This window comes from Microcaecilia unicolor, chromosome 5, assembly GCF_901765095.1.
Source record: "Microcaecilia unicolor chromosome 5, aMicUni1.1, whole genome shotgun sequence".
Lineage (NCBI taxonomy): Eukaryota > Metazoa > Chordata > Amphibia > Gymnophiona > Siphonopidae > Microcaecilia > Microcaecilia unicolor.
In genome coordinates, this window is record NC_044035.1 from 109,890,306 (window position 1) to 110,034,484 (window position 144,179).

The 144,179-nt window shown below is 41.2% G+C and overlaps 1 protein-coding gene across 1 annotated transcript; it reads right to left on the reverse strand.

The window, feature by feature from the left end:
- Positions 1-33,283: 33,283 nt before the first annotated feature.
- CXCL12 (C-X-C motif chemokine ligand 12) lies at positions 33,284-84,429 on the reverse strand. Its single transcript, XM_030203176.1, has 4 exons — positions 84,320-84,429; positions 64,201-64,324; positions 52,160-52,246; positions 33,284-35,188 (listed from the first exon to the last, which is right to left on the reverse strand). The coding sequence occupies exons 1-4, from the start codon at positions 84,378-84,380 to the stop codon at positions 35,173-35,175; spliced, it is 288 nt and encodes a 95-aa protein (XP_030059036.1). The 5' UTR covers positions 84,381-84,429; the 3' UTR covers positions 33,284-35,172.
- Positions 84,430-144,179: the final 59,750 nt, after the last annotated feature.

Genomic DNA, 144,179 nt, shown 5'->3' on the forward strand with positions numbered 1-144,179 from the left:
TTTTTTACTGTGTACATTAATGAATCTATTTGTCACAAACACACAGTGCAAAAATCAATGTAAATATATAGATTTTTTAGATATCTACCATTAAAAGTTATATACCTATAAGCAAAAACACATCTTATCTTATGAAGCAAATTGAATGCTCTCAATCTCAAAGAAGCCGTCCACTTCGCCAACTTCAACTTTGTCAGGAGCAAAACTATCCAAGCTTTTGTACCGGACAGAAGAGCTAGTAACTGCTATTAACTAGCGTGACTGCTGTGCACCTATAGAATCACATGAAGGCAGATTCTGACATCTTATCTCTATGTGTCAAAATGATGTCTCTGATCAAGAAGAACGCCCTGATCAGGATGAAAAAAGCCACAGCAAGATGGCTGGAGATTTAGTTTCACTTCTTCAAATGTGGCAAGACCCAGACAGCTGCAATGATCATGACACCAGCTCCAAAGGCCTAAGGGAGCAGTTTATTTTAATTTACAAGCTTAAAAGTTATGCTTATAAATTTAGGCCTACCATTCATTTGCTTAAATTTATGAGTCCAGTGCTAAGCTCATAACTTTATATCTCCCCACCTTAAATCTTGCTCCTCAATTTAAGAGTTTACTGAAATTTTCAATATAAATTTGGGCACTCAGCGGTAGTAAATTTTCAAAGAGGCCAATTTAGGAACATAACTCTCAAAGTCAAGATCATAAATCCTTTGAATATCGGGCCCTATCCTGAAAATCTGGGCCTGATTTGTGTGCAGGACTCAATTGGTTAACAAGCTAATCAGCACCAATAATTGGATGGTAACAAGCAATTATCGGCACTAATTGGCACTAATTAGAATTTACACACACTACTAACTAAGCGTATTCTATAAAGTAGTTTATGTAAATTCTACCACTGGATCTCAAAAGTGAGCATGGCCATGGGAGGGTAATTGGCATTCCTAAAATTTAGGTGCACTGTTTTTGAATAACCCGTTCCATGCCTAAAGTAAGGTGTGGGCATTTACACCATATTTTCTTTGGCGTAAATAGCTGTGCCAAAATTTTAGACACATGGACGGAACTATGCATATTCTATAAACTGTGCTTAACTTTAGGCACGGTTTATACAGTATGCATAGGTGCATTTTCCATCTGCGCCAAATATAGAATCAGGCCCTGTCCCCCAGATTCTGTACAGTGTGACTTGAATTGCACATGCAATTCAGGTCATATTCGCTATTGCGCATTCAACTTAATGATCTTAGCAAGCCAATCTGTGTTGATAATTGCCAATTAACAAGCAATTATTGACACCAGTTGGCTTTAATTAGAATTTACATGCACAACTTGCTAAGTGTATTCTATAAAATGATGCACATAAATTCTGTGTGCTGCCAAAAAGTGGGTGTGGCCATGAGCATGGAATGGGTGGATCATAGGCATTTCTAAAAATTATGCACGCTGTTATAGAATACACCCGCTCTGCTCCTAAATTAGTTCTACTTGGCATAAATTCCCACGACTAGATTTAGTCACGTGGATGGACCCGAGGCATATTCTATAAACTGCACCTAAGTTTAGTCTTAGTTTATAGAATACACCTAGATGTAGATGTTTCAGCAGCGATTTTTACAATGCCATATATAGAATCTAGCCCTATTTGTCTAAAACACTGAACTGAAGATGGCTTGTTTATGCTTTCTATAGATCTCTGCTTCTTCTATGCTAGGAAACTGAATATCAGTGAAAACAGGAAGTGACCTTGTCCTGACAGCCCAGCACCCCAATGCCCTAATGCCTGTCAGCAACAGTCTTGAACAATTCTTTTCTCAGGCTTCTTCCCTGGAAGCACTGGGTTTGTGAGCCCTTGGACCACTACCGTGGAGCGGCAGTGGCAGGCAAGATCACCTTCAAAGCAGAGACAAGGCAAGGCTGGACTGGAACCCCGGACTGGAGTTCTGCACTGGAATACACAGGACTGGAATGCACCGGATGGGTGCGCACTGGACTGGAACCCACTGGACTTGTACACACTGGAGTGGAGCCCACTGGACTGGAACACATGGGACCGGAACCTGCTGGATAGGAACACACTGGACCTAGGCTTCACCTACGCTTAGCCACCATTCCCCGAGGGTTGAGCCCTCAGGTTCGGGCAGCCGGCGGGGCTTACAGGAAAACCGGAGCTGGAACTAGCAAGCAGGAACAACAGGAATCAGGATACAGAAGTGCCCCCAGGCACCTAGGCGAAAGCAAGGCAGACAGGCAGGGAATGTCCGGGTTCTGGCAATAGTCAGGTCTGGCCACAAGCAGAGAAAATCCGGGTTCAGGCAGTAGTCGGGTCAGGCAGCAAGTATCGGGGTTCAGGCAGTAGTTGGGTTAGGCAGCAAGACTATGGCTGGGGCTCCAGTAGCAAGGAATACTGGCAGCGGACAGGACTAGGGCTGAAGCTCCAGAAGCAAAGGAAAACACACACGGGAAAACCAGAAGCTAAACACAAGAAAACTAGTAAAGCTGTACACAAGCTAACAAGAAAGATATGCCCAAGCTAACTAGTCACAAGCTAGAAACTCACAATAAGCAAAACACAGGAGAACTAGTAAAGCTGTACACAAGCTAACAAGAAAAGCTATGCCCAAGCTACTAGTAACAAGCTAGAAGCTCACACTGAACTGGACAAGGTAGCAGTGCACAGAGCACTCTAACATACCAGGGACCTTAGATGATGCAAAGGCAAAGGCTGCAGTCTCTAAGTGATTAATAAAGCCCTTCAACACCTGAGGAGCAGCTGCAGCCATCAGTAAGCAACTACGGAGGCTGTCCAGGCACAAACAAGAGAGACAAGTCCTGCAGCCTGGAAGAACCGGACCGGACTGCGCTAAAGTCTGGAACGGGTAGAAACAGCAAGACAAACTATGGCAGCCACTGGCTCTGGCCACCAGCGGGTGAGAGGAGCACCAACCAAGGAGCAGGCAGGGCGCACACAGAACATAGACTTAGAATACCTAGGTGCAGCACAGAGAAGCAAACAGACCCAGGCTGGAGACAGAGGTAGAGCTAACTCAGGCAGCACCCCCAGGTGTAGTAGAGTGGAGTAATTAGAGCCATGCTGGAAGCAGCCAGCACACAGAAGGAAAACTACTCCAGAAAGGATAGGCAGAAGCCAGCTTAGAAGCTGACCCCCAGAAATAAGGTAAGTCTGAGGGTAGTCACGGCCACAGACGTGACATCTTTTACCTTATTACTTAGACATACCTACAGATTTAAAGTTCTGTCCACATGACATTTTCTACCATGCTCGGCCCCAGACAGTGCTGTAGAGCACTGGTTCTCAAACTCCTCAACCATTTGGGATTTCAGGATATCCATAATTAATATGCATGAGATAGATATGCATGCAATGAAAGAAGAACATGCAAATTTATCACATGTATATTTGTACTGGGCCAGTCCAATTCCTCCACAAGATTGTGTTTCCCCTTTGTTAATGTCAAGATGATGCCTTGATATTATCAGCATTCTCACTTCAAAATAATGACAGCTCAATAATAAAATAAATAATTATATTGTGCACTAATGCCATAATAAGGATGTTAAAGTTGTAATGGGAAGAAATATTACACTTGTTTTAGGATGTAAACAAGATACACTATTTATTGCACAAAAGTAATTTGAATAAATATATGGTGTTAAAATGTTCACATTAAGGATAGTATTCAATTTTAAATTGCTTCAAAAACTAACACTTCTGAGTGTGATACATAGTACCAGATTAACATTAAAAACTGTTACTTTAAAAAGAATTCACCTTCTCTTATATACGTCTGATTAAGCACTGCTGATCATGAGCAGTTAGGCTGCCACAGAAGCTAAGGTTGAAACCTTGACAATAACTTTGTTTGCTCACAGATTTCTGGCTTATGCTAATTCAGTTCTTTTTGTGTCTGTTACCAAATGTCCAATAAATGCACACATAATTTTTTGAAATAGAGGAGATTTAGCTTAAACTGTGGTGAATATATTTTCCAGCAGGGGCAATTTGCTTTAGGTGAATTGTATTAAACATCTGCCCACTTAGGGACATAGTTATCAATTTGGACTATCGTTAAGATGGATTATTTTACCACTAACTCATGCTACTTTAGCACAGATCTCATTTTATGCAATGAGACCTAGTTACTAATAACAGAGGTTAACAGTAAAATAACATATCTTAACAGTAACTTCCCAGCTTAGTCAGCCATCAATGTACACCAGTAATCTTTTCACTACCAAAGTTTGAAATGACTTGTTTGACTACCAGAATTTGAAATAACAATGGCTATAAAGCAGGGCCCCCAGACTCCTGTAAGTATAGTCGGAGTAGTGGCTGAAAATTACCCTCCCCCTTTCTTGGGAATTGGATGGTTCATGTGAAATCAACAGGTTAATGATGGGCCAGGTCTAAAATGCAGAACCATATATAGAATTCACTCCGTTAGGCCCAATATTCAAAGGGAAATATCTGGATAAGGTAAGCAGTTATCAATATATTTTCCTTAGTCACACCTATCTGTGGATATTCAGGGGCCTTGTTCAGATATTACAGACTACCTCAGAATTATCAGGATAATACAGGGACAGTCTGTGGATGCATCTAGGGTAACACTGACAGTTGGCCAGTTGGTAACAATATTCAGTCTGCTAACTGGATAGCTATCTAGATAAAGTTAGGACACCAAAAACTGTCCTGCTCCTGGGGATGTCTGCACTCTGCAGAAGGAATTAGGGGAGTTTGCCCCCTTAATTCCCTTGCCCCCCCCCCCCCCATTCCACTGTGTCAGAGGATTGTGGGCTCGGCACTTAATAAGGGCATATAGACAGGTAGACTAGTAAACTGGCCAACATATACAGATCTATGTGTCAGCATTAATACATATATGTTCTGAAATGCCAGCATGCATGTGTAAGTGCTGTTTTTGTCATATATATTACTGAGTTACCTCCATTGATGTTTTAGACTTTGACAGTTGCAAAATGGATGCCTCTGCCTCACTTAGCTGGCACATGCACATCTATTCCTGTATGTATTTTACAAAGGATTCTACATTATCAGAACCTTTTAAAAATACTATTGGAAATTGGCACATCCTGACCTGGACAGCTCACATTACATTTCTACATTCTAAAATGGGGCTTATTATCCTCTGCCTATATTTCTATGAATATATAACCCTTTTTCTCTAGCTATTACACTGGCTCCCAATTTACTCCCATTCAAGGCTCTTGCAGACATAAGTCATTTATTAGATTAATAACCCACATATACATTAAGCATGCTCTAAATGAAGGAAAATAAATATTTGAAATATACATTCAAAATTAAGGGCTCCTTTTACAAATTGGCGCTATAGATCAATTCCCATGGGCTTCTTCACATTCAGCACACGCTAATCGGTAGCATCGCTTTGTAAAAGAAGCCAAAAATAAAACTAAAAGCAAAATAGTTAAATAAAACATAAAACAAACAATATATAATTATATAATATTAAAATCAAATATAACATTGCAAGCAAGCATCAAGAAAATCACTTCTCAAAAATCTATGATTGAACCAATTTGCAAAACTTCAAATAGCCAAAGTAATTTCTTGAATCTCCAGTAATAAATGATTCTTTTATTCTGCAACTCCTTATTAACTGTCCTCTTTCATCTCACCCTATATTTCACTTCTTGAACTTTGATCCTTGGCTAAGCTACCATTTCTTGTCCCCTTCTCCCCATTGCCTATCTCAGTTCTGCACTTTTTTATTTTGTTTCACCAAATTCCTAGGAAAAACTTCCTGAACTATTGCATCGGAACTCTCCTTGTCCACATTCAAATTCCATCTAAAAACACACACACACCTTTTTAGCACTACTTTCTGTTTGGTATGCTGCTACAGTTTGTGTATCTTGGCTAGATGTTGAACTCCACAGGTTGAAAGATACCCCTTGTTATGGAATGTATCTAGCGTAATGGTAGTAGTCATTGACTTTCATAACTGCAGCTGGTTTTGCTCTATTTCCCCTCTAACAAAAAAAAAACAAAACAAAACCTCCCACCACAGATTCTCTTACAGATTTCACCGTGGCCGAGCTATCTATTATTGGGTTTAAGAAAGAAGGACAAAAAAGAAATGCTGCTAGCCTAATGCCCTGATTACAGTTTAAGATTTGTTTTGTCCTATTGTCCGTTTCTCCTCAGTCTCCATCTGTCTTCTGTATCTATCTGTTGACTGTAAGATCCACTGGGTATGGACTTTCTCTTCTATGTAAAACTCTGTAGGTATTTTCTAGCATTATATACATGTTAATAGTAGTAGAAGCAGTAAGATAAGCAATTTGCTTGCAAAGAGCCATTTAAACCAAATGCTAGTCCTGCTACTGCTGTCCTAATCCCTGAGCAAACCCAAGTGTGAATGGGTCCCGCAGTGTTTGCTTTCATTATGGTTTCTGTCTTAGAATTCGTTTTTGAAAACTGTCAGCTTTTACTTACTGCTGATATGTCATGGACAGTTTGCAGGGCTGTACTTGATTAGGAGCTAAGAAGAAAACAATAATCAATCAGACTATATGTCTTTAAATTATTTATCTTCTGTCACTTTAAATTAAAATATCAAAGCTACATGGTGTCAGATAAATCATTTAAAAAAATATAGCAAACTACCCTGCGGATCTGGGTTTTTTCATATTTCATAAGTACTAAGACATGGCACAGTAAGACATTTTGGTAATGTAGCTTTTTAGTGATTACTGTAAGTTTTGCAAAATCTGAAGAAGAAAAGTTCCATAGAAATATTGCAAAATTTTTATTTTTAACTTATTGTTTTAAATCTTTAAATCTAACCCTTAGTATATTTCTGGTTCTGCTTTGCAATTGAAAATGCATGCACGTTATATGATTCATAACACTGACTAAAAATACATTCACAGCTAGATTGTAAGCTCTGTCGAGCAGGGACTGTCTCTTCATGTTCAAGTGTACAGCGCTGCGTACGTCTAGTAGCGCTATAGAAATGATAAGTAGTAGTAGTAGTAGTAGTAGTAGTAGCAGGCTATATGTTGAAAAACATACCGATAGAGCACAGGCAGTCCAAAGCTTATCTCTCCTACTGCCATCCCTTCTATATCTTTCACTTTTCACTGCAACTGTTCCTGATGCCTCAAACATGCTGTGGTTATACCACTCCTCAAAATGTCTTCACTAGACCCTAACTGCCCTTCCAACTATTGCTCCATCTTCTTCCTCCATTTCTTACCCAAGCTACTTGAGCATGCTGTTCGCCACCATTGTCTCAATTTTCTTTTATCTCAAGCTATCCCTGATCCAGTACAATCTGGCTTTTACCCTCTACATTCTACAGAAACAGCCCTTGCCAAAGTCTCCAGTGACCTGTTCTTGGCCAAGTCCAAGAGTCTTGGCCAAGAACAGCAGAATAGCAGCATTTTACTCAATAATCATCCTTCTTAACCTAAATGCTGCTTTTGACACCACCTACTCCTTGAAACACTGTCCTCACTTGGATTTCAGGCTTTGTTCTGTCTTGGTTTTCTCCTTAGCTCTCCCATCAGACTTTTAGTGTATACTTTGGAGGATTCTCTTCCACTGCTATTCCACTATCGGTTAGTGTACCTCAGGGCTGTCTTGGGACCTCTTCTCTTCTCTCTCTATACTTATTCCCTTTGTGCTCTGATCCTCTCCAAATTTAATCATCTCATTGTTGTTCCGATTTTTAGATCATTTATAAATATATTAAATAGCACCAGTCCCAGTACAGATCTCTACAGCACTCCACTATTCACCCTCCTCCACTGAGAAAAATGGCCATTTAAACCTACCCTCTGTTTTTGTCCAATACCATTTCCTAATCCACAACAGAACATTGCCTCCTATCCCATGACTCTTTCTCAGGAGTCTCTCATGAGGAACTTTGTCAAAAGCTTTCTGCAAATCTAGATATACTGTATCAACTGGCTCACCTTTATCAACATGTTTATTCATGCCTTCAAAGAAATGAAGCAAATTAATAAGGAAAGACTTCCCTTGGCTGACTCTCCAGCTTATATTTGAAATAGATCGCCGGCCATCTTCCGACACAAATCGGGAGTGGCCGGCCATCTCCTGAACCCGGCCAAATCGGTATAATCTAAAGCCGATTTTGGACGGCACCAACTGCGTTCCGTCGCAGAGCCAGCCAAACTTCAAGGAGGCATATTGGCAGGGTAGCGAAGGCGGGACTGGGACGGGATGGGGCGTGGTTACAAGATGGCCGGCTTGGCCCAATAATGGAAAAAAGATGGCCGGCTCTGATGAGCATTTTGCTGGCTTCACTTTGTCAATTTATTTTTAGGACCAAGTGTCAAAAAAGTGCCCCAATTGACCAGATGACCACCAGAGGGAATCGGGGATCACCTCCCCTTACTTCCCCAGTGGTCACCAACCCCCTCCCACCCAAAAAACAAAAAAAACTTTTTTGCCAGCCTCTATGCCAGCCTCAAATGTCATACCCATCTCCCTCACAGCAGTATGCAAGTCCCTGGAGCAGTTTTTAGTGGGTGCAGTGCACTTCAGGCAGGTGGACCCGGGCCCATCCCCCCTACCTGTTACACTTGTGGTGGTAAATGGGAGCCCTCCAAACCCCCCCCAAAACCCACTGTACCCACATCTAGGTGCCCCTTTCACCCATAAGGGCTATGGTAATGGTGTAGAGTTGTGGGGAGTGGGTTTTGGGGGGATTTGGGGGGCTCAGCACCCAAGGTAAGGGAGCTATGCACCTGGGAGCTATTTTAATTTTTTTTTTTTAAATTTTTAGAAGTGCCCCCTAGGGTGCCCGGTTGGTGTCCTGGCATGTGAGGGGGACCAGTGCACTACAAATGTTGGCTCCTCCCACGAACAAATGCCTTGGATTTGGCCGGGTTTGAGATTGCAGCATTAGTTTCCATTATGGGCGAAAACCGATGCCAGCCATCTCAAACCCAGCCATCTTTGACATTTGGCTGGCCTCAATCGTATTATCGAAACGAAAGATGGCCAGCCATCTTTTTGGATAAAACGGTTTGGGACTGCTTTTTGCAGCGCCGACAAAATAGATGGCCGGCCATCTATTTGGCCAGTGCCGTTCGATTATGCCCCTCTCTGTCTCATTAAACCATGTTTGTCCACGTGTTCCATAATTGTATTCATTAAAGTAATTTGCACTATTTTCCCTGGCACTGAAATAGCTGTCCTAACTTGCAAGGAGTATATCTGGGTGCCTCCTATGAGGGTATTTTACTAAAGATTAGCTTGAGTTATCTGCAGCAGGGCCCATAGGAATAAAATATGGGGTCCCACATCTAACTTGAGCAGTCAGCATTTCCAAAAATATTGCCAACTACAGTCTAAATATTAACCCCAGGATTGCTCAGCTGTTACTAGTAATTCATAACCTATCATTCAAATATGGCCATGATTGATTTAAAAAAGGTCCCCGGCTTATTAGGGACACAGTAGACCAGTGAGCCTGTAGCAATCTGGGGCAAAATAGTTGAAGCTATACAAAAAAAAAATTAAAAAAAAAATTCTGAGCACAAAGAATGGCATGGCTTTAATGGAAATAAATCAATATGGGTTCACCAAAGGCAAGTCTTGTCCTAGGAATTTATTAGAAATTTTTTGAAAATAAAAGCAAACACGTGGATAATGGTGAGCCAATTTATAAGTCTTTCTTAAGAGGTTCCTTAGGAAATTCAAGCATCATGGGGTAACAGCCCATACTCTTTCATACCCTTTGTGGATTGCAAACTTGCTAAAAGACAGAAAACAGAGAGTAGGACTGAAAGACCATTTATCCACACTGAAAATGGTCTCTAGTTTAGTGCCCCAAGGGGTCTGTACTGTGCTGTTTAACATATTCATAAATGATCTGTAGATAGGAGTGAAAAATGAGGTGATCAAATCTGTGGATGACACAAAAGTATTCAAAGTTGTTAAAATGACAGAGGACTGCAAGGATTTGCAGAAGGATCTTGGAGACTAGGAGACTGAGCATGTAAAGGGCAGATGGAATTTAATGAAGAGAAGTGCAAAGTGATGCACATAGAGAAAAATCATACCAGCTACAAATATAAATTACTGGGTTCTGCGTTAGGAGTCAGCACCCAAGAAAAAAAGACCATGAAATCACTGTGGAAAATATTTTGAAATATTCAGCATATTGTGCCATGGCTACTAATAAAAAAGCAAATGAAATTTTTGGGGACTATTTGAAATGGAATGGATGACAAAAATAAAAATATCCTTATGCCTCTGTATTATTATGCATCCACACCTTGAGTATTGTTTGCAGTTCTGATCATCCCATCTTGAAAAGGATATAATCGGGGTAATTCTATAAATTGGCACCTCAATTTAGGTGCCCCAATGCTGTGTGCTTTGCACCAAGATTTAATTATTGAATACTTGCATATGTTGGCATTAGTGCACCATGTTTTGGCATGCTGTCTTATGCCATTGGCGTAAGCTGACATACCAAATGCATTGGCTGACCCACATAATTTATAGTAGTCTATAAACTGTGTGTGTAACTGGGAGATATGCCCATGCTCCGCCCATATCTACACCCCTTTTGAGGCTAGATGCTACCTTAAAGGCCCTTTTACTAAGCTGCGGTAAAAAGGGCCCTGCGTTAGCAGCAAGGGCCATTTATGTCGCAATCTTTTCATATTTTATTTGTTTACATTTCAATTTTAAACACAAGCATTTACATCTTGTTAAAGTAAATCAGAGTGAAACAGTAAAGAAATACTAAAGGAAAAAATATAACTCTTTCTTAGACCACCTAATCAAAAAGAGCAGTGAGGGCGTTAAGAAACCATGGTGGATTAAATATAACAAAGAAAAAAAAGAAAAAATCAAAGAAGGCCTGGAGATCACCACTTATACTATCTTAAATCCAGCTTTTCTTAAATCTTAGAACATTTATGTCGCAATCTGAGGCCCTTTTTACCGTAGCAGGTTAAAAGGCCAAAAAAAGACATGGCCATGCGGTAAGATTGCTACTATTTACTACTATTTAACATTTGTAAAGTGCTACCAGGGTTGCGCAGCACTGTGCAATTAACAAAGAAGGACAGTCCCTGCTCAAAGGAGCTTACAATCTAAAGGACAAAAAGTGCAGTCAATCAAGATTGAGGCAGTCTAGATTTCCTGGATAGAGGTACAATGGTTAGGTGCCGAAAGCAACATTGAAGAGGTGAGCTTTGAGCAAGGATTTGAAGATGGGTAGGGAGGGGGCTTTGCGTATGGGCTCAGGGAGTTTATTCCAAGCATAGGGTGAGGCGAGGCAGAAAGGGCGGAATCTGGAGTTGGCGGTGGTGGAGAAGGGTACTGAGAGGAGGGATTTGTCCTGTGAGCGGAGGTTACGGGTAGGAGCATAAGGGGAGATGAGGGTAGAGAGGTAGTGAGGGGCTGCAGATTGAGTGCATTTGTAGGTTAGTAGGAAAAGCTTGAACTGTATGTGGTACCTGTTCGGAAGCCAGTGAAGTGACTTGAGGAGAGGGTTGATATGAGCTTGATGTACCAACACTGGAAGTCTGTTCCAGGCATACAGTACAGTGGGATAAAAGGAATAGAGTCTGGAGTTGGCAGTGGAAGAGAGAGTACAGAAAAGAGAGACTTAGTGAATGGAGTTCCCGGGGTGTAGCAAGAGATAAAAGTGAAGAGATATTGGGGGGTGCAGAATGAATGTACATGTAAATCAATAAGAGAAGTTTGAACTATTTGTGGAAAGGGATAGGGAGCCAATGAAGTCACTTAAAGAAAGGGCTAATATGAGCATTGTGACACTGGTGGAATAGAAGTCATACAGCAGAATTTTGAACAAATCAAAGGGGAGAGAAATGGTTCAGTGGGAGACCTGTGTGAAGCAAGTTGAGGTGATAAAGAGTGTGGATAAGGGTTTTGGTAGTGTGTTCAGAAAAGAAGGGATAAACTTTGGTGATATTATAGAGAAAGAAACAACAGCTTTTAGCAGTGTGTTGGATATGTTCAGAGAAAGAGGGAAAGGAGTCAACAGTGACCCCAAGGTTATGAGCGGAGGAGACAGGAAGGATGAGAGTGTTATCTACAGAAATAGAGAATGGGGCAAGAGGAGAGGTGGCTTTAGGGAGAAAGAATAGAAGCTCAGTCTTGGCCATGTTCATTTTCAGATGGCAGTGAGACATCCAGGCAGCAATGTCAGAAAAGCAGGCTGAGACTTGGGCCTGGATTCCTGCCAAACTTTCTGATGTGGAGAGGTAGATCTAGTGGTCATCAGCATAAAGATGATTCTAAAAACTATGGAAGGAGATCAGAAGAGATCTCAAGACAGAGCCCTGAGGTACACTAACTAATAGTGGGATAGAAGTACAGGGGGATCTACCAGAGCATACACTAAAAGTGTGATGGAAGAGATAAGAAGAAAACCAAGGCAGAATAGAACCGGGAAATCCAAGCAAGGACAGTATATCAAGGAGCAAGTAGCGATCACCAATGTCAAAAGCAGCAGATAGATCAAGAAGGATGAGGATAGAATAGAGGCCCTTGGATCTGGTGTGAAACGGGTCACTGGAAATTTTAGTAAGGGCTGTTTCTATTGAACGTAGAGGGTGAAAGCCTGATTGTAGTGGATCAAGAATAGCTTGAGATGAAAGAAAGTCAAGACAATGGTGGTGAACAGCATATTCAAGTGGCTTGGATAAGAAAGGGAGGAAATGCCACTCCACATGAATAGCCCTAGGGAAAAAATTCATCTAACCACTTTAGCACTATTCATACAGGACTGGGGTCAAGTTAAGGTGGAAAAAGGGAAGGAATAATAATTATCAGTATAGTGGCATTTTACCTCAGGCCTGTCAAATATCGCGATTGTATGGATAGCAGCCAGCAGTTGAAAATGAATACATACAAATGTTCAATGCCACTGACTAACATGAAGAGGGCAATTCTCTAACAGTGCACCTATTTTAGGCACATAGAAAGCACTTTTGTGGGGACTGTCTTTCTGTGTATGGTGTACAGCACTGCGTATGGCTTGTAGCGCTATAGAAATGATAAGTAGTAGTAGTCTATTCTATAAAGGAAAGTAGGTGCTTATTTCCCTTTATAGAATACTAATGTAACAGATTAGATACACACGTATAAATTAGGCTATAAATTAGGCACCCACACACACAGCAATCATAGAGATGGTGTAATTACTTGCATCTAAATTGCTGAAAAATATTCATAAATTATAGAATTCTATAATTTGCATATGTAACTGTTTCCCTCACCCACCGTGTATTACCACCTTTAAACTATGCACCATCGCATTTAAATGCTTTTTTATAGAATAGTGCACAGTGTGGACCAAATTCTATAAATGACGCTGAAAAATCGGCACCGATAAAAAAACAAGATAAGCGCTATTGTATAAATGGTGCTCAAAGTTAGGTGCCGTTTCTAGAATAGCACTTAGCACTGGGACCCACACTTAACTTTAGGCACAAGGACTTACAACTAAACCCTGGTGTAAATCCTCATTCCTAAATTAGGCACAGATTCCCCTTGTTCTATAACAGCATGCCCCTGATCCACCTATGACCCTCCCATGGTCACGCCCACTTTTTAGAGCCATGCATAAAATTTATGTGCAGATCCAGGCGTGTAAATATGCACACATAAATTTAAATTATGCCAATTAGCACTGATGATTGATTGCTAGGCCTAGTTATCGGTGCTAATTGGCTCATTATTCAATTATATTTTGTGTACAAATTGGACATTTGCCTAAATTTCCACGCACAATTTTTAGCACCATTTATAGAATTTGTGTGTGTGTGTGTGTATTCGGGTGCTTGTATTTGATGCCTAAATGTTACATTACATTATTTTATACTTCTGTATTGCTAACACCACAGAGTTCAAAGCAATTTACAATGTTAAGAAAAAACCCAGACAAACTCCTAGGGAGACCTTTCAAACAAATTTCTTTTAAAAGGAAAGTCTTTAACTTTCTTCTAAAAAGAGAAAAATTACACAGAATACTGAAATATGGTTACAGTTCTTTCCAAATTTTAGCAGCTTGGAATGCAAGAAGATTGTCATAAATCTTAAATTGTTTGACTCCCTTCATTGTAGGAGGAACGAGAGTGGAATTGAAGATTGATCATCTGGTTCTGTTAATAGATTGAAACTCCAAGTAAAATAATGAGTAGTGGACATTCACCATTCAAAATCTTAAACAATATACATGAAAATGTGAACTAAATCCTTGCTTCAATTGGCAACCAATGAAGCTCAACAAAATAGATAGAGATGCTATTATATTTCAGCAGCAAAAATATTAAATGCACTGCCATATTCTGGATGGTTTGTAATTTTCAATCTGTTTCAAAGCACCCAAATACAAAAGATTACAGTAATCCATTTTAGAAAGAAGTAATGATTATACTAATAACCTAAATTGTTCAAATTCAAAACATTTTCTGATACGCCTCAACTTTCTCATAAGCAAAAATAAAAACGTTTGACCAAGGCATTAACATGGAAATCAAAAGTTTGATCTAAATAAACTCCTAAAATCTTAATCGCAGGAGATACCTTGTCTGGTCTAAGATAATATGATCTAATAATAGATCTTGGGACTATCAAACAGTAGAAATTTGTTTTTATCAGGCGATAATGGTAAACATTTCTGTGCCAAAGAAGCTGCCTGAATTATGGAAGAATAAACAGGAATCATAACAGTAATATCATCTGCATAAATATGAGCAAAAATCCCTCTTGTTAATTCTAATCCCAAAGAACGAAGAGAAGCATGAAACAGAGTGGGAGGGAGTGAGGAACACCACAAGGATTACTCCATCTTTCTGACACAGTCACATTGCTGACCCCTATAAGATCTTGTGGTTAGAAAGACTCTAAACCAGGATTGTCCAACCTCGGTCCTCAAGGGCTGCAATCCAGTCAGGTTTTCAGGATTTCCCCCAATGAATATGCATGAGATCTATTTGCATGCATTGCCTCCATTGTATGCAAATAGATCTCTTACATATTCATTGGGGAAAATCCTAAAAACCCGACCTGGTGAGGGCCAAGGTTGGACATCTCTGCTCTAAACCAATGTTGGTGTCTATGTTATAGAATCACCTTCATAGTGGTACTCAGTAAATATATGTTTTAAATAAAATGGCTAATGTTTTTAAAAATTCGTTTGACCCCCTGTAGCCTTTATAAAGTAAGCTTCCAATGATACAATCAGGCACTAGATAGAGTTAAATCTTCTGCTCATCCTCTTGGTTGCCAGCTTTCTACAGTTACAGACACATTGGATTCCCACTGATTCTTTGTGCCCCTCCAACTTTCCCCGAAGCTCTCAAAAGAAACAGTTTGAATTTCAGCACTGAAAGAAACCACTTGTGTGCCTGTCACAACACAATCTGGTGTGGAGTTATCATATGATAGTTTTAAGGGATCTGAAGCAAACTCTTCCCTCAACCCCCATCCCAGAAGAAGCCCAGATTGCCCAAGATGCTTCTAGATGCCGCCTTGTCCAGTTACATTTTAGAAAAGGGTTTGCACTTCTTTCATTGAATTGTCAGCAGTATGGGAGCACAAGTTTTTTTGCTGAATTGTGCATGAAACATAAAAGAACATACCAGAATATAAGCATGGTTTCCAGAATAAAGGTTTGTATTATGTTTCGTTTTTGTTTGGTTTGGTTTTTGTCATCAATAATGAATGATTGGCTTTATGCATTTTAAATCAGATGGTCAAACACATGAAGAACGTTTCACTTAAACTGAAGTCTTTTATAACCCTGTGCTGTCCATTCTCAGATAGAGATTAAATCATTGCAGCAAGTCTTGTCTTCTTCACTGGCATTTGCTTGAGAATAATGGATCTTTTGGAAATGTTTGCTACAACATAAGGACTCATGCTAACAAAGTTTCTCTGTCTAAGAGAAACTCAAAAATAGAAGCAGTACAATGGAATGAGATGTAGATGGGTCATGAGTTGAAGTAGTTACAGTAGTTACGCTCAATGGAATTTCACTGTTTCAGAATTCTTAATAATATGGATCTGCTGTTCTGTTATCAGGTCTAAAATACTAATTGGCCAATATTTAATGGTACTTATCCAGTTAGTAGGTGCTGCTAATGAGATAAGTGCCAGCAAGAGGGTTATTCAGTGACACTAACTGGATAGTACCAGTGAATATTTCATCTGACTGCCTCTGCGCTATCTGGATAGCACTGCAGCAGTCCGTGGGCAAAACTTGGGCAAAGCTGGAGCTCCTTTTTGAAGGTGTCTCCTTTTTGAGTGCCTCTTATGAAGGTTTTTGAAGAAGCTAGTGAAGAAGCTAGTGAAGAAGAAGTACTGTTAAGCTAAGTACTTGGATTTATTACATATGCTATATATGAAAAGGAATTACAAATGAAAATGAATGTAAAAAATAGAAAAAGTTATACTGGATTGATGACGATTACATGCTTACCCTATACTTTTGCCAGGCTCAAGAGAAATTAGCCTTGTGGTTGAAGCATGCGTATCTGATGGATCCAATAGTAGAATTATAATTGTGATTCAAAGTATGCTGTGACAAGATATAATAATAGGAGCTGGGCTTATTATTTTGTTGACACAATTAAAGTTAAGCACGATTTCTGGGCATAAGCCTATCCTATAAACCACACCTAACTTTAAGCACAGCTTATAGAATAATGCTCTTTTTCAGCACCAATTTTTTTGGTGCCATATATAGAATCTAGTCCTAAGCCTATTCCTTAATATATCTCAGTAAAAGGGCCCCTTAAAACCCTGTTTTATGCATGGAAATGCCTTTAACAATTGCTTGGAAAACAACGAAGCAGATCAGTAGAAAATAAAAATAAACTTTATTTATAAAATAGCATCTAGAGTATATTGCCCAACACAGGCCGTGTTTCGCCCAGCAGGACTGCGTCAGGGGCTACTCAATGATCCTTACTATAAGTACCTATATGTAAGCCGCATTGAGCCTGCCATGAGTGGGAAAGCGCGGGGTACAAATATAACTAAACTAAAATAAATAAATAAAATAAATGTTTCCTAATAAATGTGTGTACCAGTAACCATAATCAGGAACCAAAAGGTTTTCCTCATAGGCTTATAGTTCAAAAAAAAACAGCACGAACCATATGACTCAGACAGATGATGACATGCAGGAGCCGTCATACACCCTCGCTACTGAGACGCGAGGGTGTATGACAGCTCCTGCATGTCATCATCTGTCTGAGTCATATGGTTCGTGCTGTTTTTTTAAAACCATAAGCCCATGAGAAAAACCTTTTTATTAGGAAACATTTATAGTAAGGAACATTGAGTAGCCCCTGACGCAGCCCTGCTGGGCGAAACACGGCCTGTGTCGGGCAATATACTCTAGATACTATTTTATAAATAAAGTTTATTTTTATTTTCTACTGATCTGCTTCGTTGTTTTCCATCTTGGAGTCTGCGCATCGTTTGCCTTGCTGTTTTCTTTAACAATTGCATGCCACCCTGCAGTCCAATGGCTTTTCCACACACATTTGATAATCTGTAAAATGTTTATTGTAAACTATGGCATTCAATTTTATCAATATTTAGTTACCAAGCACAGATGTGCTCCTTAGAGTGTGATTGCAAGTCTCACTCCTCCTATGCAGATACTGAGTTTTGGGTGCATGGTGGAGAATTTTGACTTGGTGCACCTCATCCATCATGTATTTTTCTGGAGGCAAGTTTAACGTTTACTTTTCAAGACATTTCTTTTCTATATACTTAATGATTTATGACAGCTTAAGAAATGTTATCCATGGTGGGATTTCAGATGTGTATCTGAACAGGTCCTATTTCCCTCAGCCTGAATTGCACAGTATGGTAGTACTGATGAAAAGGAATAGAAAAGATGCATCACAGCCTAACAAAACAAAATTAAGGCATGGATTCTTCCGCTGGAATAAAAATTTATTTAAAAAAAATCCTCCTTCTGCCTTAATAGCTTATTATTATGAAGTAAAGAATGGTGAACAGGGAATACAGAGAATTGTTTTTCTGTTCCAACTTGAAAGTGTCATAGCCTTTTCCCCTCTGAATGTTCTCTGTTTGAGGAAGAGTTCTGTCATTCTGCAATACTTAAAAAACAGTAGACCCAAAATGTACAACTTCACAGCTGCTGCTGGGGTTTAGTTGGGTATCAGTAACACTTTTTAACATGAATAGAAAAAAATGAATTATGTTTTCTTTTCAAGGGTTCAAGATCCAGGGCGTTCCAGTGATTTCTGGTTTTTAACAGATTTTACTTAAGAATTATAAGAATTCATTAGCATGTCCGCATTGGAGTGACACTGATGTGGGCATAAGGTACAACAAGTAAGAAAAGGAAAAGAGTTGCAGAACAATGTTTTCATAAGCTTAATAGAAATTTCTTTTTTGAGTTTCTACTTTTAACATACATATTCATATCCAGAAACTTTGGTTGCTTATGTTGAATGATTGGAGAAATAATCAATATTCAGCCATAGTTAGCAGTGTTGTTTTTGCATGCCTGCCACTACAGCTGAATTAAATATGGATATTCAGCACCTCTGTCTGGATAGTGGTCAGCACTAAATATCTGGACACTGCACTCAGTGCTGTCTGATAACAGTGATACTCAGTGATATCCAGATAGCTATTCAGGGGCCCTTTTACAAAGCCACGGAAGACCAATGCGTGGGTAGAACGCACCAAATCGGCACAACCACGGGGGTAGCGCGTGTGACTGGCGGTAATTCTGAGTTTGGTGTGCGCCGAATCCCGCAGTAGAAAATATTTTTCTATCTTCTACAGTAGGGGCGGGTGTTCCCGCTGGTAATCGGCAGTGCTGGAGCTCTTACCGTTAGGTCAATGGCTGGCGGTAAGGGCTCAGGCCATAAATAGGCGTGTGCTAGTTTTAATTTTTGTGCACACCAATTTTTCCCGGCCCATTAAAAATGGCCTTTTTCCTTGCCATGGTAAAAAGTGGCCCAGTGCACACAACAAAGATGCGCCCACACTACCGCAGCCACTTTTTACCGTGGCTTTGTAAAAGGACCCCTCAGATCACTTTAGACAGTCCTTTTACTGTCTGGATGCATAGGACTATCTAGGTAGCACTGCTGTATATTGCCACTATCTGGATAATTCACCACTCTGCCTCAAGTCAATCCAGAGACTGTGCCAAGGCAGTCAGTAAGGATATTCGGTGGCACACATCACGGTCAGCAGCATTTATCTGGTTACCAAATATAGGGCTCACCCACGTGGCTGATAGATCTATATGTTTAATGGAAACAAATCTTTCCCCACTTTTGAATATGGCACTCATTTTCAAAGCACATGGACCAGTGGCGTACCAAGGGGGGGCGGTGGGGGCGGTCCGCCCCGGGTGCACGCTGCCGGGTGCACTTTGCGTGTTCGCTGCAGCTCCCTCTGCCCTGGAACAGGTTACTTCCTGTTCCGGGTCAAAGGGAGCTGCAGCGAACGCGCGAAGTCAGGGAACTCTGAGCAGGCGCGCGCTGCGGCACCCCCCCCAGAGGCGTGCATCTGGGGGGGGTCCGTGCTGCATTGGGGGGGGCTGCACCCGGGGAGGGGGTCCGCGCTGCATCGGGGGGGGGGGGTGCTGCACCCGGGGGGCGGGGCGCCGCCCCGGGTGTCCGCCCCCCTAGGAACGCCACTGACATGGACATCTCAAAATGGCAAAAAAAAAAAAGAGCCCATCTACCAAAAACATCCAAATTGCGATTTTGGAACAGCAGAATTTGGATGTCCTACAGTGCAGTTCATCCAAATAGCAAGGGGACATGTTTTGGGTGGGACTAAGGAGGGTCCAAAATTAGGACATCCAACAGTGATAATCGAACAGGAAGAAATGTCCAAGTCTAAAAAGAAGTATGCTTTTACTTAGACCTATTTCGGTCATGCCCAGGGTACAAAAAAGGTGCTCTGATTAAGCAGCTGACCACTGAAGGGATTAAGGCATGACCCCTCATGAATCACTCAGTGGTTGCTGCCCCCTCCCTCTCTCCTGAAAGTGAAACCAAGGCTCTATAACAACATCAGTTGTGGCCATTCTGAATAAAACAGAAAGCAGGTCTGATGAGTAGCCTAATGGTCAGTGCAGTGGACTGTAAACCAGGGGACCAGGTTCATGTCCCCACTTCAGCTCTCTTCTTGTTTCCTTTAAATTGTAAGCTCTCCAAAAACAGACATATACCTACTGTACCTAAATTTTTATAACACCTGCAAGCCTGAAGGCTATTTGGGTGTATACAGTCAGGTCCAATAGGTATTTCCCTATTCCTGGAGAGTGCAGCATTTAAAATGAGAGTTGTAGGGAATTTTGTTTTATTTACATACACTTGATATACCGTGTGAACCCTGGGTGCCTTGATTTAGAGTCCACTGCACCAACCACTAGACTGCCCCTCTGCTCCGCAAGGACATCCGTGTGGCCATTTCTGTAAAAATGCTGCTAACAGACGTTGGATTTTTGGTGTTTATAATTTGGACATTTTGGTTTGTAAAATGTTCATTTTGGATGTTCTCATGTAGTTTTTAAACAAGAAACCTCAATGTATTTCCTGTTAGAAAATGGGTGTGAGATGGACGTGGGGGGTGGGGGGATTGGATGTTATGAGCAGGACATCCCATTTCTGATTCTGACATGGCTGTCCTTTCAAAAATGTCCCTCCATGCCTAAAAGTGGTTTGTAAGACAAAATAAATTCAGTTTCTAGTTTTTAGATTTCTATGCCTCTCTGGAAATGTACAGCCCAATATTCAAAACCAATTGTACATTCACTGGTAGCCACTGGACATATAACTGGCTTATTTGTGGATGTTAACAAGATATTTGGGTAGTATTGGGCAAAATATTGGTCTGAATAGCTCAACATTACCTGGAAAAACAAGACGCAAATAGGGAGCAGAGAAAGAATGGACTTAAGTGCTTATATGTATAGCAGTGCTGAATATCTGGATTAAGTTAAACACTGGCACGGGGGTTTAATTCAAGCCAGTCACTGGGCCAGCTGCAAATCCACTCCTTACTTAAAGTAGATTGAATAGTTCAGGAGGGACGATCTATGTGTGATATGGGAAACATCATATTTTGTCTATTTCTTTGTTTGGCATTCCAGTTTTGATATCGATCTACCTATACAGAAAATTTCCTTGATATAGGTTGGATGGTTTGGGAGATATTGTAGGCACACACCAAACAGATTCATATATTTGACCTGGAAAAGCAATTTATATTCCATTTTTGGATAGCTGTATATATTTCATATGACAAGATATATGTCACTATTCAGCTCATTTTTGAAAGTGATCGCCGGCCATCTTCCAACACAAATCGGGAGATGGCTGGCGATCTCCTGAACCCGGCTAAATCGGTATAATCGAAAGCTGATTTTGGCCGGACTAAACTGCTTTCCGTCGCAGAGCCGGCCAAAGTTCCCTGGGGTGTGTCGGAAGGGTAGCGAAGGCGGGACAGGGGTGGGACGGGGCGTGCTCACGAGATGGCCGGCTTCGCACGATAATGGAAAAAAAAAGCCAGGCTCGACGAGCATTTCATCGGCTTTACTTGGTCCCTTTTTTTTTTATGACCAAGCTTCAAAAAGGAGCCCCAACTGACCAAATGACCACCAGAGGGAATCGGGGATGACCTCCCCTTACTCCCCCAGTGGTCACCAAACCCCTCCCACTCAAAACAATAACCCAAAAACTTTTTTGCCAGCCTCTATGCCAGCCTCAAATGTCATACCCAGCTCCCTGGGTATCCTTTTTCTTTGAAAATGATAATTTCCTAGATATTGTTGTGCTTAGTATGTCCATTTTTTTGGACCACGTTAAAAAAGATAAACCATCCAAGTGAAAAACACACAAAATCAAGCCATTGGGATGTAGGAGGAGACGGTGTGTAGCAGAAGTGAATGAAGTGGGAAATGGACCACGGACTCCAGAAACAAGGGAAACAAACTCAATACTTCAAGAAGATTTATTGATCATAGAATTGACACAGAACCTGTGTTTTGGCCTTTAGTAAGAGTCTCCTTGAGCTAATTTCTCTGTGATTATATTGCCACTGCACAGAATCATTCTAGACCATATTCATAATCAACTGGTGGAACTGGGTTGCTTATATCATTATTGACCCTATCCCATGCTTTAGTCATTTTAGTGCCTTTTCTATAATGCAAGCTTCATTGAGGTTATCAAATGTTTTGGATAAGGATTTTAAGAATACAACATATTTAGCCCCCTTAAGATGGAAGCCCAATTAACCCCAGCATATAAGATGGAGCATTTCTATATAATATGTTGAAAATCATAGTACACAATTTAAACTGAATACGAGCTTCAGCAGGAAGACTGGTAAGGTAAGAGCTTCCCTTTACTAAATCTATGTTGGTTCTGCTTTAAGCCATGTTTATCCATATGGCCAGTAATTTCATCCTCTTTGCCTGTTCTGTTTCCTCTCCAGTCCCTGCCCCCTGTAGGCAGGCTACACTTCTACTTTCTCTTGCAACTTACCTAGTTTTTGTGTGAATGGAATTGACACTGTCCTGTTACATTTTGTAGTTCCTTTTTCTGACATTGTATAATTTTATATTGGAAAACACTTTGATCTGCTAGTTAGCAAAGGTGGTATTAGCAAATGCAAATAAACTATAAACTATTATTTTATTTTTCAGAATTAGGGGTATGCAGCCCCAAAATTTTCATTTTGTTTAGTTTTCTTAATTTTTTTTTTCATTTTGGAGGCAGTGTTGTAAATAGTGAATACTCTTCAGACAGAGTGTATAGTCTTCACAAAAAAGTGCACACTGTGTTTCTGCACAGAAGGTGCCTGCCTCAGGAGTCTTAACGATGAACCAGTGTACCAACTTGTATAGTTACACAGAAGAAGTGGGAAGTGGACCAATGACTCCAGAAAACTGGGGCAACTGCGTTGAGCAATAAACAAACTTTAATGCAAACTCGACACAGATCTGTGTTTAGACCACAGGTCTGCCTCAGTAGTCTTTGTTGATCTATATCCAGATGTATAGTCCTGGTATAAGAAGACCTTAGTGATTTCAAAAGGCACAGCGCTAAGCACGGCTTGTATCGGCAAAGTAAACAACTGATACAAGTCACGCTCAGGACTATACATCTGGATATAGATCAACAAAGACTCCTGAGGCAGGTCTGTGACCGAAACACAGATCTGTGTTGAGTCTGCATTAAAGTTTGTTTATTGCTCAACGCAGTTGCCCTAGTTTTCTGGAGTCATTGGTCCACTTCCCACTTCTTCTGTGTATTTGCTCTTTGTGGGATTTGCTGTTCATCCACCTGCTCCCCAACTTGTATAGTTGCCAGGATATAACAAATAATGCAACAAACACCATCTCAGAAAGTAGTGTAATCAACTGACACGCAATTTGTTAGGACTGGAAATTGCCAATGTAACAAATAGGTCAAAACGCGATCTGCTAAACACAGTTCACAAAAAATTCCATGTCAGCTGATTATTCTACTTTCTTAGATGATGTTTGTTGAATTTTTTTTCTATATCCTGACAAGTTGGTACACTGGTTCATCCCTAAGACTCCTAAGGCAGATGCCTTCTGTGCTGAAACGCAGTACTGTGTCAAGTCATATTTAGGGTATTCCTGTATAGTGTTGATTTGTTAATAAATATCCCAGAGTTGGAACTTCAATGGTTGCTCCCCTTTTTTTTTTTGTTTATTTATTTAGATTTTGCTCACACCTATTTTTTTTTATTTGTTTTTCAAAAAGAGGTCTCTTCTGCTTTTGTTTTTACTCATTCATTTGAAATAACGGGAAAAAACCTGAAATTCTAAGTCAGTCAGGGGTCCTTTTACAAAGGCATGCTAACGTTTCTAGCATGCACTAATTGCTAGAGAAGCCCATAGGAATATATGGGCGTCTCTAACATTTAGCACACACATATTTAAAGCATGCACTAAAAATGCTTGTGCATCTTTGTAAAAGGACCCTTAATTTGGACGGGGGGGGGGGGGGGGTGTTCCAATATTAATAGCTGCCCAGCATGAACCAGCTTCAAACCAGTGAACGTTGGGTTGGAGAAAATTTGTCTTCCAATGCAGCCTATTGACCACTTTGGTAGCCATCCTCTGCAATGATTACACCTTGTTTATTTCTTTTTGAAGGTGTAGTGTCCAGAATTGTACACAGTATTCTAAATGGGGCCTCAAAGAGATTTATACACCAGCACCCAGTATTTGACTTTACATATATTTAGCACTGCTATCTGTATATGTAAATTTAATTAGTGCCAATAATTTCTTGTTAAAAAGCCAATTATTGTGACTAATTGGTTCATTATTCTGTTAAACTGCACATGCAAATCGGGGCACACCTTAATTTGTGTGCACAATTTTTATAGAATCAGGGGGTTTATGTGTGAATGTTTTTAATGTTTCTATTATTTTTCTATGACAGGACTCAGCATTTGAATGTTAATTTTTATGTATGAAAGATGAAATTTAGTTTTAAAAAACTGCAAAAAAAAAAAAAAAAAGGTACCACACAAATGCAATACAAAGATACAGCTTTATTTGGTGTATTATTTTTATTAAGAAACATATAAACAAAAGTATATAGATGTACAAAACATGTATTCTGATAAACAAGTGACAAATTTTAAAATATTACAAAAGCACAAAGGATATGATACTTTAATATAAAGCTGCCTTTCAGATACTATTTTTCACATTGTGTGGGAAATGTTTCGCAAGAACAAGGTACAAAAATACCAGACTCAACATGTGCTCATAAGAGAACATGGAGGCAACTCTATAATTTGGCGCCTCATTGTAGGTGTCTCAATGCTGTGCACTGAGTGCTAATTCTACAATGCTCCCATGAGTTGGCATTGGCATATCTTATCTTTGGCATGCAAGCTTATGCCAATGTCAATGGCTGATGTAAATGGTTACCCCTAACCCCCAAGATTCTATATATGGTGCCCAAAATTGGGCACCAATTCAAGATGTGTGCCCAGTTAAACTGGCTCACAATCCAATTAGTGCCGATAATTGGGTGCTAAATGGCACTAATCAACACACATTTGGAATTGCACGCACATTTTACTAAGCGCTAGTCTATAACAATGTGCGCCCAAATCCCTTAGCGTGCAACTCAAAAGGGGCATGGCCATGGGAGGTGCATGGGTGGACCAGGGGTGTTCCTAAAATTTGCACACTATATTATAGAATACTGGAGATGAATTACACCTGATTTCAGCAGGTGTAAGTTTTGGCGCCTAAATTTGGGTGCCTAACCAGTTATAATCGAAAGAGAAAAACGCCTATATTGCGACCCAAATCGGGAGATGGGCTTCTTTCTCCCATGGGCACCCAAATCGGTATAATCGAAAGCCAATTTTGGGCGTTTCCAACTGCAATCCGTCGCGGAAACGGGTAAAGTTGACGGGGGCGTGTCGGAGGCGTGGTGAAGGTGGAAATGGGGCGTGGTTATCGGCCGAGGGGAGATGGGCATCTTTAGCTGATAATCGAAAAAAAAGGCGGATTTTGGGTCACTTTTTTTGGACCCTTTTTTTTCACGAACAAGTCCCAAAAAAGTGCCCCAACTGCCCAGATGACCACCGGAGGGAATCGGGGATGACCTCCCCGGACTCCCCAGTGATCACTAACCCCCTCCCACCATAAAAACCCACTTTAATAACTTTTTTTCCAGGCTCTATGCCAGCCTCAAATGCCGTACCCACCTCTATGACAGCAGAATGTGTTCTATCCTGTGACAGCCTTTCCCTGTTTCTGATGTGGCTCTTGGGTGAGTGTGACAACTTTTCTGTTATGTGCACTACAGAGTCACATCAGCAATGCATTGTGGTGGGTGTAGGGTATTGGGCTCCATGATTCCACTAGCTTGTGGCAAATGCTCACGATGTTGGTAGTTGGTAGGCTCTACTCCCATGGTGCTTTTCCCCCTGCTTACTGGGTCAGAGTGTGCCCTGTTTTGTTTCCAGTAGTCCATGAGGTAGTGCCCATTTTTGTAAGCCAGTTTTAGATCCCTTTCACGTGTTAGCCACGTTACAGAACTTAGTTCTTACCTTGAATGTGGCTGAAAGAGGGCATTGTACAACATTCTGCCAGCTCTGACCTACTGCTAATCTCAGTACCAGTGGGGCACAACCTCTGATCTGCAGTTAACTGTGAGTAAGCGTGCTTATTCCAATAAAGGACGTTTTCGGAGAGATTAGTCTTCAGGTGTTAACTGGTGTGCCAATGTTATATAGCAGCAACAAGTCCTAGAGGCCTGCGTGTATGCAGGTCCCTGGAGCACTTTTAGTGGGTACCGCTGTGCACTTCAGCCAGGTGGACCCAGGCCCACCCCCCCCCTACCTGTAACACTTGTGCTGGTAAATGGGAGGTCTCCAAAACCCACTGTACCCACATGTAGGTGCCCCCTTCACCCCTAAGAGCTATGGTAGTGTTGTACATTTGTGGGTAGTGGGTTTTGGGGGAGGGGGTTGGGTGCTCAGCACCCGTGGTAAGGGAGCTATGCATGTGGGAGCTGTTTCTGAAGTCCACCGCACTGACCTCTAGGGTGCCCAGTTGGTGTCCTGGCATGTCAGGGAGGCGAGTGTACTACGAATCGTGGCCCTTTCCATGACCAAATGGCTCGGATTAGGATGTTTTTGAGCTGGGCGTTTTTAGTTTCCATTATCGCTAAAAAAAACAAACGCCCAGCTGAAAAACGTCCATTTTTTCAAAAATACGGTCTGTCCCGCCTCTTCACGTACCCGTTTTCGGACATAGATGCCCATGGAGATAGGCGTTCGTGTTCGATTATGCCCCTCCACATCTGCACTCAGCGCTAATTCTATAATGAATTTAACTCTAAGTGTGCCAAGTGAAGTACATAACTAATTGTATTTTACAACTTATGTGCATTACTTGATGCCATGTCCTTGACCCATCCATGCTCTTCCCATGTGAACACCCACCTTGTTATTATGAGCTATAGCATTTAGGTGCTACTTTATTGAATAGCATCTAGTGTACTCATGTGTGTAGCTGGAAATTGAAGCCAGTAAGTTGTGCGTAAGTCTAGGCCCAAGGTTATAGAATTATCCTCCATGGACTTTTCGTTAGAGAATGCTCAGAGCTGAATGACAATTTATTGTCTTTAAATCTGTCAGTTAGGTTGCATTTTCCAACAGACAATTTGTATTATAAAATACCTCTATTGTGCTCATACTGTTATACATTCTTTGAAGATGTAACCAAGTTTCTTATTTAGTTTTTCAAAACAAGTTTGGTCGAATATATTATGGTCTGGCCCCTCAGTTGCTATCTTTCTATATAAACTTCATTGAAATTGTGAGTTTTGTGTGTATATGTATACATACATACCTACACACCATGGGATTGATATTCAGTGTGATTTAACCAACCAGAAATGGTTCCTGGCTGGTTATATCTCCTGGTTGGGGCTAACCGCTCATTTTAAGCTACAATTAACCAGTTAGTGCCACTGAAAATAACCGGTGAGCACCAAACTCTAAACCAGAGTCAGAGTCTGCACTTGGCTAGTTAAGTGCTGATATTCAAAACTTAACTGACCAGATTAACTGCATAAATAGGACCGCATAAAAGTCAGCTAGGATACCACACAAGTGTAAAACAAAGATACAGTTTTAATTGATGTTTTAGTCTTATTTTAAAAAAAAAACATATAAGTGTATACACTTATATCACACTTAACTGGCTATGTGTTAACTGGCTCTGCAAACCCAGAAGTTCAGTTCCGGTACCAGGACATGGCCCAGCATTAAGGGGTCCTTTTACTATGCTGCAGTAAAAGAGGACCTGCGCTAGTGCCAGTGCATGTTTTTAATACACACTGAGGCCCCCTTTTACCACAGAGTGTAAAAGGCTATCTTTTTTTCTGGAACAGAAATGGCAGTGCAGTAAGTGAACCACTTGTTGCGTGGCCATTTCGAGGGGGGGGGGCATTTACCACCACCCATTGAGGAGGCGGTAAGGGATCCTGTGCTAACCCGGCAGTAACTAGGCAGCGCTTGGTACTGCCCGATTACCACCGGCTAAGCACTGGGGGTGGGAACTACCACCGGGCTCCTGCATTGGTGCATGGCAACCCTGTTGCCGTGTGCCAACCCTTTAGTAAAATGACCCCTAAATTTCTGGGTTTAGCTCTTGCAGCAGTCAGCAAAACGCTGACCACCGCTAACTGAATATCAGGCCCCATATATGTAGGTATTTTAAATTCATGATTCATGAAACACTTAATACTTACTAGTGATACAATGAGAGCGATTTAGTTAATTGTAAAGTTCAACCTAAATGCAGAGGGGAAATTCCCAGATTATGGTTTTCCTTTTGCTTCACATGTAAACAGTTAACATTTTGGTATTTGATGACAAACTTAGAAAAAATGTATATATTTCCCCTATAGTCAAACGTTATGCACATTCTGAAATATACATTTGCTTTGAAAAGAGAGCATGTCGACTATATTAAAAGAGACATCTGCTATACATATGGTTGCAACGCATAGATATAGGCATATAGAGAAATAGAATGAGTTGGCAATCTGTAACACATCTCAACACAACCCACATGGGTATTTACACTTATGGAAACACTGCTCAGGCTCACTGTTACCATCTCATGCTTGAGAGTCACTACCTATATAAGACTGTGCCTTTACGATTTGGCCTGACTCACTGTCTCCCTAATTTTGTAACTTTTTTATTCTCTTCATTTTTCAATCTTTATTTTCTATTTTTGCATGAGTGGTACATGTGTGCAGTGCAACTGTGTTGTTTAATATCACTTCATGTCTATCTATGCTTCCTTCCTATCCATTCATCAGCTTACTTTTACTTATTTCTTTATTTTAAAATATTTATATAGCACTGATCTGCAGTTCTCAGTAGTTTGCAACCACAGAGGAAACAATGTGGTATGTTTTGGCATACATACATGCATTCTATGGGGTAATTTCGTAAGTGAGTGCCTAGTGTAAGCACATTTTCAGACATCTGTTTTAGACCAATTTTATAAAGGCAATTTGGCAACCACTTGTGTTTACAAAATACTAGCGTTCAGTGGTAAAATTCAGACCTGTATTGCAAGATATTTACATCTGCCCTGGATTGGGTATAAATGTCTGCACCTGTAATTTTAACTGCATGAGTAGATTAGAACATTGTATAATTGATGTGCATCCATGCACACGCCACCCAAACTCCAAATCATACACAGCTACTAGCAAAATATGCACCATAATGTCAAAGTATGCACTTTTACACCAGTCAGTATTTTACGAGAGGCCACATGCACATGAAAATTACTTCCTAAAATTACCCCTATACTATTCTTGACAGCACAGAAAATCTGTCTCCCCACCTCCAGTGAGCACAGCTCTCAAATAGTAGGTTTGAGGGAAAGCATCCACAGAAGGATGAGAGGCTTCCACACTGCTTAATCTAGACCGTAATGAGCATTTTAGCATTAGTGCACCCTAATTGTTGGCGCACACTAAATCCATTAGCGCCTCAGTAAGTTAAGAAGTCAAATTGGACCACATAAAACACAGTCCTATCTTTATGCAGTATCACTTAGATGGTTAAGTGCTGAATAACACACTTAACTGTATAAGAAATAGCTGGCTGTATAAACCCGAATTTTCAATTTCAGTGCCCAGACAAAGGCCTGGAACTGAATATCTGGGAATAACGCCATCGCCGGCTAAAAAGCCCTCACAGCCACCAGTTGAATATCTACCCTATGATTTCTATGTTGTATTTTCATTTTCCTGCATGCCATTCTATATATTTACAAACATTAGAAATACCAAGTTGCAGAATCTCAATAAAAATTTGAAATATAATTGTAATCCTGGATAATCTGAGAACAGTTCTAGTCAACCCATTTTTGCCATACATTTTAACCACAATTTATATTGTTGCTTTAGTCAAAAGTTGATGTTAATATTATGGTAGGACATGTGTTCTCAACCCAGTCCTCGAGACACACCCAGCCAGTCAGATTTTCAGGATACCCACAGTGAATATGCATGAGAAAAATTTGTTTACAATGGAGACTGCATGCAAATTTATCTCATGCATATTCATTGCGGGAATCTTGAAAACCCAACTGGCAAGGTGCATCTCAAGGACCTGGGTTGAGAACCCCTGTAGTAGGAGAAACAGCATGCAAGTCAAATTATATGTATCTACTAAAGGAATGTTAGATAGTGAACATAAAGTTGAATAATCATGCTTTGGGGATTCTACTACATCTAATTTACAGAGCTCTATGCAATGCGCAATGCAAGAAGTAAGGAGTTAGAACTTGGCAATGTTTCTACAGTTCCACAATTGTGCTTACAGTATCAAAAAAACATACAGCGTTCATATTTGATTTACGTTTCAAATATTTTCCAAGCATGTCATTAAAAAGCTAATTTATTTCAAAGGCTAGTTCAAAAGATTGGGTTCTACAGGAAATGCTTTCAGGAGTTATTTGAAAGAGGAAAAAAGTTATGTTCCTGATGTGTTCAGTATATAGCAAAAGCTCCTATGGAGAAAATCACTTCAGTCATTGCCCTGCAGAAACCTTTATATGGGGTTTAAATAAAAATTGAAAAATGAATTTAGGGATGAATTGTGAAATGCCTCACATTAATTTACCAGTAATTGAGTAAGAACATATGAGATAGATAGATAGATAGATAGATAGATAGATAGATAGATAGATAGATAGATAGATAGATAGATAGATAGAATTTTTCCTTTCTTTAACTTTGCTGTGGAATCCAAATTCTGTTTTTAGATTTTACCTTAACCGTATAGAAAATAATAATGCCTGCAAAAAGTTTAAACAGAAGAACAAAGAAGTATAGTGACAATGGATTTCCCTCAACCATAGTTGATCATTTGTATTTTCTCCTGTTAAAATTTATTTTATAACTCTTAGGAGCCCTTTTTACTACAGTGCATTAGCACAACGCTTGAATTAGCATGTGCTAACAGTTAACAGAAGGAGTTGACTGTTGACATAGCCGCCAAGGGGGGGGGGGGGGCAGGGGGGACAAAATTCCCCGAGCCTGGGCCTCCAAGGGGGGCCCGGCTCTTCAGTCCCACCCGCCCTCCGTCGTCGACCGTCTGCCCCCTGCATTGAAATCTCAGTCTCACCTCCATGAAAGCAGCACTGCAGGCAGCAGAACGTCTCCCTTCGGGCCTCCTTCCCTCCCTGTGTCCCGCCCTCGTCCGACGTATCTTCCGTGAGGGCGGGACACAAGGAGGGAAGGAGGGCTGAAGGGAGGCGGTCTGCTGCCTGCAGCACTGCTTTCACAGAGGTGAGACTGCGATTTCAATGCAGGGGGCCCGGCCCGGTGGCGGACGGAGGGGGGGAGCGGCGGTGGCAACCTCGTGGGGGGTGGAGGGGGGGGAGCGGTGATGACCTCAGGGGGGTGGAGGGGGGAGCAGCGACAGGCAACCTCGGGGGCGGCAGGTGGTGTGGGTGGCAGGGGCGAGGCCCCAGGGCGGCCTTGCCCTGGGCCCGGCCCAGTCTCTCTGCGGCCCTGACTGTTGACACATGTTAAGGGCAAATCTAATATCTAGGTGCCTACATTTATGCATCCCTTGTGCACACAGGGGTCCTATTACTAAGCCACAGTAAAAAGTGGTCTGCGGTAGTGTTTGTGCATGTTTTTTGTGCACGCTGGGCTATTTTTTTTACCACAGCTGGGAAAACAAGGCTTTTTTCAATGGGGGCAGTAAATGGTCATGCGCTAGAATTGAAAGTAGCATGCAGCTATTTACTGCCTGATCCCTTACTGCCACCCATTGACCTAGCGGTAAGGGCTCACGTGTTACACGCGTGGTACTCATGCAGCTCATGCCAATGTGGCTGCGCTGCTGATTACCGCTGTGAATGTGTGTCCCCCCCCCCCCCCACAGTAGAAAATAGAAGAATATTTTCTATCGTGGGAAACAGCATGCACCAACTTCGACATTACCGCCAGGTGAGCATCTGTTTTAGGCGTATTCTATAAAGAAGTGCACATAAATTCTAGTGTGCGGATCTGAAAAGGGGTGTGGCCATGGAAGGAGCATGGGTAGTTCAAATTCGTTCCTAAAAGTTATGGAATTAGGGGGGATCTGTGCCTAATTTATGCACAGGGATTTACACCAGGTTTTCATTGGTGTAAATGTTCATGCCTAAATATACTCGTGGTTTCTAGCGCTAAGTGCTATTCTACAAACTGCACCATTTATATAATACAATCCTAAGTGTGTAACGTGGTAGTTGGCATGGAATGGGCTAGGCTATGCCTATAAATTACACAGGTGTAATTTATTATGTATTATATTAGCGTAGCAGATAACTCAAATCACTTACTGCTACATTTAAATATTTGCTGCAGAGACTTTGAAGTTATCACAAGCAAGTCTTTTCAACTAAAGCATGGTATCTTCAACTCTTTATCTCACTTTAGTAAAAGGAACCCTTAAAGTTAAAAAAAAAACCTTTGTTTCATTTTGGCTAACATTGGGGCCCTTTTATTAAGCTGTGGTAAAAGCAGGCCTGAGATAGCATCAGTGAGTGTTTTTCATGCACACTGAGGCCCACTTTCACTTTTTTACCGTAGCAGGTAAAAGGCTGTCTTTTTTGAGGAAAAGAAATGGTTGTGCGGTAAGTAAACATTTACCGTTTGGCCATTTTGGGGGGGGGGGGGGGGAGCCCTTACCACCACCCATTGAGATGGCGGTAAGGGCTCCCATGCTAACCTGGCAGTAACAGGCAGCACACAGCGTTGCCCAATTACTGCCAATTAAGCTCCAAAAATGGTGTATGCTAGGGGTGGGAGCTACTGCCGGGCGCCTGCTGTAATCCGACGGTATTTCCAGATTGGCACGCAGTAAGTAAAGATTACTGCTGATTAGTAAAAGGGCCCCATGGTTATTCTCTTTAAAGTTTCATGTGTCTGGTAGTAACCTGTTCCATACAGAATGCAGGTGTCTTCTTTCCTTCATAGAATACTAGAATAACAATGGGAATACACCATAGAGCTTAAGTGTGTATTTAAATTCCAGAGATATCGGCAGTTTATAGAAAATCCCCTCATTCTTCTTGCAGTTACAAATATCAAACAATCACTTGTTCTGCAAAGTAATTTAGCTCAGTGCACAGGAGACAATCTCTGTGTTTTTTATACCCATGAGCAATAGAAAAATTGAGCAAGCATACATGAGCGTGTGATACATTTGAATCTGAATGGAAAGTGGTCTCAAATATAAAATTCCCTCTTCCAATAGTTCTTCAAAAAGAATGCAGATATATTTTTGTATCTCAACTGAAATGGATAAAAAGCAATTAAGTGTTCTGAGGCTTTTCAGTTTTGAGGGATTTTTTTGTACAGCTGTTTTACAACTCAATTAAGTCTGTATTGCTTAATTTATAGAAGACACCAGACAGGTATTTGGAGTTTTTACAGTGTTTACAAATAGAAAAGTACATTTTCTCAAATGTATATGGAAGGCTCTCATACAACTCTAGTGACTAAATAATCTTAGTTTCTATTTATCAGCTGCAATATTTACTATTAAAAGTTCGTAATAAACAACATGACTGCAGCCACCAAAATCATTACTCTTTTTAAGATGCCAAGATGGCTGGGTCCTTGATAAGAATGTGTGATTGTCTTTATGAGGTTCACAATCTAATTTCTTAAGCCCACATAAATTTTGCAGGCTTGTTAATTTGACCCATGAATGCTTAGATTGTTAGTTAAAAGAACTGAGACACTTACTAGCAAAATCCACAGTGGATTTATGGAAATCTGTTGACAGACCCCATAACATCTGCCACGGATCTCTGTGGATCATTGAAGTTCAACTTATGTTGCTCAAAACCAACAGAAAAGAAATCTGCAAGATTATTTTCCCATGGATCATCTCAATCCTTAGATGTTCTCAGACTTGAAGTAGGATGATAGCTACTAGATTTGACTTTGTACCCAGCTGCCAACGGAAGGCATAAACACCATTAGCACTGGGACTAGCCATGAAAACATGACATGATCAAATGAGATTGGCTTTTGTACTTCAGAAACACATGGAGATGTGACTCCCAAAATTACTAGCAAAATGCATTTATTCAGAAAAAACTATATCCCTTGTATAAGCTTTAACGGGATGCTATTGCTTGTAACATCACCAAGAAATCCTTCACGTAACAAATCTTGCATTGTACATTCTTCCCAAGGCTGCCTTTGACAGTCAGTCTGAAATTTCTTCAGCAGTAAGGATCAGCGGGTTCACCCAGTGCTTCAATGGTGCCACATTCTATGTACTGAGAGTACTTTCCACCATTTTTAGCAAGTATGTACTACAGTGGTATTGTTTCATTCTCTGTGCTTTTCCAATATTGTTTTCTTATCAAATCAAGACTGATATGTGAGGCTAATAGGAGTAATTTTCTGTGCTATTTCATTTACATAATTCATACGCGTATCATTTATCGATTATCTGATTTTGCAGGTTTCTACACTCACAAGAACTCAAGTAATTCACTATCCTATGGGTGTGAGGCAGGCACATCAGTTGTTTTGCCTTGGTGCTCCACTTTCCAAACAAATGTTTAGTCCAGTTGGAATATTTTATCTGTGAATTATGGGACACTATTGCAGCTTATGTAGGATTGTAGAACACAAACTGTAAGGAAAGGCAGCCCTAGCACCTCATGGCTCATTCCTTCCCTCCGAATGCTGCCTAGCAACAACAGTAGATGTCACTGTGCATCAGAAAGAGGGGCCATCATGGAAGACATTTTAATGCATTAAAAAAGAAAAACCTCACGAGTCTAAATTTATATCGGCAACCAGTGCTATTTGGATAAACATCTTAAAAAAGTATTTTTAGAAAACTTCTCTTACTCGATAAAATAGTCCTGTGAAAGCAAGCCATTTTGTGCAAAAAAAAAGCTTTTGAAAATGCTTGTACAGGTGCCTTGTGCTGCATGGAAACAGCGGAATGCTTTCCTTAATTCTCATACTCTGCTTTTTGCTCCTTCAGCCAGCTTAACCTGCTTGTCTCTTACATCTTGGACTTCCTGTTAATGAAGAACAAAGTGAAATTCTATTAGCTTACTGTATTCCTCATTGTACACTTGATACTAAAATATTTTAAATCATTAATTTACCTTCTAAATCAAATAAATCCCAAGGATTTCCCTTTATTTCTGAAAGTTAGAATCTTCTATAAGAAGCAAGCGCTTGAACATTTTTGAAACTTTGCCCTATTTCTCTTTGCCAAAGTGAGAAATTACACACGATGAGTTACCATCACTGAGAATGAACAGAACTTATCAACTGTAGCACGAGACTAACTCATATTTTCTCAATATTATTATAGATGCAATTGTACATCTTCCAAACATATATCTATATTTTATTCTCCTGCCCTGTCAATAGCAAATAACAAACTTTTTTTAAATGTTTGTACAGAAGGTAAACGTGTCCTTGAAATAAGATAAAGACAGTGAAAGATAGATCAAGGATGCATGAACATTCCATTTTTAGCTATATATTTGCTATTCCATGAAGCTCTTGTAAGTTTATGGTAGGTATGTATTTAGGGGTCCTTTTACTAAGGTGCGCTGAAAAATGAACTGCACTGATGTAGATGCGTGTATTGGACGCATGCAGGTCCATTTTTCAGTGCACCTGCAAAAAAAGGCCCTTTTGTGGCCAAAAATGGACGTACGTCAAAATAAAAATTGGCACATGTCCATTTTGGGCATGAGAACTTACCGCCACCCATTGACTTAACAATAAAGTCTCACGCGTTAACTGGGTAGTAATCATCAGCGCGCACATACACTGCCGATCATAGGAGCCAACTTTTCAAAATTATTGGGGGTGCTAAACCCAGTGGAAATAACCCCTTCCTGGACACATACAATAAATTTTCTCAATATTGGGAGTGCTCAAGCACCCACAGTGTCGGCTCCTATGCTGCCGATTACTGCCTGGTTAGCATTGCATGCTGGAAATTTTCCAGTGTGCATAGTGGATGTGCGTAAAAAATGAAATTATCACCCGGGCCACGCAGTAGCCGGGCGGTAGTTCCAAGCTGACATGCATTGGGCACGCATAGGTGCCTAGGCAGCTTAGTAAAAGGGCGCCTTAGTCTTTTCTTTACTTGTGCAGTATGTTACAAACTTCAACAAAAGTCTAGATAAATCTCAGTGGTGGCTATACATTTTAACCCCCCTGGTCTGCAGTCAGATTGCCAGAATCATCAAAAAGTAAGTCAAGGACTGTTTTTGATTTTCTGCAAGTGACTTTAAAGAGAATCAGTGCAGTGGGTCAGGATTAGTACTGGGTTATTCTCTGAGATCTAGTATCCAGTAGATTGGAACCAATGTTGGAATAATAGCTGAGTTTTATTATAAAGAATCTGTCTTTTTAAAGACAGACTACAAATTCAGGACAGATAGTTAATGCAATATGTATGGTTCGCATGATAACTAGAGAGGCCATCCATTGTGTTTATCTAAGTTTTAATTTAAAGCACAAGGTGGACTACAGATTAAAAAAAAAAAAAGATCCAGTGGGTTCAATAATCAAAAATAAAATGCTGAGCTCCTACATTAGGCTCCTAAATTTCTTTTTTTTTTAATCTTTATTTATAAGTTTTTAGACTAATACAATAATAATAATACACATATGTGTAAGAAATGAACAAGCTCCATATGGTGTATCCAATTGATCATCAAACATTTTCAAAGACTAAAATAAAAGCAACAAATCGAAAGCAAAAAAAAAAAAGTAGCAGTAGGTTAACAGAGAATAAAGCAGAACAGTATGTGCATATGACTAAAAGGAGTTGAATTTACCTAATAAAGTTACACGCAAATATCACTTAACATAGTTGTCTAGCAATGACCATGTTTTATGGAAGGATAAAATATGACCAAATTTTATGGCAGCTATTTCCTCATAACGCCTATATGAACAGAGCAAATTCCACCATTCATGAAATGAGACGTGCAGATTATTTTTCCAATGTAAAACAATCAAGTGAAGAGCAAGCAAAATCATCAAATTAAACAACTTTACATGCTTTAGTGGAACTGACAAACCAGGGGTGGATGCTTTAAGGATTAGCACTTTAAAAGACAAAGCATCTGGAATGCCAAATACCTTCTGAATAATGTCCCAAATCCGTTTCCAATACGGTTGCAAATTATGACAGTGAAAAAGCATATGATCAAGGGATCCCACAGCAGATTGACATGACCAGCACAAATTTGATATATTACGATTTACTTTAGCAAGCTTTGCAGGCATCCAATAGGATTTATGAAAATATAATGTGGATTGTAAAAGAGCAGTTGATAGAGAAGAATGCATGGTTTTTCTCCAAAAGAGCTCCTATTCCTAAATTTCTGACCTATTCATCCTAATTTAGAAGCTTAAAAGTTATCCCCCGGATTCAGTGGCGTTCCTAGGGGGGGCGGACCCCCCCGGGTGCACGCCGCTGGGGGGTGCAGCAGCGCGCGCCTGCTCAGAGTTCCCTGACTTCACGCGTTCGCTGCAGCTCCCTCTGACCCGGAACAGGAAGTAACCTGTTCCAGGGCAGAGCAGAGGGAGCTGCAGCAAACGTGCGAAATCAGCGAACTGAGAGCAGGTGCGCGCCGCAGCACCCTCCAGTGGCGTGCACCCAGGGCGGACCGCCCCGACCGCCCCCCCTTGGTACGCCACTGCCCGGATTCTAAATATCACTAAGAGATTTCCATACACATAAAGTTAACAAGCTAATCAGTGCTGATAGTTGAATGTTAGCAAGCAATTATCAGCACTAATTGGCATTAATTAGAATTTACACACACTACCCACTAACCCCCAGATTCTATATAGTGTGTGTATAAAGATCAGCGCTGATTCTATAACAGTTCTTGTAACTTAACAAGCTAATGAACGCTGATAAGAGCACTTAGCAAGCAATTATGAACACTGATTGGCACTGATTAGAATTTATGTGCACAACTTGCAAGTGAATTCTGTAATGAAGTGCATCAAATTTCTAAAGTGTGCAGGCAAAAAGGGGTGTGGTTATGGGTGGGGAAATGAGAAAACCTTTTTTAAACCCGCTAAGCTAACTGCTTTTACCACATTCTCTACCAACAAAATCCAGAGTTTAATTACACTTTGAATGAAGGAATATTTTCTCCGATCTGTTTTAAATTTACTACTTTGTAGCTTCATTGTGTGCGCTCTAGTCCTAGTATTTTTGGAAAGAGAAAACAAGTGAATCACGTCTACCCATTCCAGTCCACTCATTAGTTTATAGACCTCTATCATATTTCTCCTCAGCCGTCTTTTCTCCAAACTGAAGAGCCCTAGTCGCTTTAGCCTTTCCTCATAGGGAAGTCGTCCCATCCCTTTTATCATTTTTGTTGCCCTTCTCTGTACATTTTCAAATTCCACTATATCTTTTTTGAGATGCGGTGACCAGAATTGCACACAATATTCAAGGTCGCACCATGGAGCGATACAAAGGCATTATAACGTCCTCATTTTGTTTTCCATTCCTTTCCTAACATTCTATTTGCCTTCTTAGCCGCCACCGCACACTGAGGGTTCAACGTATCATCAACAATGATACCTAGATCCTTTTCCTGGTCAGTGACTCCTAATGTGGAACTTTGCATCACATAACTATAGCTTGGGTTCCTCTTTCCCACATGCATCACTTTGCACTTGCTCACATTAAATGTCATCTGCCATGTGGATGCCCAGTTTCCCAGTTTCGTAAGGTCCTCTTGCATTTTTAACAATCCTCTTGCGATTTAACAACTTTGAATAACTTTGTATCATCAACAAATTTAATTAACTCAGTAATTATTCCCATCTCTAGATCATTTATAAATATATTAAAAAGCAGTGGTCCCAGCACAGACCCCTGGGTAACTCCACTATCTACCCTTTTCCATTGAGAATACCAACCATTTAACTCTACTCTCTGTTTTCTAGCCTTTAACCAGTTTTAATCCACAATAGAACACTACCTCCTATCACATGACTCTCCAATTTCCTCCGAAGGTTTTCATGAGGTACTTTGTCAAATGCCTTTTAAAAATCCATATATACAATATCAACCAGTTCACCTTTACCCACATGTTTGTTCACCTCTTCAAAGAAATGTAGTAGATTGGTGAGACAAGGTTTCCCTTCACTAAATCTATGTTGGCTTTGTCTCATTAATCCATGCTTTTGAATATGCTCTGTAATTTTGTTCTTTATAATAGTTTCTACCATTTTCCCTGGCTCTGACAACAGGCTCACCAATCTATAATTTCCTGGATCACCTCTGGAGACTTTTTTAAAAATCGGCGTTACATTAGCCACCCTCCAATCTTCCAGTACCATGCTTGACTTTAAAGATAAATTACATATTACTAACAATAGTTCTACAAGTTCATTTTTCAATTCTATCAGTACTTTGGGATGAATACCATCTGGCCCAGGTGATTTGCTACTCTTTAATTTTTCAAATTGCGCCATTACATCTTCCAGGTTTATTCATTCAGTTTCTTTGACTCGTCAGCTTTGAATGCCATTTCTGGCATGGTAGCTCTCCCAAATCTTTCTTCGTGAAGATTTAATCTCTCCACTATTGCTCTGTTTTCCCTGAGTACCTCATTTACCTCTCAGTCATCCAGCTGTCCAATGATTCTATTGCTGGCTTCTTGCTTTTAATATACCTAAAAAACTTTTTACTGTGTTTTTGCCTCCAACGCAATCTTTTTTTCAATGTCCCCCTTTGCCTTCCTTATCAGTGCTTTGCATTTGACTTGACATTCCTTATTTTCAGATTCTTCTTTCATTTTCTGAAGGATTTTCTTTTAGCTCTAATAGCTTCCTTCACCTCACTTTTTAACCATGCTGGCTGTCGCTTGGACTTCCTTCCTCCTTTTTTAATACATGGAATATAACTGGCCTGGGCTTTCAGGATGGTATTTTTGAACAGCATTCACACCTGATTGTAAATTGTTGACCTTCGCAGCTGCTCCTCTAAGTTTTTTTTTCACCGTTCTTCCCATTTTATCATAGTCTCCTTTAAATGCTAACATATTGGATTTCCTGTGTGTACTTACTCCAGAGCTTATATCAAATCAGATCATATTATCACTGTTATCAAGCAGCTCCAGCACCATTACCTCCTGCACCAGATCATGCACTCCACTAAGGAAGAGGTCTAGAAGTTTTCCTCCTCTTGTTGGCTCCTCTACAAGCTGCTCCATAAAGCAGTCTTTGATTTTGACAATGAATTGTACTTCTCTAGCATGCCCTGATGTTACATTTACCCAGTCAATATCGGGGTAATTGAAATCACCCATTATTATTATTGTGTTCCCCAGAATGTTAGCCTCCCTAATTTCTGATAACATTTCTACATCTGTCAGGTCATCCTGGCCACTCAAGGTGGTGTACAGCAAATTAACCCTTAGGACCCTGTTTACTAAGCCATGCTAGTGTTTTTAGTGCACACTAAAATTAGCATGTGCAAAACATTAGAGTCTCCCATTTGTTCCTATGGGCAACTTAGCATTTAACGTGTCTTAATCATTAGCATGTGCTAAAAACAATAATGCACCCTTAGCACTGCTTAGTAAACAGGGCCCTTAGTATCATGAACCAGATCATGTTATAAGAGCTAACATGTCTGACAAATGGATGAATGATGGCATATCTACTACAGGACATTTTCATATTAATACAGCACATATGTAAAAGTGCATTCCCATGAATAAATATGCCTTCCTTCACAATGACCTCAAAATTCCATGCCTATTTTGATTGTGATATGCTTTGAAGTATGATCACTTTAGGCCCAATGTACTGTTTATCCAGTATCTAATGGTAACAGATTATGAACTGTAACTTCATCCAGGCAAAGAAACTTGAATTTCTGTTTATTGCAAAGTGCTTATAAACACACCTATAGAATCTCAGAGTAACATGGTTGCAAACTATTTTGACAAACCTGCAAACTGTTTGCAAGTTTGCTGTGTTAGTGTAATGAACTTAAAAATAAATACCCATATGCGAACCCCTCATATTAGTGAATTTGCATCTGATTTATACAGTTTGAAGGATGGATGTGGATTCCCATAAACTGGACCATCTGGGACAAATTCACATTGAACCTGGCAATTTTTCACATACCTGCTCAGGAGATTTCAACAAATATCTCCAACACATCTGGAGAAAATCCGAAAATTCAGCTGAACCCAGAACAAAGCTAAAGTTTATGTAGTTCACATTGAATCCTACATTTTCTGCTCATCTTTTCTTGTATCATAAATCAATATATTTACAAGCTAGCAGGTGAGTTAGGCAAATACAGTGCTGTGAGCTAGTTCCAGATTACATTAATACTTATTATTTTTGAGCCCTCATTCTCAGAGAGTGGCCTAGTGGTTAGAGTGGTGGACTTTGGTCCTGAGGAACTGAGTTCGATTCCCACTTCAGGCACAGGCAGCTCCTTGTGACTCTGGGCAAGTCACTTAACCCTCCATTGGCAGCATTGAGCCTGCCATGAGTGGGAAAGCGCAGGGTACAAATGTAACAAAAAAAGATTATTTAACTTAGGGACCCTATTACTAATCTGATCTAAAACAAAGGCGTAGCATATCCTTACATGGGTCTTTCTCATACTCCAAGTGGGGAATACTATAAATGGGTGCTGAAAAAATTAGGCACAAAGAGCCAGATTGTATCTATGGCGCATGGAAATTATTTTCACCTAAGCGTATTCTATAAGATTTAGGCGCAGTACATAGAATATGCTTAGTTGATATCCTAGCACCAAAAACTAAGTGTCCTTATCATTCTTTATAGTTTTGCATTCATAGGAGAGTAACATGATATCTCTTTAATTCAAAAAAAGTACTTAGCTTTTTGACTATAAGCAGCGGTGCATGGTGGAGACCAGTTGAATGATAAGGACACTTTTGAAAATATAAATAATACTATAAAAAACATTTTTGTTAAATAAAGTTAGGATCAATATTAAAAAGTTTAAAACTGGATCAATGAAGATTGCGGTACTGCCCCTATCTATATGCTTGGCTCATTGAATCATTCAGCCAAAGAGGAGGCGGGTACGCTTGTCTGATAGATCCTTTCATGACCCTACTAACCTTTTGAATATAAGGTTGAGGAATTGTTGAGAAGTAGAGCATCATTGTGACTGAGATACAGGTTGGCTCCCTTCACTGTTTAATTATCTACAGCGCCTAGTTTATGGTTTGTCATAGGAATACATTGGCATCTCTAGCATTTAGCGCACGCCTATTTTTAGTGTGCGCTAAAAATGCTAGCACACCTTAGTAAAAGGCACATCATGGACACATGCACAAATTTGGATGTGCAAATCTGGGATCCATATAAAGAATCTAGGGGTTGCCCCATTTCTAGCATGGCTGTAAATTCAGGCTTTTTCTATTATAACTTTTTTGCCTAATGTTTGCATTTAAGTCATTTTAAAAAAGTACCGTGGAAGCCCTTACTGCTTATCCAGTTAGCGTAATGGTAATGTTAGCACACTAGCTGATAAGAGCATCCATGTCCTTTCTCCACATATTCCAAACAAAAAAAAAACAGCACCACGGGCCTTTAAAAATGGAACACAGCTCTTTAATGAATGAGCCTTGACAAAAAGACCCGACACGGGCCGTGTTTCGGTGACTAGCACCTGCGTCAGGGGTCACAGTGATGACGTGGAAAACTTACCCCACGTCTCATATAGTAAAAGCTACAAAGCACCAAGGCACTTTCACTTTCTGTATCACTAAAATGATACGAGTTCAATGTGGCTTACAGATTGTATTAAAGACACAGTGTAATAAATTAAAGCACTAAATGAAATAACATTTTATGTTAGCTAAGAATTGCAAGAGATTATTGAAAATATTGAAGGAAATGTAATAGAATAGTTAATTTTGTGCATAGAGGGGATAGAAAACTGGAATTGACAACTGTTTAATTGTAGTCAGGACTACTGGGATGGATTTTGAAATGAGTTTGAAAGAAATAGGATTTCAATAGTTTTCGGAATTGTAGGTAGTCATGATGAGACGTAACAGAACTGGGAATAGAGTTCCAACATTTGATTCCAACATATGAGAAATCAGCAGCTAGAACAGATTTGTATACTACGTTTTTGAAATTTGGTGGATGGAGTAGAAGGGAATCTCTGGCTTCAAGGGAGACCCTACGTGTAGATATCTCTATTAAATGGTTCATATAATCTAGAAAAGTAAAAAAAAAAGTGGAGAAACTAGATCCGCTATGAGGGTAAAGATTTTTAAAAAATATATAAAAAAGTAGCATGATCAACACGACACTTCCAAGACACTTCGAAGTGTCGTGTTGATCACATACTTTTTTGGTATTTTTATCATATAATCTGGAGTCATGCCACTAAGGATTTGATAAATGAAACGCCTCCTCCCAAACAGTATTAAAAAAAAAATAGTGTGTACTTAGCATGCACCGATGGCAAAACTAATGCAGAGCACTTTAGCGTGTCCTGCATGAGGCTCTTTTTGCTGCATTAGGCACGCATTAGCACCTAACACAGGGGCCCATTTAGGGTCTCTTTTACTAAACCACAGTAAAAAGTGGCCTACGATAGTGTAGGTGCATGTATTGCGCATGCATAGGGCCAGTTTTTACCGCATCTACAAAAAAGGGCTTTTTTTTTTTTTTTAATGGGATGGGAAAAGGGCCTGCGGTATAAATGAAACCAGCGAGCACCAAAAACCAGTCTGAGCCCTTAACACCAACCATTGATCTAGTGATAAAGGTTCACGTGCTACACCTGCGGTGACTGTTCGGTGCACGCCAAGTGCTGATTACTGCCAGAACCGGCACACATAGGAGGAAATAAATAAATAATTCATCCACGCATTACGGGCGCATGTCAAATCTGAAATTACCACCAGAAGGACACGCTGGCCTGGTGGTAGTCTCGTTTGGGTCCATGCTGCACGCTCGTAGAGCCTACCGTGGCTTAGTTAAAGGGCCCCTTAGTAAGTCCCAGTAGGGCTACTGCGTGGACAGCATGCGCCAAATCAACCCTACCGCCGGGGTAGCGCAGGCGCCTGATGGTAATTCCAAATTTGATGCATGCAATTTCCCTCAGAAGAAAATAATTTTCTATTTACTACCACGGGGGCGTTCCTGACAGTAAACAGCAGTGCAGCCACATTTCCACGCACTGCTTGATTACTGCACGAGTAGCACATGAGCCCTTACCGCCAAGTAAATAGGTGGTGGAAAGGGCTCAGGCAGTAAATAGTAACGCACTACTTTTAATATTAGCGCATGGGCATTTTGCTGTCCCATATAATAAAAGGCCTTTTTACTGGCAGCTGTAAAATGTGGCCCAGGGCATGCTAATTCCACATGCGCACACTAGTGCAGGCCACTTTTTATCCTAGCTTAGTAAAAGGGCCCTTTAAATAACCGTGCAGTCTAGCATCAGTTTGCAGTGAATTTTGTCACCAAGTTATCAGGTCCATCAAATCTTTCCGGGGTGTAATTTTATACGGTTCCCAAGTACGTCTCTTACTCTTTCCCCAAGTCTTAAATAGCATATTTTATATTTACGATAACTTGCTAAAGTCATACATTTCAGGATTTTAAATGATTTGGAATGTCATCATCAATGAAAGTACAGAAAGAGAGTAAAACAAAGCAATTCTTTCTCCTCTCCCATGTCCTTGTTTATTCTTGGCCTCTCTCCCCTGTTTAGATGTTTAGAGATCCGATACAGAAGGTTAGTAAGCTTAGGCAGAGCAAACACTTGCCAAATTTCTGTTTTCCATTTGGTAATAGAGCTGCAAGCCACCTAAAGTTGCTATAAATGATTATGCAACAAGATCTTTTCCTGTGTATTATTCCATTTAGCCATACGTTTCCCAGTAAGAAATGAAAAAATAGGCATGCTGAACAAAAAGGCAAGAAGGGGATTGCTTTTTTTTTTTTGCATAAACAGTGACAGACCAAAGGTTCATTTCACCCAGCATCCTGTTCCTGATAGTGGTTAAGTGGTGAGTGCTGAAAAGACTTATGTAAGAATAGGGCATGTATCCATTTCCCAAACATTCTTCCAAGCTCAAGCAGTCCTGGACTAGAGGTAGATATTAAACCCAGGGTGAATGCAGAAGACTCATCCAGAACCTGCCGACATCTGGGATAAATTTACCCTCATCTGGTAAACTTGAGCTAGGCTTGCATAGTTATAACTTGACCTGCACAAAGATCATCCTGGCTGTGATTTATCAATGGATTTCCCCAAAGACGCACAGTGGATGTAAAACTTAGATAAGCAACACCCTCTACTTTTCCTGTTTCTCCTGGGCTAGGATGCTGTTCTCTCTGAATAACAAAGAACAGTACTCAAAAAGGGCAACATACCTTCTTATGAAAACTGAGGGGCACTTTTACTAGCATGTCCTGTGCAGTTAGCATGTGAATTTGTGCACATGGTTAGTGCATGAATGTGGTGTCCGTTACCATGCCGACATGACAGTGCATGCTAATTCATGCACTAACTTTATAGCCTGTAATCAACGTTCTAGCTATGCAACTTTGAGCTGTGCGGGAGTCCTCTGCTGGAGTTTCTGAGAGGGAGGAGTGGTGTAATGATATTGTACTTTGAATGACAAGGCACAGGCATGCTTTTTCTCAGTCAAACATATGTAGATCTAAAAGTAGATGTATACCGTCTCCATTGGGACTGAAATTTAGTAGACACTGGAAAGCATCTTTTTTGACTGCTCCAGCTTCACTTTACATAAGTACATAAGTATTGCCATACTGGGACAGACCAAAGGTCCATCAAGCCCAGCATCCTGTATCCAACAGTGGCCAATCCAGGTCACAAATACCCGGCAAGATCCCAATGATTTTCCTTTAACAATTAGGTTAGAATCTTCATACCTTGCTTTTATGAAGAATTTAGGGCCCCTTTTACTAAGAGGCGGTAAGCCAAACGTATTTTTGTAGTGCTGGAGTGTACCTGGCAGTAATCGGGCAGTGCCACACGCTAACTGGTTTATGCCAGGTTAGCATGGGAGCTCCTACCGCCACCACAATGGGTGGTGGTAAGGGCTACCCCCCCCCCCCCCCCGAAATAGCCATGCGGCAAGTGCTTTACTTGCCAAGCGATTAGAGTGGAGGAGTGGCCTAGTGGTTAGGGTGGTGGACTTTGGTCCTGGGGAACTAAGGAACTGAGTTTGATTCCCAGCACAGGCAGCTCCTTGTGACTCTGGGCAAGTCACTTAACCCTCCATTGCCCACCACATAGAGCCTGCATGAGTGGGAAAGTGCAGGGTACAAATGAAACAAAAAAAAAGTGGCCATTTCCTGCAGGAAAGAGAGACTTCCCTTTTACCCGCTGAAGTAAAAAGGGGGCCTCAGCATGTGTGAAAAATATGTGCCGATCACAGCGCAGGCCCCCTTTTGCCGCAGCTTGGTAAAAGGGGCCCTTAAAGATTTATTTGTTTGAAAAATCTTTTTTTTTAATGTTTTTATTAATTATCTTGTGTAGTTTGTAATTTTATATCAATGATGCATGTGCATTGTTTTTTGTTAGTTATGTCTTATATTAGTGATCCGCTAAAGACCTGTACTGGATACTGCAGTATATAAGTACCTGGATTAGATTGCACCCAGGGCAGGCTCAAGGTATGATCCATGTGAGTCACTAGCTCACATGGAGGGTGCCAAAAATCAAAGGCATCAAAAGCCTGCTTAACCAGCTCATCCTTCACAGTAGCAAGAGGGTGTTTTGCTCTCACCACAGTGCTCTCTTCTCTGCACAACCACCACAGGTTTAAATGTGAGAAGATGTACTTCCTTGTTTTTGCATTTAAACCTGGGGTGGTTCTGGCGGCAGAGCATAGAGGAGTGCATAGCAGTGGGAGCACATGATACTACTTTTGATGAGACGACTATGACCCAGGTTATAGAATGTATAAATTGAGAATTATCTTTATTTATTTTGTTCCCGATAGGGATTGGGTACTGAGATATTTTTTCTTAAAACAGATGTTAGATTTTAAAATTGTAAAATCAGAATTTACCCAGATATTGCCTGATTGATCCAGAAGAGGAGACAACCATTTTGGGGGTTGAGAGCTAGAATACAGCGATTAGACAAACTTTTCTGACAGAATTTTCCCTCTAAGTGTTTGTTAAAATTTGATTCCCAAAGAAACATCTTTTATGAACCAGCTCACTTCAATGCATTCCTGACCTCGCTTTTCCAGGTTGCTTCTCCAATGATTTTTACTTCATCAGATATATACGAGTTTGGCACACTGCTCTATTGCAGCCTATCTAGCGTGTTTTCTCATTTGTAAATGGAAATTGTGACTTGGATCCCCTTCTTTTCTTGTGGACTGGGTAGATTAGGATTTTGATATTGCGTTAGTGTTCTTTTTACTTTCCTTTTTGTATATATATATATACTCAATATGTATTTTGAGAAAATAAGGGGTCCTTTTACAAAGGCGTGCTGAAAAATGGTTTGCGGTAGTATAGGCGTGGGTTTTGGGCACACGCTGATCCATTTTTCAGCACGCCTGTAAAAAAAGGCCTTTTTTAAATTTCAATTTTGGGTCTGAGACCTTACCGCCAGCCATTGACCTAGCAGTAAAGACTCACGCGGTAGCCGGGCAGTAATAACCTATGCACATCAAATGCCACTTGGCATGTGGCCAATACGTGCGGCCGAAAATAAAAAATATTTTCCAGACACGCATATCGGACGCAAGCCAAAAATGAAATTACCGCAAGAGCCACGCAGTAGCTGGGTGGTAACTCCATTTTGACATGAGTTGGGCACGTGTAGACGCTTACGCGACTTAATAACAGGACCCCTAAATAAATAAACACATTTCCATTTAGAATAGAATTGTTGAAGCATGAGGGAAGTAGTCTTTTTATTGCTGATGTGTAAGTGCCATAGGATATCACATTTGCTACAAATTCATAACAAGTAGAAAAATATAGTGTGATATATAAATGACTATTTTCAATTAATAAGACACATAAGCAAGTGTATTTCTTTACAAGTAGATAGCAATTTGGAATGAAAAATGCCGCTCATGCAGTTAACATTCCTAAGATTTTGACACCAAAATGTTTAATCTTTTATATAAAATGGAAACATAACAAGGGATGAATTGATTAAAAATGAAATAAAAATACGCATGCCAGTATTTAAAAAACAAATAATATAAAACATGTCAGACAAGGACCAAGCAACCTACAGATAACAAACAGTAAGAATTTCACCATTTCCAGCACAGTGATCAAAAGCAGTTAAACATAAGCAGCACATGAGTTAGTGGAATCAGTCAGTATAAAGAGAAGGGCTTTCTGCAAAACCTGAACTTCAAATACATCTTTAATATGAGTAAGCAGTCCAGAGTTCTGCAAAATGAACTCATAAAAAGGCTGAGTTGCACAATTTGTTTACAGAAGTGTTTTTTATGGATTAAAACATATAAACCCCCGGATTCTATAAAGGTCACCCAAATTTGGATGCAGATCCCAGATCAGTGTCCAAAATAATTAGTTCATGGGCTACAATGAATTAATTATTGGAGCTACCAAGCACTTAATTGGCATTAATTATGATTTGGGCACCAATTTGACTGTGCACTGTTTTGTATCAATGTGCACCTAAATTGGATTGCATGCAGCTCAAAAGGGGGCATGGCCACGGGAGGGGCATGTGTGGGTCAGGGGCTTTCACAAAAGATGCATGTAGTGTTACAGAATAGCAGGGATCCACGCCCAATTTGTGCAACAAAATTTACACCAAGTTTCAGCTGGCGTAAGTCCTCATGTCCAAGCACTTAGGGGCCCTTTGACTAAGGCGCACTGAAAAATGGCCTGCACTGGTGTAGACACGTGTATTGGACACACACAGGTCCATTTTTCAGAGTGCCTACAAAAAAGGCCTCTTTTTTGCCGAAAATGGATGTACGGCAAAATAAAAATCAGCGTGTTTCCATTTTGGGCCTGAGACCTTACCACAACCCACTGACTTAGCAGTAATGTCTCATGTGTTAACCAGGTGGTAATCGTCAGTACACGTACACTGCTACAGTGGCGTACCGAGAGTGGGGCGATGGGGGTGGTCCGCCCCGGGTGCACGCCACTGGAGGGATGCAGAAAGCAGCCGTGCGGCGGTCAGCTCCACTGGTTCCCTGCTCCCTCTGCCCCAGAATAGGTTACTTCCTGTTCCGAGGCAGAGGGAGCAGGGAACCTGTGGAACCGACAGCCGTGTGGCTGCTCCCAGCAGGTAAGAATGCACCTGGGGGGTGTTGATGCGCCCGGGGGGGGGGGTGTCGTGCTGCACCTGGGGGGGAACGGACGCCGCCGCACCCGGTGGTGGGGAGTGTGCAACGGCAATCTGCCCCAGGTAGCAGCCGACCAAGGATCACCACTGCACTGCCAATTACCACCCGGTTAGCTCCATGTGGTAGAAAATAGAAATTATTTTCTGATGCGCGTTTTGGACGCATGTCAAAATTCAAATTACCACCCGGGGCACCCAGTAGCCGGGCGGTAGTTCTAATTTGACGCATGTTGTACACACATAGGTGTCTACACATCTTGGTAAAAGGGCCAGTCCAAAGCACCCTTTATAGAATAGTGTTGTGCATCAAATTTTCGATGCCATTTATATAATCTGGCTCTTTGTATAAATGCCTAGAATACTAGCATTTACCCCTTAATTCTATAAAGGTCTTCGCCAAAAATTGCATGTGCAAATTTATGAGGGAAGGAGGGGGGAATGGGACTTGATATACTGCTTTTCTGAGGTTTTTTTGCAACTACATTCAAAGCGGTTTACATATATTCAGGTACTTATTTTGTATCAGGGGCAATGGAGGGTTAAGTGACTTGCCCAGAGTCACAAGGAGCTGCAGTGGGAATCGAACTCAGTTCCCCAGGATCAAAGTCCACCGCATTAATCACTAGGCTACTCCTCTGCTCCTAATGAGCCAATTAGTGTCAATAATTGGCTTTTTAACAAGCAATTATTGGCACTAATTAGATTTAATTGGGACCAAGGTGAGTAAGGTTAAATGCAGAATCAGCACCTAAAAAGGGGACATGGAAATGGGAGGGCTGGAGATGTTTCAGTGTAAAACGGGGGCGTGCTTTAGAGTTACATGTGGAATTACAGAATAATGGTGTTCAGCGCATAAATTGAGGCACAGGTATTTGCAGCACATTTTTGTTGGTGCATATGGCCACGTCTAAATTTGCACATGACTCTCTGCTTAAGCATAAACTGCCGATTACCACAAGGTAAGCGCCAAGAGGCAGAAAATTGAAAATATTTCCTACCACGTGTTTTGGGCACATGTCAAAAATGGAATTACCACCCAGGGCACGCGGTAGCCGGGCGGTAGTTCCAATTTGGCACGTGTTGGATGCACGTAGACGCCTACATGCCTTAGTAAAAGGGCCTCTAAGTATCTTGCACAAATGGCAAAGACACTAAAACAGCATCATTGGACTCTGTAAACAGACACCTTGAAAAATGGCAAAAGCAGAAGCACGTGAAATTTAGATTTTATGGAAAGACATGAGGGGTCCTTTTACTAAGCCATGGTAAAATGCGGCGTGTGGTAGTGTGGGTGCGTGCTCTGGGCTATTTTGTACAGCTGCTGGGGGGGGGGAGGCCTTTTAAATGGGGGCAGTAAATGGCCATGTGCTAAAATTGCAAGTAGCGTGTGACTATTTACTGCCTGAGCCCTTACTGTCACCCACTGACCTAGTGGTAAGAGCTCACACGCTACATGCATAGTATTCATGCAGCACACACCAAGGTGACTGCACTGCCGATTACCACCAGAAATGCCCCCACGGTAGAAAATAGAAAAAATATTTTCTACTGCAGGAAACAGTGCGAGCCAACTTTGAAATTACCGCCAGATGGGCATGCTAACCGGGCAGTAGTGCCCCTGAGTGTTGAAATTCAAATGCCTTTGACCAAACTCTCCCTCCCACTTTCAGCTGCATGGCTGCCCAATATCTAGAGCAGAAGCGAAGCATTGCTGAGTGTTGCTGTTATATGTTTAAGAATTGTATGAAAAGGTCATGAGTGAAGGAAATAGCAGGCACAAAGTTTTATTATTTTTAGTGTCCTAGTTGGAACTTTAATTAATTCCAGTTAGTGAGCAATTGAGTCAAGACCTCTCGCATGGCTCTGATTTGAAAGCTATGTTTCCACTTTACTGACATTCTGTGCTCTTCTCCCATTAACAGTGACATGTCACATACCCTGTCTAAATAGAAACAGTGAGCGACTCATATTAACTGAAGTGAAACTCTGTGGCAGTGTCACCGAGAGGCATCTTCAAAATACAATGAGGCTGCTGTGTTGGGGACTCCTTCTTCTAATGAAACGTGCCTTGGTGTAAGTTATTAACACAGCAGATGGAGACCCAGAATGTTAAAGTTATCACTATAGAGTATTTCTGATTATTTTTGTGGGTCTGATTTATCAACTGCTGCGTGGTAACTTCAGCTGCAGTCCTATTATAGCATGTGTCAGATGATGCAAAGACATTTCCATCTGACTTTCAAATGTATTTTAGATGTCCCACCTAAGAGTGCAAATACCTCCAAGAATTGGCATAGGTAGATACAAAACAAGTGTTTAAGAACTGCAAAATTATAATACACTAAGATTTTTTTTAACTACATTTATAAGAGACTACATAATTTCATTGAAAAATTATGAAAGAAATTTGAAGGTTTCCCTCAACTCCCAATGTACCTTTTTATAACAAACCATATTGCAATGTGCTTATTGTTTGATCAATAAGGCTCTTTCTGTCCGTACAATGGGATCTGGAATCACAGTTTAACTTTCATCTCTTACTTTGTCCATAATGCAAAAGGACACCCCTTACGCAAAGCCCTCTCATTTGCTCTGCGCTTTTAGCTGTATGTCCTGTGATCTTTCTTACTTGCTTAAAGCCTTCTCCAGGTATTCCTGAATCCACTTTAACTTGGGATCAAGGCAAACTTGCTTATTGTTCTGCTTCAGTCTTGCCCTGTGGGTGAAAACACAAAATAGGTAAAATATAAGTAAGAATGCTTTCTTACCCAGGACGACTGTGTTCACCTTTTATATAGCTTTTTACCATTCGCTGGCCATTGTGAGGATCATTTATCATAGATTTACACCAGTTCAAACTTTTTCTTAGCAATAAAGCCAAGCAGGGCATTTGCAATGGCTTGTTTTATCTCCATTATAATACATATAATAACACAGGGCAAGAATTAATAAATACACTTTTTTTAAAGGGCAGAACAAGTCTTAAACATTGTGTAACAGAATTTAACAAAATGCTTAACACTGCTCCAGATCCCCTTTTGCACTTTACTGCTACTGCATAGTGGAGATAAATCACTCCATAATGAGGGCAATTCTATAATTGCTTATAATTAGGCACCAGAGGGCACCTGGTATAAGCCCATTCTATACATAATAACATAGTAAATGATGGCAGATAAAGACCTGAACAGTCCATCCAGTCTGCCCAACAAGATAAACTCATTATGTAATACTTTATATGTATACCCGAGTTTGATTTGTCCCTGCCTTTCTCAGGGCACAGACCGTAAAAGTCTGCCCAGCACTGTTCCTGTACTAAAAGTTCTGAAGCTAACGTCGACAGAAGCATAGGTGCCCCCTTTTCCTTATAGAATACTAGTGTAGCTGCCTAAATATGCAATTAAAAGACAGGTGCTAGCACTTATGGAACCCTTAGAGCTGGTGTAGATGTTATTGCTTAAATGCCACACATATACACATAACTTGTAGCATTCTAGAAGTTACACATGTGTGAGACCCGCCCATGCTCCACCCAAGCGTTCAGTGCCGTTGCAAATATATGCTATGAGAGTTAAGTGGATATTTATAGAATAGCGATTATTCATAATTTTGGCAGTTATGTGCATATGTGCACACATGCACATGCAAATGCCATTATTTTAAACATGCATATAATTAGCATATACATGTTTGTGTCTATGTTATAACATTACCCCCAATGGATGCAATTCTGTAATGGGTGCTAAACGTTAGGTGCCAAGATAAATGTGGCCACCAAGATTCTGTTACCAAATCCTATTGTTAGGCAGGGGTGGAATGACCATATGGCAACTGTGCAGTGCCCAAGGGCCCATAGGCTTTCTCTCTCTCCCTTGCAAACTACAGCCTCCCTGAGCCTCAGTGGGCACTTCCTGGTTCCACCTTGAAGGGCCCTGGTGGTCTAGCAGCCTCTTCAGGGGCAGGAAAGAATCCTACTTTTCCTGTCCACGGCTGCTACTCTGCCCAGTGCCACCACATTTTCAAAATGGCTGCTGAAACTTCCCTATGGCAGTCTCACAGAAAGCCTTGGCAGTCATTTTGAAAACACAGCAATGCTGGGCAGACTCTTCCAAGCAGCAGCAGCAGTGGGCAGGAAAAAGTAGGGTCTTTCCTGCCCCTGAAGAGGCCACTAGAGCATCAGGGACCTTCAGGGTAGGCCCAAAGAGGGTGCAGTAGTGTGCATGGGGGCAGGGTGGCGGTGTGCAGATTGGAGGTGTGGGCAGTGGATGAGGGTGCAAGCAGCAGATGGGGGGGCCCAGACAGCGGATGGGAGGCCCAATGTCCCTCACTGCCTGGGAACCTAGAGCACTGTCAGTCCGCCCCTGATGTTTGATATATCTATTTAGGCTCGTGCCCCTCCCCTCCCATATATACACCCCTTGCAATTACATGCTAAGTATGCTGTGTGCCAATGTTATAGAATGCCGCAGAGTGCACAGCTAATGTGTGTAAAACCTATGCACATAATTGACACCTAACTGTAAGTACCAAAGTTATAGAATGAGGGGGAACATATACGATGATGAGTACTTATAGACCGCTTCTTTCCCTAAATTTAGGTTCAGAGCGGGATAACAATTACCATACAAAAAAATGTACAATCTATATCTGACAATAACAATTAATAATAACATAAACAGAAAAGTGACAATAATCTGATAACAAAAATTTTAAAAACAATGTGACTTCATCTGTTTACAAAAGGTTTATAAAAGTCTAGAAACACGCCCAAAGAAACACACTTGAAATTGTCTCTAGACTCACTGTCTTTTCATGTATGGTGTACAGAGCTGCGTATGCCTTATAGCGCTATAGAAGTGATAATTAGCAGTAGTAGTAGTAGACTCATAACACCTAATCTGTAGTCCGGAGAAACACGGACTAAGTGTCATGAGTCTAAAGATCATTTCAAATGTGTTTGTTTGGGCGTGTGGTGCTAGTTACAGTGCTTCCCGCCTTTTTTGTGTACTACTATAGCACATAAGACTAGAAATACAGGAAGTGACACCGATAGACTCAGCCACACAATACAGGAAGACTCCTGAGGAAGGCCATTGAACCGAAACACGATCGTGTTGAGTTGTTATTGCTGATTAATAAACTTTCAAGACCATACAGCGTCATCAGATTTTTAAAGCAGTGTGCATTACACATAAAAATGCCTGTTCTAAATTGCCCCACTTAAGATGGAGGTAAGCTTATCCGTATACAGCCTGTCTATGCATCAGTTTACCCACAGTTTGAGAAGGTGCTATGGAAGATGGAGTTGTACTTATATACATAATTTTCAAAACTCATGCATAAGCATGTAATTTAAATCAGTGTGTACAAACATAAAAATAGCTTCCCTGGGTAATTTTCAAATCAGGAGTATGCACATATTTTGTTTGTTTAAATCCATCCACATTCACACAGAGAAAAGTATGCATGCTGTTATATTTATAATCTGTAAACATTCCTGTGAATCCAAACCAATACAAGGAAATCCAAATTTACAATGGAATAAATCTGTAGACTGACAGAGGAGGTAGCGTAGACAAAATTCATTTGGGAAAGAGACCTAGTTTTGAAATTTGCAGAAGTCCATCAGAATGAACATTCACCACAGGCGTGAAATTGGAGCACGCTGGGCCATTTTTTTACTGCAGCTGGGAAAAAAACGCTTTTTTTAATTGGGGCAGTAAATGGCCGTGTGCTAAAATGAAAAGTAGCACATGGCTATTTACTGCCTGAGCCCTTACCGCCACCCATTGACCTAGCCGTAAGGGCTCACGCGCTACTTGCACAGTAATCATGCAGCGCGCGCTAATGTGGCCACACTGCCAATTACTGCCAGGAACACCCCCCATGGGAAACAGAGCACGCCAACTTCAAAATTAACACCTGGTGCCCTTGGTAGTGTCAATTTGATGCGTGCTACCTGCACATTAGCCCTATTGCACCTTAGTAAAAGGACCCCCAGTAGTTTCTCCTACATAAGCACACAATTATGGAATGCATTACCAAAAGCCTTGAAAATGACATACAACTACCTAAACTTCCGGAAATCACTAAAGACTAACCTGTTCCAAAAGGCATACCCTACCGAGCCAACTTAAATGCCTGAACTCTGCTATACAACAAAACTCAAGTACGTAATGGACATTACTCAACTCTTCCGTTGTACGACTCCCTAATGTGACAGTGCTACATGAACTCTATCCTATCACAGCATTACCTTGTATTTGTTCACCAGAGACTTCAAAGCCTCTCCGGTACTATGTAAGCCACATTGAGCCTGCAAATAGGTGGGAAAATGTGGGATACAAATGTAACAAATAAATAAATAATATACAAGTACAACTGTGTGTCCCACCCATGCTCTGCCCATGTGTATACCTACCTTCAAACAATGCACCATCTCATTAGATGCCATTTTATAGAATAGTGTGTTGCCTAAATATTGGCACTTCCATGTGTATTGCACATATACACACACATATGTGCCAATATTCTGTTTACTGATGTGCATTTCTGGAACCTAACTGTTGGTTCTCTCCTTATATAATTACCTTCCACAGCTGCACAAACTCAATTTAACAAGCCCCAACCTAGGAATTGATGAGCAAGTTCCCTCTGCAGCTCCGTGTGACCCTCGGCAAGTCACTAAGGGGCCCCTTGTACAAAGGCACGGTAGGCTCTACACGCATGCAGCAAGCACCAAAATGAGATTACCACAGGCTAGCACACCCACCTGATGGTCATTTTGGATTTGGAGTGTGCCCATAATTCCGGGACAAATTATTTTTTTATTTCCTACCGTGCATGGTCTTTCCTGTGTTAATAAGAAGTTGGCGCATGCCAACTGGTCACTGCACATGTAGTGCGTGAGCCCTTACTGCTAGGTCAATGGGTTGCAGTAAGGTCTGAGGTCGAAAACGGATGCTCGCTGGTTTCAATTTTAGCTCACATCCATTTTCTGGCCCCTTAAAAAAGGGCCCTTTTTCCTAGATGTGGAAAAATGGCCCAGTGCGTGCCCAAAAGACCTGCTCGCACTACCGCAGGCCACTTTTTACTGCAGCTTAGCAAAAGGATCCCTTTACCCTCCATTTCCCCAGGTACAACAGTAATACAATGTACCACTTAAACTGTGAGCCCACTAGAGACAGACCCAGTACTTGTAAAATGAAACTGTAAACCACTTAGTCCTAAGCAGTATATAAATACTGAAATGACATAAAGTTCTAATGCACATTAAAAACACGCAAAATTGATAAAAATTCCAAAAACAAAATCTGAAAATGTTTTGCCTGCACACATTCCTGTCATTAAGACAGAGGCTCTGGAAGAGTGTCAGAGAAAGTAACCTCGCTGGTGTTTAAAACCACCTCAAAAATTCAAAAAAATCAGAGTAATCCAGCTCAGTTCTTTAAGGGGGTCTTTACTAAGGTGCGCTGGCGTTTTTAGCACATGCTAAAAATAGTCGTGCACTAAACGCTAAAGACGCCAATGTATTCCTATGGGTATCTTTAGCATTTAGCGTGCGCCTATTTTTAACGTGCACTAAAAACACCAGCCTGCCTAAGTAAAAGATCCCTTATTTGCTTTCCTGTGGATATCCAGTTTTGTCAAATTTGGCATTCAAGTGGAGGTACTTTTAAGAGTAGGCTGCCGCAGCATTCAAACTGGCTGTCTCTACTTTACATTCTGCTTTTTGTAGACCCAGACCTATCTTCTTCACAAAGAAAATTTTTGACATTAATAAGTTTGAAATACTATCTGCCTCTTTTACTTAATTGCAAGCCTCCTGAAAATTTCTATTTTACCTCAATTGCCCTGAATTTGTGGAATGGCTTCCCTTCAAAACTTCATCTAGAACAAAAACACTCGTACCTTAAATTTCATAAACTATTGAAAACATGTTATTTCATGAAAACTTTCTGATTTTAAACTATTCTTTTGTAGATTTGATTATAGTATGTTACTATAGATTTTGGCTCATATTAGCTTTCCATTTTTAATTTACTTTTTTTTGTGACCTATTCTGAGCTAATGATTGCAAATGTATATGATAATGATGATGATTACTTTGCAAGTTGGACATTCCCTTTTTTGCCTGGATGACCTATGCAAAACTGCAACTTTATATATATATTACTAATTAATATAACAATTTTAGGTCCCTGTTTACCAAGGTGCGCTGTTTTTAGCGTATGCTAAAAATTAGCATGCGCTAATAGCATTTAGCACGCACTAATCATTAGCACGCTAGCTTGCCTATAGCATGGCTTAGTAAACATGTTCCTTAATGTAAGTACAATGTGATTTTTTAAAATTTCTTTTCTTTCTCCATTTCTACCCTTTTCTTTTATTGCATTATAAAACACTTTGGCAGTAAATCAAGTGGAAATAATAAATAAATAATAAATTAATTCTAACCAAATTCTTCTTAGGAAAGAATTGTCTAAATGGACACCAACAGCCTGAAGCTAATATTATCCATCAATCTAGTAAATATTAATAAGGACTGTACTATATTTTGGAAATAACTGGTGTTTGTCCAGTTTTCTGGGTATCTGTTCTAAACTGAAATATAGGAAGTTATCAAGTATTGTTACTTAACAGAAAGGGCTTTTATATGCTCAATAAGTTTCAGATTACAGTATCAAACTATGCCAAGTCCAACCACTTGAAACAGTTTTGACCTACCACAGACTCCAGACTGCAAAACAGATTTATATGTCTACTTAATTAGATAAAAACTGTGAGGTCTGCATGATCCTGTTCTCTGTCAGCTCATTTCTAATGTACATTAGTGTGAATATGAATTGCAAATAAATTTAAAGAAGCAAAATGTTCTGCTCATGGGTACAGTCCGTTCTCACTATTCGCTGGAGTTAGGTTCCTAGAAAAGCCCGTGAATACCGAAAATGCGAAACAGAACCATTGATCCAATGGGAAAAGGGGGGTTAGGTTCCTGTGTGACCCTATTAGATAGGAAAAGTGTACAGTGAACACCATAAACTCATAATTTCATGTAGCCTTCTTGTAAAAATCAGCTTATTTATTATACTGTGCATTTTATAAATGTATTTTATACACTATTTTCTGTGAAAGTACAGTATATGTACAATACTCACACACAGTGTAACAATACTCACGCATGGCTTTATGAATAATTTTTTCCTCATGGAAACACATTTTAATTTGCACTTGCACTACACTGTGCATGGCCGCGAATAAGTGAAAATGCCCGTGAATAGCGAAAATGGGTTACACTTTTTTATCGCGAATAAGTGAATCCGTGAATACCGAATGCTCAGATAGCAAAAACACACTGAGGGGCATAATCGAACGGGGACGACCATCTCTAAGGGTGTCCATCTCTAAGGATGTTCCGCTGAAGGGGCGGGGAAACCCGTATTATCAAAACAAGATGGACGTCCATCTTTCGTTTCGATAATACAGTCGGGGATGCCCAAATCTCAACATTTAGGTCGACCTTAGAGATGGTCGACCTAAATGTTGAGATGGTCAGCCTTAGAGATGGTCATCCCCGGTTTTCGGTCATAATGGAAACCGAAGACGCCCATCTCAAAAATTACCAAATCCAAGCCCTTTGGTCATGGGAGGAGCCAGCATTCGTAGTGCACTGGTCCTCCTCACATGCCAGGACACCAACCGGGTACCCTAGGGGCACTGCAGTAGACTTCAGAAATTGCTCCCAGGTGCATAGCTCCCTTACCTTCGGTGCTGAGCCCCCCAAAACCCACTCCCCACAACTGTACACCACTACCAAAGCCCTTATGGATTGAAGGGGGGGGGGCACCTACATGTGGGTACAGTGGGTTTCGGGTGGGTTTTGGAGGGTTCACATTTACCAACACAAGTGTAACAGTTAGGGGGGATAGGCCTGAGTCTGCCTGCCTGAAGTGCACTGCACCCACTAAAACTGCTCCAGGGACCTGCATACTGCTGTCATGCAGCTGGGTATGATATTTGAGGCTTGAAAAAATATTTTTTTTAAAATTTTTTTAGGGTGGGAGGGGATTGGTGACCACTGGGGGAGTCACGGGAGGTCATCCCTGATTCCCTCTGGTGGTCATCTGGTAAGTTTGGGCACCTTTTTGAGGCTTGGTTGTGAAAAAAAATGGACCAAGTAAAGTCGACCAAATGCTCATCAGGAACGCCCTTCTTTTTTCCATTATCGGCCGAGGACGCCCATCTGTTAACCACGCGCCCGTCCCGCCTTCAGTACACTGCCCATGAACTTTGGTCGTCCCCACGACGGAAAGCAGTTGAGGACGCAAAAAATCGGCTTTCGATTATGCCGATTTGGGCGACCTCGGGAGAAGGACACCCATCTCCCGATTTGTGTCGGAAGATGGGCGTCCTTCCCTTTCGAAAATAAGCTAGACTGTATATCACTAGAGACTGGAAAATAAAAAAAAAATAAAATCAAGGAAATAAAATGGAAGCTTATATGATTACTGAGAACTGAACAAAGAAGACAGCAATCTAGTGGCATACATTTAAGTACAGTCTACGGATAACTAACAGAGGTTTTCATTTAATACTGGACTGAACTAAGGAGATACTGAAGTGCAGCGGCGCAGCTAGCATACATGACACCCGGGGCCGACCTTTTTTTAACACCCCCCCCCCCCCCCCCATGAAAAAATTATTTTTAGCAATAATCATGGGGCTGATGTTATAACAAGGTGCCTATGTGAAAAGTCCAAAAAAAGTTCCTATTTAAATTAATAATAATAGTAATCGGAAATGCAATAAAATAAAAATAAAGACAATCAAAACCAGAATTCCATTCAAAATCACCATATATCAATAGCACCTTCATATATAGATAGCCTATCTAAGAAGACATACACAGGACCTGAAATCCCCGTCCTTATTTCCTGTGCATAAACAGCAGGAATCCCTAACCCTGTTCCTTCTCTTCCCCACTGCTCAGTGCACTGCTCCTCTCACCTGATACTGCTTCCCCCCCCCCCCCCCCCCCACACACCCGTTCCTTCACTCACCCTGGCCGCCCGGAAAGAGTAGGGATCCTTGAACAGCGCCCAGGTCCGCAGCTGCCAAGAGCGCCAGCAGCCACGAGGCCATTGTTCCCGCTTCCATGTTGTTCAGCGCCTCCTCGGCCTCACGGTGCTGCTGGTAGTTCATCCAGCATCAGGGCTCCACGTCCATCTCGTCGATGCCTCAAAAGGCCAGCTCCTCCTCCTCGAACAGCGTTGGCTCAACCCGCTGTGAGCGAGGCAGCAAACAGCAGTACGTCGCTGAAGACCGGAAGTGGAAGGTGTGCGACGGCCCCGCGAGTGTGGAATAAGTGGGGGAAGGGAACTCGACGGCGACACTGTGACACCCCCCCTACCAGTTGCACCCGGGGCGGACCACCGCCCCACCCTTGCTACCCCACTGCTGAAGTGGTGACCATTTGTAGTCAGAAACCACAAACCTATCTATATAGTTCTGCTTTTCTTGTCATGGAATTCCATATTTCCATCTAATCCACATAGGCTAGAAATTTGGCATTCTCATACCTCAATAGCAGATTGTTGATTTTAATCTTAGGAAAGTCCAATTTATGTAGCTTCTGTATACCTAAGAAATGTTAGCTGGCCAGAGGGCTCCCTCAAGTATATCTGGTATGTGAGGCTGCCAAACAACAGATAAGCATCACCCTCTAGTATGTATAAGGGTCATTCTTGTGAATAGACAGCATTAACCAATTTTCAATATATACAATAGTGGTATTCATTCTGTGGTCTGCTCTGCATGTACTGTATTACACACAGTTGGGCAAGCAAGATTATGAATAGGCAACTCAGTGAGGGCTATATTTTTTGCAATACAAGGCAGTGGGCTTCTGCATCATTTACAAGTCTTTAAGGGGCCCTTTTACTAAGCTGCTGTAAAAAGTGGCCTGCACTAGTTTGGATGCGTGAAATTAGCGCATGCTGGGACACTTTTTATCAAGGTAAGTAAAAAGGCCACCTATTTACTTGGCGGTAAGGGCTCACACGTTACTCATGCAGTAATCAGTCAGCACACAGCAATGTGGCCACACTGTTGATTACCACCAGGAATTCCCCCGTGGTAGAAAATAGAAAATTATGTTGTACCATGGGAAATAGCACATACCAACTTCTGAATTACTGCCAGGCACCCACTCTACCCTGGCAGTAATGTTGATTTAACGCATGCTACCCACGTGTTAGCCCTAGTCCGGCTTAGTAAAAAGGCCCCTAAGAGCACCCCCCCCCCCCGTGGAGTCTATATATGGAGCTCAAAACGGCATGTGGAAATATGGGTGCATGCCCAAATTCTACACTCATTTTAATTGAATAACGAACCAATTAGAACTGATAATTGGGTGCTAATAATCAATTATCAGTGCTAGTTGGCAACAATTCGATTTTGTGTGTGCATCTTGCTAGGCATATTCTATAAAGTTGCCTGTGTACATTTTAGTGTGTGGATCTGAAAAGGGGGGGGAGGGTGACCATAGGAGGGGCATGGGCAGGTCATGGGTATTCCAAGAATTTGTGCGCACTGTTACAGAAAATGGTCAATAAGCAGGGCTCCCGAGAGGGGACAGGGGGGACAAAATTCCCCGGGCCCGGGCCTCCAATGGGGGCCCGGCGCTGGGGTCAGGGCACCGGCACTGCAGTCCCCGGTCTCACCTGCCTGCCTCCTCGGCTCCGGGCCCCCCTGCATTCGAAGCAGCAGTCACAGATCGCCTCCCTTCGGGCCTTCCCTCCCTGTGTCCCGCCCTCACAGAAACTGAAAGTTACATCAGACGAGGGCGGGACAAAGGGATGGAAGGTAAGGTGAGGCCAGAGCTGAAGAGAAGCGATCTGCGACTGCCACTTTAAATGCAGGGGGCCCGGAGCTGAGGAGGCAGGCAGGTGAGACTGCGGACTGCAGCGGCAGGGGGAGCGATGGAGGCCGGCAGTGGCTGGGGAGCAATGGGGGGGGGGCAGCAGTGGCAGGGGGAGCGATGTGGGGTGGCGGCTGGGGGGGCGGGAGCGGGGCGGCTTTGCCCCGGGCCCGGCCTAGTCTCTTGGCGGCCCTGTCAATAATAGCCTAATTTAGGTTTCTGTTGGTGTAAGTCCTTGCACCTAAAAGTTAGGCATGGATCCCAGCACTAGGTGCTATCCTATAAACAGTGCCCAACTCAGAGCACCATTTAAAGAACAGTGCTCAGTGTTTTTTTTGTTTTTTGTTTTTTTGCCGATTTTTCAACGCCAGATATAGAATTTTGTCCACTGTGTGCAACAAGGGCTGGATTCAGTGAAATACAGACAATGGGAAAAATCAGCACTCAATGCTATTCTATAACGGGTACTCCAGGATTAGTGCCCTTTATAGAATAGTGCTTAGTGGGGATTCCTACGCCCAACTTTGAGTGTCAGACGTAAAACCTAGTATAAATCCTTGTTTGTAAGTTGGGCACAGATCCCTGGAATTCTAAAATACTGGGCACATTTTCTGAGAGCGCCCCTGACCCACCCATGCCCCTTGCATGGCCCCACACCCTTTTGGGTTGCACACTATAGGTTTGGGGTATCCAGGCTTATAGACAGGGGTGGCCTGACTATTAGGCCTCCTGAGGAGGGGGCCTCAGGTGGCACTCTTCAGGAGCAGCATCTCTCTCCTCTTCAGGGAGCAGCATCTCCCCCTTCGCTGCTTTTACCTAGTCACGTTCCAAACCCGGCAGTGGCAGCGATTCCCACATGCAGCCCTACCGCCAGCACCTGCCTCTTCCCTTTACACATTAAAATGGTCGCCTCTCTGATGTAACTTCCTGTTTCATCAGAGGCTCAGCAGCCACAGTAAAGGGAAGAGGCAGGTGCCGGCGGCAGGGCAGCATATGGGAATCACTGCTAACTGCCGGGTTTGGAACGTGACGAAGTAAACGCCGTAAATGGGCTGGAAGTAGGGAAGGGGCAGCATCTTGGTCTAAGAGGGGGAAGCATCTCGGCCTGGGGAGGGCGCCATCTTAGTTCCACCTCAGGCGACATCTTGCCTTGGGCCAACCCTGCTTATAGAATAGTGCCCAACCCTTAATTGGTGCCAATTAACATCAATAGTTGATTGTTCACATACAATTATTGATGTTAATTGGCTCATTAATCAATTAGGTTATTATTATTATTATTATTTATTACATTTGTACCCCACACTTTCCCACATACTGCAGGCTCAGTGCGGCTTACATTGTAAAAGAAAGCATCTTACATGGTAGAAAATAAAGCAAAACAAGAAAATGTAGGAAGAGTATTATAAACTGTGATGATCATAACTACTTACATAGTGAAAAAGCATGCATAGGTTGCATGCATATCTCTAGTTTACACCCAAGATTTGGCACAGATATTTGGACACCCTTTATAGAATCCAGGAGCTGATGCCCAGCTTCATCCAACATAGAGGTCTTATACAAAGGTGTGTTTGCATTTTTAGCACATGCTAAACACTAGAAAAGCCCATAGGAATATATGGACATCTCTAACCTTTAGCGCACACTTATTTTTAACACACGCTAAAAATGCTAGCGTGCCTTTGTAAAAGGACCCCATAATGCCTTATTGAAAATGGCTGTAACGTGTTCCATCCTCCCACACTTACACAATCTGAAGGGAACAGCTGGGAGTGGAGATGATTCTCAGGTGTTTGATACTGTTTCTTGACACACTGGTATTGCTCTCCACGAATCTGCAGGGGCATCGGTAATTCAAACTGACAGGTTTCTCTGGGGATAAAACAAAAAACAAACATAAGTGGCCCTGAAGCAGTCTGAGAGTGTTTTTCGGCTGGTCAGTTTAAAAACAAAGCTGATTGAAAAGAGCTATGTAATAATCCTGTGAAATGCAAACATATTCATTGGGCATTTCGACCTATTTTGAGTGTAGGAGACACAAGAATTGGACAGACATTTAATTCCAAGAAGTTTTGAACAGCTTAGAAAAAGGAGCCGCTCAATTGTTATGAAAACCCTGAGTAATTGCAAGACAAAGGCACTGATAGTGAGGCCACTTAACTGCAAATGTTTTTCCAGCCAAACATTTTGACCCGAGGCAAAATGGAAAACTTAAGTATTCCAAGGAAAAAAAAGCCCTAGAATAAGACCTTGTTTTCCAACTATCATTTGATCTGCGCCTATGGAGAAGAATCTTAGCAAGTAAATTTTAAAAGTTATTCCCCTGATTCTATAAACTTGAGTGCCCAAATTTAGGCTTAGAATGAGTGTGCAATTTATACAATAATATCAGCAGCATGCAGAGCTAAGTTTAATAACTGGCTGTTATTTGGCAATAACAGCCAATTATTGGCTTTAATCTATGTTAACTGGCACTAATTGACGCCAATTAGCAGTCGCACACACAAGTGCCCTTAATTGCTAGTCTATAATTTGTGCATGCAAATTCTATCACACAAAATTTATAAGGGGTGTGATGTGGGAGGGGCACGGGTGGATCGGGGTATGCTTAGGAGAGCAAGTTATAGAATACTCTGATGATCCCCTTTAGAGGCATCTATATAAATGTGACTGATATTGTAGCTTTGGATATGATAAACGTTGATTGTGGACAAGGTATTTTTCAACAAAGAATATTCCATTGATGAGTGTTTGGGACATTAAAATTTGAATAATCGAGAAAAGGCACTTACACCAGGCTTATTATTATTATTAGTAGCAGTAGTAGTATTAATAATTTGGATTTGCTCACACCTTTGGCATGGCGTAAGTGCTCGTGCCTAAAGTTAGGCACGAAACTGCGGACTTAGGACCCCATTTACTATGGTGTGCTAGCATTTTTAGCATGTGCTAAAAATTAGCGGGGCACTAACCATGTAGACGCCCATACGAATATTATGAGTTTCAATACAGTTAGCGCAAGATAAAACTTAACGCACACTAAAAACATTAGCACGCCTCTAATGCAGCTTAGTAAACAGGGCCACTGAGAGGGAGGGAAAATTCCCCAGGCCCAGCCTCAGCACCGGCAAACTTCATCTTGCTGCCTGCTTCCAGGTCTGTCCGCCCCTGCTCCCGTTTGCTAACCAGGACCCAGATGATTGCATTAGCACGATATTGACTCCTGGCATGGACAGAAGCAGGACAGAAAAAGAAGAGGAGTGGGGGAAAGTAGGCTCTTTCCAAACAAAGGAGGAGACGTATAATTAGATAAAAAATATATATTTATTATAAACAGGTTGAGTCAATTATCTAATTATACGTCTCCTCCTTTGTTTGGAAAGAGCCTACTTTCCCCCACTCCTCTTCTTTTTTGTGTATTTGTTTCGTGGGGATTGAGTGCACCTCTACACTCCCGTGTGGTAGTCTTTCGTACAGAAGCAAGAGAGGACAGACTGTAGGCTCGGGCACGAAGGAAGCGGCTTGCCAGTGCCAGGCCCGGGCCTGGGCCCCCCAATGGAGGCAATGACAGAAAGATAAAGGGCGAGCAGGCGGGAGTGGCGATGCGAGTGGGGGAGGCGATGCAAGTGGGGGGCAGCATAAGTGGAGGGGCGGCTTGCGGTGATCCAGTTCTGCCCCGGGCCCAGCTATGTCTCTCGGCAGCCCTGATTCTATAATGGCAGTTCTACCCATTACTGCCATTATAGATTTTGTGATTGGCGTGCATCAACCCAGCCCCTATATTTTGGCACTTTTTCTTGAATCTACCTCTATATGTGGCCATTGTATAAAGTGTACAACCCAAGCTTATTTCTCAGGAACATGTTTATAAATAAGAAAGAAAGACAGAAACCAAAATAATTATTAAATTAACTTATGACGTGATTCATAAATAACCCAGCTTGCTAAAGTGCAGTAAGATTTTACAGTTTCCATGTATTAACTGCCAAAATTACGCGCAGTAACTATAAAACCTCTGTGTTAACTAATGGGAGGGCTTCTAGCAGTTTCTCATGCAGCTAATGCACAGAAACATTTTAATGTGCTTTAACTGCTTTGAAGATAATACTATAGAGTTAGCTACATCTATTCAGGTGGCATTAACTGCACCACGTTATCTGCCATGCTAACAGATAACATACAGAAATTATCCCCATGTTGACCATCATGGACCAAATTCTGCATATGGCACAAAAAAAAAAAATGAGCACTGAGTGGTATTTTATAAATAGTGCTCCAAGTTGGGCATCATTTATAGAACAGCGCCCAACTTTTAGGTGTGAGGATTTACACCAACTGAAACCTGGTGTGAATCTTCATGTCTAAATTAGGTCTGGATCTTCCAAATTCTATAATACTGCGTGCATCTTTAGTGAACACCACTTACATGCCTATGCTCCTCCCATGGCCATGTCCCCTTTCTGGATCTGCAAACATCAATTTATACACGCATCTTTATAGAATAGCACCTAGCAAGATGTGCGTGTAAATTCTAATTGTTGTCAATTAGTGTCAATAATTGATTATAGGCTCATTACTCATTTAAATTGTTTGTGCAAATTGGGTTTGTGACCACATTTGCACAATTTTGAGTGCCATACATAGAATTTGGGAGACCCTACCCATACTCTGCCCATTCTCCACCTTGTAGCACAGTAGCTGCAACCATGAAATGAAGTGAGCTTGTGTGCCATGGACCCTGACGAAGTTATGGAAACTTTGGCCATTGTCGGCCATGTACTGCAGGAGGAGTCTGTGCATCCTCATAAGCTAAGTAGAGAGTTTGTTTGGCCTTTGTTTAAATAAAAATTTTGGGGAGGTTTTTTTTAGCCCATGATGACAGTAAGTACTTCTATAATTGATCAGCTCTGTTGCCAAGAAAGAGTCTGTTGAGGCTTTTCCTCCCTATTTTTAAAATACATTTTTAAATAATTGATAAAACTGATTTAAAAATTGGTAAAAAGTGAAAAAAATATAAGTTCAATAGTGCTCATTTGAAGAGGATTACTTTTGAGTTGTCTATGGCATAAGTTATCTCCGGGATTTCCCCCCCCCCCCCCCCCCCCAAATATTTTGTGTTCACGCACTAATGCTGCCATTTAGCACATGACCATTTTTACAATTACCACGAAAGCACTTACCGCAACCCATTTTTAGGTAGTAAGAACTCCTGTGGTATCTGTTTACTAACCAGTTGGCATGTGATAATGTAGACGCACTAACTGGTGCCCTCTCTCCACCCAGACGCACTTCTTCAAAACAATTAGAAAAATGATTTACAATGTGCACATTTCCAAGTTACTGCGGGATACCTGAGCGCATCCCACGGTTTGCACTTAACACAGTGTAGTAAAAGTACCCCTATGTTAGTAGTTATTCTATAAATGGGCATCTCCTTTCAGGCACCCTGTGGCTGCACAATGAGAGCCTCTTCTATAATGGCATCTGGACACCCAGACTGAATTATAGAATACGAGTGTATCTTGGTATTGATATACCTTACATTAAGGCACCCACCGTTAACCAGCCATAGACTTGGTAGAACTGTGGGCACCCAGTGCATAACTTACAGTATTCTGTTAGCTGTATGTGTAAGTAGCAGCACTGCCCACGCCCCTCCCATGCTCCACCCATGGGAACGCCTCCTTGCATTTTATGTGTTGTGCCACTTATGTGCACCCTTGAAAGTCCTTTAGTGTTTTGTTGTATACTCTCTCATGAAAGTGGCAGTATTCTGTACAATTATGCTCTCAAGTGGTGTATAAATGTGGGTGTCCTGTTAGAGAATTGCCCTTTTAAGGTGCAGGGCTGCCAAGAGACTAGGCCGGGCCCGGGGCAATGCCGCTCCGCCTCCGCCCCCCCCCCCCCTGCCGCTGGCGCACCCTGTCACTCCCCCCGCCACCCCCTTTGCTCCCCCCGCCGCTGCAGTCCGTGGTCTCACCTGCCTGCCTCCACGGCTCCGGGCCCCCTGCATTCAAGGCGGGAGTCGCAGATCACCTCTTTCTGGCCTTCCCTCCCTGTGTCCCGCCCTCGTCTGATGTAACTTCCGGTTTCCGCGAGGGCGGGACACAGGGAAGGAAGGCCTGAAGAGAGGCAATCTGTGACTGTTACTTTGAATGCAGGGGGCCTGGAGCCGAGGAGGCAGGCAGGTGAGACCAGGAACTGCAGCGCCGGCGGCCTGACCCCGGCGCCGGGCCCCCCTTGGAGGCCCGGGGAATTTTGTCCCCCCTGCCCCCCCCTCTCGGCAGCCCTGTTAAGGCGTTTCTGCTGCATTTTGTCTATGGAAAAATAGGTTTGGGAGTCAGACCCTGAGAGTTATACATACAATCATTCTTTAGTTTGCCTTGAAGTGATTTTATTTTGCAACATGTAGATGTTGCAGCTGACAGCTTTTTACTAGAGTTAGGTAATAATACATTTGTAACTAGCTTTGGAGAATTACACTCCTTTTCTCAGGTCAGCGCCAAAATAAATCCAAGTGGACTCAAATGGCAACCATATTATTTGTTTTGTAAATATTCATGTCTCTGTGCATTTCAGTTTAATTTGTTTTACTTGGTGCTTGTGAAGTTCTAACCTTGGCTGACAATAAAAGTGTACATTGTGATAAAGTGCAGGCTGCTGGATGAATTCTTCTCTTCAACAACCCTTATCTTTTTTTTTTCACTGATGTGTTAGAAAGTCTGCAACAGTTTACTAAGATTCTCTGTGTGATAGATTTATTGTGGCTTTCCGTGTTGAAATAAAATCAAAGCACTGGAGGGAGATGGGGAGGCAATGGGCCACTGAACCAGGTCACCCATCCTCAAGGACGGAGCTCCCATTACTCTTCAGCCTCTCCTTCAGCATTTTACACAGCCAGTCAAACATCCTGCCCCTCAATAAGTGCTGCTATTGTCATGGACAAAGATGGGCATTCCTTCATTGAGAAAAACCATGGATGATATATATATTAGCATGCCCAAAACCGAAGGATAGATAAGTATTGCCTACTGGGACAGACCAAAGGTCAATCAAGCCCAGCATCCTGTTTCCAACAGTGGCCAATCCAGGTCACAAATACCTGGCAAGATCCCAAAACAGTACAAAACATTTTATATTGCTTATCCCAGAAATAGTGGGTTTTCCCCAAGTCCAATTTAATATTGGTCTATGGACTTTTCCTTTAGAAAGCCGTCCAAACCTTTTTTAAACTCTGCTAAGTTAACCCCTTTACCATAAACTCTGGCAATGAATACCAGAGTTTAATTACACGTTGAGTGAAGAAAAGGTTTCTCCAATTCATTTTAAATTTACTACTTTGTAGCTTCATCGCATGCCCCCTAGTCCTAGTATTTTTGGAAAGCGTAAACAGACACTTCACGTCTACCCATTCAACTCCAGTCCACTGATTTAATTCAGCTAAACATCTTCAAACCTACAGAACTTGAATCTCAAAATAAATGTATACAGTGCAATAATACCTGAAAAGCAGTAACTTGTGTTCAGTATTAAAGAGGAAGAAAGAGTATATATATATATATATATACAGTGGGGGAAATAAGTATTTGATCCCTTGCTGATTTTGTAAGTTTGCCCACTGACAAAGACATGAGCAGCCCATAATTGAAGGGTAGGTTATTGGTAACAGTGAGAGATAGCACATCACAAATTAAATCCGGAAAATCACATTGTGGAAAGTATATGAATTTATTTGCATTCTGCAGAGGGAAATAAGTATTTGATCCCCCACCAACCAGTAAGAGATCTGGCCCCTACAGACCAGGTAGATGCTCCAAATCAACTCGTTACCTGCATGACAGACAGCTGTCGGCAATGGTCACCTGTATGAAAGACACCTGTCCACAGACTCAGTGAATCAGTCAGACTCTAACCTCTACAAAATGGCCAAGAGCAAGGAGCTGTCTAAGGATGTCAGGGACAAGATCATACACCTGCACAAGGCTGGAATGGGCTACAAAACCATCAGTAAGACGCTGGGCGAGAAGGAGACAACTGTTGGTGCCATAGTAAGAAAATGGAAGAAGTACAAAATGACTGTCAATCAACAAAGATCTGGGGCTCCACGCAAAATCTCACCTCGTGGGGTATCCTTGATCATGAGGAAGGTTAGAAATCAGCCTACAACTACAAGGGGGGAACTTGTCAATGATCTCAAGGCAGCTGGGACCACTGTCACCACGAAAACCATTGGTAACACATTACGACATAACGGATTGCAATCCTGCAGTGCCCGCAAGGTCCCCCTGCTCCGGAAGGCACATGTGACGGCCCGTCTGAAGTTTGCCAGTGAACACCTGGATGATGCCGAGAATGATTGGGAGAAGGTGCTGTGGTCAGATGAGACAAAAATTGAGCTCTTTGGCATGAACTCAACTCGCCGTGTTTGGAGGAAGAGAAATGCTGCCTATGACCCAAAGAACACCGTCCCCACTGTCAAGCATGGAGGTGGAAATGTTATGTTTTGGGGGTGTTTCTCTGCTAAGGGCACAGGACTACTTCACCGCATCAATGGGAGAATGGATGGGGCCATGTACAGTACAATTCTGAGTGACAACCTCCTTCCCTCCGCCAGGGCCTTAAAAATGGGTCGTGGCTGGGTCTTCCAGCACGACAATGACCCAAAACATACAGCCAAGGCAACAAAGGAGTGGCTCAGGAAGAAGCACATTAGGGTCATGGAGTGGCCTAGCCAGTCACCAGACCTTAATCCCATTGAAAACTTATGGAGGGAGCTGAAGCTGCGAGTTGCCAAGCGACAGCCCAGAACTCTTAATGATTTAGAGATGATCTGCAAAGAGGAGTGGACCAAAATTCCTCCTGACATGTGTGCAAACCTCATCATCAACTACAGAAGACGTCTGACCGCTGTGCTTGCCAACAAGGGTTTTGCCACCAAGTATTAGGTCTTGTTTGCCAGAGGGATTAAATACTTATTTCCCTCTGCAGAATGCAAATAAATTCATATACTTTCCACAATGTGATTTTCCGGATTTAATTTGTGATGTGCTATCTCTCACTGTTACCAATAACCTACCCTTCAATTATGGGCTGCTCATGTCTTTGTCAGTGGGCAAACTTACAAAATCAGCAAGGGATCAAATACTTATTTCCCCCACTGTATATATATATATATATATATATATATATATATATATATATATATATATATATATATATATATAATTTATTGTATTTGTATCCCGCCTTTTCCCACCTATTTGCAGGCTCAACGTGGCTTACAGAGTGTGGTTATGACATAATCATTTCATGATAACAGGTACAATTCTTATAGTTTGAATGTTGGTAAGAGAAGATAGGCATAGTTGTTTCATGATAACAAGTACAATTATTACTGTTTAAAGATTAGGTAAGGGAGGATAGACGGAAAGTGTTAGGTAAGTTAGAGGTGAGCTGCAGTAACTGTGTGGATTGTTGAAGTAGTTTAATAGGCTATGTATTTTCCTTTTAGGCGTTTTGGAAGAGATGAGTCTTCAGACATTTGCGGAAGTTAATTATTTCGTCAATAGCTTTCAGGTCTGTAGGTAGAGCATTCCACAGCTGCGTGCTCAAGTAGGAGAAGGTGGTGGCGTGTGTCAGCTTGTATTTTAGTCCTTTGCAGCTGGGGAAGTGCAGATTGAGATATTTGCGGGATGATCTTACAGCGTTTCTGGGAGGCAAATCCACAAGGTTTAGCATGTAGATTGGGGCGTCTGCGTGTATAATTTTGTGTACTATCGTTCAGATCTTGAACACAACGCATTCTTTGAGTGGGAGCCAATGGAGTTTCTCTCTTAGGGGTTTAGCACTTTCATATTTATTTTTTCCAAATATGAGTCTGGCGTCTGTAATCTGGGCTGTATGGAGTACAAAAAAGTAAGAAAGGGAAAAAGTCTCAGCACCCACGCCTCCACCCAGCAAACATTAAAAGGGTAGAAAGGACTTAAACTGGGTAAAATTCTCTTCATCTTCCGCTGGTATAAAGAGGATTCGTGCTCTAACTAACTGATTGGTTGTTCGCACCTTGAGATAGCTGATTATAGCGAAACTCTGGCCACAGTCGGTGTGACTGACTTTATATGCACTTTGAATCTTCAACTAAGTCTAAAGCTAAGTGTTTCCTTTTTTCTCTGTTTTAAACACTCCTTGGAGTTTTAACAAAATTTAGTATGAAAGGGTTTTGTATGCCGATGACGAGAATTTGACCAGTTTAAGTCCTTTCTACCCTGTTAATGTTTGCTGGGTGGAGATGTGGGTGCTCAGGCTTTTTCCCTTTCTTACTTTTTTGCACTCCATAGGAACATAGTGTTTTAAAAGTACTTTGCAAATTGTAGGCGAGAGGTTCTTAATTTAAGATACAGTGCAATAATATACGTCTGATTTAGCAGTGCTGCGTACTAAAGCACGTCATTTTCATAGCTTTGTTCATCATATACACTCCTTCTGAGGATAGCGTTTATCCCTCTGCCTTTTGTTTCTGGATTAAAGAAATGTAGTTTTTAATCTTTTCCTTTCTGAAAATCCAGTGAGCATTATTTCTGAAAGAGCATATTTCCAATGCAGAAGGCCTATTTTATGCTAGCTTAATTAAAAATAATCAATTTTGCTGCAAAACAGAAAGGTGGCAAATTCATCAGTAAGTTGTGGGATTTCATTTCTGGCTGGTTAAGTCTACAGTTTTCACAGTCTGGAGCTCTGAGGTGCCGACCTTGCAGGACAGAGAACATATTTGCAAGTCAAGAATTAGGTGGTTTAGGAAATGTTCTTTTTATTTGCAAATTGTAGTAAGAACCAGTCAGGTGAAAAGCCAGCAGGGGAGGAGGAAGAAACAGTCAGTCAGAGAAATATAGAGATTTAGCTCATGTAGCATCATTGGGAACTTTCGTTCCTGTATGCCACATCTGCCCTATCACTAGAAAGAAACAACAACAAAACCTCCAAATAATGAAACATAGCTAGCATGATCACCTCATAAGCTGAAAGACTCAAAAATGAAAAACAAAAAACTTTGTAAATGTTGTTCAGAACTTTCAAACTCATATCCACTTCTCCCTGTAAACCAGCCTTGCTGCTTCCAACAAAATATTAAGTAAGAGCAGAGTAGCACAAATAAGATACAAATAAGACCTAAATAATAAACCATTGATGGTCAATTAAAATCTAACACGCTCTATCAATGGGTAGAAACCTCTAAAAGAGGAAAGTTTTCAATCTTTTGCAAAATACCAAATAATCAGGCTGACCTTTTGATTGCCCTTAGCAGTGAGTTCCACTACTTAGCACCTTGGTATCTAAAGTCTGCGGAGTGAACTGACTTATAGCACACTCTCTTGTAATCTGGAAGATGAAGTCTAAGGTAGTCCCTAGAACCAGAGGTTATATTGCGTAGAGGAATAGTTATTAAGGACTGCATGTATTCCAGTGTCATGCCATATAATATTTGAAAGACAAAAACACATCATTTAAAAATAATTCCGATTTTAATGGGCAGCCAGTGCAACTTGCATAATGATGGAGTGGCTCTATCAAAATGTGATAGCTTGAGGACAAGCCGAGCTGCTGTATTTTGAGCCATTTGCAACTGTTTTAGGATGCCCACCTTACATCCATCATAGATGGAATTGCAGTAATCGAACTGAGTTACAACTAAGGATTGAACTAGCAGTCTAAAGATGTCAGGCGAGAAATATAATCTGATTCTCCTGAGCTTCCAGAGACCTGAAGGATTTTTTCATTACTGAGGAAATCTGAGGCTCGAACGTGAGGGGTCTGTCAATTAATACACCCAGTACCCTAAGCGTAGTGTCTAGGGTGTATTCAAAGGGGTTGGTTACCACAACAAATTTAGGGGTCCTTTTACTAAGGTGTGCTGAAAATGGCCTGCGCTGGTGTAGATGCGTGTATTGGACACGCACAGGTCCATTTTTTAGCGCATCTACAAAAAAAGGCCTTTTTTGACAGAAAATGAACGTGTGGCAAAATAAAAAGTGGTGTGCATCCATTTTGGGCCTGAGACCTTACTGCCACTCATTGACTTAGTGGTAAGGTCTCACACGTTAACTGGGTGGTCATGGTCTATGCGAGAATGACGATTACCGTCCGGTTTCTGCTGTGCACCAGAAAATAACAATTATTTTCCAACATACATAGCGGATGCATGTAAAAATCAAAATTACTGCCCGGGCCATGAGGTAGCCATGTTGTAACTCTAAATTAATGAACGTTGGGCGCGTGTAGGCACCTCCACGGCTTAGTAAAAGGGCCTCCTAGTGTTGGACAATTTCTGAAAGAACAGTCTTAACGCTTTAGTGTCCAATGTTCCCATTAATCTGTTCCCATATGGCTTATTACGGGAGCATTGGACACTAAAGGGTTAAAAGGGATATAGATTGTGACATTGGCCACATAAATGAAAGCGTAGAACCCCATTGCCTCCAGTCTTTCACCTAACGTAGCCATCATAACATTGAACAACATTGGAGATAGCAGCGAGCCCTGTGCCACCTCACAGTCAGGAGACCAGATAATGAGAGAGAACCTGCAACCTCACCTGATACGATCTAGGTTTTAGAAAGTCAAGGAACCACTGGTGAACCTTCCCACAGAGTCTGAATTGGTCAAGGTCAAAGCCACTTGACATATTGAACTCCATCACTAAAAGCTTAAAGCCTAGACTGATTGCTTTCCTAAACTCAGAAACTAAGGTGTTCAAGACTCTCAGTATAACAAGGCCTAGACTGGGATATATACAAGAGGGAGAAAGAGGAAAGGTGATTCATAAGCTGAGTACCAATTGTTCCCTCTATTACCTTAGTCAACAATGAGCTAGAAGCGACAGGCCTGTAATTAGTAATGCCTCCCAATGAAGCTGAAATGCTCTTAGGGATTGGAGGAAGTATTAAGGACCCTTTCCGCTGAGGAAAAGCACCTTCAGTCAGCATAAATGAGATATGAGCTTGAAGAAGGTCAATGAATCCTGTCAGTGCAGTTTTTAATAAATAACTCGGACAAGCATTCAGAAGGCAATGTGAGGAAGAATACTTTTTGAGAAAGGATTTGACAGTCTCATGAGTGGGTAGCAGAAAGGAGGACCACAGTCAGTCATCTGCAATACCAGCATCCAGAATAGGTTGCTTGATGCAAGAATGCAAGTGGTCTTAAGTTGCAGTACAGCTCCCCTAATTTTAGCTACTTTTTCTTCAAAGTACTTGGCTAATTGATTAGCACAGGGAGTGGCTACAGTTACTGATGTTAAATTTTCAGTTGACAGAAACCTATTAAGAAGGCTAAAGAGCTTATGGGTATTTAAGTGGTTACAACCAATTTGCTCTTTTTCTTATAATCCCTGATAGCCTTCCTCCAAAGCATTTTGCTCTTCTCAGATTTATGTCTGAACCACTTTCTCACTAATTTACTACACTGCCTCTTCAGGAGGAGAATATCTTGATTGTACCAGAGTGACGTGATGACCCTATGGGTGATTTTGGAAAAAACTTTGATGGGAGTCATACTATCCAGGGTAGAACTGCATAACTCATTCTATTTACACAAGAAATCCTCACTGTCTATGTCTGGAAGCTATGGGCTACCAAAGATTCCAGAACAGAATTTTACAGGATCAATTTTGCCTCTCGATTTAAAAGGAGGAGAGGTGACAATGGTCTGAAAAGATCTAGCAGTTTCCCTCCAGTAAAGAGTAAACACCAGAGTCTTATGATCTGACCAAGGGACATGGCACCAGGATGGATCTCCTAGGTAGAAATTCTCCATATGTACAGTTCTATAAGCCAGCAGATCTAGCAGATGACCCCTAATGTGGGAGGATTGTGAATGTGAAGGAATTGCCAGGAGGTGAGAAAATCAAGCAAGCTCTTTGTCTTAATATCTCTAGAGTTATCAAGATAGAAATTAATATCTACTAATAAAACATTAGCAAACTTAACACAAATATTTTAGAGAAATGCAGTAAAACAGCTTTCTGAGGCAGACCAGCTTCCTGGAGAGCAATAGAAAAGAACAAGGCATATTGGCTCCAGCAACGCAGGCAATAATCTTGAGATCAGACAAGTTCATTTGGGACAATAGTTCTACTTTGAAGAAGGCCTTATAAATGATGGTGATTCCACCCCCTCTCTGTTTAGCTCTGGTTTGATGAAGGACCTTATAACTTGGGGGACATAAAACATTGAGTAAAGGACCTCTGTTGAAATGTGTTGAAGCCACATTTCAGAGACCAGCAACAACCCAAGTTGTTTCTCTGCTAACCAACCCCTAATAACATCAGTTTTATTGACCACTGACCTAGCATTTACATACTCAATTGGAATAGGGAGGTAGGAGGTGGAGACCAAACTAATTGAAGGTAAAGTGATTAAATGGTGTCTGGAGGTTCTTTGCCTCACATGAGTGTGAGAGAAACTTGACTGGAACAAGGTTCTATGGGCAGGGACTAAACGATTAATCCTATGAGAGATTATAATAGGGATCAAACATGGAACCTCTAGCAGAGTCAAGGAACAAGGTTCACTTGACGCACCATAGTAAAAGTCAGATTGTCCAGCGCAGACAAGGGACAGTGGAGCTGCCCCACTCTGAGAAGCCATGCCCAATGTTGCCCAAAGTTCTGCACGAAGGGACATATAAAGGGACATGCCCCCTTTGAGTGAAGACTAAGGCGCAACGCCTCGGAATAAGATCTCCCTATGTTGTTAGAAAGTAATGATGTCAGCGCTAGCAGTGCAATTCAAAATACAACAGTCTGTATGCTGGCAGGAGAGAAGCTTGTCCAAATAGTAAAGACTCACAGCTCATAAGTACCCTGCAGCTCAGAGCTGAACTACACACCTCAAAGCAAGGTTTTCCTATGTTGTTAGAAACAGTGCTAGCAGCACAATTCAAATGGCAACAGTCTGTATGCTGGCAGACAAGTAACTGGTAATTATTTGGATTTATGCATGCTTCTGTCTGCATTATTCTGTAAATTTGCATGCATAAATTGTCTCATGTACAACCCAAAAAGAGTGTGGCCATGGGAGGGGCATGGGTGGGTCCCATAATGTAGTTACGATGTTATAGAATTCTGGGGTTGTGTGCTCAACTTGTGTACTAGGATTTACAACAGCTTTCACTTGGAATAAGTTCATGCACCCAAAGCTGGTCGCAGAAATCAGCATTAAGTGCTAGTGAGTAAAGGGTGCTTGGTGCAGAGCACCCTTTATAGAATGCAATTTCAGCACAGATCTTTACTGCCATTTACTGAATCCAGACCATTATGGAACAGTGATTATATTGCCCAGTGCTTCTCTACCCAGCCCTTGGGGGCACAACCATAATGAATATGCATGAGATAAATTTGCATACCAAGTAGGCACTGCATGCAAATCTATCTCATGCATATTCATTATGGATATGCTGAAAACCTGAATGGCTGGGTGTGCCCTGAAGACTGGGTTGAGAAGCACTGTTATAACCCATGTTCATTTAAGGTGTGTGGTCATGTTTAGCATACATAATTTACCGCAAGACTTTCCCACTGAAAAGATACATACAGTACATGTGCTTAATGACAACTGTGTACTCTCCACTTTTGTGAGCTAGCTGAAAGCTACATACTATATGCCTGAAAAATGTCTAGTGCATGTGTCATTCTTCTCCTTTCATCTAAGTATGTTTCTGCCAAAGCCTTCCCACAGTATGGCTACAAGTATGTGTACCACAGAAGCCCACATGTATTTGCAGCCAAGTAGAAGGCTGTCTTCAGCTAAGCCACTTTACCCAGGTAAATGGCTTTGAACATAATTCTCTTTATTACCTTACAAACAGGTGAAAATAAGTTAAATATTGAGATGCCATTCTTCTGTTAACAAGCGAAACTTTCTTAAAAGTAGTATGCTGCATGCTTTCTCTGCATTGAAGGCTCTACATTTATTCATAGTTATAAAAGTCACCAGATATTTTGCAATTCAAAACATATAATACATTTTCTAATAACTTAGATACACTTCATTCTATATGTCATTATTTATGGATGTCTGTGTTGTATGTACTTAGAGATGGGTAGACAAATATTTCTCAGATAGCAACGTCCTTTACAGTGAGAAACTGTATTCAAAAGACTTTTACTAGAAAGTTAAGCATGAAACTTGATGGTGACAACTTTCTAAAACTATGTATTTAGAATAAAAAGCAATAGGCAGAAGCACTATGATGGCTAATGTCAAATGATTGACAAGTTTGCCATGTTTCAACCAATTAGCTTCTTTAAACTATCTATAGGACTGATTATTAAAGTCTGGTGCCAGGTTTGCTCTTTTGTAGTAACTGTGCCAAATTTTGTAATGAAAACCTCCCCTTTTATTCAAAAGGCAAAACATTGATGCAAAATTGGCAGAAACCTTTAATAAATTAGTTTCTGTATGTTGTACATGCATTTAAAATATACTAACTGCACTGTCATACAGTAAAACACTGTTCAGTATAACATTATTGAAACTTCCAGTTCTTCTTGGATGAGGGTGGCATATAAATTGAAAATAGAACAGAATTTCCATTTGAAACACATTGAAAATACAACAGAAACAGAGGAAAAGTGTGGAAAAGAGAGACAAGATTATATTTTATTTGCACTTGGTTATATGGGTTTAAAACATAATAGGAATATTTATTTTACTGTTGGAAACTGCTTTATCTATCTTTTTCTCCTTTGTTTTTGATTATTTTTCTGGTGAAGGAATCCACAAATGAATTCTAAAATTTTACATTGCAACTTAAAATAATTGTCCACACAGGAGGTTTCTGAGAATATGCAGTTCCCCTATATATATTAACATTTCTTCTCTATTTTCAGTCTTCCACCCTTATTCTTAGTTCCAGAACAAAGTTTGCATTTGATGGTGCATTTGTGCATTTTTTTTCCAGTGTTTCCACATCAGCACGCAGTCATGTACACACACAGCATGTGAACTTCATTAGATGAACTCTCTCAGTGCACAGTGTAATTAATCTGTATGAGTATTGTATAGTGTCCCTTTGAAATAGAGGCAATGTCTTGGTGGAATCTCTGTTTTACGTTAAATAGCTTGTGCTCCTCAGTCATTCTTAATACATGTATTAACAGATGCATTCCCATTTCATGCTAATGGAATTTTTGGAAAGTAAAGTCTTATAATAAGTGTTCTGTTCCACTGAGAGACTTCAGGAAATGCTCACAAAATGCCCATTTTCCCAAAGCTTTTTTTTTCTATGCGCTCACAAAATGCCCATTTTCCCAAAGCTTTTTTTTTCTATGCGCACACATCACAAAGCCTATGAAACGTGGGGTCACCACCTACAAATAAAAGGATTTATTTTTATGGGGTTTGACTATATTATATATAAAGAAATTGCAATGTAAACTGTGGGGTCATTTTACTGAGCAGAGATAAGCACTTCCCATGCACCAAATTACACTACTGTGGGACACGCTCAGGAGTAGTTCAGGCATCTGCGCACACTGGGGGCATGTTTGGGGGCAGAGAGTAGGAGTGTCCAATGCACGCCAACTGATTAGCACACGGTTAATATCTGACTCCTTCCTGCCTACTAAATAGGCTTTGGTAAGGGCTCATGTACTAACAGCCATGTGCTAATTTGGAAATTAGCACCTGAACACTAATAGGAAAAATGAAAATGCGGCCATTTTACCGCCACACTAAAAGTGGCCTCAGCATACAGGGAATCCCACACACTAGTCATTGCACAGGTCACCTTTTAGCGAACCTTAGTAAAAGAGCCCCTATTACCCAGATTCTATATTTATTTATTTGTTGCATTTTTATCCCACATTTTTCCACCTTTTTGCAGACTCAATGTGGCTTACATTATGCCATAATGGCGATCGCCATTTCTGGAATGAGAAATACAAAGTAGTGTTGCATTAAAGATCACAGATATTAAAGTAAATTATAAAGTAATTTAGATAAACAGTTCATTTCAGGCATAAGAGATGAGGGGGTGATGTGTTAATGTTCATTGGTAATAAATTGATTGAAACAATTGGGTGTAGAGAGTTCGGATTTAACTGGTTCTTCTGGAGTTTTGAAGTTAGGTCATTTATGATGGCTCATTCTGGTATATAGTGCGCTTAGATTAGGTGCCAAAATCAGTGTGGATTCTATAACACCGCAGTAACTTAATTGGCTTAAGAAGCTAATGAGTGCTGATTGCAGCACTTAACAAGCAATAATGAGCACTGATTGGTACTGATTAGAATTTAGGCACACAACTCACTAAGCATATTCTGTAATGATGTGCACTGAACTTCTAACACGCGGAAGCAAAAAGGGGTATGGTTATGGGTGGGGAAATGGGCATTTCATGGACATTCCAAAATGTAGGTGCCTAGTTATAGAATATGGACCAGTGTGCCTAAATCTACACGCTGACATTTACACCAGGTTTTCGTTAGTGTAAATGGATGCGTACAGATATTAGCACTAAAATAACTAAGCATATTCTATAATCTGCGCTCAAATCTAGGTGCCGATTATAGAATACACTTAGTCGGCGCTGACTTATAGAATCTCCTCCTATATGTCTCATGCATTAAATTTGTGTTTGCATCCATAATCCACTTTGCAAAGGGGGATTCTTTCTGCCCAAAGAAATCTAACTGAACCACTATAATAATCTGTTTTAAGAATATGTGTTGCCAACATTTATTTTATACATAATCCCGCTATTAGAGGATGATCACAGAGAAAATAACACCTGTAGAAATCAAACCCTTTTGTGGTTCTCTGGCTTGTCTTAGTTTCTCCCAGACCAAAATAAAGACGAATGCCAGGGCATCACAGGATACGCATTAATAAAAGGGCACATACAAGATATCCTCGTATGTAGAGTACACATAAACCCTAAAAAAACAAAGTTTGGGAACTCAGGGGCCCTTTTACTAAGCCACGTAGGTGCCTCCGTGCGCCCAATGCATGTCAATTTTGAGTTACAACCTGGCTACCACGTGGCCCTTGCAGTAATTAATTTTGACACGTGTCCGCTATGCGCACCGGAAAATATTTTTATTTTCTGGTGCGTGGGCAGTAATTGGGTGGTAATCGGCATTTTACCGCCCAGTTTCCATGTGAGACCTTATCACTAGGTCAATGGCTGGTGGTAAGGTCTGAACCCCAAAACGGACAGGCAGCAATTTTCATTTTGCTACATGTCCATTTTCTGCAAAATAATTTTTAAAAAGGCATTTTTTACAGGTGCACTGAAAAATGATTCTGCGCGTGCCCAAAACACGCATCTGCACTTCCGCAGGCCATTTTTCAGCGCAGCTTTGTAAAAGGGCCCCTCAGCTACACTTACAGAGCGCAGAGTTGGGCATATATGCTCAATTCTGGAAGGTGGAGGGGGGGAGGAGACATGCATGCCATAGTACTGCAGAAGAAAAATGATACATCAGCACTGCAAGGTATGGGTCTTATGTGTATGCTCTTACAGCTGCATTGACTACCCAATGTACCCTATCACTTATTGATCCTTAATGCAATTACCACTCTGTATTTCTCATACCGGAATTGGCGATCGCCATCACGGTATTATGTAAGCCACATTGAGCCTGCAAATAGGTGAGAAAATGTGGGATACAAATGCAATAAATAAATAGGGGATCTGGCAAGGAAGTGGAGAGTGAAACAATGCCCTCCTATGCCCACATATTTTGTTGGCGTTGTGGTTTCTGCTGACATTTTTGTAGGAGTCACCATAAGTTCAATAGTTGCAGGTTTCTCATAGAAGCCACTTTGCTTTGTTTTATTTTTCTGGCTTTCTATGATGATAAACATTGTTTATGAGTTTCCCTGTTGTTGTTGTTTTTTTTTTTTGCTCTGATTTTGTAATAACTTGCTGCCCTTACCGATGTTAGAAAAAATTAGCTATTTTCTATGTGTTGCTAATGAACCCCTGTTTTTTAACGGGAGAGGGGGGATTTAAACATTTCCAACAAAATATTTAAACATATGCTTGTAAAGACATTACATTACATGTGAAACACACAGTCTCTGACCTGAACTGAACTGGGACAAGCCATAAAATGCAGCCCTAATCAAGAGTCAAATTTTTTATTATTCACTTCATTCTCCATTTATACCCCGCACTACCTCCTTGATTTGGAGATAGTGCGCGGTATAAATGTTATAAGTAAATAATCTGCTCGAAGGCTACTTTTGTATGTCTCCGTCCTTTGTCATGGAAATACCGACCGTAGCCACCAACAGAAATCAGAAGATGCTTACGGCCCAAACAAATCATTCCCTTTTTTTCTCCAGGGGCTAAAGGAATGGAAACACCCAGGTTTCAGTTGCCAGACGATGCTGGAGATTAAAGTTTAAGGGGACACCCATTAAAATGCAGGGGGATCTTTTCATTCAGCAACAAAGGGAGCATTTTAAATCACTGTTCTTGATCCAATACAGAACGAAGGTTACAGGTGTTGTGAGCTTGCAGTCTCGGAACAGATGAGCATCTGAAGTTTGCAGTCTTTCTAAGCAGTCTGCAACTCGCACACCTGCACCGCTAAGGCTTGTAATAAGATAGTTTTAAAAAAAATTAACTATCATGTGCACATTTATTCATTCCTTCTGTCTCTGGAATAGGCAGAAAAGGTGCAGAGGATTGGGACTATCAGACCACAAGAGCAGGCGAAGGAATACAATGCTTTAGTTTAAATAAAGGTGAGTTTTTTTTTATGAAAAACCAGGTTGTCAAAAGTTCTTATGCGCAATTAGACCAAAATAACCTCCCCTTCCCCCCCCCCTAATTAAACTATCTTAATTTGTAAACCATCTTAAACAGAACTTCGTAGCCCAAGGGGTTAAACATAGATTCAGCACGTTTGCACTTTGCACAGATTGCTAGGGGACCACTTGCTGATAAGGGTTAGTAACTGGAGGTCTCATCAAAAAGGAAAATTTCGGCCTTAACCTTCCAGCTGCAACTCACGCAGCTTTTGGCTGAGATACCTTTAGTTTTAACGCGTCTCTGAAAATACAGGACGTTCACAAGTGCAACACGTCACGATGCATTTCGATCAATACCAGGAGAGAACGGGCATGGCAGGTCTGGTTGGCTTTATAATTTTTTTTTCATACTGCACGTCTGAAGCACAGTTGTGAACTGAATTACATGCTAGGTTTAGGAAAACAATAAAATGCCTGGGGCTCCGCTGGTTTTAATTACCAATATATTAACTTCAGATTGTGCTCTCCAGCAAGCAAGTTCTGTTCAATAGCGCTGGCAAGTGGTGATACTTCTGGTACATCGCGTCCCTTTGCAGAAATTTACCCCCACACCAAGAGCATTTTTATACTACACACAACGCAAAGGTTTCAAACAGCGTCAACAAATTCTTCTGTGAACAGAAATACCCTAAAGTTTTTGTACATCAGAAACCAAGTGAAAAAAATCGTCTTTCATTTAACTATTTTTTTGTCCTAGTTTGACTTTCAACAAAAAATAAATATTGCAAGAACATTTATAAATTATTTTTAAGGCTATAACTTCTATATAATTACTAGCTACCAGGATTACTGTATTTTTTTATTGTAGTGAACTTGCTGTTCGCTACTTCTGTCGTGCAAAGTAGTAAAAATTAAGAATACATGCTCCCTTCCTCTTATGCTACGGCAAGTCTACATCGCTAAACAAAAAAATCCATTTGCAAGCGTTTGTTAAAGTCACAGTGCCGCAAGGACGTGTTACCGGCTTGCGATCGGAAGGACAGCGTGCATTCCTTACTCTCTGCTCGTTCACAAGCAGCGTGATTAGGCGTCATCAGCTCACACTTACCCTCGGAGAAAACGACAGACACGATCATAAACGCGAGCAGAGCGGTTACTTTCACAGCCATGCTGGGTGGGTGGTTTAGTGCTGCCGTCCAGACTGTCTCTGAGCTTGCACTGAGAGCTATGCAGTGTTAAAGCTTCCTCCCTCCATCAGGGAGGGCAGGGATACTTCAGCCCTTGGGGGTGTACCTAGAGATGATTTATCACTCATGACATGTTATTACATCCTTCCTCTATTAAAATTGTTGGAAGTATATTAACAACAATTCTCTGGTCAAACTTTTTGTTTGTCCGGGATAGGTATATTATGTAGCTAATAGTTAAAAAAAAAAAAAATTCCAGCTGCAGAACGGACATAAAAACCCTAATTTTTTTTCAATTTTTCTTAAGCTGTTTGGCAAAGCCCACATTGGACCGAGGGTTGGATGCTTTCAAAACACATCTGTTCCCTTTCAGACATTGTTCCTTCCCCTAGGTGTTGGTTTTTCGTATTAACCGGTAGGATTTTCAGCATCTTGCGATTCTGAAAGATTTTTTTTTTTTAGACGATCAGGCACGAAGACTATGAAACCTTTCTCTGTAGTTTAATGATCAGTCTCCTCTGTTGAACTTGGGATACAGCAGCAACAGGCAGGACTCTTCTCAGCTCACTATAAGTGAAGATGTAAAGTTGTAGTCAGAGAGTTCTAAAACACTGAAATGTCAAAACAAGAACAATAGGGGTGCTGTAGCAGTTTTCAAGGCAATAATGAGCTGAAATGACTTAAATGTATATTCGTAAAGTTTCTACGGACCTAGTGAAAATCCAAACGCTCAGATTTCTAATTATATAATAGACTCCTAATTTTTTAAAAAAATGTGTGTGTGTCTATCTACTTATACATGCATACAAACATTTATTATTATTATTATTATTATTATTATTATTATTATATTGGTACTTTACTTTTGAATGTAGGGGTTTATAATTAAGAAATCTGAGCATCTAGAGGGGTTTTTTCCAACTAGTTATATATGTCTGTGCGTCACTTTATTAGAAAATCCTTTAAATTTAGTTATACAGTTGAAATGTCTCTTCAAAAACGCCTTATCAAATATTTTTTTTCAGAAATAGTTAAAACATCAGATCCAAAATCAGTTCATAAAGAAAGAAATACTTCCCAAAGGATCTAGCGATTGATTGCTATTAATGTTTTCGAGAAATAGTCGTCCATAAGCACGTTTGGGCTTGATATCTTAACCCATTTGAAACGTTTTCTGAGGACAAATGTAGACTCTGGAAGTTGGGATCTGCGATTACAAATCTTGACTGATAGGAGGGGAGGTTACCGGTTCTACACTACTATGGACCATTTACTACATCTCCTTGTGTGTTACTTTTACAGCCTTTTTGTGAGGTTGAAAGAAGATAGAAAAACCTATTAGACAAATACAAAGACTTATTAGAGGTTCTACTGTATAATATGCAGTTTCATGAAATAATGTATGCAACATGCAGCACCATTGGTTATGTTTTCTATTGCTTTATTATTGCTGTACCATACCATAGTCATTCCATTAGGAGAGACATTAATATTTATCAAGGACTATCTCTTATAAACTGTGCTTATAATGCTAATGGTAAATGCACGCTGTCAATCTGCTGTCCGTTTTCTAAATTACTATATCATTTCTAAAGTGCTACTAGATGTACACAGCGCTGTAAACTTGAACATGAAGAGACAGTCCCTGCTCGACAGAGTTTACAATCTAATTAGGACAGACAAACAGGACAAACAAGAGATAAGGGAATATTAAAGTGAGGATGATAAAATAAGGGTTCTGAACAAGTGAATAAGGGTTAGGAGTTAAAAGCAGCATCAAAAAGGTGGGCTTTTAGCTTAGATTTGAAGACGGACAGAGATGGAGCTTGACATACCAGCTCAGGAAGTCTATTCCAGGCATATGGTGCAGCAAGATGAAAGGAACGGAGTATGGAGTTAGCAGTGGAGGAGAAGGGTGCAGATAAGAGAGATTTACCTAGTAAATATCAGATACTTTGACTTCTGCACTGATCTTACCCAGCAAAAGCTTTTTATTCTTCATATTTTCTAAGGGGTTTCTCAAACTAACCCTAACACATTTGCGAATTAAAGGCATTTATTGAAGTAACTGAAGTAGTGCACCTAAGCATAGCTTGAAAAGCAGCAAACTCCACTATAAAATGATTTTTTTTTATTGTGCAGAGATTTCTCTCAAAAAGAGTCATCTCCTAAATACCGTGTTCGAAGCTGCATCTGGTTGAAGAAGGCTTTTTTTTTTTCACGTTCTGATTTTTTTTGTAAACTAATTATGCATTTTAACTTAAGCATTGTCTTTGTTTTGCAAACTGAGGTTCGCTCCCAATTTCATTAATGAAAAAGAACATTAAGACCTGCTGAGCAGCATAATTCTTACCACGCCAGTAACGACGGATAATGTATGGTAAATTACAATTTACTTAAGTATGCTTAAATATGTCAACACAGAAGCTTCTAAAGTTGGCTCATTGGAAAGACTCAACAGCTATCACCATACTGTGTGTGTGAGGAATCATTGCGATCAAACCCAAATTTCTAGTCTTCACCCCCTACCTCAGCACTTTAACACGCTCGTGTTAAAACTTAAAGTGGGTCTTTTTCAACAAACGACGTGGCCTCCGATTAACTATTTTCAAATCTTACAGAAAATAAAAACTCTGCTCACATGCTGCATTTTAGAGCAGTGCACGTATTGTAATATCTTTTTTTATTTCTCCCAGAAGTTATCAGCACTGAGAAGCCAGGACCGCATCAAACACAAATGCTGGTTAATTGCGATTCTAGCGCCCTCTACCTGTCCCCGTCAGCACTGGACTGAGGGTTAGCAGTGCAGGAGGAGTACTGGACAAACAATCAAAAGTTTGGAATAATGCTTTTAAAATGTTTCCAAAGTCAATAAATCAAATGAGGTTCAGTTTTCCCATCGTCTTTTTTTAACCCTCCTTTAGCTGGGCGATGTGCTTAACTAACAAAAGCAATATTTCAAGCGTTTTTTGTAACCTAGGGATAAACTGAATACTACTCACTGGGTTACATTTCCTTTTTTTTTTTTTTTTTTACATTTGTACCCCGTGCTTTCCCACTCTTGGCAGGCTCAATGTGGCTTACATGGGGCAATGGAGGGTTAAGTGACTTGCCCTTGCACTGTTTTTTTGAAAACTGGGGTTAAAATATAGAAGTGGAGCTAAAACTTGTAATTTATTATTTGGGACAAATTGCACTAGTCTGCGAACTTTTTAACTTTATATTATGTCTCTGCAAAGCATGGGTACATTTCACAAGAGCATGTGTGCTGCATAAATAGATAAACCTTGTCACAAACTATCTGCATTGCTAATATCTGTCTGTCATCTGTCACAAGTTGTGATTCACACAACTTAGCGAAATCACCATTTGTCTTAGGTAAATAAGTAGACCCAAGATGATCCCTTTTTTTTTTTTTTAAATCTAGAAAACAAGAGTCTCCATTTTATTTAGCAGAAGTGTTAAAAACAATCAGTCTTACAATGCAATGCAATGCCACACAATACAGTGTTATTTTCTATTGTATGTGGAAAATAAAGATATTCCAAAATGCATTGCTATCAGTGTGGGAAATGCAACCCATGTTAAATAAAAGCCAAGGCAGAAGAGGTGGCATAGAGAAGTTACCTGAGCATCAGACTGTGCACAAAGGTTTAATTAGGGCAATGCAAAAATCAAAGGCAGGAGAGATAAGACACATTTTCTAATGGAACTGTAAAATGGTGCTACAATCCATTCACACAAGGGGGAGGAAGGATGACCTTTGCAGACTTCAGAGACCAAGAGGAAAAAACCTGTCACCCACAATAACAAGACTAGAGGTTGGGGCAGTGAGACAGTGAGGATGCGGGAGTTTGAGAGGAGCAGTGAGACAGGGAGGGCAGTCAACCCACCAACCTGCCCTATAGGCCCAATCATGCTATGAACTTACTGCATGAATTGTTCTTATTACACCAATCTGTCAAACACAGTGCCTATCCATTTCACTAAGCCTAGTCACTCTATCAATCTAGTGGACTGAACTTTTATCTCTCTTCCTATTTTATTATTATTATTATTATTATTATTATTATTTATTGTATTTGTATCCCACATTACCCCACCTATTTGCAAGCTCAATGTGGCTTACATAGTTTTGTTAACATTGTCATTGCAGGGTGACAGTTACATTTAATATTGTGCAGAGGTTAAATAAGGGTAGGAAGAGGAAGGAAAGGATTGATTAAGGTAGTTACTGTATATTAGGTGAGCTATCTTGACTGAGTGGGTTGTTGGGTGAATTGGTGTGGCTATTAGTTCTCATTGTATGCCTTGCTGAAGAGCTATGTCTTCAGAGATTTGCGAAAGATATTTGTTTCGTCGATAGTTCTCAGGTCTGTAGGCAGTGCATTCCACAATTGCGTGCCCAGGTACGAGAATGTGGTAGCATGCATCTGCTTGTACTTTAGTCCTTTACAGCTGGGGAAGTGCAGGTCGAGAAATTTGCGGGATGATCTTGTGGCATTTCTACACAGAGAAAATATGATAAAAATGTTAGCACTAGAATTGTGTCTGTCAATTATTATCTTCCACCTTCTCCTTCTGCATTTTTAGCAATTCCTACAGATGAACGCTTTCTGACAACTATTTGCTGAATGTTGAATGTCAGTCATCATATGTGGCCCTCCTTATTAAAGTGTGTGTGTTTGTGTGTGTGTATGTTAGAAGTAAGCATGGGAACATAAGCTGATCCCCATCCTCACCTGTCCCCAGTCAATTCTATTCCATCCCCACCCCATCCCCATCATATTGATACCATCACCAGTGAGTTCTTTTCTATCCCCACACCATACCCATCATATTGGTACTGTTCCCTCACCATCCCCACAGTTTTCTTTCCCATCCCCCTACCCAACCCACATTTAAAACAACTTGTAAATTCAAGCAAAACATGAAATGCATCCTATAGCTTATTAAAATTTAACAAAAAACAATAGACATAACTCTGTTAAATATGCAGTATAAGTATAAGCAGTATAAAATGTTTTGTACATTTTGGGGATCTTGCCAGGTATTTGTGACCTGGATTGGCCACTCTTGGAAACAGGATGCTGGGGTAGACGGACCTTTGGTCTTTCCCAGTATGGCAACACTTGTACTGAATAGCATATTTTACTATGTGGCCGAATGCGAATAATTAAAAAAAAAAATTTCAGGTGAATAAGAATACCAAATACAAATAATGAGCATTGAGCTTTACCATAACAAATAATTAAAAAAATACAATGTGAAATCAGAGATCAAGTGTTTATTTCGGTAGGATTTAGCACAGTAGGTTCCCAGATTATTCATATTTGAATTTAAATCACTATTCAGCCAAATACAAATAATGTATTCGGGGCACTATTGGGGGTTTAATCGAATACAAATTGGTACAGCCCTAATAAAAACATATTTATTAACATGGACTGTGAAAAACAATCATTTCAAACTATGTAAAAATAATAAACCAACTATACCCCCCAGCTCCAAGGCCCCCTCCCAGCTCCAAGGCCTCCCACCCAGCAGAATTTGTCTACCAGGGAAGCCCCGAAACGTTAAGAAACAATTGTGTAAAATTAGCATGCAGCATCGCATTTTATAAGTTTGGGCTCGATTCATAAATTCCATGCTATTTCGATTTTTATCCTGAATATGTGGTTGCTGGAAGTTTGCATGGTTCAGGAGGAGACAACGTGTACACACAGACAAAGCGAATACACGACTTAAATAAAAACACTGAACTAATGCATCTCCTGCTGGTGTAGCAGGAGCTGTGGTACAGAGGTCCTGCTGGCAGAGACACCCCTGGAAGAGGGAAAAGTAATCCAGGATCGGGTCTCTTACCCCCAATCACAAAGATCAACCCCCAAACCCAGCACTGTTTCTGCCACAACCGCTCGGGCAAAACTATCGATGTGTATTGTTACACAACCCACAGCCCCAGGTTCAGCGGAGAGACAAAAGCGAGACAGCATCGGGGAAAAGGATGCAAGAGAAAGTCACGCTTTTTGCAAAGACTGCCCGAGAAAGAAAGAAAGACGGAAAGCCCCAGCCTTAGTTTTCCGGCCCACTGAAGATACAAGTTCCAAGCAGAGCTAAACAAAAACGCAGAGACTAGAAACGAACTCGTTTTACAGATACGAAGAAAGTTAAAGGCATCCGTTCTCTGCTCCCCTCCCCCCTCCAGCCCAGCCACAGCTCACCTCGCTCTGTCTGATCCTACGTCTGTCCTCAGTAGTTGGCTGTAACCCGAGGTCGACGAGGTAATTTTTAAAATTCCGAGGGAGAGGAGACTGGAGCTTGGGCGGTCGGGGCGGGGCGACTTCAGGCGTGCCGCGCGGGGCCCCCTTGAGCGTGAGGCCCTATGTGGTCGCCTCGGTCGCCTCGCCCTAAGACCGGCCCTGCATAGGACCTCTCTTGCCAGTAGGTAGAAAGAGACAAGCAAAATTTGTTGTCCAAGCTCGATATGTATGTATTCACTTAGATCACAGAAGCCATTTCCTGGCTCTTGAATAAGTCTTCTCATTTTGGACGTTTTGTTGGTGGTTCAGCAATTGGCTGCAGCTCGACTACAGCTTGATCTGCTGTCATTGTTCGCAGTCTGTTTATGACACTATTCCACCCTTTAACAATTTTGTAGGTGATAATGCTGAGGATCAACTTCAGTTTTTGATGGCTGGAATCCATGAGAAAGTACGAGACTGAGATTATGACCTCCACAGCCTATCCAGATCTCATCTCAAAATGCTGCTTTCATATTAGCTGCATTATCAGTCACATGGATGAGACTAGCTCAGTGGAGATTATACTCTACCAAAACGCTTGAAAGAATTTGATGAATATTCTCACCAGTTTATCAGTGATCTTCCTCATCAGAATTACTGAACACATGCATTAATTTTCATTAAGGTAAGCTCCTCTTTCTTTCATTTTTTTTTGTAAGATGAGGTGTTGGTATTGTTTCCAAGTCAAGATGTGCACGGGGAAATAATCTGGTTTTCATCCCATCCTGTCCCCATTTATTTCCAATCCATCCCCTCCTGTTCCCATTCACTTAAGTTTTGATCCATCCCCTCCTATTCCTGCGATAGTAATGAATTTTTTGTCCCCATCCCAGCAGTCTTCTGTGGGTTTCCGCAAGTTTCCCATTGTCCCTGTCCCCATGCACACCTCTAGTGTATGTGTGTCTGTGTCTGTCAGTTATAATTAATACTATAGAAACCGTTATTACATTGTAAGCAATTTGTTTCTTTTTTTTCTCTATGCTGTGCTCTATATCTATCATCATCTGTACATTTCACTAGATGGTTATATGTCTGCAGCAGATGAAACAACGATTGCAACTAAGACTGTGAAGGATTGGAGATTTTAGATCACGTTTTTGCACAATAATTGGAGGAAGCTGAGGCAGATCGCTGCATGGAAAACCTACAGGAGCTCTCTACGCACTAAAGATCTTCAGCCCCAAGCTAAGTTTTTTTGCTTGAGTATTCTCAAATAGACAGTGAACCAGTATAAACGGGGGCTTAAGAATAACTATAAATAAGAGTGTTGAACGGAGAGAGGGAGGGCAGTGCCATGATGTATAATAAATTATACATTGTGCAGTAGACCAGCCGAAGCACGATGGTATATCACTGAGCACTTACATATCGCAAGAATATAGTACAGACATATAACCATCTAGTGCAATGTGAGTGGCCTAGTGGTTAGGGTGGTGGACTTTGGTCCTGAGGAACTGAGTTTGATTCCCACTTCAGGCACAGGTAGCTCCTTGTGACTCTGGGCAAGTCACTTAACCCTCCATTGCCCCAGGTACAAATAAGTACCTGTATACAATATGTAAGCCGCATTGAGCCTGCCATGAGTGGGAAAGTGCAGGGTACAAATGTAATAAAATAAATAAATATAGATGATGATAGATATAGAGCACAGCATAAAGAAAAAAAGTGCTTACAATTTAATAACGGTTTCTATAGTATTAATGTCTACATATACTACTACTACTACTTAACATTTCTAAAGCACTACTAGGGTTACGCAGCGCTGTACAATTTACATAGAGGGACAGTCCCTGCTCAAAGAACTTACAATCTAGAAGACAAGTGAACGGTCAGTCCGATTGGGGCAGTCAAATTGGGGCAGTCTGGATTTACTGAACGGTAAGAGTTAGGTGCCGAACGCAGCAATGAAGAGGTGGGTTTTAAGCAAAGACTTGAAGATGGGCAGGGAGGGGGCTTGGCGTATGGGCTCAGGAAGGTTGTTCCAAGCATAGGGTGAGGTGAGGCAGAATGAGCGGAGCCTGGAGTTGGCGGTGGTGGAGAAGGGTACTGAGTGGAGGGATTTGTCCTGTGAATGGAGGTTTCGGGCGGGAACGTAAGGGGAGATGAGGGTAGAAAGGTAGTGAGGGGCAGCAGACTGAGTGCACTTGTAGGTAAGAAGGAGAAGCTTGAATTGAATGCGGTATCTGATTGGAAGCCAGTGAAGTGACCTGAGGAGAGGGGTGATATGAGTATATCAGTTCTGGCGGAATATAAGACGTGTGGCAGAGTTCACCAGAACAATTTTGCTACCCCAGGTAGGTCTATAAATTTAGGTCTATAAAGTAATAATTGACAGGCATAATTCTAGTGCTAACATTTTTATCATATTTTCTCTGTGTACTGTTCAAATAGGAAGAGAGATAAAAGTTCAGTTCGCTAGATTGATAGAGTGGCTAAGCTTAGTGAAATGGATAGGCACTGTGTTTGACAGATTGGTGTAATGAGAACAATTCATGCAGTAAGTTTGGTGGGTTGACTGCCCTCCCTGTCTCACTGCTCCTCTCAAACTCCGGCATCCTCACTGTCTCACTGCCCCAACCTCTAGTCTTGTTATTGCGGGTGACAGATTTTTCCTCTTGGTCTCTGAAGTCTACAAAGGTCATCCTTCCTCCCCCTTGTGTGAATGGATTGTAGCACCATTTTACAGTTCCATTAGAAAATGTGTCTTATCTCTCCTGCCTTTGATTTTTGCATTGCCCTAATTAAACTTTTGTGCACAATCTGATGCTGCCTCTTCTGTCTTGGCTTTTATTATCATGTGTTGCATTTCCCTGCTGTCACTGATCACACAGTTGCAGTTTTCCCATCAGTAATCACACTTGCAACATCCCCTCTCAAATTATCACTATTCTTATCCATGATACCATGTTTCTGCAAATAAATTATTGATTTGGTTAGCTGTGATCTTTCTCAATGCAATATGTTTTTGATCACATGAGGAACGAGTTGGCTGTGACATTTTTAGCACTACTGAAAAGAATTATTGTCATTTTTATGAGCCTTTGGAGTCAGAGAAGCAACATTTCTCTAAGTTACATAAGCATAAGTTTAAAATACTGGGGAAAGGTATAAAAAGGAATACATTAGTTAAAGATCCATAAAGTATGGTGAAAGTCACTGTGCTGGGCTATTGCCATTAGAAATATAAAAAAGCATCTTATAAATACTGATACTGTTATGGTTCTGCAGACTGAGGGAATATTATAACAGGGGGCATACTAGGGGGCAGTGGCAATCCTAGCCTGCATGACACCCGGGGCGGATCGCCGATGTGCCCCCCCCCCCCCCCGGGTGCAGTGCCCCCCCCCCGGTGAAATGACCCCCCCCGGGTGCACGCCGCTGGGGGGGTGCCGCGGCGCGCGCCTCTCAGTTGAGTTCGCTAACTTCGCTGCAGCTCCCTCTGCCCCGGCCAGAACAGGAAGTAACCTGTTTCGGGGCAGAGGGAGCTGCAGCGAAGTTTGTGAAGTTAGCGAACTCAGCTGACAGGCGCGCGCCGCGGCACCCCCCAGCGGCGTGCACCCGGGGCGGACCGCCCCCACCGCCCCCTCTTGGTACGCCACTGCTAGGGGGTCCTTTTACTAAGCCATGGTAAAAAGTGGCCTGCGGTAGTGTGGGCACGTGTCTGTGGTACACGATGGGCCTTAAATGCGACTGGGGAAAAAGGCTTTTTTTTTTAATGGGGTCAGTAAGTGGCTGTGCTCTAGAATTAAAAGAAGTGCTCGGCTATTTATGGCTTGAGCCCTTATCACCACCCATTGACCTAGCGGTAAGGGCTGACATGCTACATGCATACTACTTGTGCAGCACATACCAATGTGGCCTTGCTGCCGATTACCATCAGCCCCCCCCCCCCCCTTCGGTAGAAAAAAGAACATTTTTTTTCTACCACGGGAAACAGCATGCACCAACTTCAAAATTACTGCTGGGTGGTGCAGGGCCGCCGAGAGAATAGGCCGGGCCTGGGGCAAGGCCGCTCGTCTCCACCCCCTGGCCACTGCCGCCTCCCGTCGCTCCCCCTGCCGCTCCTTGTTGCTCCCCCCGCTGCTGCCGCCCCCGTCGCACCCCCGCCACTGCAGTCCCCGGTCTCACCTGCCTGCCTCCACAGCTCCAGGCCCCCTGCATTCAATGCGGCAGTCACAGATTGCCTCTCTTGAGTCGCAGATCACCTCTCTTTTGGCCTTCCCTCCCTGTGTCCCGCCCTCGTCTGATGTAACTTCCGGTTTCCGTGAGGGCGGGACACAGGGCGGAAAGACCCGAAGGGAGGCGATCTCTGACTGCAGCTTCAAATGCAGGGGGCCCGGAGCTGAGGAGGCAGGCAGGTGAGACTGGGAACTGCAGCGCCGGCAGCCTGACCCTGGTGCTGGGCCCCCCCTCTCGGCGGCCCTGGGGTGGTGCACTAACCGGGCAGTAATGTCGATTTGGTGCATGCTACACATAACTACTAATCAGGGGATAAAGCTAAACTCCCAGAGTCAAACTTCAATTCTACCACAAAAAGACTCCAGTATTATATATTTATCACAAAAACCTTTATTCAATGTATTTAATGTATTTAATTAAAACTTCCCAGTCATTCCACCCATTCACCGTTCTCTTCCTGTGCTATAATAAATACTGTTTCAAACGCTTCACAATGATTCACATTTTTTTCAATATTCTTTGACAATTAAAGGAACACAACTCAGTCTCTGCGCCGCAGTAATTCACGCCTCGCTTTCCGCTCGGCTACTGCGTTCATACAGCAATCAAATGCTTATAGTCCCAAATGTGTCACACTTAATTCAAATGTGAATCTTCTGTTGACCATCACCGAGCAGTCCACCTCTTCAACAAACGTTCTTATACAACATTGCACAGGTATTGAGAAGTCAGTGAATGTTTCATTAATTGACCCTTGGTATCTCCTGCTTATACCGGTGTTTCACTTTTGGTGCTTTTTCTTGGCTGTTTGCTCTGCATTAGGAACCTAATTTTCCATCTTCAGAACAGATTGTCACTGTGCTGAATTACTATATTTTGAGCAGCATCTCACGCATTTAGTGCTGCTTGGCTGATTTGACCCCTGAGGCAGGCATTGTTTTATGCTGAAACACGGCCCGTGTCGGGTCAATAAAGCACACTTGTTCCATTCTTGAGAGGCTTTTATGCTTTTTTTCTGGAATAAACATAGAGAATGCCTAAATAGAAAGAGGATGGCTATTGAGGTACTATATTAGACAAGAGTAGTGGGAACAAAGGCCAATGCTGAACAGACTTCTATGGTTAGTGTCCCACAATTGGCAAAAGGCAGATGAAGATTCGGCAACTCCAGTAATGGGGAACTAAGACCAATGCCGGACAGATTTCTATGGTCTGCATTCCACAAATGGCAAATGACAGATGAAGATTTGGCAACTCCAGTATTGTATATCACTTTATCATATGCTGCATGTGAGGGTGCTCAAGGAGGAAGGGAAGACATATTTAATTGCAAGTTAAACACTGTTAGCAATTCTGTGGTTAAAACATTTATTATCCCAAGACTCCATCATATACAACTGCCAATATGTACTTGGAACGATGGCAAATTATCAACCAGTGTTCAAGCATTTATGACTATAACCTTTGGTGGGTGCAGTTCTGGTTACCTTGTTGAGCAGATTTGATGCATCATGCAGATCTTTATCTGACGTCATTTACTGTGTATTCTTTAGGGTTAGACATTCATATTCCAGCTTTGTAAAACTGTGATTTAGACATTTATGCATTATGAATGTCTAAATACTGGTTTATGAATAGCACTTCTAAAATAAGATCTGTATCATTTCATTTTAACTTCTATATAAAGAATTTTCAATAATATGCAATCACTTATCATCTGAAATACCGGCTGCTTTGTATTTTTAGGCAAAACCTACTCATTAGCTACGGTCCTGACAAAAGAACCTGCACTATCATTTTCACAAGGATCTCCCAGATCATTAGATACTGTCCCAGCCTCTTCCACAAGATGTGTGCTGAAGTCCAGGAATATGCAGCATCCTACATGCAAGGAGATGATTTAACCCTACTCAAACATCACTGCACAATAAGTTAATGTCTGTTTTTACAGGCATAAAAACAATTTTGTTTTTGTGTTTACATATATATACATCTAATGGAATTCATTCCAACAGATCTCTTAAAGTGCAGTGTGTACTATTACATAAGGTCAAGGAAAATATTTTTACAGCTAACCAGGGTGACTGAAAGTTTTGTAGATCTGTTGTCTTAGGGTCAGACTCAAGAGAGTAGAACATCGAGTGAGCAATCTCCAGGGCCCCACAAGAAGCTCTTCCGCTGCACACGGAAGCACATACAGACAGACAGCAGCTGCATGTGGACTTACCAGAATTCTACTGCCAGCTGCATCTTTTTTTGTCGACTGCAACATCATATTCATGGATTTATACCTTGAACTAGCTGGATAGAAAAGTTTTTGTTTTTATAACATAGGATCTAAATATGTTTGCCAAGCAAATTTAGGGTCCTGTTTACTAAGGTGCATTAGTGTTTTTAGTTAGCCTACACTTAGAGCGTGCACTAACCATGTAGGTGCCTATAGCCGGGATATTGTAGGCACATACATGGTTAATGCACATTAAAAACGTTAACACACCTATAACACTGCTTAGTAAACAAAACCCTTAGTTACCAAAGGAGGTTCATCAATGATCATTTATGTCTCCTGAGAGATAGATATTAGCACTGCTCTAGATATTAAATCTACAGCACTAGATTAAATAAGTCGTTTTAAAAAACCATGAAATCAATAATATTTCTTTTTTTGGATTTGATGTGGGATTTTTGGAGTGATGTGTAATGTGATGCTTATGATGGTTTCTTTTCATTTTCTTTATTATTTTGGGAAATGTAAATTTAAAAAGCTTAATTAAAAATAACATCACCCTTTCACTCATGTTTTTATCTCAATCATAAATAGAAATATGAATCTGAAGTTTCGGAGACTACAGCATAGCTATACATCAATATGAATTTCAGTAAATTGTGTTAATCTTTTTCAGAAACCCACATAGGTGTCACACTGGTATAGGTAAGGTATCAGTATAGCCTGAACAATTAGGGGAATGTTTACTAATGCATGCTAAATAGCATAGATCCATGCTAATGGCTACCATGAGCTAAAACCAGCCAGCACTGTATAAATCTTACACTAATTGCTTACTGTGAGTTAGAACGGGAATATGGAAGTTTATGGGCAGGGATAGGGTATGGCCAGCACTGACAGCACATAGTAAGTTATCACACTAACTTCCAGGGTTGCCTGCTTATAGTATGAGTGTACTGAATACCTCTTCACAAGCTGGTGTTAAATGTAGCCATGCTATCAGCAGGCAGATAACATGATCACTGCCAAGGCAAACAAAACAACAAAAAAACAACTGATCATACAGCACATAGGGCCCCTTTTACTTAGACGCGTAGGCACCTATGCGCACCCAACATGCGCCAAAATGGACTTACCGCCCAACTACCGTGTGGCTCTTGCAGTAATTTCATTTTTGGCGCACATCCGCTACGCACATCTGAAAAATAATTTTTATTTTCGGACGCACGTAGCGGCTTCACGTCAAGTGGCATCTGATGCACACAGGTCCTTATCGCCCAAATTCTTTACTACTAGGTCTATGGCTGGTGGTAAGGCCTGAGACCCAAAATGGATGCGCCTTTTTTACATGTGCGCTGAAAAATGATTCTGTGCACACCCAAAACCCGCACCACACTACCGCAGGCCATTTTTCAGCATGCTTTTGTAAAAGGACCCTATAGCAGATCCCTCCTGATAATATCCCCTCCCAATTCTGACACCTGCCTGATCACAGAATCACCCTGATGACAACCTCCCAATGAAAATGCCCCCTGATGAAAATACTCCTATCACAATAATCTCCAGGCCAGAATTCCCAATCATATAATCCCCTGTTGATAGCCCCAATCCCCAAGGTATTATTCAAACCTCTCCCCACCTCTCTGACCCAGCTTGGCACTTACCTTGGGTATTGTTGGTAGTCTAGCATCCTGGGCAGGAATGATCCTCCTCCCTTCCTACCCTGTTGCTGTAAAGAATTAAAATGGCAGCTGTGACCTTAGAAGTAAGGGTCAATCTGCCAAATAAAGATCACTTCTGCCCCAGATACTAATCCACCAATGATATTGCTGTTAAATCCAAGGGGTAGGATGGCAAGTGGGACAAGAGTTAGGAAATATCCTAGGAGTTGGGGCTGTCATTGGAGGCATATGTGATGGGGGGGGGGGGGGCTGGCATAAGGGGGTTTTGTAATCACGGTTGTAGTTACAACTGAGCAAATCTAGCAAAATGTCCAGGTACGGGCTGCCTGAAGTTGCAGCTTCCCCTCCATCATTCCCACCCCCTCCCCACACCAGATACCAGACACCTGTGGTTGGGAGGAAGCACAGGAAAAAGCTCTTCTGGCCAGAAAGGCAGCTTTCAGTGCACTCTCTGCCATGACCCACTGCAGATGTGGAGGTCCAGGGGGGAGCTAGAGTGATTTTGAACCCACTTGACTGTGGGGTGGGGGGCAAGAAGGGATAGATGCTGGAGCCAGGCACGGGGGATGGAGAGATGCGGAACAGGCCAGTGGGCAGGCAGAGGGGAAGAGATACTGACCTGGGTGGGGAGCAGAAGGAAAATAGTGAGATGGGCGTCCATGTGTTAGAGAAGTCCAGCATGAACAAGCATTTTACAAACTAGAATGTCCACAACATGAGCGGCAAAAAAGCAGGGACAAGGATGTCTATCTGACAGCATTCTTAGAAGAAAGACCACAAAACATTTTCTGCATAACAGGGTACCTAGTGGTTAGTGCAGTGGACTTTAAACAAAGGGAATGGGTCTGAATGTACACCACTTCAATAGCCTTCAGACTTGCAGGTGGTTTTTATAGTTAGGAATAATAGGTATTTTTCTGTTTCTGGAGGGCTCACAATAATAATAATAAAAAACAGTTAAAGTGGAATTTGAAGCTACTTCCCTTGGTTTAAAGGCCTCTGTACTAACCACTAGGCTACTCCACAGCCTTGATGTCTGCTTTGCTAAGAATGCCCATAATACCTGAAGTTGTCATAGAGCCTGGTATCCCCTTTCAGTTTCACTTTCAGGGGAGAGGGAGGGGGACAGCAACCATTGGGAGATTAAGGAGGTGTCATGCCTCAATCCCTCTAGTGCAGGGGCTTAGCCACGGGCGGGCCTGGACGGGCCTGGGCCCAGCCACTTTCCCTCCAGGCCTGCCCATCCATGATCCCACATCCCCACCGTTCCGGAGCGCTGAAATTTGAAGCAGCGCTGCGCTCCGCGTGCCTCGCTCGACGACGCCGGTCATAGTCGCGCCGCTGCGCGTCAGATGTGCTTTGCCGAGCCGCCACTTCAGTTTAGCCGGCACAAGAAGAAAAACAAGCGCGGGGCCGCGCCGCTGCAGGCATGCGCTGTCGGCTCTGCCTGTCCTCTGCTCCCGGAATGAGAAATTGACGTCAGCGGGGGCAGAGGATGAGAGCGCTGACAGTGCATGACTGAAGGCTGCTGCGGGCAGCCCCGCACTTGTTTTTCTTCTTGTGTTGACGCTGCTGCTGCTGCTGCTGCTCCTGCTTCAGAGGGCCAGAGTGAGAGAGGAAACGTGGCTGGTAGGGGAAGGGTGTCCGAGAGAGCAGAGGGGAGAGAAAAAAAGAAGAGGACGCTGGAGAGTACAGAAAGAGAGCGCGAGAGATGGGGAGAGAGGGGGCATGGAAAAGAGCAGGGGGGAGCAAGAGAGAGAGATAGGGAGAGAACATGGAAAAGAGCAGGGGAGAGAAAGAGGGGAGAGCCAGAGAGAGATGGGGAGAGAAGGGACATGGAAAAGAGCAGGGGAGAGCCAGAGAGAGATGGGGAGAGAAAGAGGGGACATGGAAAAGAGCAGGGGAGAGCCAGAGAGAGATAGGGAGAGAAAGAGGGGACATGGAAAAGAGCAGGGGAGAGACAGGCTGCTGGGGAGAAGGAAGGGGAATAAGGGGGGGATACCCTGACTGGTCAGATGGAGAGACAAAGAGGAGAAATGCTGGATGAAAGGAGGGTGAAAGAGGAAAAATGCTAGAAGGAGGGGCAGAAAGAGGGAAGATGCTAGATGGAAGAGGGGTACAGAGAGAGAGACAGATGAGTAGAAAGATGGGGGAGAGAAGAAGGGGACATGGAAAATGGCAGGAGAAAGAGAGAGAAGCTGCTGGAGAGAAACTGGGGGAGACCTTAGCTGGTCAAATGGAGAAATGCTGGATGAAAGGAGAGAGAAAGAGGGAAATGCTGGAAGGAGGGAGCAGAAAGAGGGAAGACGCTGGATGGAAGGGTAGGAAGAGAAAGAGGAAAGCCACTGGTAGGATAGTGGGGAGAGAGAGGACATGCTGAATGGAAAAGGGTAGAGAGATAACTGTCCAGAAGGAAGGGGAGATAGATGGAGACAATGGATGGAAGGATTGGGAGAGGGTAATAGGTGGAAGCATGGAGAGAGAATGAGGGATGACACTGGATGGAAGGGTAGGAGAGAAAGAGGGAAGATGCTGGATGGAAGGTTAGGGAGAGAAAGAGGAGACGCTGGATTCAGAGAGAGGGAGAGACACTGAAAGGATGGGGAGAGAAAGGGGGAGAGGATAGAGTTAATGAAAGACTGCAGAATAAGAGGAAGGGGCATGGGGAGAACAAAAGTGAGGAAAAATGAAAAGGGATAGGTAGATGAAGTAAAAAGAGGGAAATTAAAGAATGGATAGTAAGATCGGATGAAAGTTCCGGAGCGCGGAGCTGCCTGGAATGAATGGCGGCTGCCGCTCAAGTGCCTGTCCAGGACTCCAGTCCAGCCCACCACCACCACCACCAAGTGCATGCCATGCAGTGCACGTTTTACAGGAGGGTTGCGAAGCAGAGGTGAGGAGCACGAGCCTGGCCCTGGAAGGTTCTTCTTCATGATTCGACATTATTTTGAGGCGAGCCCAGCAGCAATAGGAGCCGGTAATAAAAATTTAAATACTTTTTTTAATCATAATTTTTAACATTGTGTGACGTGTGCTGTGTAATTTTTATTAAATTGAGCTAGCTGGGGCCTGCTGCCTGCCTGGGGCTGGTGGTCACTATTAAAATTTATTGTTGGGGAATTTCTGGGTTGGGATGGGCTCCTCATTGCCCTAGGTAATATGGGTGGGTACCCATATTAGCTCTGGGCCCAGCCAAAATATCAGGTCTGGCTACGCCACTGCTCTAGTGGTCATCTGCGCAATCAGAGCACCTTTCTGTATCATAGGCATGACTGAAACAGATTTAGTTTAGGATGTCCTTCTTTTTAGACTTGGTTTCTTCTCATTCAGTAATCACTGTTGATGTCCTGATTTTGGGCCCTCCCTAGTCCCACCCAAAATACACCCACAACACACCTCCTTGCTATTTAGATGTACTGCAGCAAAGAGGTGATTTGGACGTTTCAAACACATTGATATCTATATGCTTTTAAAATAAACACCGAAATCTCACAAACTAAAATGCAGTACTGTTTAACGTAACATACATAGAGGGGTTTTAGCTATAACATTCTCTGTGTGACTGTTAGTGTTCTATTACTTTTATGTGTAATTGGCTTCTAACTTTAGGCTGCCTGTTATAGAATGAAGGGGACAGTTTGTATCCTCTGCTTTCTAAATATAATCATTCACATTTCAGTTCATTCTAAAGGAGAGAAGCTTTAGCATACTCTGAAAAACAGCTGCAGTGAATATCTGACTGACCTAGGGATCAGTAAAATCATGTGTTTATTCTTGCAGAAATGTTTATTCTCTTAGAAATAGCCTGACATTCGTCATTGTAATTTGCTAGATATTAGTAATTCTTATTTCAGTGTAAACACTCATTAGCAGTACTTAACATGTATGTCAGTCAAAGGTACAGTAGATAACTTTCAAATTTTTAAGTGCTTTTAATATTGTACAATTATAGCTGCTGGCTTGCTGAAGTATCTCTGTTGAGATGTTAAGACCTCTGTCTTCTAGTAGTAGATTCCAAATTGTAGAGTTTTTCAAATTAAATTCACATCTCTGGTTTAAGTTGTGTGCAAGGAGCAACACAAAGTAGAGGGAGACACATGACTGTCAAGATGGGAGTAATGGATGAAAGACTTTATTGAGGCACCAAAGCTTTGGTGCCTCTACCTTTTGTTGCTCCTTAATTCTTCGTAGAGCTTAAGAATATAAAAACATAAACATTGCCATACTGGGACAGACTGAAGGTCCATCAAGCCCAGTATCCTGTTTCCAATCCAGGTCACAAGTACCTGACAAGGTCCCAGAACAGGAAAATATATTTTATGCTGCGTATCCTAGAATATGCAATGGATTTTCCCAAGTTCATCTTAATAATGGCTTATGGACTTTTCTTTTAGGAAACTATCCAAACCTTTTTAAAACCCTGCTAAGCTAGCTGCTTTTACCACATTTTCTGGAAACGAATTTCAGAGTTTAATTACTAGTTGAGAGAAGAAATATTTCCTCTGATTCATTTTAAATTTACTACTTGGTAACTTATTCGCATACTCCCTAGTCCTAGTATTTTTGGAAAGAGTAAACAAGTGATTCGCATCTACCTGTTCCACTCCACTCAGTATTTTATAAACCTCTATCATATCTCCCGTTAGCCATCTCTTCTCCAAGTTGAAGAGCCTAGTCACTTTAGCCTTTCCTCATAGGGAAGTCATCCAATCCCCTTTATCATTTTTGTTGCCCTTCTCTGTACCATTTCTAACTCCACTATCCACCTTATAATCAAAAGAGAAAATCACCCATATTCCGACCTAAATCGGGAGATGGACGTCTTTCTCTCGCGGGCGCCCAAATCGGTATAATCGGAAGCCGATTTTGGGCGTCTTCAACTGCACTCCGTCGCAGGAACGAATAAAGTTGACGGGGGCGTGTCAGAGGCGTGGTGAAGGCGGAACTGGGGCGTGGTTATCGGCTGAGGAGAGATGGGCGTCTTTAGCTGATAATCGGGGAAAAAAGGCGTTTTTACCGCGATTTTGGGTCACTTTTTTGGACCCTTTTTTTTCACGAACAAGTCCCAAAAAGTGCCCCAACTGACCAGATGACCACTGGAGGGAATCGGGGATCACCTGCCCTGACTCCCCCAGTGGTCACTAACCCCCTCCCACCAAAAAAAAACCCCACTTTACAAACTTTTATTGCCAGCCTGTATGCCAGCCTCAAATTCTGTACCCACCTCCATGACAGCAGAATGTGTTCTATCCTCTGACAGCCTTTCCCTGGTTCTGATGTGGGTCTCGGGTGAGTGTGACACCTTTTCTGTTAAGGGCACTGCAGAGTCACATCAGCAATGCATTGTGGTGGGTGTAGGGTATTGGGCTCCGTGATTCCACTAGCTTGTGTTAAATGCTCACAATGTTGGTAGTTGGTAGGCTCTACTCCCATGGTGCTTTTCCCCCTGCTTACTGGGTCAGAGTGTGCCCTGTTTTGTTACCAGTAGTCCATGAGGTAGTGGCCATTTTTGTAAGCCAGTTTTAGATCCTGTTCATGTGTTAGCCACGTTATACCACTTAGTTCTTACCTTGAATGTTGCTGAAAGAGGGCATTGTACACCTACTACTACTACTTGACATTTCTATAGCGCTACTAGGGTTACGCAGCGCTGTACAATTTAACAGAAAAGGGGCAGTCCCTGCTCAAAGGAGCTTACAATCTAAAGGACGAAATGACAAGTTGGGGTAGTCTGCCAGCTCGGATCTACTGCGAGACTTGTTGCCAGTGGGGCACAACCTCTGATCTGCAGTTAACTGTGAGTAAACGTGCTTATTCAAATAAAGGACATTTTCAGCGAGATTAGACTTCAGGTGTCAACTGGTGTGCCAAGGTTATACAGCAGCAATAAGCCCTGTCCCTGGAGCACTTTTAGTGGGTACTGCAGTGTACTTCAGGCAGACAGACCCAGGCCCATCCCCCCACCTGTAACACTTGTGGTGGTAAATGGGAGGCCTCTGAAACCCACTGTACCCACATGTAGTTGCCCCCTTCACCCCTAAGAGCTATGGCAGTGTTGTACATTTGTCCCTCCCATGACCAAATGGCTTGGATTAGGGCGTTTCTGAGCTGGACGTTTTTATTTTCCATTATCGCAAAAAAAAAAAAAAAACTGCCTAGCTCAGAAAGGACCAAATCCATGGCATTTGGTCCATCCAAACTGTATTTTCGAAACAAAAGATGGACGCCCATTTTTTTTCAAAAATACGGTCTGTCCCGTTTCTTCACGTACCCGTTTTCAGACATAGACGCCCATAGAGATGGGTGTTCGCGTTCAATTGTGCCCCTCCACATCTTTTTTGAGATGCGGTGAGCAGAACTGCACACAGTATTTAGGTGTAGTCGCACCATGGAGTGATACAAAGGCATTATAACATTCTCAGTTTTGTTTTCCATTCCTTTCCTGTTAATTCCTAACATTATATTTGCTTTCTTAGCCAATGCTGCACATTAAGCAGAGGGTTTCAACGTATCATCAATGATGACACCTAGATCCTTTTCCTGGGCGGTGACTCCAAATGTGGAACCTTGCATCACATAACTATGATTTGGATTCTTCTTTCCCACATGCATCACTTTGCACTTGCTCACATTAAAAGTCATCTGCTATTTGGATGGCTAGTCTTCCAGTCTCGTAAGATCCTCTTGCAATTTTTCACAATCTTCTTGTGATTTAACAACTTTGAATAACTTTGTGTCAACAGCAAATTTAATTACCTCACTAGTTATTCCCAGGATTTTCCTTTGGTAAAAACCATGTTGCCTTGGGACCTGCAACCCATTGAATTCTAGAAAGTTAACTATCTTTTCCTTCAACAGTGACTATTATTTTTCCTACCACCGATGTGAGGTTTACTGGCCTGTAGTTTCCTACTTTGGTGCTGGGGCCCATTTTATTTAATATATTTGTGGAGATATTGCTAAAGTGTTGGAAGGAAAGGTTTGCCTTTTTGCGGATGACATGAAGATAGCCAATAGAGTGGATACCCTGGAGAGAGTAGAAACGATGAGAAGGGATCTCCGAAAGTTAGAAGAATGGTCAAAGGTCTGGCAGTTAAAATTTAATCAGTAAAGCTGAAAAATATTAAAGAAACCAAGAAAGTATATTATCAAAACAAAAGTGTGTAAAAATTTCTTTGTATGAGAAACTTTTATTGCTAAAATTAACTATAAAATATAAAATTATAAATTGTGCTCAGTTTTTTTTGGTGTATTACAGTGACCCAAAAACTTGAGATATGTAAAAACACCATTCTACCATCATATCACTCCCTACCTCCACTCCTACCTATTATGAGATAGCAAATTATAACAGTCTCAAAAAAAGAATCAGCTACTTAGCTTGAGTTGTCTTAGGAGGGAAGCCTTCTTTACGTATTCAATGGCCTGAATAGGGAAATAGAGTGGCAAACTTTAATCTAAAATGTCCCGCGCTTGTGAGTCAGCTGACAGCCTATATAAGTAGTGCGCATGTGTGGGCGTCCATGCAGGCTTTAACCCAGATAGGAGTTGTTCCTCCCTATAGTTGCTGACTTGTAAGTAATAATGCAAAAACTTTATAAAGGCTGTTTTGAATGTCTCAGAATTAATCTTAAGTGTCTTGACCACTTCTATAGAGAGCTTTTGTATTTTTCTGTGTTCAATCTTTTTTTTATTTTCTACTTTGATTTTTATTTTTACTCTTCATAGATCAGTTCCCCTGAAGACGCCAATATTTCGGCGAAACATGGCCCATGTAGGGAATTATGAACATTGAACAATGGATACTAGATTGATGAAGTCACAGAGTGATTTTGAATTATAAAAGTTTTGCACCGATCCAGGTCTCGTATCATTTCTTGAACAGCAACATCCCATTGAATACGTAAAGAAGGCTTCCCTCCTAAGTCAACTCAAGCTAAGTAGCTGATTCTTTTTTTGAGACTGTTATAATTTGCTATATCATAATAGGTAGGAGTGGAGGTAGGGAGTGCTATGGTGGCTAGAAGGATGCCAGGCTGCATAGAGAGGGGTATAACCAGCAGAAGAAAGGAGGTGCTGATGCCCCTTTACAAGTCATTGGTGAGGCCCCACTTGGAGTATTGTGTTCTGTTTGGATGCCGTATCTAGCTAAAGATGTAAAAAGACTGGAAGTGGTGCAAAGAAAAGCTACGAAAATGGTATGGGATTTGCATTGCAAATCGTATGAGGAGAGACTTGCCAACCTGAACATGTATACCTTGGAGGAAAGGAGAAACAGGGGTGACATGATACAGACGTTCAAATATTTGAAAGGTATTAATCCGCATACAACCTTTTCCAGAGACGGGAAGGTGGTAGAACTAGAGGACATGAATTGAGGTTGCAGGGGGGCAGACTCAGGAGTGTCAGGAAGTATTTTTTCACGGAGAGGGTGGTGGATACGTGGAATGCCCTCCCGCGGAAGGTGGTGGGGATGAAAACGGTAATGGAATTCAAATATGTGTGACTGTTCTCCAGATTATAAAAGCCTACAATTAAATTGTTAATGCCAATTAGCACCTAATTTAACAATTAAGCTACCCATGTAACTGCCATCATTTTATAACCTGTAAATGCAATTTTACATGCTAAATACGAAAATGTGCAAACAAGATTATAGAAATAAGGGGAAAGTGTCTTTCTGTCTTTCCATTACATTTGTCTATCTTAATGACCTTTCTACTTACAAAGTTTCTTATTGATTTTTACATTTTGGTGAACCACAGACTTTGCTATAGATTTTCTCCTGTGCAATAAAATTGTTCCCCAGCTGATCAGTGAAACTATCCAAGTATGTATTTTCAGTAACAGGAAATACCATGGGAAAATATGGGAAAAGTTTTTGCATAACCCATAGAGCCAGTTCAACCTGTAATGTTCACAGATATCCCCATGTGAAAGAGAGTTGCATTGTATGATGACTCTGAGCTATTGGCCATGAACTGCAGTCTTGTTAATTACTTTTCCATAAGTGTTACACTGAAGAGATTTTTGCTTTCTTTGCTGCAGCAGTGCCCTATAGTTTCTTAAATTTCTCTAAATTGAAGCAACATCTGTCTTTGATCTTCAAAATGTATTAGATATAATCTTGCAGTTCTGTGGCTTCAAAACTGATAATTTGATCTTATAATCACCCCTTTCTAAAACGAGAACTAGGTTCCAAGTTAAATATGTTCTGATCTTGAATATCTTTAGTCAAAGCCTCTCCTGTTTGTAATGGATGCACATTACAATAGATAGCGGAACTGTGTTGTCACAGAGATATTCCTGCCAGCAGCTACAGAAGGAAAAAGAATTAAAAAAAAAATCAGAATTGAAATCTTGGATGAATATCACTTGTATATGGAACTTCTTTTCAATCTCCTTACTTCCCATATCTTTTTAAATAGGCTAATCAGAGATATATGATAACTCTGGCAGAAAATTGGGGACCCTAAGAAGAAACATATGCCAGTTAAAGTTTGCTGCACCTTTGAATGGCACCATTGAGTGGCAGGATGCCAAGCTGAGAGGAGATAAGGAATATTTCTCTTCTTGGTTGCCTGATCCCATTTGGGGGTTAGTCTGGTGTCAAGGGGGAGGATCAGAAAGGAACATTGGTTCCATCAGATTTGATCTTCTGCTGGAGAGAGGGATTGAGGTTTGGGCTTTTGAAGGGATGAGGTGTTGCAAGGGATAGGTTCTGTTGGCATTTGACCTTGAATGGAAAAAATTGGAAGAGGGAAAGAGTTATCAGGTGTAATGGAGAGGGATTAGAAGGGATGGTGTTTAGCACAAGTGCTTAAAAATGATAATAAATGATGCACAAATTTTAGCATGTTCTTTTTAGTACATGTACGGATCATGCATTTTGATATACTGCCTTTCTGTGGTACAACCAAGTGGTTTACATATTATTTATTTATTTATTTCTAATGTCTATTCCGAACAGTCCTACCTTCCTGGTGGATTACAAAGTATATACAGAGTAATAAATGCATCACAAACCTCAGATCAAAAACAAAACAAATCACAAATAATAATAATAATAATAATAAAATGTTTCCATAGCCATGTATTTGCTCCTCCACCTCAGAAATCCATGAACCTCCCACCTTTTCAAACACTTTTTGAAAATTAAAATGTTTTTAAACTATTTTCTAAAGCTAAGCAATGTTTTAGCTTTATGCATTTCCACTGGCAAGGTGTTCTAGAGCTTAGGTCCTGCAATTTGAAAAGTCATAGGCCAAAGACCTACTAAGCTAGTGCACAATAGGCATCTAACCGTTGATTAATGATGCTTTTGGTGCATGTAAGTGGTGCATACCTCTAGGCTCCGGCTTATAGCATTGCCTTGGATTGTTTGATTATTGTCCACCCTTGTACCTTGTAGGCATTCCTGGAGGTAGGGTTAGATCAAGAAAAATAGCAACACACTTATGGGCATTTTTACTAAGCTGCATTAACCATCTAATGCAGGTTTTACCACGTGGTACACGTTAATATGAACCGATGCTAATGTCTTCTCCGCTAAAAAGGCTGACAGCGCAGTTAAAGTGCCATGTTAGCTGCTTAATGCTGGCGTAGGCAAAAGCTGGGTGTGAAATGGGTGGGTAGACGAGTGGGTGCCTGTGACAACCAGCGCACAGGTTGGTACTGCACACTAGCTGTCATGACTACCTATAGCGCACCTATGTCACTTTATCAGGAGATAGTAAAGGAAACTGCTGCAAGTATAGGTGCCACAGGAGTGCTCCACACCCCACATTTCCTATACCCCCTGACACCCCAACACCTTCAATCCACCCAAACCTCCACCCACCCCCACGACATCACCCCTGACACCTCTGATCTATCCATTTGACATTTTATTTACCTCCTTCCAATCCTCCCCAAATGTCACAATCACTTTCCTATCACCTTCCAAAATCCCTACCACAAGAACAAGCCTCACTCCCCCAACAGCCCAGTCCCTACCCTTACCCCCCCCCCCCCCCAATACCCTTGGCACATTTCTGCAGTCTCCATGGTGATTCAGTACTACCTGGGCAGAAGCTGAGCTCTTCAGTTGCTACTCATGACTGTGCTGAACCAAAATGGCCACTAGTAGTACCATAAGATTACCACTAGGATTCATGGTGGCTATTTTGGATCCTAGCTTAGCTGCTATGCAGGTACTACTGGACCACCATGGAGACCTCTGTGAAGGTCCCATGGGGGGGGGGGGGTCAGGGTAGGAGGAGAGGCAAACTCTGGGGGGGGCAGGGCTTGCTCTAGAGGGCAGGATTTTGGATAGAGGGATTGGAAGGGGATTGTGACTGTTGGGAGAGACTGGAAGGAGGGAGATGTCAGGCGATAGATTGCAGGTGTTGGGGTGATTTCATGGGGCATCAGAGGTGACTTGGTGATTTGAGGAAATGGATCAGATGTGCAGAGGAAGGTAGTACCACAGCAATGACACTTTTCTTTTCTGGGTCCACACTGTGTTACATGCGATGGAAGATTGTGTGAGAGCACACACTAGTCCATCACAACAAAAATAACAGTAAGCGATAAACTTTAGGTGTGACCAGTTATGCCATAGTATAAATGTGTGTGCCTAAATGCTGCAATTGATCATATGGGTGTATTCTATAAAACGCACCATAAAATAGTGGGAACATCCATGACCCTCCCATGCCCTTTCCCATGGGAACCTCATCTTTGCAATTATGCGAGAGAACTCTTAGACATATGGTTATAGAATAGTGCTAAGGGGGTCTTTAACTAAGCTGCAGTAGCATTTTCAGCTCAACATAGCAATCAGCAGGCGGGTAAAAACTGAGACTCCCATTATATTCCTATGGGTGTCTCGGCGTTTATCACTAACTGATTTCTAACACAACCTAAAAACGCTACCACAGCTTAGTAAAAGACCCCCCCTAAGTGCACTTGTGTGTGTACCTGCAGTTTTACCCCTGTTATGGTGCTCAACTGCCGTTATCTCCCATTTGTGCACCTACAGCTGGGTGCCTAATCGGCATCTAACCCTTGCTTAGTAAGCTGCGCCAGTGGCTGCCACGTAGCAATGCTGGCACAGCCTATTCAAAATGAATGGGCTGTGTCAGCATTAGCGCATGGCAGCCGCTAGCTTGGCTTAGTAAAACAGAATTGCCCCCATAGTTTTATTTGATTGCTACAGGAACTCCCACAGGTAGCAACATCCCATGAGGTTTGCAAGACCGTGAGCCATTTGTTTATATTACCCCAACGTGGCCATCTTTTATGTAAAACCTGGAAAATGTGCCAGTCTGGCATGCACTATCCCCCTGATTCTATAAAAGTCACCAAAAATTGTGCATTGCAAATTTAGGCATGCCTCCGATTTGCACATGCAATTTCATAGAATAATGAGCCAATTGGTGCCAATAATTGGCTTTTTAACAAGCAATTATTGGCACTAATTAGATTAATTGGGACTTACGTGTGTTCATTTAGGTGCAGGATCCATGCCTAAAATTTACATATGGCCCATAAAGGGGACGTGGAAATGGAAGAGTCTCGGACGTTTTGGGGTGGATCGATGGTGTGGTTTTGAGTTAAACATATAATTATAGAATAACGGTGTCTGTGCATAAATTTAGGCACAGGTATTTGCACCGTATTTTCATTGGTGCAAATGGCAGTACCTAAGTACATAAGTAATGCCACACTGGGAAAAGACCAAGGGTCCATCGAGCCCAGCATCATGTCCACGACAGCGGCCAATCCAGGCCAAGGGCACCTGGCGAGCTTCCCAAACGTACAAACATTCTATACATGTTATTCCTGGAATTGTGGATTTTTACCAAGTCCATTTAGTAGTGGTTTATGGACTTGTCCTTTAGGAAATCGTCTAACCCCTTTTTAAACTCTGCTAAGCTAACCGCCTTCACCACATTCTCCAACAACGAATTCCAGAGTTGAATTACGTGTTGGGTGAAGAAATATTTTCTCCGATTTGTTTTAAATTTACTACACTGTAGTTTCATCGCATGCCCCCTAGTCCTAGTATTTTTGGAAAGCGTGAACAGACGCTTCACATCCACCTGCTCCACTCCACTCATTATTTTATATACCTCTATCATGTCTCCCCTCAGCCATCTCTTCTCCAAGCTGAAAAGCCCTAGCCTCCTTAGTCTTTCTTCATAGGGAAGTTTGCATGTGATCTCTCCCTCTTAAGCGTTATTCTAGAAACTGCACCAAACTTTAGATGCGGTTTTTAGAGTACTGCTTAAGTGGGTTTTTTAGGTGCCATTTATCAAATTCACCCCATACTCTTGCATTCATGCAATACAAAAAAAATATATAAATACCCATTTTCTGAGGTGATACCTTTGTTTCTGTACCAGTGATAGCTGTGCTTGTAACAGTGGTTAATGCCATTGGAACTTCATTGCCTCACTTTCCTGAGGGCCGTGAAATATATGGATTGTTATTCAATAAGGATTTTTGCCATAGGCACAGAATGGGAAAATGTTCTTTGCAAATAAGGACCATAATCTTTTTACTTCCTTATTGGAGGTGGTTTGTATACCTGGAACAAAGAGGCTTTGGCCAGGTGGATTGCCTGCAGCTATGGTATAGGTGCTATAATGTTTTTAAGGTCATATAAACTCTTGGGTTTAGCCCTTTCTTGTAAACAGTAAATTACAAAGCAGCCAGCACACAGTTTTCCTAAGCAGCAAAGTGAGGATTAGCTCAAATTTAGCTATTCAGTGACAAGCACAGAGAAAGGCTTTCTTCACAAGTAAAAGACTCTGAAGAAGGGGAGAATATGCAATAAGAACAAGAAAAATGTAAAAAGGAATTATATAATGAAAAACAGAAAAGCACACAGTAACAGAGAATAGTAAACATTGAAAGAGGAAAAAAACAAGTCTAGAGTTACATAGCAACTTAAAAGAATATGTTTTATGATTCTTTGAGGAAATGGGATTGAGGGAGTAAGGTTGTCTACATAAATGTGAGTTGCAGTTTTCTCCATATATGTGGGTGAGTAGATGGATGGGTGGGTATAACTGTGTATTTTGGAGTGAGGAAGTGATGAGTGTGTGTGCGTGCGCATGCGTGCTGAGGTGGGAGTGTGATTCTGAAGGGTGTGGTTCAATGTGTTTGTATCAGTACTCTGGTATATGGATTTGGCTAAATGTGCAGGTGGTGCAATCTTTCTCCCTCACATGTCTCCCCTTCCAACTCTGTTCACCCCTCCTAGTACCACCCCAACCCTAACCCTTCTCCTATCCCTCCAGCTCTGTTCTTCCTACTCCCTTTCTCTCCACTCTCCTATTCCCCTTCTGTTTCTTATAACTACCCTCCCTCCTTCAACTTCCATAGCTCCCACTTCAGTTGCCATGACTTCCCTTTAGGTTTGATCTGTGGAGCATGGGATATCCCACCAACCCCATTCCTCTAGTCTGCTTGACAGGCTTGGCATTCTTGCCCTCTTAACTGCTCTGTTCTGCTGGTGTGTCTCCTCTGCCAGTGTCAGTTCTGTTTGTCCACCTACCAGTTAATACACCTCAACTGTGACATCAGTGTCATATATAGGAAGAGAATCCTGAAAAATTAGCAGTTTTTCCTATAAAATGTTTTAATAAGAGAGAAAAAGAAAAAGAAACTGGAAGAAAGGTAAAAGAAAGCAAAAGAAGAACGCTATTAGATTGTAAGCTATTTGAGCAGGGACTGTCTTTCTTCTATGTTTGTGCAGCACTGCGTACGCCTTGTAGCGCTATAGAAATGCTAAATAGTAGTAGTAGTAGAATACATTTAATGATGCTCACTGAAAAAAAACACAGATATTGTAAAAAAAAAAAAAAGAACTTAAACTGTAATTACTTTATAGATCTTAAGAACAATATAATACATTTGCCTATTATTAGCCATATAAATCAAGTCAAAACCTTATCTTGTTTCATCTCTTCAGTCCTGTCCAGCATGTGCTTTAGGTATAGGAACCAGCCCAAGGGCTGAGGTGTGACAAAAGGTCAGAGATGGGGAATGGGAGTCAGAACCTGTCTACATTCAAATTCTCTCACTGGTTCTCTATGAACTCAGGTAACTCATCAGATACCTGCCTCAGGATATAGGATGCAATCACATTACAGTAATGCTGTGATTTGTAACACCACAAAACACTTTGGAGACTGTTCAGATTTGAATACAGTATACAATGTCACATTAGGTCAGTAGTAACAGAAGTGCTATTTTAGCATAGGTCCTAAGAACTGGGGTTCACAATAAAATAACACATCTTAACAGTAGCCCATGTTGAATACTTCCCACCATAATTGGGCCCTTTGTCACAGCCCCTAGAAGATACTAATATTCAAAGTGTTTGAAAGCTCCTAGTGTCACTTCCACTACTAACGGATTTAGCACAAGCATACGTGCTAAATGTTAAGAAGCCCATAGCGCACCTTAGGAAAAGGACCCCTGAATGTCAGCATGTTTGGGTGTTATAATATTTACGCTCTTTGTTTTGATTGTTGACAATAAAAGTAATTGAACTGGAGGGAGCACTCCACACCCGTTCTCTGCCCATGCTGTGCCTTGTAGTACCTCCTAACCAAAAACTCCATTAACCCATGACTTACCACATGTTAATAGAGTTTTTTTTTACTACAAAGGCAAATTAACACATCCTTGCATTAGCTTTTACACTGCGCTAATTTACGCATTAATGGCTAATGCAGATTTGTAAAAGGCCCCTAAATGTCCTTCAAAATGTATAAAGAACGTTTATGTTTATGGGAGTCTTTTACTGGTGCAGTAGCATTTTTAGCTCACGGTAGAAATCAGCTGGCAATAAACGCCGAGACACCCATTAAGTTCCTATGTAACTTTGATTCTTTTTATGCTGCCTTTCTGAGTACAAACATGGCAGTTTACATAATAATTACAGCTAAAAACAGAGCAAAGAAAAGGGAGAAAGAAGAGAAAAGACAGCAAAAGTGCAGATTAAAGTTGTTTAATTTCTTTGATACAGAAAAATCAGTAAATCCCAATTATAGAATTGCTCTTTGTTAGAAGCAAAATGTTTACAAAGTTGTTTTTGTTTCTACAAGGCTGTATGGTCAAACTGTTCTCTTTTGAACCTCTTTTTTTCCTGTAATTATTAATAAAGTTACCAACAAACATTTACCAGTTCTCAATTAACATGAAAAATGCAGACACATATTTTGTGTTCTCTGAAAAAGTCTGTTCAGAAAAGATTATTAGGCATTTTAGATATGATTGCGGTCATATTTCTCATTCATAATAACAAAAATGAAATCTTGCTGAAGAATGCAGTTTTAATAGATTGCAGTTAACTGTAGCAAGACAGAAATACTGAACAGTTCAAGTTTAGCACTGCTTTGGTGGCCCATTAATGTGCTCTTTATCAAAGACAATTAGAAAACAGCTCATGGGCAATTATCCCAGTAGAAATTTGGATTTTATCCAAAAACTCCCATCTGCCTCACATTCAAATGCTAAAGATTTGAAATAAAAAGAGGAGGGAAAAGTACATTAAAAGGGATGCTCAAAATTTCTAAACATTCTGAGGGGCATTTTTGATATGACGTCCAAATCTGATTTTGAACGTTTTGCTAAAAACATCCAAAAATTCAGTGCCAACCATGGTCATTTCTGAACCAAAAAAAAAAAAGTCTATCTTTTTTGGTTCAAACATTACCCTATTTTTGATGTTTTTGTGCTCAGTGCATCTTTCTTTAAGGGTCATTTTCAAAGAAAAACCATCCAAGGGAAAATCCATCTGCCACTTGTGCCATTTATTGGACATTTCTCTGTTTTGAAAATGAGCCCCGACATATAGTAGCATTTTTATATTATACTTAGATTCCTTTTGTTGCCATGTCGTGTTATGGTTCTTTGTTTCCAATTCCTGTTTGTTTTTCACTTACGTATGCTATTTTGGGCCTGATATTCCTCCATCAGTGATCAGTGTTTTGCTGACTGCCGCCAACGTTAAACTCAGAAATTCAATTCTGGGTCATGTCCAGGCACCAGCATTAAATTTCCAGGTTTCCGAAGCCAGCTAACACATAGCTAATTAAGTGTGATATTCAGCACTTAACTGGCTATAGGCTACTTTGTAAAGATGGGACTGAATTTTATGCAGTCATATTTATGCAGATAACCTGGCTGGTTAAGTGCTGAACATTGGCTCTTAACTGGCCAAGTGCTGACTCCGCCACAGAACGCTCACAAACTAACCAGTTTTTAGTTCATCGCTAACTGGTTATTTTCAGTGGCACTAACCGGTTAAATGCCACTGAAAATGAGTGGTTAGCCCTGAACAGGCAATTTTAACCAGCCAGGAGCCATTTTTACTGGTTAAATTACTTTGAATATTGACCCCTTTGATTTTATGTAAGCCACTGAGATTTTAATTAGATTCTGTGGTATATCAAATAAATTTGAACCATGAACTTATAATCTAGGCACCTGCATTTAAATGCCTGTTGCACATGTAAAGGTCTACAACACCAGCACTTACTTGCTTATATCCATACATGCCCACAAAAATGACAGCAGGGCACCTAAGCACTATTCTACAAATACCCACTTACCCATATTTACAAGAGGGTATACACAGGGGCAGAGCATGAGTGGGATAAGGGTGGGGGTAAAAATGGGGAGGCCTTGAGCATGCACAGATGCTGAAGGCTTCTTGTCGGCCAACCTTGATGCTTCCACAGTTATGCCAATTGTAGCATCACTACCCCAGGAAGAGAGATAAGGAAGGACACATCTCACAAGGGAGGGAGGAGATGGAAGGAAGCAAAGAGAGACTGGAGAATACAGGGGAGGGAAGGAGAGAGATGCAGAAGAGGTGGTGGCGGGTAAAGAAGGAACAAGATGCTAGAAACCACAGGGTGGAAGGAAACCATGGGGTGGGAGTTGAGAGGTAGAGAAGGAGAGAAATGTTGGACACTATGGATGGGGGAGGGTTGATGGGTAGGGAAGGAGAGAGATGCATGACACCACGGGAGGAGGGGACTATGAGATGGTAAGTAAGGGAAGGGGAGTCGCTGGGGGGTGGGGGAAGAGCTAGGGTAGGATGGGGTGGGGTTTAGAGCAGAGTTTGGACTCCCCCAAATGAAAAGACATTCTGCTTCCCCTACCTATTGCATAACTTTGAGGCTCCTAAATGGACACCAAAGTTGTAGAATTGCCTCCATAGTGTCAGATCTATCAATTTCTCTCACATAATAAATAAATGGATTCTAGATACATGCCAAAGTAGGTGCTAGTGGAAATTGTGCTTTCTGTATGCTTTTGTTGTGTGCAGTGAAGTTTTCATTTATCTGGTTGATATGTGAGTGTATGTGAGCGCAGTGCATTGAATTATTTTTTTCATTTGATACCAGAACTTGGGACGTTACAGTGTTTGCACTTTGTGGTTATACATGTCTTCCTTTTGTGACAACTAAAGTAGGCTTCTGGCACTCTCACTACTATGAGCTTTCTCTTCTTCTCTGTAGGTATAACGATAAGGGTGGCTTACTATAAGATAGGATAATGGCTTCTTGGCTGATATTTCTTCTTTTTCAGCTCCACAATACCTCATGCTTATAACTTTACAGTCTTTGCCTATTAAATCTGTGCTTTGATGCCTGTAAGCTGGAGGTCATCTGAATGCAAGGGGTCACTCTGTATTATGTGATCTTCTCCCATTGCTAATAATTATTCTTTATGCACTGTGATGAATAAAGTAATCTCTTACTGATATCTTTATTAGATTGTATTCTTTTTCAGTCTAAAACGTCACTATGCTCTTGTTTTAGCTATTGCAGATCTGGTGGATAAAGAAAGACTCTCAAGCAGCTTTCCAGGCAGCGGTCTAACAAGAAGCCACAAGAAGGGGCCCAGCCACATCATGCCACATAGTTCTTTTATGAAGTCAGCAGCAAAGCAACCAAGTTTAATTGCATAATTGAGTCAGGGGTATCCTTTGCTTAGTGCCAGGAGTAGATTGGGCCATCAAGAGCGTGTGTGTGTGTGTGTGGGGGGGGGGGGGTTCCGGGTAGGCCAGATGTGCAGTGCTCACCTGTCCACTTGGAACTGTACTAACATAGCTGGAGGAAAGCAACAGCAGCACTAATCTGTGACTGCCTGCTTCCTCCTTTACCACTTCACCAAGAAATTTGACCAACACAGGAACTAACAGTTTCTGCAATATCACAAGGCTATCACAGGGTAAATCATTAATGAATCAATGGAGGAAGAAGCAGGCCATCTCAGGTTAAGTACTGCTGTTGCTTTACTCCTGCTGCAGAGAGAAGGTAAAGAGTCCAGGAGAAGGGGGAGAAGCATAAGAAAGCTAGAGGGGAGAAGAATACTGAAGAATGAGCAGGAGGACAGGGATGGTAGAGTGAGAAAGAGGGCTGGAGGGGTAGAGTGCAGGGAAGATGGGGCAGTGTTGAAATCAGTAGTAGGTGGTAAAGGGAGGAGGCACAAAGGGCAGCTGCAGTCAAAACAAAATAATAGTTCCTGACAGCCACACTTAATCATCAGGATCATCAGCACACACTTTTACCTTCAGGGAGGGAAGGTAATTTTCACAAGCACATTTTCCCAGCTATAAACCCAATTAGCCTGGTAGATGAATTTAGAAATTGCTCTCTATGTACATGCATATGAAACAAAGTTTAATATTTAAAAGTATGATGACCAGTTATGCATTTGCAAAGGAACATTCTGGGAAAGGTGGAGTCAGGGTGATCATGATTATTTAATTTTATTTATCCAAATCTCAATGGGTGGTGGGGACCTAGAGGTCTAAAAGTTAAATGAACGGGGCACAAGACAGAAGGGTTGTCTAGGAAACCTAAAACCCTTGTTTGATCCTAACTGGAGCTGTGAATAAGAGCAACAGGGACACTGAATGAGCAAGGGGCCTGGATGGGTAAGGGAGAGAGATCCAAAGAAAAGAATTGAAACAGATGAAGATCGGGGCATAGGGAATGAGAGAACAAAATGGAAGGGGGAGAGTGAAGGGTTTTGGAGAAATCACATGAAGAAGATGAAAGAGAAAGAAAGAAAGGGAGAAGTATGCATTTGCATAGAAGGAAGATGGTGATAGAGGAAAAGGAAAGAGAAGAGGCCATGAGAGATATTGAAGAAGGAAGAGAGTCAGAAGAACGGGAAGAAAGAGGGAAGGGAGAAAAATAACAAAATTACTATTGAAGGAGGGATACAAAGAAAGGAGAAGAAACATAAAACAAACCCCAAAAAGGAAGGAGGACACCAAAGACTAAATTAAAAAGCATAAGCAGAGAGTAAGAAAAAGAAGCGTAAAGCAGAAAATCAAGACAGACACCAAGGATACACCAAGGGATGGAAGCTCTTTTAGTCATGGAAAAAAAAATTTGATTAGTTTAGTTGCTGCAAAACATTATGGAATCCAGTTCGAAATATCAGAACATGGATATATCTCCTACATAGAAAGAATTTACAAGGAGTGGCAAGATGGTGGCATGAAACCAGTGTGGTAGGCTGAAGTACTGCTGCTCCTCTTTAATTTCTTATGCTCATTTGGAGAAAATATGCCACATACTAAGAGGAAGGGCGTCGTGAAGTCTGTGCCCCCGCCGGTCTCCACTTCTCCCATGCAGCAGAAGCTTGCTTCCTTTCTGAATCCCATTTGTAAGCTTCCGGGGAGCAGTACCCCACTGAGGGAAATGGCGGAGGAGCACCTTCATTGTTGGAACTGGATATCTCAAGGTGGCCCATGACGTCCAACGCGCCCCTGTGTCCTGCATTCTCGGCGGTGTTGTGTGGGAAAAGGCGGCTAGCTGAAGTGGCTGAGAGAGCATCTCCCAGCGAGGGAACAATGCTGTCTAGACATACGCAATCTGTTGAAAACAACAAGAGGACAGCTGGTTTTCCCACAGCCCTGATGGAGGTGACTTTACTTACTTTATGGGCTATGCTGCAAAGGATGAATTCTGCTATTGCTAAGTCGACAGGAGAGGTAGCAAGTTTAGTTACTAAGTTTAATGACCTAGTTAAGACTATGGACTCTGTTAAAAATTGATCTTACCAGCTAGGTCAGGCAGATGCACGGTGATGTAAGATGACTGCAACAATTTAAGATGACTGCAATAAAAGACAAAATGATGCTTCATAGAAAAATAGAACTGATGGAGAACTGTAATTGCTGCTTGAGTCATTTGTTTAATTTCCCTAAGTCTCCTGAGGTTATGCCGCTGGATCATTTTTAGAGATTTTTTGGTAGAGAACTTAATGTTTTCTTCAGAAGTGATGCCTTCTATTAACAAGATATATTATTTACCCTTTAAACTTATGCCCCAGGAAGATAAAGGAGAAGATAGGGGAGAAGCTAAAAAGGCTGAACTTGACTTATCTATTGATGTGAATAATATTTCAGTGATTTTGGAACAGTCTATATCTGAAGCTACAGAGAAGGCCACATTGCTAGTCTCTTTTGTCTTTGAGCAGGATGTGAAAGTGATTTTAAGGCTCTTTTTCTAGCATTCTAAAATTCCTTTCGGAGGACAGAAGATTTTGATTTATCCTGATGCTTCAAAGACTACACAGGAATGTAGAAAGGAGTTTTTATCTATGAGACAAGACAGTTTAAAAATTGGAGCATCCTTCTTGTTGGCATACCCCTGCAAGTGCCTGGTCAAGTTTGGAGGGTCTAAATTTACCTTTTATGCTCCAGAGCAGCTTAAGGCTTTTCATGACCTTTTCTTGATTGTTGTTGGATGTAATAGTAATATTGAGTGGGTGCTCATGTTAAGCCTTACTAAAAAAGTTCATGCCTTGTTTTTTCTCCTAAGTTGCTATTTTCACTCCCCCCCCCCCCCTTTTAATATTGGGGGTCTAAGAAAGATTAATGATTTAATTTATAGGAGACTGCCTTGAAACAGCCTACTGCGAAACATGGACCTATGTTGGCGAATCCGAATCTCCACTGTGCTTGTGGTGAATCTGAGTCTCCACTATGCTTGTTATTTGAGTTTAAAAGCTATGTACTAAATTATACTTATAACAAGTTTACTGATAACAAATGAAAGCTTAAAAAATGTTTAAAACATTTTTTAAAAAGTCTAAAAAAACTATAAATAACAACATATAACATCATATTCAGAAACTCATAATCTAGTTACACAAAGACATTTTAATAGGATCATCAGACCTGCGTAACTACCTCATTAATGGCTAATGTGAGCCAAGCATATTTCAGAGGCAGTACCGTAATCCTCATTGATCCTTGTTGTTATTTATAGGTTTTTTTTTTCGCAGTATGCCGTTTCAAGGCAGTCTCCTATAAATTAAATCATAAAGATGAGCAAGATAATATTATTACTTCATCTAAACGCTATAATTAAGATTCTAGCCAGTAGTAACCAGACCTGTTTTCTTAAAGCGGTTTTTCAAAGATGGCCGCTAATCTCTTAAAAGGAAGCTTTTATACTTCACTTATCCACAGCGCCAATCAGACTTCCGGGCCAAACAGCTGATCAGGCGCGCACACCCATTGTCGATAATTAAAGATTAACTATAAATAACAACAAGGATCAATGAGGATTACGGTACTGCCTCTGAAATATGCTTGGCTCACATTAGCCATTATAGAGGTAGTTACGCGGGTCTGATGATCCTATTAAAATGTCTTTGTGTAACTAGATTATGAGTTTCGGAATATGATGTTATTAATGTGAAGTTGACGCTGAGTATAATGAGATAAATGTACATATTTACAGCAGCTCAGGAACAGATGTAAATGTACACAGCTGAAATAGGTGCATGTGTATTTAACCTATAGGCACACTTAAGAAACTTACAAACATAGAGGGTCTTGCGTTATCTACAGCAAGGCCTATAGTAATAAAATGGGCCCTGCTGCAGATAGCTCAAGCTAATCTTTAGTAAAAAAAAAACCCCGTAGAAAACATAGAAACAGAGGAAAAATATAGGCAGATAAAGACCATGTGGTCTATCCAGGCTGCCCATTTACTCATCCTATCAGTCCCCTAGAGATCCTGTGGCTGGACTTGTCCCAAACCATCTTGAATTCAGATACTGTTCTCATTTTCACCAACTCCACCAGGAGGTGATTCCATTAATTCACCACCCTTCCCATGAAGAAGTAGTTCTCGGGTTACTTCTGAGTCTATCCCTTTGACCTTCACCCTATGTCCTCTCATTCCTGAGCTTCCCTTTAACTGAAAAAGACCTGCCTCCTATGCATTTATGCCACATAGGTATTTAAATGTCTCTATCATATCTCCCCTCTCCCACCTTTCTTCCAGAGTATACTTATTTCTATATCCCAATTGAGTTACGTAATTTCAATCTGATTACAGCTATATTATCTTACCAAGGTGATCACTTTTAAAGTTTTATAATATCAATCTTTAGATTACAAATTCAATCATATAAAACTTCCTATATCCTGGCTTCATTCATACTTCCATTCGCTCCTACATTGTTAATCATACTAAGTAATTGCACATTAAGTACAAATGCAGTGTTTCTTAAGGCTAATGACTGCTCTTCATATACAACATCATCCTGACTATCTTCAATTAAGTATATATTGTTCTTCGATTGTCAATGAAGCTGATATAGAAGCTGATAAAGATAAGGCTTAACAAATATTTCTGTTCTGTGTTCACAACTGAAGGGCCAGAAGCAGGACCGCAGAAGACAAACACAAAAATAGGAATGAAGGGGTAGTAGTCCTTGAATGATTTTCAGAGGACTTTGTTTATGAGGAGCTGGCAAAACTAAAGGTGGACAAATCGATGGGGCCAGACGGAATACATCCGAGGGTACTGTTGAAACTTAGGGAAGTTCTAGTGGCTCCACTGGCTGACATTTTCAATGCTTCTCTAGAGTCAGGAGTAGGCCCAGAGGACTGGAGAAGAGCAGATGTGATCCCTTTCCACAAAGGGTGTAGCCAGACCTTACATTTTATTTTTGGGGGGAGACCCAGAGTTAACATGGGGGGGGGGGCACTAGGCATATTGGTGTGAGTAGTGCTTGGTATACTCCTAAATAATGCCTTAGAGTGCACTTGATAACAGATTTCCAAGTAAACAGTCTGTTCTGCATTAACATAAACCACATGCACACTTATGGGAATCTTGGAAACACTGACATTCTTAAATCAAGTTCAATACTTATGGCAATATATTGATCCCAACTCTGGCAAGGAAATCCACAAGTATTTAAACACATGCTAGAGTCCAAATAGATTTTTCTACTGTAAACTCAATAGTAGATTCTAAACAGACCTCAGCAGTGCAACTCGAGGCTGCTGAAAATGTTTTTTTGCAGCGTCAAGAATCAAGTACTTAAATGATCGGTCTCTTTAATGTTTTTGTGCAAGACTTATATTTGTACACCTCTTTCTCATGGAAAATCTTCAAACCATTAGTAAGTAAATAAGAAAACGTAGCATTGTTGTCTCAGGAGCAAACAGTCCGACATGGCACTAAGTGCTATTCTGTAAAAAGAGTACACACGTTATAAAATAGCGTTCATGTGGATCCGGTGCCTAACATTTGGGTGTCATACTTGCACCTGCTAAAAGCAGGTAGAAATGCCAGCGCCCAACTTAGGCACGCTTCGGGTGAATTGTGTAAATCCATGCACAACGTTTTGGAACACCCCCAACACGCCCTTGGCCATGCCCCCTTTTTAGAGACACACGAATGAAGATAGGTGCCGTGATTTATAGAATAGCATGCAGTGAAATGTAAATTTTTAAGACTGCCAATTAACATCAATGATTGATTGTTAGCACCCAATTCTTGATGTTTCTGATCTCATTAATCAGTTTATTTGTGTGTACCTCGCCAATGCACAAAGTTGGGCATGGAAATTTGGGCACAATATATAGAATCCGGGGGATAGTGTGTAAATTCAAGAGGGCATGAACAGGAAAAGATTCATAACAAAAGTACCACCTTTAGGTGTGCACATTTACACCCTCTATTGACATGGTATGAATAGACATGCTTAATTGAAGGCACATAGATGCCGATTATGATAGCATTCAGTAACAGAATCTTGACACCCAGCTCAGATGACATTATAGAATTAATGCTCAGCATACTGCATTTAGGTAGCTAATTAACCCTTTCCCACCAAAACAATTTTTTTAATTTAATTTATTTATTAAACTTTGAATAACAAAAAAGTCACCCCCTCCCTTCCCACAATACAGAACCCACAGAAAATAACTCCACAAATTGAGAGTCCGTAACTGAAGATTATACACAATCCAGTGAACAAAACACATCTAATGGAGCCCAAACTGTCTGGAATTTGGAACACATTGTTTGAAAGCAGCAACTTCTTCACTGCACTGTGTCTTTCTAGATAGGTGCACATGTTATAGAATAGAGCATATTACAGATCCATGTGTAACGCCTAGTTATTGATGGAGTGGCCTAGTGGTTAGAGCACTGGTCTTGCAATCCAGAGGTGGTTGGTTCAAATCCCACTGCTGCTCCTTGTGAGTGGAATAGTGGCCTAGTGGTTAGGGTGGTGGACTTTGGTCCTGGGGAACTGAGAAACTGAGTTTGATTCCCACTTCAGGCACAGGCAGCTCCTTGTGACTCTGGACAAGTCACTTAACCCTCCATTGCCCCTTGTAAGCCGCATTGAGCCTGCCATGAGTGGGAAAGCGCGGGGTACAAATGTAACAAAAAAAACCTCCATTGCCTCAGGTACAAACTAAGATTATGAGCCCTCCTGGGACAGAGAAATATCCAGTGTACCTGAATGTAACTCACCTTGAGCTACTACTGGAAAAGGTGTGAGCAAAATATAAATAAATAAGTAATTTGTGGCATACAGTTATAGAATTTCCCTTTAAGGGGCGAATCCTATATACAATGCTGAAAAAAAATTGTTCCTGATAAAACAGCTATTCTATAAAAATATATAGAATAGTGCTTACACCCGAGAATCACACCTAACTTTAGTTGCAGCCATTTATACCAAGTGAAACATGGTGCAAATGTATGTGCCTAAATTAGGTGCATATCCCCCTTATTCTATAACAACATGCGTAAGTGCTAGGAATGTCCCTGTTCCGCCCATGACCTCTCATTTCTGTACCCCCTCTATTTACTCAAACATAAAATCGAATTAAATCTAATGAGTACCAATAATTGCTTGTTAAAAAGTCAATTATTGACTCTAGCTAGCTTATTATTGAATGAAATTGCACACACAAATTGGGCTTGTGCCCAAATTTGAATGTGCAATTTTGTGCAACTTTTATAGAATTAGGGGGTGAACGAGCAAGAAACAGAAAGCCCAACAGTGAATATGTGATAGTAATCTAAGGTTAACCAACTGCTTCAGAAGGGCACTATATGTTATGCTGTACTTGTACAATACCTCTTTATAACAGTCTTTCTTGAAGTGGTTTACACCATTACAATAATCCAAATATATAAAACTAATGATACGATACAGCGATAAGGTCAAAGTTATTTTTGTAAGATAAATGCCTTGAAGATCATGTAGGAAAACTTGTACCATTCCTTAGAAGACAGCTTCTGCCTGGGAAAATATAGTCAGTTTTAAATAGCAAAAGGTTGTTGCTGATATTCTTTTGATGACATGTGGCAGAGTAAAACAGTGGACAAGTTTTCCATTTACTCATTAAAAGGAAAAAACCCATAAAAGTGTCAAAAGTGTTCCCATTAATTATGATGGGAGCTGCATGATCACGGAAGAGCTTCATTTTGGAGATAATCCAGACCCAGGTAGGAGTGATCCATTCAAGTCTGAGGGCTCTGGGAGCTGAATAAATGGCATGCATATAGGGGGGTGAGTAACCCTTTGTGTTGAAGTCCATTGAAGCAGCAGAGGGCATTCATGGAGCATATTTGGTGCTTCTTTCTTCTGCATGCCCTAAATATAATTATAAGGATTGTGGCTTTCTTTTTAGCCACCCCAAATATCCCCTTTAACAGCAATAGCTATCTCAGAAAATCCAAATATCACCAAATATTTTCCCTAAATAATCCAAAAGTCAAATGTACAGGCAAGATTCCATACATGAATCAGGACACATGGCTCTTATTTACTTTGTATCTTTGAGGTCTTGATTTCTTCTTCCTTTTCAATTTAAAATATGTTAAACAAAACCAGCGTATATTTCATTGTACAAGGATGATCAATACCACACTGATGGCAAGGCCTCTGTGTTTCTTCAACAGCTGAACTTGAACGAGTAGGTGAAGGCTTAGGACAAGAGTAAAAACAGTCATGCTTTTAATTTGAAAAACCGAACACGATGCCAATCTTTGAATGTATTTATTATGTGTGACAATAGCAGAAAACCACAATACGTTCTGTTCTTTTCTGTATATGTTAGCGAACGTATTCCAAATGACTGACTGCACTGCAGAGTTCTAATAGCCATATTGGTTCAGAGAAAATATGTTTTTTTTAATTGTATTGTTTTATTTTTCAGCTTGTGATACCTCTTATTGCACAAAAGTAAAATTATCCACAATTTGTTGCAGTGTGTGAGTTTTCAAGACCTCATAGATCATTTTCCAATGAAAAAAATAACTTGTATAATCTCAAAAGTTCTAGTAATTAATCTTTGAAATTTTTATGTACTGTAGTGTTAAGAATTTCACAGTCTGAAATCATTCTATAACACAAAGGCTTCTGAAATATTACAGGCAGCTACTGTCACTGCCCTACTTTACAGCAGACATTAGATCACTTTCTTACCCTCCATATTTAATCTGTCTTCTACCCCCCCTCATCTCTATCTGATTCCCTCCCAAATGCCCCCTCTCCTTGTACACCTCTGATCCTCTCCTTCCCACTGAGTCTCCCCACCCCAGACTGCAGAGTTTGTCAGGCAGTGAACATGGAGTCTGTCAGTCTATACTCATAAGCTTCACCCCCCACATAGAAACCTTAAGGGAGCAGAGGCAGTCTAGTGCAAATAGGAAGTTATAGCCTTCTGCTTATAGCACAAATAAAAATAAAAAAATACTCAAAATGCCAAATCTTCAAGGAACAGTTTAATAATGGAGGGGATCGTTTATTGAATTAATGAGTCATCAATGCAACTTAATCTGCAAAGCCGCTAGCTTGGCTCTCATTTTTATATAATCACAGAGTACCCTCCTAAGATATTGTGTCAAAAGTGCCAAGATTGCAATTGGTATCAATTGTGTAACTAAATAGACGACACTAAAGTCCACTCTATTAAAGTTACTAATAAAAGGGACCTTCTACTAAGCTGTGACAAAAAGGTGGTCCTTGAGTTGTTTTTTCCCAAGTACTACGGTCATTTTTACAGCTACTGTAAAATGGCTGATTTTCTATTTTTTCTATTAATGGCCATGCACTAATGCTACACACCACATATAAAGACTGCTGTTATTATAATTCATACATGAAGGTAACTTCAGACCATCAGAGATGGTACTCCACAGTGTACTTAGTGGTTCAACAGTAATATCCACCTTTTATCATCATCGGTCCAATTTTTTAATAAACATACTTGAAAAAACTTCAAAAGTTCTTGAGATAACAAGATACATGTACTTATCTGAGCTGTTGTTCTTGAATGTTCAAGAATTTACTTTAGATTTCTTGTTTGTGGGGCTTGCCTTGAGCAAGCAGTAGGGGAAACACGTGTTGGCACTTTACCCCCCTGAGATTTACATATTTGCGTGTTTTAAGTCCCCTGAAATCACCAGCTTAGATAAGTACATGTATGAAAATAGTAGCTGAAAAATAGCTACTTAAAATACCAAAATTAAGAAAAAAACATACTTTCTGTGTCCAAACAAACTTACATGAATAGTGGACTGTTGGGAACTTTACCAAGTAGAAAGTGGCCAGAGCACTCTCATTTCTGTCTGATTAAAACCAACTGGTTGCTTTAATAGAAACACTTTTGTTAATGTTTTGAAAACAAGTCAAGACCTTTTTGGACAATAATAAAATACATTGAAGAGCTATAAAATGTTTTTAATTCAATTTGCTCAAAAGATGGCATCTGTAATCTAATATATCATAGAAAAGAGGGAATGTTTTCATATTTTTTCATCATTGCTTTGTTACGATCCTTATTTACTTAAGAAATATTTTAGTATTCCAGATAGTCTATTAAGCTACAAATATGCTATCTATAATTTCACAGGAAAGGAGTCAAAATGTTTTCTGGTAAGTAGTTTATTACTTTTTCCTCTGTAAACTTAGGACCCTTTTACTAAAATGCATTAGTGTTGCAGTTAATTCGCACAACTCGCACAACATTCAAAAGCATTTAAACCAGCCAGGATCTGTACCGGACTGTTAAATGCCCCATAACTGGCTATCTGTGAATTTCCAGTGGGACATGGCTGGCTATGACGTGCTGAAAATTCACGATTAGAGGCTAGATGGTTATATCACATGATATAACCATCGATCCACTGATTTTCAGTGCAAGTTTGGCGGTCATATTTGGCTATGTGAATACCAGGCTTATCTTTGGCTGGTTCAAACGTAAGCAGCCAGCACTAAATATTGGCTTGGCCGGTTAGGTTGGAACTGGCCAAAAAAGAAAATGGATATTCAATACCGGTCACTGGCAATGGTCCAGCATTGAATATCTGGCTCAGCGCCAACCATGGGAAATAGCCGGGCTAACTTCCATGGTCTGAATATTGGGCCCAATTGTTTTTATGGAAAACAATAACATGTGCTATGTGCAAATCTAACATAGCCACTATTGTGTGTGTGGGGGGGGGGGGGTGCCAAGCAATTAATTTGCAAATTCCTACATTAAAATGTCCATAGCGTGCAATACTCTGTTCACAATTAGCGCCTATTTAGGAGGCGTTAAGTGGACCTGTGCTAACTGAACAAGTGTTAGTGTGTGGTATCTGTTGCGCAATACTTGCAGTTTTGTTTTCCAAGCCAGTTCTCTACTCATGCCCTGCCTAGTTAACACCCCTGAACAAAAATGCTGTTAACAAGTGAATTTGCAAGCACTAACTGCTAAACCAATGTGGTAACGTTTGCTGTGCTTCTGCAGTTTCAGTCAACATGTGCTATTTCATATGTTAACGGCAGGGGTGTAGCCAGACTTTGGTGGGAGGGGGTCCAGGGCCTGAGGTGAGGGGGCACATTTTAGCCCCTTCGGCGCCGCCAACCCCGCCCCCCCCCCCCCCCCCGCCATTTCCGACTTTGCCCCCCTGACACTGACACCCCTGCCATTGCCAACTTTGCCCCCCTGATGCCAACCCTCTTGACCCCCCCCTCTCGCCGCCAACCCACCATCGCCTACCTTTGCTGGCAGGGGACCCCAACCCCCACCAGCTGAGGTCCTCTTCTTCTCACAAAAGGCTTCCTTCTGTTTCTGATGTGCAGGACGGGGGGTCCAGGGCCAAATCTACGGGGGCCCAGGCCCCCCAGGCCCCACGTAGCTACGCCACTGGTTAACAGCCTAATACACTGTAGTAAAAGGGCCCCTTAGTGTTGATAGCAATGAGAATCAAGTCTATTGCTTGTCTTCATAGCAAGCAAAACATTCTCTGTCTACTATAAACTTCACTATACTGAAAGGAACAGAATCTGGCTACTAGTGACTGCCAAACCAACTCTTTATCTATTTATTTCTTCCTTCTTGTTCTTCTTATCTTCCCTTTTACATCTGTAACACACAGCATTCTTCTCCAGTTCTCTTCATTTTCCTCTTAGACTCTCTAGGACCCAAGCCCTCTGTGAATCTCTTATTCTATGTCCCAGAAAACTTCCAGCCCCGCAACCGCTCACTGTGGAGTTCAGATGCCCTCATTCAGCACTGGTTGCCCACCAGCAGTGGGTGGTTTTTCTGTTCTTACCACACCCTAGTCTAGCAACCCCTCATAGGGTCTAGGTATTCCTCCCTGAACCCTGCTTGCCTCTCAAGAGGGTGGAGACAGAAAAGGAGATCTCCCTAACCATACCTTACTTGGGGTTATATATTAATGCACTGCAAGGAACTTAGGGCATATCTTCTTTGAACATACCACACAAAATAATCTTACAAGCAAGCGTACAGATCCCATGGAAATACAAATCAATGCTTTTAGATACACCCATCCCTTTGTAGCTGTGGTCAACCATTAGGAACCATAGCTAACATGGAAAATGAATTGGGCAGAGGGAGAAATGACAATCCCCAGTGCCCTCCCCTACCAAAACAAACTGGAGGTTAGGGATAAGTCAATACAAATAGGGGCAGTTCAAGCCACTGTATATCAAGACTCTTTAAATTATTGAACATAGTCTTCAACAACTGAACCCAAACTCTGGAATTGTATCACAGAGCACAGAATAGTACAGACTCTGGATAAACTAGAAAAATGGCATGTTTAGCAAACCACATAGCCCTTTCTACAATAAACAGTTAGCAATAATACTAGAAAACACAGCATCATTTGAGTAAATGGCATACTTTGTAATAAAAACAATTAAATAAGTTCATTAAGCGACAGATTTCATTCAAATGAAAACTGAAGTCAAAGTATTGAGCACTGGATAAGGCTCACTCAGGGACCCTTTGACAAAGCAGCAGTAAAAAGTGGCTTTAGTGTGCCCTTACATGGGTCTTTCCCACAAGCTAAGGTCATTTTTAGCATTGCAGTAAAATGGCCATGCACTAATGTTGCCCATTAGCACATGGCCATTAACAGGTGGGCCCTTAACACCACCTATTTTGTAGGCGGTAAGGGCTCACACACTAATCCCGCACTATGCCCTTTTAAGCTATGGTAAGCACACATTAGTGCCTACCACAGTTCTGTAAAAGGACCCCTCAATAATATGACTATTAATTAACCTGAAAAAATCATTTTTTGTATACTCTGAACAGTAGAAAGACATCCTCAGCAGCACGATGCAGGGACCTCCCTAGAAAGCACAAAATAAAAAGGGTGGGCATAGAACAACAGGTAGTGACAACAGAAGGCAGTAGTTGCAGCTCCTTCAACTGGAAATCCTCTTCAAGTAACTGGATTCAAAACAGGAGCACTTCACATGAACAATTTTAGCACTCTGGAATAGAAATTCTCTTCACAGAATACTGACAGTCAGAAAAATCTGGACAAGTCTCTCTAGGAATCTCCATCTTTGATATCCATGACTCCATGCATTCTGAAACAACACTCAGTATTACCCACTGTCTTCCAGACAGGCAGTTTTATTTGGTCCCCCCCCCCCCCCCCCATAGGGATTGCTAGTGTTCCAGTTGTGGACTGGATCCAGGTTTCCAGAAAGACTGGAAACATGGACCATCTTTGCGGCATCCAAACCACTCTCCATTTTCTCAAGCACTTCCAGATCTTATAATCCAGCTCCAGAGGCATTCAGAGATATCAGGCTGGGCTAGGACATTTTTACAAAGAGAAGAACCAAAAATACCTATGAAGTACCAAAGCAGGAAAACAGCAGCAGTGGGAATGAACAGACAAGTAAGCCGGGTGATCCGACACTATGAAGCTCATTTTCAAAAGAGAAAAAGTCTGAAAAGCAGCACAAAGTTGCAATTATCGAAAGTCAGAATTGGGACATTTTGCTCTGCAGTTTGTCTAGATCACAAGGGGGCATGCTGGAAGTGTTTTTTGAGTGGGACTTGGGCAGGTTTAAATCTGGACTTTTTGAATGATAATGGAACAGAAAAATGCTCCAGAGCAAAAAAGAAGTACATTTTTATCTAGACCTGTTTCAGTCACGACTAAGTCAGAAAGAGGTGTCCTAACTAACCAGCTGACCACTGGATGGATTAAGGCATGACTCCATCTTAATCCCCTGGTGATCACTAACCTCTCCCCACCCCCAAAGATACGTTAGTGACAGTAGATACCAGGCTTTATGACAGCTCCAGGGGCAGCCCAAGGCAAGATGCTGGTGCCCCCCCTTCCTCCGGGCCAAGTTTACCTTCTTATGTTCCAAAAGTCGGTGGCAGAAGCGATTTCAATACACTGCCTTGCAGCCAGCGGGCTAAACTGTGCCCCCCACCTCGGGCTCTGGATCCCCCTCCCGCTGAGGTCTGGCTACGCCCCTGGTGCAAGCATTTTTAGCATGCTAAAAATTAGCACACGCTAATGCTAGACACACTCCATATATTCCTATGGGTGTCTCTAGCATTAGAGTGCACGCTAAAAACACTAGGATGTCTATAGCAAGGCTTAGTAAACAGGGCCCTATATTTGGGTGCTCCATTCTACTTATCTTTGCCTGATTACACTACACTATACAAACCATGTCACCACTTTCATTCTTCCCACAAGCTCCTTCCTTCTTTTGTTGCCATCTTTACCTCAGACTCATTTAGACGCTACCTGTCATTTGCCATTTTTCTATTTACCCCTTCTCTTGGAATTCTGGCTCTTCATGTTGAATTCTTGTTCAAAAGGTTTGAGGACCACTACCAAGACCCATTTATTTACCTTTGCTTGTGTACACTATGGTCGGGGTGTGGCTGGTTGCAGCAGATTAGGGATACACACCAGTCCTTTCTTTTTCTGGTTCTTAATGAGATGACCTTTGTTGCTTCTGGCTTAAGTGAGCAACGTCTCCAAATGGGTTATTTTTGTGCATATTGTGAGGAACGAACCTCACACCTAAGCCAAGGTATACAGAATATGATGTCAGTCTCAAATGTACTGCTAACACTCGCTGTAGCACTTGCATTGTGCCAAAAAGAGCTTCCTTCTGGAGTTCATAAGATGTAACTTGGATTGGCAATTTATCCAGGTACATTTGGAAGTTCTTTTTGATCAAGCCTTTGGCACCCAGAATGATGGGACATATTTTTGTATCATTCTTCCACATTTTCTTGGTCTTGAAGTGAACTGCATTTCTTGGTACTGTCTATGTAGTTCTTTCTTTGCCCTATCTGATTATGGTGTTTCTTCATCCTTCTCATTTAGACTACAAACTGCTTTGTTGTATCTGTCACAAAAGGCAATATAGCAAATCTTGAACTGAACAATAAATAATAAACAAAAGGAAGTTCAAAATAATATCCCTGTGCATACTTTACTTCCCCATCTCCACTCCTTTAGCTACAACTAAAAGTTCATGTGTTGTTATAGAGTGTATGTAGTTTTAGCCATATATATGTGAGAAATTTTCAAAATGGAGGAGTTGAGGAGTGGCCTAGTGGTTAGGGTGGTGGACTTTGGTCCTGAGGAACTGAGCTCTATTCCCCGCACAGGCAGCTCCTTGTGACTCTGGGCAAGTCAATTAACCCTCCATTGCCCCATGTAAGCTGCATTGAGCCTGCCATGAGTGGGAAAGCACAGGGTACAAATGTAACAAAAATAAAAAATGCTGTTTAAGGTAAGTAAACATATGTTTACCTGTATAAAATCATTAGAAAATGACTCTTCATATGATTGACTTTATGGGCCAGTTATCAAATTAGCTCCAGTGCAAAATTTAATCAAGAATTGCTCAGTGAAACTATCCCAATATTTTCCAGGACAAAATTTTCAGTAAATTTCTGGAGCATTTTTCAACTGATGAAAACTTTGATAGATGTCTCTTATATGTTCTGAGAACCCACAGTGAGGCAAAGAGCTGGTACTTCGAAATGTGCACTAATCCAGCAGGATTTGAATTGCTTCATCATGAGGTTGTTGATTCATCAAAGCTACAGCAGGTCAAGCAATGTCAATCTCAGTAAACTGACCTTCTCCAGAATCTGGTCATGGCCACAGAGAACCAGAGTATTGTCTTCCTTTCATGGTTGTGAAATAACTTTAATACATATGATTAGATGAAGATGTGTGGGACCTCTCAACTTGGAAAGGGTTTACATTTTGTCTACTCACAAAGACAGACATTTTAAGAAATTATTGTCTAATGCATCTCACTTAAATGAAACCATTGTTTGATGAATTATTTTATTTTAAATAAATATGTCTCATACCACAAGATTCTGAGCTCAGCCGGGGTAACTCTATAAGGTGGATGCTAACATTTACATGGCAAAAGTACACATGCAAATGATTACAGTAATGCACATAGGCACATAAATATCAACATTCTACCTAAGCACTATTATGTAAATATTGTACTAATACGCACAGTTATTACATAGCATATATTTGGCAAATGGGCAGGTAGTTTCAGTGCTAAAATCTGGAATGGCTTTTATTAAAGACAGTCTTGGAATTCATCTACATTTAGAACTACTGGAGAATATATATTGGAATAAAAATATAACCCCCCTGTTTACTTAGCCGTGCTAGCGGCTGCTGCGCAGCAATGCAGACACAGGCCATTCAAAGTGAATGGGTGGTGTCGGCATTAGTGCACGGCAGCTGCTAGCACAGCTTAATAAACAGGGGGTAAGATTGCTGAATTTTCTGAAGATGAGGTTATTAGTACAAATATATTATAGATTATGGGCCCCTTTTACCATGTTGCGGTAAAGGGGGCCCTTGGTAGTATTGGCGCGTGGATTAGCCATATGCCGAGGTCCCCCTTTTTTTTTAATTTAAAGGGAAATGACCCTGCATGAAGTGAGAAAAAAAAACACTGGAGACACCACTCAAAAATGTGTAAACAAAAAAACAAAATCCAAAGATGGATTTTTTTGCCTTTGGTTGTATGATCTAACTTGGGAATAGGGTTGTGATACATATTTATGCGGTGAATATTTTACTATTTGTCTTGTTTTCCTTGCAATTTTGTTTGATTTCTTCCACCATTGATGTGGACTAGAGGAAGTATTTGGGACTTTATTTCTTGAATTATTGAGTCCTTACATAATTCTTCCTTTTTTTTTGTTCTCTTATGGGAATTGTGTGTTTAAGAACTGCAATAAAAAAGACATTTTTGAACTTTGAGAATGCACTTCTAAGATCTGCCAAACCATGCCCAGAATATGTCCCCTTCAAATCTGTGCATTCCACGGGTCTACATGTGTGAGTAGTGACTTTTCTAAAATTGCTACTTACATACGTATACTGGCTTACACAAGTAAATCAGCATTCTACTAATACTATTTATTTATTTATTTATTTATTTACTTATTTCGTTATCTAGAATTAGGTATACCACTTTTCATAATATATAATAAAACCATGGTGGTTTACAAGTCATAGTCAATAACTACACACATAACAGATACAGACAAGACTATGGAGGTACAAAGCAGGGAACCACAAAAGGTAAAGGAATATATAGCACAACAAAGCAAACTTTTTCATATTTAAAAAAAAATGTATTTCTTTATTAGGATTTATATACTGCTTTTTTGAAAAGGTTCACCCGTCACAAATCAGTCTGTAGTTGACCTTATACTGGACCTTATGCTGGAAACCACAAAATATGAGGAGTTGAATATTGTCTGCATAAAAATGAGCTATCATACCCAAATCTTGAATTAGATGGCAAGTGGGGTCAGATATATGTTCAACAGGGCCAAGGCCAAAACGAGTCTGGGGGGGACTTTACAAGACAGATGAAAAGCAGCTAAATGGATTTTACCAGAAACAACTATGAAAGAATGCTGAGAAAGTACTGAAACCAACTGGGAATGGTACTGGCTATGTCAATATCTATCAGTCTGGTCAAAAATAGGAAATGATTGAAAATATTGAAGGCTGCACTCAAGTCTAATTAAATCAAAATTATATATTTCCCAGCATCTAATTGAATAAGAATCTTATTAAGCATAGCAGCCAGAGTGGATTCAGTGCTCTGGTCTTTCTTAAATCTAAGTGTCTAGGATGGAAGGTGTTATTAGAAACTTAATAGTTGCTGGACCACACTTTGCTCAGTCAACTTAGCCACGAGGTAGATTGGCAATGGATTGATCATTTGCTAATGATGATTAATCCAAGTTGGACATTTTTAACAGTAGACTTATGATCAAGCCTTCCACACTACATGGGATATCCTTTGGTGTTAATCAAATCCAAGTGGGGGGAAGAGATGTATGTCAAACAGTCCCACACCACCTAGAATGGAACAAGATCAGCAGATGAAGAGGTGAAATTCACAGAAACAGTTTATCTAGTCCAAAAGATGATAGAAGTAGGGATGGGCTGGTATTTGCAATGACATATCCATGTTACTTCATGTCATTAACAAACAGAAACGAGCTGTTTTTTCATCTGCCAATAAAACTTTGCACAATAACATTGCCCCCACAATGAAAATGAAGACTAATCAAAACAAAGCAGCAAACAACACAGGAAATGAAATGAAGATTTTGGGCTGCCCATCATCCCTAGATAGAATCATGAACCTAGAGAAATAACTCATACTCACTACAGAAGTCTAAGTCAGAGAAGGTATCACTGAATCTGAAAGCAGTGATGGAGAGGGAGTCGCCACTGAAGGAATAGAAGATTGAAGATCAGTGATCTTATTCAGTTAAAAATTAGCAAATTGGTAAGGGCTAAATGCCAGAGAGAAATATGGACTTACTGAAGAGGGGTAAAGAGTATTGACAATACCAAATAAGTGATTGGGCTAATTTCCCTGACAGTGGACAATGTAAGAAACAGTTTTGGGGTTGGGGGGGGGGGGGGGTTGCTAGTGGAGGTCCCTGGTAGACCAAGGGCAGAATAGGCCCTGTCTCTATTTATTTGGACTTTGCTCACACCTTTTTCAGTGGTAGCTCAAGGTGAGTTACATCCAGGTACATTGGGTATTTCTCTGTCCCTGCAGGGCTTGCAATCTAATTTTGTATCTGAGGCAATGGAGGGTTAAGTGACTTGCCCAGGCTCAAAGGAAGCAGCAGTGGGATTTGAAGCAGCCACCTCTGGATGTCAAGACTGGTGTTCTAACCACTAGGCTACTCCTCCACTCTGCTTTATGTTCTTGATGCACAACATTATCAAAAGGTTTAGCAAGAGTCAAATTCCAGATGTCAACTTTCTGATCTAGCAGTAAGAAAGAAAAATCATCAGGAAAAAGGAAGCTTTCCTGATCAAAGGCAGCTATGTTCATGGAACAAAGTATTCTAGATAATATAGTTTTGAGAGAGTCAGGCATAGATAAAGGAAGGAATTGAAACAAGGCCAAATTTAACTAAATGATAGTTTGTCTAGGACAGAGAAATAGATATAAAAATGAAGAGAAGAACCATAGAAATTGCCTAGCAGTATGTTCAGGCAGTACAGAGAGCAGGGAGAAACTGACCATTGAACAACAAGGCCCACAGCAGTAGATGGCACAATCTCCCCTAGCTTCCACCTAATTTAACCCCATTTGATAGGTGGTTAGGGGCCTATGACCCTTATTGCCCAAGGGCCCAGATCACTGTTCCTCTGCCCTTGGCGGGGAATGAGGAAGATGACAACAGAGTCAAACCCAGGTCACTGAGACAGGAAATTAAGTCTTGCTCAACTTGGGTTATTGACATGAATGTTCAGATCCCTGAGCAGAAGAAAAGAGCCTGGAAATAAACAAGTGCCAATAATTAAAGATAAAAGCTCATCACAGGAAGTCAAACTAGCGGAGGATGATAAATGATTAGGCAATTAATTGGAGTTAGGCCTCCCAACTGGACTAAAAGCATCTCATAGTAAGTCAGAGAACAGTCCAGGAGAAGTTTACAGGAGATGGAGTTAAAGAAAAATAAAAGAGCAACACAGTTGGAAGGAAGAGGGTCAAAAAAAAAATAAGGAAATGGGTCGAAACATTATTGAATCAAATATTGGGCATCATCAGAATAAACTGAGAAAAACAAGTCACAAACTAAGAAACTATTACTTCTCAAGGATCACATTAACAAGCTTACTGAGAAATGAGGTTGCAGTCTGTAAGGTGCACTAGGACCCCACATACAAGAGAATACATAGAAATGGCATTAGAAACCTCCAACCCTGCCTAGCACAGATCTATGTTTTTTAAGGACTTCGACCAGTCAGGGACAGTGGCACTGACCCTAAAGGCATGATATGCAAAGGATAGGAGACAAACATAAAATTAATGTCAAAGGCAGAAACCCACTCAGGAGGCAAAGGAGCACCATGTGCTCTATATGCAAGCTCCATTGGCGAGGGCCACACCACGCGTAAGATAAATCTAAAAGCCTAATATTGAGCATCACCTCTTGCATCAGGAGGTCAGGGGATGGGGCTAGCAGAAGTCTTCAGTGGCAGAAACTGAAATAGAGCAATACCACAGGTAGAAGCACAAATAGAGCATAAACAATGTAAACATTCAAAGATGCTGCTAGTAGAATAAATTTAACATCACTTCTTGCAACAGGAAGTCCAGGGTTGGGGCTAGCAGAGGCCATCAATAATAGTAACTCTTGTGTAGGGAGGTCAAAGGCACCTACCCCTTCTAAAATCACCTCCTATTTATACTGTATGCACTCATACATATTCTGTGCCTTGGGATCCACAAGAAAACACAGTTCTTGCCTGTATCTGCTTTCCCAAGAACATAGATGTTTATCAGAGAAAATGTTGCTCTATTATCCATCACACTGCACCATAATTTATGGAGTCCTATAAGTAGCGTCTCTTGCCAATCTGCCTATTTAAAAATGTATTTATATTTTGGCTATATTACAAACTGCAGAAATTGCAAATCTAAATGTATTACAGATTTTATTTTTATTTTTATTCTATATATTGTGATCAGAGTTGTGTGTGCAAATCAGGTCATATTCTGATTTGCGCATGCAACTTAATTATTTTAAGCCAATCAGCAACGATAATTGCCACTTCACCGGCAATTATTAACACTAATTGACATTAATTAGAATTTATATACCTTTGTTTAAATCAACAATGCACATCTAATCTTTTATACAGCTTTGCACTACTACTCTCTTGTTTATACATTCATTTGTATCTCTTATGATACAATTGCTGTTTTATTATTGAACTCTTGTATTATCTTTTTATTATATAATTCAATAAAACTTTCATGGACTCAAAAAAAGAGCTAGCTAAGCATTTTCTGTAAAGTTCTGTGCTTAAATGAAAAGAGGGTGTGGCCATGGGCATGGAGTGGGCGGGTTGTGGGAATTTCTAAAATCTATGCACGCTGATACAGAATACACCCACTCCGCTCTTAACTTAGTCGGCAGCATTTACGCTAAGCTTGACATAAATACCTGTGACTAAATTTAGTCATATGGACAGGCGTTAGACACATTTTGTAAACCATGCCTAACTTTAGGTGTAGTTTATATTTTTTTTCAGCACCTACTTTTATGAATCTGGTCCAATGTCCATGAAAACTAAACTGTTTTTTGTTCTATTTTATCCACCCAAGTTGAATATATACTTATTTAACAGATTTTGAGAATGTTTATTTTGCATTTTATACATCGTTCTGATAGAAATGAGGAAGTGATATCAAAACAAAGTTAACACAAACAAGCTTGGAGTCAGGGATGCCACACTTCAGGATACCTGTCTCCAAGGAATACAGAAGTGCGATTATACTTGGTGCACAACTGTTTTCTGTTTGTGTGTCACTGACTGACTGGCTGTCTGAAAAAGATCAATGGCTTCCTTAAGGGGCAATGCCCTTGGGGAAAGTGGAATGCAAAGATCCAAATGATTTTTGCAACTCAATGGCTGAACTAGGATGTATGTGTTTGCCCTTTATATCCAATGGAAAAAATAAACAGCACTGGAGTTAATGATGAATTCCACAGACGAGGTGCCTATTGCTTGTCTCAGTTATTTCTGAAAATAAACAAAAGAAAGGAAAGGAGGAGCAGAGGAAAGAAAAGAAGGGAAGAAGGAAAAAAAAAAGAAAAGAGCCATAGGTTTTTGTTCTTTGAATCATTCATTGATAACTAGTGCATGAAAATAAAGATCAATGAATGAAAATGTATATAAGATGATATTTTTTTTATTAAACTTACAGTTTTCAGGAGCTACACTCTTCAAACAATATGGGGTTAAAACAATACTGATCTTTCTTTATGTGCACTGAAGTGGACTAACACTGCAATCACTGCATTATCCAGGGATAACCAATGAATGCAACTAATCCGATGGACTAACTGGCCCACCATGATTATATATTTTATTGCTTCAAATCTGTTTGCAATTTAACCCCTTTTAGTCTGCATTACAGCACTTTGCAGACTTCTATAATTAAGGCATTGACATAATACTACAGTATTTCCTGTTTTGGGGTGTGGCAGCTAAGGGAGTGAGACAGCAAAATATGGGGCCCTTTTACTAAGCTGCAGTGAAATCTGGGCTTAGAATGCACTAAAATGGGGCTTTCCTGCGTGCTAAGCCCAGATTTACTGCGGCATTAAAGTCAGGTCTTTTGTTGTTGTTGTTTTATGGTAGCCTGTTTTTACCACATTAAGGACTAAGGGCCCTGTTTACTAAGGTGTGCTAGCATTTTTAGCACGCACTAAAATTTAGCACATGCTAATGCTAGAGACACCCATATATTCCTATGTCCCATTTATGTGGCTACCCTGGCTGGTTAACTGCTGAATATGTTTTATGCGATTCCACATAAATGAGATTACATAAAACACAGAGCTAGCTTTATGCCGCAACCCATGGCTAGTTAAGTACTGAATATTGACTTAACTGGCTATGCATTAGCTGGCACCACAAAAAAACAAATATTTAATACTGAAGTCCAGTCAGCAAAACGCTCATCGCTGCCAGCTGGCTCTTTACCCTTTACTGTATTAGTAGCCCAATGATGTACCCATTCATAGATGCCTCAGTATTCAAAGGGATTTGTTCATTCAGTGCAGTTCACGCTTTCCAAAAATACTAGGACTAGGGGCATGCGATGAAGCTACAATGTAGTAAATTTAAAACGAATTGGAGAAAATATTTCTTCACTCAACGTGTAATTAAACTCTGGAATTCGTTGCCACAGAATGTGGTAAAGGCGGTTAGCTTAGCGGAGTTTAAAAAAAGGTTTGGACGGTTTCCTAAAGGAAAAGTCCATAGACCGTTATTAAATGGACTTGGGGAAAATCCACTATTTCTGGGATAAGCAGTATAAAATGTTTTGTACATTTTTGGGATCTTGCCGGGTATCTGTGACCTGGATTGGCCACTGTTGGAAACAGGATGCTGGGCTCGACGGACCTTTGGTCTTTCCCAGTATGGCAATACTTATGTACTTATGCATCTATTCTTTACTAGTTTGGATTTAGTTCATACCTTTTTCAGCAATAGTTCAAGGTAAGTCATAGAGGCCATTTTATTAAAGTGTGTTAACAGAAACAGGCTACCACATGCCGGCATTAATGGGTTTTGCAGTAGTTTGCCTGTTGCCATACATTAAACTGTACATTACTGAATTTTTCATAATATTTCTGTCAGGCAGTGTGGCATGGGTGGAGAGTGGGCATGGAAGAGTTAGCCAGCTAGCGCATGACACTTACCACACGCTAACTGGCTAACACAGATTTAACATGGGAGCACTTAGGATCAGATTCTATAAATGGCGCCAATAAAATTAAGCACTCAATGCTATTTTATAAAGGGCGTTTTGGGAACATTAATGCAGACCGCCCAAAAAAAAAATACTGGGGACGCCCTTTCTTGAAGCAATATTAGTTTTGGGCCTGTCGTGTGTTAAAATCCTGCATTAGCACACGTTAAGCCCAAAACTGAAAGTACTTTAGTAAAATGACCCCACATTCAGGTACACTAGGTATTTCCCTGTCCCTAGAGGGCTTACTTTTCATTAATCTGAAAACCTGACTGACTGGGGAGTCCCCAGCAGAAGTTTGGGAACCACTGCTCTATACAATGGCTTTCTCATAAGACAGAACCTCACTATTGAAATATTTTGTATTTGAAGACACCAAAAGGTCAGTTCTATAAGTTTGCACCTTAGGCAATGGAGGGTTAAGTGACTTGCCCAAGGCCACAAGGAGCAACAGTGGGATTTGAGCCACTATACATCAAATGTCACTGAAAATACTTACAGACCCCACCCTGGTACTGTCTGGATAGTGCTGGGGTAGACTGAGGGTGGACATTTACTATCCAAGTATACAGATAGCAGGTGATATTCAGAGACTATTCATATACCTAAGCAGTTTGTTAGGACAGCAAAAGGCTTAATTACTGTATTTTTCCGATTATAAATCACTGCTCAGTATTAGTCACAGGAAGGAAAAATTAGGACAAAACTGGAAAAGTTAGTACATAAGTCACAGCTGAGTAGAAGTCATATGTGTGTCTAAAACGAAAATTGAGTGCACCATTATCTGTCTCTTTTCCCCCACCATCCACTCTCTCTGCTCCTCACCACCACTATGAATCAGCATTGGCCCATCTTTCCCCAATTCTTATACCCTGCATTACCCCATCTGTCTCACTTTCCACTCCCCCTCCCGCTCATTCACTGACTTATTTCTTCTCCTGCAGGTCTGCAAGGTGACTGAAACAGCAATAGCAAGCAGAAGGCAGGCATTGCTACATTCCCTTGTGCATTTCACTGCTGGCTCATTCAGTCCCAGAAACAGGAAGGTACAAGCTTTGATGAACATGGCAAAGCTGATGGCATCTCCAGGAAAGGAAAGCCAGAACCGCCCTGACACTGGACTATCGAGACCTAATCAGCGGTCTGTAGAGGCCACAGTCCGGGGTCTTTCTCTTGAGGAGGGAGGTGTGACAGAACAGTGTGTTTTAAGCCTGTAAAACTGCCTTAATTATTTCCTGAGGTGTATTTCTCTAGTTCGGCCAGCAGGTGGTACATGTTTATGTTTCAAAGTTGCTGCAGGACCAAGGCTGTTTTTCTTTGTTTAAACCTTTTGGAAAGGCAGTTTGCAGTATACTTTCAAAGATTGTTGTTCTGGGATCTAATTGTCCCAGGAGATCATTTAATTTGGATTGTTCTGGCTTTTGCCCCAGTCTTAGCCAGGGAGAAAAGAAAGACAGATCTTTTTGCTGAGGCTCTGTGAACAGTTATATGCCCTGATCTTCCCAGGTAGTAATTATTTAGTAAACAAATGTTTCGTTAGTGTTATAATTGATCCATATTTCAGTTACCAGTTATTGTTTTGCTGATTGCACTTTTTCTGTTTCACTTTTCAAGTTCTGACAATAAACCTGATTAGTTTGTTTACTCTGCATGTCTGGACTGATAAAGAATACTGGCAGTTTGTGTGTTGGGTCTGTGAGTGCTTTCTGGAAACCATAGGACCACTGGAAGTGTGACATCCAGTTACCTAGAAATCACTGGGGATAATTTGAGATTGGGAGACTTGCCCAGAGGCGGTTGTGACCCAGTCAGTGGGAGGAGGGTGCTAGTATAGAGCACATGCAGCAGGTGCAGGCGGACCTGAGCTGTGCTGGTTATAGAATCTAAGTGTCTGAGTGGAAACCCCAGGTGGGTGGCTAGGCATTTTGTGACAGTCATACAGCAGAAATTTGAACAGATTGAAGGGAAGAGAGATAGCTTAGTAGGAGACCTGTGAGAAGCAAGTTGCAATAGTCTAAGCGAGAGGGGATAAGAGTGTGGATAAGGGTTTTGGTATCCAAACTCTTCCCTCCCCTAACCACCTGAACTCTGAGTGTGCAGGAAGAAAATTGTCACTAGATTTTGCTGTGTTTTCTTTATATTGCTTCATTTCATAATAGAGTATGCTATTACCAAACGGCACGTTACAGTGTGTTCTCTCTAAAAAAACATTGCAAACTGAATTTGTGAATACTGAAACAATGGCCATATGGTAAAATAAGGTTCCAGATATGCCTATGTTTCCAAGAAAACTTAGAAAGTGAATAATTATTCCTATGGGAAATAAAGGGTTGTTGATTCATTAGCATCAAACTCAACCGACAGCAGAAACAGACATGCCAGAATGAAGCTTATCTAACACACTTATTTCCTTGGAAGCGTTATGGTCATTTCCAGAAGCAAACACCAAAAATGCGAGAGCGAAAGAGAAAGCAAAAAGAAGGCTATTTTGAAATGCACATGTCCATCAATACATGAACAAAGCAGAAAGGGAGCATGCACTGCCGTTGGCGCGTGTTTTTGATGTGCACCGAGGCCTCCTTTTACCGCCGCAGGTAAAAGGCAGGTCTTTCTTTTTTTTCAGGAAATGGCTGTGCAGCAACTGAAGCACTTGTTGAGCGGCCATTTCAGGGGGGGAGCACTTGCTGCCATCTATTGAGTGGCGTAAGGGTTCTCGCACTAACCCAGCGGTAACCCAATTATCACCAGGTACATGTCGGTGCTACAAAAATTAAAATATTTTGTAGTTCCGGATATGATGCACGCTGGGGGGTGGGAACTACCGCCAGGCTGCTGCAATAGCCCGGCGGTAGTTTCCTTTTAGCGAGCGGTAAGCCCACGTTGTAAAAGTGCCCCTGTATTACTAAAAAAAAGGTCTGAAGACCTGGCTTTT

What these genes read in the sequence shown, in the direction of transcription:
- CXCL12 (XM_030203176.1), bottom strand. Translation starts at nt 84,380, where the DNA reads ATGGCTGTGAAAGTAACCGCTCTGCTCGCGTTTATGATCGTGTCTGTC. An exon ending in GTCTGTCGTTTTCTCCGAGG is followed by an intron (nt 64,325 to 84,319) that starts GTAAGTGTGAGC and finishes TTTTATCCCCAG; the next exon opens with AGAAACCTGTCAGTTTGAAT. An exon ending in AGCTGTTCCCTTCAGATTGT is followed by an intron (nt 52,247 to 64,200) that starts GTAAGTGTGGGA and finishes TTTCACCCACAG; the next exon opens with GGCAAGACTGAAGCAGAACA.